Raw genomic sequence first — 144,179 nt, 5'->3', positions numbered from 1 at the left:
CCTTGGCAGCTATAGAGTCAGATGACCACACGATCAGTAGGTCATCAATGAACCTGACATATTTTACTATATGCTCACACGGGGCTGTACTACCTCCATAGACGTGGCCCCTCTCCCACCAACCCATATATAGGTTGGCATAGGAGGGGCGAATTTGGCCCCCATAGCGGTGCCACGTCTCTGGAGGTAGTAACTCCCCTGAAACATAAAAAAATGATGTTCCGAGGGGGCGGAGCCAACAGCCGAGGAGATCAGACGTAGCTCTGCTGAGCTCCTAGGCCTTGACTAACTAAAATAACTAAATACAGCCATGGACTGAGCTATATACAGGAGAAACTCACTACCAGCCGAGCTATTAAGGAGAGGCACCTTGCCCGAGCTGATTAGTGCTACTGATCATCTTTTATGCACCCATACCATAAGAGACTGCTAGACTACGTGAGGTCAGATACTTGGGCCTACCTCCATTATTGCGGGACTACAGATCTGAGCCTGACACTGCTCTTAAAATGGAGGATACACAAGAGCTACTCTACACTATTTTACTAAGGTTCGATCGGCAGATGGAAAGCTGCTTTACTGATCTCACAGACACACTGAGAGCAGCAATCTGAGGAATACCAAGGAGTGTGCGCGGGGACGCGCTGATAGATTTCCCCTTCACAGACCTTGAGCCAACGCAATCCCAGTTGCTACCAGGATATATTGGGAATAAAGACCCTGATTGCAATCCACAGGGCCAATCCAGCGCGTCAGCAGACAATAGTACAGCACCCGCAGTGAACGTTGACATAGCGCCGGAAAGTATATCTCAGAGGGAGGTACTGGAGCAGCCATTAAACCCCATAACTTGCCTTACAGCAGCAGAGATGACTCGTCTCCCGTCAGCTTTTACTAATGTAGAGAGACCTGGTCGCTGGAGTAGAGGATTACAGCCCACTCGTATTTTTGAACAAGTCTGCGTCCAGAAGTCTGATTTGAATGTGTTACTGGGGACTTCCAGCACAGCTTTGGCGCAGGTTTATGCCCATGATACCGGAGAAGGCGAGTGGGGGCCTATGCCTGTGGGGAACCCTGTCGCTCGCAGATGGGACTTGACTGATTTGACTGCCCGACGCCATGACCCCCAGCAGCGAAATCACCTAAACACATTGCGCCCTAAAACGCACTTCAGGCGCTCAAACCTACATTCTTGGAAATTGCGCAGCCTTTCTTACACCTTTCCTAGAGCAGGGGGTGCGTTTTCTAGACTACTAGAACTCGCAAAAAGGTCTGTACTAGATAAGCTCATTTTGAGATCTGCCCCAGTACAACATAAAGCTGGAATCGGCTAGGGCTCCAACACGAAATAATACCTGCATTTTGGGTGTCGATACTGAAACTGTTAATGAGACACCTCACTTCTAAATGTTCCTCAATAGAGACCCTGTTGCTAGGAAATTTTAATCCGGAATAGTAAGGACTCTGTTATAAATTGACATTCTCTATCTACGATCCATTATGAGGATGGCTGAATGAAGGGAATTAGACACAGCGACTGTTAGATCTCCACTATAATAGATCTATATTCTCAACAGACTACATCTATAATAATATAACTGAGGCTCGGTGTGTAATTGTGCAGCTTTTCCTAATAATCGTATTTTGTCATAAACTTGATTATGATGTCTCCCAGGTATACATGGGGATTTTATATGTTTTCATATTGTATCAGTCCTATCACATAGAGATCTGGCGTTGCTATATGTTTGCTTTTTTTCTTTTCTTTTTGCTGCCCCACATATTCTGCAGCAGCTTTCTCATGTACTCTGTTCAAGTTTTTTGCAGCCTACAATTGAGGGACATACATATAAGCCAACTAGCTCATGCTTAATGAGACATATAAATTTATAGTATTACTGAGGTATATATGATTTGTGTTGTTAGGTAACAGTATGCATGACAATACTCTTCCATAGTTCTACTGTATGCAATGTGTTCTAGCTCCAGCTTTGGGTATTAGATATATAGATATGCCCTATATCTCTTATTGAATCCCTTACCCACTGTTAAGTTTCCTTCTACACTGTGACTAAGTTACTGGCTTACTCACATATTCAAATTTTCCCAGGGAGACTGCTATTATTTTTGTATGTTTATCTGAATTTTAAGCTTAAATTATCTACAGAGAGTCCATGGAAGTAGAAGGGTAAAATGTGTCTCTCTTAACAATACCTTCCCATTTGTGTAAATTATACTAGTATATAGGGCTGCCATAGTTTGTTATAAATTTAGAATTGTTTGAACATTCACGGTACAGCTTAACATATGGAAAGGAAGAGTCATATTCAGCAGCAGGAAACATAGATTTGACGACTATGAGTTTGCCCAACTCTCTTTGACTTATTTATCCCCTAAGTGCCTATATATCCTGTGCCACCATACAGTCTACTATGCTCCCTATGGAATTATGTAAAAGCCTCTAACAACATACCTTCCCCTTACACCTACTTAACTTGGGATATATTAGGGTACTACTCAGCTTGTTCATGTTTTTGAAAAAAGAAAAAAAGTAGGCATATGTTCCTATATGTAACGTAGTAATGTCCTAAGCTGGACATGATTAGCCCTAAAAAAACTTCAAGCATAGTGTAATCTCTTTAGGCTATTAAGTTTATGCCCCTCTGTTATCTTTTTTGTGCTATATATCTCTGTAATATATTCCAGTTTGCTATTAAGTTTCCAACTGAGGTAAGGATACACATACCTATTTTTCTTGTTACCTGTTGTGCACGGGTCTGTATACTTACATATGTATATATAGGCAGTAGTTTCATGTTAAAATTTGATAACTATATTAGCAATCTAAACTACTATGTTATACGCTTGTGATATTACTTAAGGTTTATATATATGTATCACCATTATAGGATTAGTACAGTATATTCAGTTAATCTAATATTAGAAGTTAACTTAGCTACTTAACTCCTAGTTTTACATCTAGATGTTTAGTACTGTTTGCTTATCACACAGTGTGCTCTCTTTGCTTAGTCGTTAAATGACATACCCTTCTACTAAGATAGACCCCACATGAAAGTGGAGTCATACTATCTATTATGTACAATATACTCAGGTAAGCTACCTACAGAAGCTAGATTAGCTAACTAACCTATAGTCTTACATCTTTATATTTAGAACCGCTTGTTTTATCACACAGTATGTTCTAGAAACAACAGCTCAACTGGCACTATAAAGTACCCAGAGTGGTTCCTTATACTATTAACCCATGTGTATGTGATGGTTAGTATTGTACTCAGGTTATAGCCGCATGCAGGTTGGGCTACATGCATAGTATGCTTTGAGTTAAATTTAATCACTGCTATATGTTACATGTCAGTTTCGTTCTATATCCCATGCCACATGTTATACAACGATAAATAAGTGACCATGTTCATTAACATTTCTATGGTCTCTCGCCCCCCCACAGTAGTTGACCATAGCTATTTATATTGCTATTGTTTCTATTCTCATCAAATAATTTAAGTATGCTATAATGTTATATAGACATATTACCTGTATAAGCGGTGCTTACCCGCTGGCAATTCCCTAACTCTCCCCTTGCTTTTTATGAAGCTCTTGACATTATGATCCTGACTTTAACAATATGAAGCGTTCAAGTACAAATTAGTTCAGAATAAAATGGGTCTATATGGTAGCTACAGTGCTCTCTCAGAGTGCCTTTTTAACATTATGGCCTGGAATAATAGCTACCCATATTATCATATAAAAAAAACAAAATGAGGTTTTCAGATGTATTTTGGCATTCATTATATATATTTTATTCATTATTTTTCGCCTGTTATATTGTTATTGCGACAATCATTGCTATGTTTTGAAACATGTATATGCCATAGTTTTTTTGTTGTCATTATGAAAAACCCTCAATAAAAAATTAAAAATAAAAAAAAAAAAAAAAAAAAAAAATGATGTTCCAATAAAAACCTCACAATTCTTACAATCAGATCTTTAGATTGAGCTGGGAGGTCAGTGAGCATATCCAAGAAAAAACCTACGGCTTGCAAACCCTGGGTGTGAGGGATAGAGGAGTACAGAGACAAGGCATCAATAGTGAGCCAACTGTACTCCTTCATCCAAGTCACTGTCTCCAGGGTCTGCAGTGCATGGGAAGTGTCTCGTATATAGCTGGGTAACAAGGAAACCATGGGCTGTAAAAAATCATCTATCCATTTGGATAGTGGTTCCATTAAGGAACCTATACCAGCCACTATAGGCCTACCCTTAACCTCATGTATACTTTTGTGAACCTTTGGGAGGTGGTGGAAGATGGGTGTCACTGGATCTGTGACCATACAGTGGTTGGCTGTTTCCTGATCCATGAGACCCTCCTCCACCACCTCATCCAAAAGATGCGATAACTCTTTAGAGTATATCGCAGTTGGATTCCTAGGTAAAACAGTATAAGTTTCCAAATCTCCAAGCTGTCTCAAAGCTTCATTCACATAGTCAAGCTTATTCATGACTACTACACTCCTGCCTTTGTCGGACTGTCTAATCACAATCTCTTCATTCTTTTGTAAATTGAGCAATGCTTCTCTTTCCTTGATAGTCAGGTTAGAGGGTCTGGAGTGTGAGGAGTCACTAAGTTTAGTAAGATCTTCAATCACCCTCTCATGAAACACTTCCAGAATTTTACCTCTAGCCTGAGTAGGATAGAATTGTGATTTGCTTTTAAGTCTAGATGCAGTCTTTTGAACCAGTGAGGAATCCGTTCCACAACTTTCCCTCCTTAGATCTTCAAATGTAACCAAGGCACATGTATCTTCAAATGATGTGTGTTTGTTAACATTAGTATTATGTGTAGAATAAATCATTGCTGCTGGTATTTGGTGTGCTTTGTCTCTATAGAACTTTCTCAGAGTTAAATCTCTTGTCAATTTATTCAAATCTAGTATGGTCTGAAAGAGATTGAAATTTATAGAAGGGACAAAGCCCAAACCCAAATTAAGAAGTCTGGTTTCAATTTCTGTAAGCTGGTAGCTAGAAATATTAATCACAGTGTTCATTGGTATTTTTTTATCTTGGAATTTTTCCCTCTGAGTGCATATCTCGGTTTCTCTGCTGTTTCCTTGATATTTTTTGTTGTTACTGCTGTGACTCCACCCCCTCCCCCCTGGAATTGTCTGGGGACCTCTTGAAAAACCTGGGAGTTGGATTTTTGTGTTTGAAAATGACTTTGTGTAGGGGCATTGGTTTTTGTTCTAGCTCCCTGTTCAGTGTGTGTCTTCAGAATGCCTTTTTGTGTATTAGTTCCTAAATTTAAAATAACTGTAGAATTAGCTGATTCATCTACTTCTGAGAAGGCCTCATCCCCTGATACACACTCAAAACTGGATGCAAATCGGTCCTCATCTGTGAGGTCATTCTCTGAATCAGAAAATGTCACCTTTTTAAGGTTACTTGCAGTTTCCTGATTTACATCCTGTTTTGTGTGATTATTATTTTGTTTGTATCTGCGCCTTCTGTTTTTATTCTTATTTGTCTTATTGCTATATTGCAACTCCTCATTGTCTAACTGATTATACCATGACTTATTTCGCTGTTTACGCCTCCATACATAAACAATTCCTAGAGAATAATCCTTTTGATCCCTAAGGAATTTAGTATGTTTGGTTTGTATAACCAGTTTTTTTGATTCCTCTATAGTTTGTCTATAAATGTTGTCAAATTTTGTGTATATTTCACAGCTAGTAAATCTAGACATTTCTAGTTCAATATTTGCAATTTTAGTTTTTGTTTCACACAATAATACATCCTTATACTCTATTAAAAGAGAAATTAGTTTCAAAGAACACTCTGTGAGTGCTTGATTCCATCTATCAATATACTGCTGGTCTTTAATATCATAGGTAGGAAACTTGTTGAGCCTAAGGCCCCTAGGAATCATTTTCAAACCTATGTACTTAGTTAGTATCCATTTGTCCCATTTTAATCTTTGTTCTTTAAGTTTTAGATACTCAAAGTCCTGAAATAAGTCTCCCAGTTTGATATTGGGTGTGTCACAATTGAAAACATCCTCTAGATCTAGACAATCCAAATTGTCTTCATCAATGTCCTTGTATGTGTGGGTATTATCCATGTTGAGTAAGTCCTGGTTGTTTGATGAAATATATAATATGCACAAATGTCCACTAGTATATAGACAATATAACAAACAATTAGGTGCATATGGAATACAATTGAGTCTTTATGGTGTATGTGTAAAAGTCATACATTTAACAATATTGTTCTCCTAGACCAAAATACATTAGGAATTTAAACACCACTATTTAGGGATAAGTAGAAAAAATGAACAGGAAATTTAGTGGTGTTAATACACTTAATACGTGATAATGACTATTGCTGGATCTAACTAATTAGGACCGGAGCTTGTAAGCACTTTCTCAGTAAATTCCTAAGTAGCTCTATTGCAGATCAAAGTTGTCTTAGCTAAAGCTTAGAAAGTGTAAAACATATAATCCTTCTGACTTGTAAATACAAAGTCCGTGTAGCACTTAGCACAGCACAACAGCAACAGTTCTCGTATCTGCTTCAAGCTCAGCAGGTATGCACTCACCACTTCGGTCATCTAGTGTGGATCCACTGAAAGCTGATATCCGATGTCCCTCTTCCTCTGTCTCACAGAAACAGTGTCCTTGCAGAGGCGGTGATCTGTTTCCTCATGCAGGCTGTTTGTGGCGTACCACGTGACGAGGGATCAGCCAATCCTAGGACGACCAGGGTCCTTCCTCGATGACGATTCAGATGGATGTTACAGATGGGCGTTTCAATCACGCCAGGCAGAAAAACAATAAGTGTGTGTATAACTCCTCAATAAGGGAACACACAAATAAACTGCCAGATCCAATAATCCTTATGTGGAGCACAGTATCAGCATACTATAAACAGCATGTGAAATCCCAAAGCTGATATAGGGGGTACATACCGCGTAGAGAGCTTTGAGGTGTAGAAAATTAGGAGCAATAGTCCATAAAAGGCAGGTAGTGAGCTTAATATAAAGGAGTGGAATCCCCACATTCCACTATAGATACAAAAAAATAATTCCAAAGTGAAGCAGCAGTTAAAAAAGTTTAGCAAATCCTTTATTCATTTAAAACAATGCAAAGGACATACGCAACATGGAGGTGATTCAAGCAAAAGAACTCTGACCGGTTTCGGTCATATTGACCGTAATCATAGAATAACACCTGTTAGGGGGTGCTCCCTTTTATGCTGAACACTCCATATTCATTGGTTAAAAACATTAAGTGTACTGCTAATCACCTTAACCCTGTTCATACCAAATTCCCTTTAAACATGGATAGGGAATGATACAAGACAATATATACATTAATAGGTAAATACAAAGTTTACAAACAATGAAGATAAAGAACCAAATATGGAAAGTACAATCTGAGGAGTTAATACAAATAGGCAGAATACAAGTTAAAATATCTAAGACAATAGGACTGTAGAATTAGATAAGTTATTTAACTTTATAACAGAAACAGTTATACAAACAGTCTCACCATAGTCCTTTATGGTTTGATCACTATATATGATAAAACCAAACAGTGAAGAAACTTTTGAGATAGTCTATCTACTTTCATAGTTAATAGAGGAAGAGAAAATATCTAACTGCCTCTTAGTATGTAGACAATAGACAAACAAAATGATACACACACTTATTGTTTTTCTGCCTGGCGTGATTGATATGCCCATCTGTAACATCCATCTGAATCGTCATCGAGGAAGGACCCTGGTCGTCCTAGGATTGTCTGATCCCTCGTCACGTGGTACGCCACAAACAGCCTGCATGAGGAAACGGATCACCGCCTCTGCAAGGACGCTGTTTCTGTGAGACAGAGGAAGAGGGACATCGGATATCAGCTTTCAGAGAACTGTTGCTGTTGTGCTGTGCTAAGTGCTACACGGACTTTGTATTTACAAGTCAGAAGGATTATATGTTTTACACTTTCTAAGCTTTAGCTAAGGCAACTTTGATCTGCAATAGAGCTACTTAGGACTTTACTGAGAAAGTGCTTACAAGCTCCGGTCCTAATTAGTTAGATCCAGCAATAGTCATTATCACGTATTAAGTGTATTAACACCACTAAATTTCCTGTTCATTTTTTCTACTTATCCCTAAATAGTGGTGTTTAAATTCCTAATGTATTTTGGTCTAGGAGAACAATATTGTTAAATGTATGACTTTTACACATACACCATAAAGGCTCAATTGTATTCCATATGCACCTAATTGTTTGTTATATTGTCTATATACTAGTGGACATTTGTGCATATTATATATTTCATCAAACAACCAGGACTTACTCAACATGGATAATACCCACACATACAAGGACATTGATTAAGACAATTTGGATTGTCTAGATCTAGAGGATGTTTTCAATTGTGACACACCCAATATCAAACTGGGAGACTTATTTCAGGACTTTGAGTATCTAAAACTTAAAGAACAAAGATTAAAATGGGACAAATGGATACTAACTAAGTACTTAGGTTTGAAAATGATTCCTAGGGGCCTTAGGCTCAACAAGTTTCCTACCTATGATATTAAAGACCAGCAGTATATTGATAGATGGAATCAAGCACTCACAGAGTGTTCTTTGAAACTAATTTCTCTTTTAATAGAGTATAAGGATGTATTATTGTGTGAAACAAAAACCAAAATTGCAAATATTAAACTAGAAATGTCTAGATTTACTAGCTGTGAAATATACACAAAATTTGACAACATTTATAGACAAACTATAGAGGAATCAAAAAAACTGGTTATACAAACCAAACATACTAAATTCCTTAGGGATCAAAAGGATTATTCTCTAGGAATTGTTTATGTATGGAGGCGTAAACAGCGAAATAAGTCATGGTATAATCAGTTAGACAATGAGGAGTTGCAATATAGCAATAAGACAAATAAGAATAAAAACAGAAGGCGCAGATACAAACGAAATAATAATCACACAAAACAGGATGTAAATCAGGAAACTGCAAGTAACCTTAAAAAGGTGACATTTTCTGATTCAGAGAATGACCTCACAGATGAGGACCGATTTGCATCCAGTTTTGAGTGTGTATCAGGGGATGAGGCCTTCTCAGAAGTAGATGAATCAGCTAATTCTACAGTTATTTTAAATTTAGGAACTAATACACAAAAAGGCATTCTGAAGACACACACTGAACAGGGAGCTAGAACAAAAACCAATGCCCCTACACAAAGTCATTTTCAAACACAAAAATCCAACTCCAAGGTTTTTCAAGAGGTCCCCAGACAATTCCAGGTGGGAGGGGGTGGAGTCACTGCAGTAACAACAAAAAATATCAAGGAAACAGCAGAGAAACCGAGATATGCACTCAGAGAGAAAAATTCCAAGATAAAAAAATACCAATGAACACTGTGATTAATATTTCTAGCTACCAGCTTACAGAAATTGAAACCAGACTTCTTAATTTGGGTTTGGGCTTTGTCCCTTCTAGAAATTTCAATCTCTTTCAGACCATACTAGATTTGAATAAATTGACAAGAGATTTTACTCTGAGAAAGTTCTATAGAGACAAAGCACACCAAATACCAGAAGCAATGATTTCTTCTACACATAATACTAATGTTAACAAACACACATCATTTGAAGATACATGTGCCTTGTTTACACTTGAAGATCTAAGGAGGGAAAGTTGTGGAACGGATTCCTCACAGGTTCAAAAGACTGCATCTAGACTTAAAAGCAAATCACAATTCTATCCTACTCAGGCTAGAGGTAAAATTCTGGAAGTGTTTCATGAGAGGGGGATTGAAGATCTTACTAAACTTAGTGACTCCTCACACTCCAGACCCTCTAACCTGAATATCAAGGAAAGAGAAGCATTGCTCAATTTACAAAAGAATGAAGAGATTGTGATTAGACAGTCCGACAAAGGCAGGAGTGTAGTAGTCATGAATAAGCTTGACTATGTGAATGAAGCTTTGAGACAGCTTGGAGATTTGGAAACTTATACTGTTTTACCTAGGAATCCAACTGCGATATACTCTAAAGAGTTATCGCATCTTTTGGATGAGGTGGTGGAGGAGGGTCTCATGGATCAGGAAACAGCCAACCACTGTATGGTCACAGATCCAGTGACACCCATCTTCCACCACCTCCCAAAGGTTCACAAAAGTATACATGAGGTTAAGGGGAGGCCTATAGTGGCTGGTATAGGTTCCTTAATGGAACCACTATCCAAATGGATAGATGATTTTTTACAGCCCATGGTTTCCTTGTTACCCAGCTATATACGAGACACTTCCCATGCACTGCAGACCCTGGAGACAGTGACTTGGATGGAGGAGTACAGTCGGCTCACTATTGATGCCGTGTCTCTGTACTCCTCTATCCCTCACACCCAGGGTTTGCAAGCCGTAGGTTTTTTCTTGGATATGCTCACTGACCTCCCAGCTCAATCTAAAGATCTGATTGTAAGAATTGTGAGGTTTTTATTGGAACATCATTTTTTTATGTTTCAGGGGAGTTACTACCTCCAGAGACGTGGCACCGCTATGGGGGCCAAATTCGCCCCCTCCTATGCCAACCTATATATGGGTTGGTGGGAGAGGGGCCATGTCTATGGAGGTAGTACAGCCCCGTGTGAGCATATAGTAAAATATGTCAGGTTCATTGATGACCTACTGATCGTGTGGTCATCTGACTCTATAGCTGCCAAGGAGTTTGTTACTACCCTTAATGATAACAGGGTGGGATTACAATTCACCCATGACTGGCAAAAAAAGAGTATCAATTTTCTTGACATATCCCTCACAGGTGATGCTAAGGAAGGAATCATCATCTCTGCTCTCTACTGGAAGCCCATCTCTGGCAATAGTCTCTTACATGCTCGCAGCTGTCATCCAAAACACGTGTTCAAAGGAATTGCGAAAAGTCAATTCCTGCGGGCAAAGAGAAATTGCACGTATGAGAATGCGTTTCGAGTGGAGAGCAGAGATTTAAAAATGATAATGCAAAAAAGGGGCTACCCAACCAGAGTCATAGACAAAGCATTTTTTGAGGTTAAGGACATCAGTAGGGCCAATGCATTAGAAAAATCAACATATAACTCCACAAATTCACAACATAGACTTAAGTTTATCACTTCATATTCATCTCAATACGATGATGTTTGCAAAATCATTGAAAAGAATTTGCCAATACTAAGGGAGGACAAGGAGCTAAGAGACACAGTTGAACAGGGATGTATGTTTGTCCCAAAAAGAAATGTGACCTTAGGTAACATCTTGGCCCCAAGTATGCTAAGGAGTGATAAACAATCAGGATCATCCTGGTTGAAACATAATGGCACATTTAAGTGTGGTAAGAGAGTCTGCACCTCTTGTGACCATATAAATATTTCTCAAACATTTAAGTCCCATGTAACAGGAGAAGAATTCAATACTAAAGGCTGTGTCAATTGCAAAAGTACATTTGTGATTTATATAATTGAGTGCTCTATTTGTAGAAAACAATATACAGGTAGGACTACTAGAAAAGTAGGTAAACGAATAAGAGAACATCTTTCTTATATTTCCAACAAACGTCCTTGTTCAGCGCTTTCTGCCCATTTTATAGATTTTCACCATCAGGATGTCACTTCTTTTAAATGGCAAGCCATAGAACAGATAACCACACCACCCAGGGGTGGTGATAAGCTATCTATATTATGCAAACAAGAGACCTATTGGATTTTCAAAACTCAATGTTTACTACCACTTGGTTACAACTCAGAATATGACATCATAAACTACTGGCAGAAATAAATAGACAAGCAGCAGAGATTTATATGAAATTCTTCATTTTTTAGATAAGTGAATATAAGAGATATTTCTCTAATTGGTCTATGTGTTTAAAATCTATTAATTATTGGTCTATAAGGGTTAAACACATAGATAAATCAGTAATTTCCATGTAGTTTAGTGGCAAACACTTCATCTTAATGTACGTTTCGATAGTGTTTTTAGTTATCTATCAATATGGTGACTGTTAATCTGTTTGATTACTTTAGATTTGCCAAAAAATAATTATATATTTGCTCTTCCTTACTGCTTTGTCTATGTACATTTTCATTTTCATTTTCATTTTGTTTGTCAATTGTCTACATACTAAGAGGCAGTTAGATATTTTCTCTTCCTCTATTAACTATGAAAGTAGATAGACTATCTCAAAATTTTCTTCACTTTTTGGTTTTATCATATATAGTGATCAAACCATAAAGGACTATGGTGAGACTGTTTGTATAACTGTTTCTGTTATAAAGTTAAATAACTTATCTAATTCTACAGTCCTATTGTCTTAGATATTTTAACTTGTATTCTGCCTATTTGTATTAACTCCTCAGATTGTACTTTCCATATTTGGTTCTTTATCTTCATTGTTTGTAAACTTTGTATTTACCATTTAATGTATATATTGTCTCGTATTATTCCCTATCCATGTTTAAAGGGAATTTGGTATGAACAGGGTTAAGGTGATTAGCAGTACACTTAATGTTTTTAACCAATGAATATGGCGTGTTCAGCATAAAAGGGAGCACCCCCTAACAGGTGTTATTCTATGATTACGGTCAATATGACTGAAACCGATCAGAGTTCTTTTGCTTGAATCACCTCCATGTTGCTGTATGTCCTTTGCATTGTTTTAAATGAATAAAGGATTTGCTAAACTTTTTTAACTGCTGCTTCACTTTGGAATTATTTTTTTAGTATTCTTAATAATTAAAAATTAAAATTGTTGGTAATAGTTGTTGAGAATTCTCAGTTTGCTGGTGCCATTGAATAGCACTTTCCTGCTGCCTTGCAGCCTGCTGTGAGCCAGGCCCACCTAGCCAATTGTTGCCAGCAATCATATTTCTTTTAACAGTATTGCAAAAATTGTCAATCATCACTGTTTTTACTGTCAGTAATCAGTCTCCTAGTGTCCTTGAATTGCATCTACCTCCTGCCTGCCAGCCTTTTGTGCCAGGCCGTCTTGCCAACTATTTACATCAATCATATTTTTTTGTCACAGTATAGTTACTAATTAAAATTAAAAAATTCTTGATTGTTGATGATCTTAATCCTCAGTTTGCTCGTGCCCTAGAATTGCACTTTTCTACAGCCTTCCAAGCCTGTGTGCCAGGCCTACTTGAAAAATATTTACACCAATCATATTTGTTGTGACAGTATTCTTAATAATTAAAAATTAAAATTTTTGGTAATAGTTGTTGTGAATCCTCAGTTTGCTGGTGCCATTGAACAGCACTTTCCTCCTGCCTTGCAGCCTGCTTTAAGCCAGGCCCACCTAGCCAATTGTTGCCAGCAATCATATTTCTTGTACCAGTATTGCAAAAATTGTCAATCATCACTGTTTTTACTGTCAGTAATCAGTCTCCTAGTGTCCTTAAATTGCATCTACCTCCTGCCTGCCAGCCTTTTGTGCCAGGCCGTCTTGCCAACTATTTACACCAATCATAATTTTTTGTCACAGTATAGTTACTAATTAAAATTAAAAAATTCTTGATTGATGATGATTTTAATCCTCAGTTTGCTCGTGCCCTAGAATTGCACTTTTCTACAGCCTTTCAAGCCTGTGTGCCAGGCCTACTTGAAAAATATTTACACCAATCATATTTGTTGTGACAGTATTCTTAATAATTAAAAATTAAAATTTTTGGTAATAGTTGTTGTGAATCCTCAGTTTGCTGGTGCCATTGAATAGCACTTTCCTCCTGCCTTGCAGCCTGCTGTGAGCCCGGCCCACCTAGCCAATTGTTGCCAGCAATCATATTTCTTGTAACAGTATTGCAAAAATTGTCAATCATCACTGTTTTGACTGTCAGTAATCAGTCTCCTAGTGTCCTTGAATTGCATTTTCCTCCTGCCTGCCAGCCTTTTGTGCCAGGCCATCTTGCCAACTATTTACACCAATCATAATTGTTGTCACAGTACAGTTACTAATTAAAATTAAAACATTCTTGATTGTTGATCTTAATCCTCAGTTTGCTTGTGCCCTATAATTATACTTTTCTACTGCCTTCCAAGCCTGTGTGCCAGGCCTACTTGAAAAATATTTACACCAATCATATTTGTTGTGACAGTATTCTTAATAATTAAAAATTAAAATTTTTGGTAATAGTTGTTGTGAATCCTCAGTTTGCTGGTGCCATTGAATAGCACTTTCCTCCTGCCCTGCAGCCTGCTTTAAGCCAGGCCCACCTAGCCAATTGTTGCCAGCAATCATATTTCTTGTAACAGTATTGCAAAAATTGTCAATCATCACTGTTTTTACTGTCAGTAATCAGTCTCCTAGTGTCCTTAAATTTCATCTACCTCCTGCCTGCCAGCCTTTTGTGCCAGGCCGTCTTGCCAACTATTTACACCAATCATAATTTTTTGTCACAGTATAGTTACTAATTAAAATTAAAAAATTCTTGATTGATGATGATTTTAATCCTCAGTTTGCTCGTGCCCTAGAATTGCACTTTTCTACAGCCTTTCAAGCCTGTGTGCCAGGCCTACTTGAAAAATATTTACACCAATCATATTTGTTGTGACAGTATTCTTAATAATTAAAAATTAAAATTTTTGGTAATAGTTGTTGTGAATCCTCAGTTTGCTGGTGCCATTGAATAGCACTTTCCTCCTGCCTTGCAGCCTGCTGTGTGCCAGGCCCACCTAGCCAATTGTTGCCAGCAATCATATTTCTTGTAACAGTATTGCAAACATTGTCAATCATCACTGTTTTGACTGTCAGTAATCAGTCTCCTAGTGTCCTTGAATTGCATTTACCTCCTGCCTGCCAGCCTTTTGTGCCAGGCCATCTTGCCAACTATTTACACCAATCATAATTGTTGTCACAGTACAGTTACTAATTAAAATTAAAAAAATTCTTGATTGTTGATCTTAATCCTCAGTTTGCTTGTGCCCTATAATTATACTTTTCTACTGCCTTCCAAGCCTGTGTGCCAGGCCTACTTGAAAAATATTTACACCAATCATATTTGTTGTGACAGTATTCTTAATAATTAAAAATTAAAATTTTTGGTAATAGTTGTTGTGAATCCTCAGTTTGCTGGTGCCATTGAATAGCACTTTCCTCCTGCCTTGCAGCCTGCTTTAAGCGAGGCCCACCTAGCCAATTGTTGCCAGCAATCATATTTCTTGTAACAGTATTGCAAAAATTGTCAATCATCACTGTTTTTACTGTCAGTAATCAGTCTCCTAGTGTCCTTAAATTGCATCTACCTCCTGCCTGCCAGCCTTTTGTGCCAGGCCGTCTTGCCAACTATTTACACCAATCATAATTTTTTGTCACAGTATAGTTACTAATTAAAATTAAAAAATTCTTGATTGATGATGATTTTAATCCTCAGTTTGTTCGTGCCCTAGAATTGCACTTTTCTACAACCTTTCAAGCCTGTGTGCCAGGCCTACTTGAAAAATATTTACACCAATCATATTTGTTGTGAAAGTATTCTTAATAATTAAAAATTAAAATTTTTGGTAATAGTTGTTGTGAATCCTCAGTTTGCTGGTGCCATTGAATAGCACTTTCCTCCTGCCTTGCAGCCTGCTGTGAGCCAGGCCCACCTAGCCAATTGTTGCCAGCAATCATATTTCTTGTAACAGTATTGCAAAAATTGTCAATCATCACTGTTTTGACTGTCAGTAATCAGTCTCCTAGTGTCCTTGAATTGCATTTACCTCCTGCCTGCCAGCCTTTTGTGCCAGGTCATCTTGCCAACTATTTACACCAATCATAATTGTTGTCACCGTACAGTTACTAATTAAAATTAAAAAAATCTTGATTGTTGATCTTAATCCTCAGTTTGCTTGTGCCCTATAATTATACTTTTCTACTGCCTTCCAAGCCTGTGTGCCAGGCCTACTTGAAAAATATTTACACCAATCATATTTGTTGTGACAGTATTCTTAATAATTAAAAATTAAAATTTTTGGTAATAGTTGTTGTGAATCCTCAGTTTGCTGGTGCCATTGAATAGCACTTTCCTCCTGCCTTGCAGCCTGCTTTAAGCCAGGCCCACCTGGCCAATTGTTGCCAGCAATCATATTTCTTGTAACAGTATTGCAAAAATTGTCAATCATCACTGTTTTTACTGTCAGTAATCAGTCTCCTAGTGTCCTTAAATTGCATCTACCTCCTGCCTGCCAGCCTTTTGTGCCAGGCCGTCTTGCCAACTATTTACACCAATCATAATTTTTTGTCACAGTATAGTTACTAATTAAAATTAAAAAATTCTTGATTGATGATGATTTTAATCCTCAGTTTGCTCGTGCCCTAGAATTGCACTTTTCTACAGCCTTTCAAGCCTGTGTGCCAGGCCTACTTGAAAAATATTTACACCAATCATATTTGTTGTGACAGTATTCTTAATAATTAAAAATTAAAATTTTTGGTAATAGTTGTTGTGAATCCTCAGTTTGCTGGTGCCATTGAATAGCACTTTCCTCCTGCCTTGCAGCCTGCTTTAAGCCAGGCCCACCTAGCCAATTGTTGCCAGCAATCATATTTCTTGTAACAGTATTGCAAAAATTGTCAATCATCACTGTTTTTACTGTCAGTAATCAGTCTCCTAGTGTCCTTAAATTGCATCTACCTCCTGCCTGCCAGCCTTTTGTGCCAGGCCGTCTTGCCAACTATTTACACCAATCATAATTTTTTGTCACAGTATAGTTACTAATTAAAATTAAAAAATTCTTGATTGATGATGATTTTAATCCTCAGTTTGCTCGTGCCCTAGAATTGCACTTTTCTACAGCCTTTCAAGCCTGTGTGCCAGGCCTACTTGAAAAATATTTACACCAATCATATTTGTTGTGACAGTATTCTTAATAATTAAAAATTAAAAATTTTGGTAATAGTTGTTGTGAATCCTCAGTTTGCTGGTGCCATTGAATAGCACTTTCCTCCTGCCTTGCAGCCTGCTGTGAGCCAGGCCCACCTAGCCAATTGTTGCCAGCAATCATATTTCTTGTACCAGTATTGCAAAAATTTTCAATCATCACTGTTTTTACTGTCAGTAATCAGTCTCCTAGTGTCCTTGAATTGCATCTACCTCCTGCCTGCCAGCCTTTTGTGCCAGGCCGTCTTGCCAACTATTTACACCAATCATAATTTTTGGTCACAGTATAGTTACTAATTAAAATTAAAAAATTCTTGATTGATGATGATTTTAATCCTCCGTTTGCTCGTGCCCTAGAATTGCACTTTTCTACAGCCTTTCAAGCCTGTGTGCCAGGCCTACTTGAAAAATATTTACACCAATCATATTTGTTGTGACAGTATTCTTAATAATTAAAAATTAAAATTTTTGGTAATAGTTGTTGTGAATCCTCAGTTTGCTGGTGCCATTGAATAGCACTTTCCTTCTGCCTTGAAGCCTGCTGTGAGCCAGGCCCACCTAGCTAATTGTTGCCAGCAATCATATTTCTTGTAACAGTATTGCAAAAATTGTCAATCATCACTGTTTTTACTGTCAGTAATCAGTCTCCTAGTGTCCTTGAATTGCATCTACCTCCTGTCTGCCAGCCTTTTGTGCCAGGCCGTCTTGCCAACTATTTACACCAATCATAATTTTTGGTCACAGTATAGTTACTAATTAAAATTAAAAAATACTTGATTGTTGATGAACTTAATCCTCAGTTTGCTCGTGCCCTAGAATTGCACTTTTCTACTGCCTTCCAAGCCTGTGTGCCAGGCCTACTTGAAAAATATTTACACCAATCATATTTGTTGTCACGGTATTCTTAGTAATTAAAAATTAAAATGTTTGTTAATAGTTTGTGTGAATCCTCAGTTTGCTGGTGCCAGTGAATTGCACTTTCCTCCTGCCTTGCAGCCTGCTGTGTGCCAGGCCCACCTAGCCAATTATTGTCAGCAATCATATTTCTTTTAACAGTATTGCAAAAATTGTCAATCATCACTGTTTTGACTGTCAGTAATCAGTCTCCTAGTGTCCTTGAATTGCATTTACCTCCTGCCTGCCAGCCTTTTGTGCCAGGCCATCTTGCCAACTATTTACACCAATCATAATTGTTGTCACAGTACAGTTACTAATTAAAATTAAAACATTCTTGATTGTTGATCTTAATCCTCAGTTTGCTTGTGCACTATAATTATACTTTTCTACTGCCTTCCAAGCCTGTGTGCCAGGCCTACTTGAAAAATATTTACACCAATCATATTTGTTGTGACAGTATTCTTAATATTTAAAAATTAAAATTTTTGGTAATAGTTGTTGTGAATCCTCAGTTTGCTGGTGCCATTGAATAGCACTTTCCTCCTGCCTTGCAGCCTGCTTTAAGCCAGGCCCACCTAGCCAATTGTTGCCAGCAATCATATTTCTTGTAACAGTATTGCAAAAATTGTCAATCATCACTGTTTTTACTGTCAGTAATCAGTCTCCTAGTGTCCTTAAATTGCATCTACCTCCTGCCTGCCAGCCTTTTGTGCCAGGCCGTCTTGCCAACTATTTACACCAATCATAATTTTTTGTCACAGTATAGTTACTAATTAAAATTAAAAAATTCTTGATTGATGATGATTTTAATCCTCAGTTTGTTCGTGCCCTAGAATTGCACTTTTCTACAGCCTTTCAAGCCTGTGTGCCAGGCCTACTTGAAAAATATTTACACCAATCATATTTGTTGTGAAAGTATTCTTAATAATTAAAAATTAAAATTTTTGGTAATAGTTGTTGTGAATCCTCAGTTTGCTGGTGCCATTGAATAGCACTTTCCTCCTGCCTTGCAGCCTGCTGTGAGCCAGGCCCACCTAGCCAATTGTTGCCAGCAATCATATTTCTTGTAACAGTATTGCAAAAATTGTCAATCATCACTGTTTTGACTGTCAGTAATCAGTCTCCTAGTGTCCTTGAATTGCATTTACCTCCTGCCTGCCAGCCTTTTGTGCCAGGTCATCTTGCCAACTATTTACACCAATCATAATTGTTGTCACCGTACAGTTACTAATTAAAATTAAAAAAATCTTGATTGTTGATCTTAATCCTCAGTTTGCTTGTGCCCTATAATTATACTTTTCTACTGCCTTCCAAGCCTGTGTGCCAGGCCTACTTGAAAAATATTTACACCAATCATATTTGTTGTGACAGTATTCTTAATAATTAAAAATTAAAATTTTTGGTAATAGTTGTTGTGAATCCTCAGTTTGCTGGTGCCATTGAATAGCACTTTCCTCCTGCCTTGCAGCCTGCTTTAAGCCAGGCCCACCTGGCCAATTGTTGCCAGCAATCATATTTCTTGTAACAGTATTGCAAAAATTGTCAATCATCACTGTTTTTACTGTCAGTAATCAGTCTCCTAGTGTCCTTAAATTGCATCTACCTCCTGCCTGCCAGCCTTTTGTGCCAGGCCGTCTTGCCAACTATTTACACCAATCATAATTTTTTGTCACAGTATAGTTACTAATTAAAATTAAAAAATTCTTGATTGATGATGATTTTAATCCTCAGTTTGCTCGTGCCCTAGAATTGCACTTTTCTACAGCCTTTCAAGCCTGTGTGCCAGGCCTACTTGAAAAATATTTACACCAATCATATTTGTTGTGACAGTATTCTTAATAATTAAAAATTAAAATTTTTGGTAATAGTTGTTGTGAATCCTCAGTTTGCTGGTGCCATTGAATAGCACTTTCCTCCTGCCTTGCAGCCTGCTTTAAGCCAGGCCCACCTAGCCAATTGTTGCCAGCAATCATATTTCTTGTAACAGTATTGCAAAAATTGTCAATCATCACTGTTTTTACTGTCAGTAATCAGTCTCCTAGTGTCCTTAAATTGCATCTACCTCCTGCCTGCCAGCCTTTTGTGCCAGGCCGTCTTGCCAACTATTTACACCAATCATAATTTTTTGTCACAGTATAGTTACTAATTAAAATTAAAAAATTCTTGATTGATGATGATTTTAATCCTCAGTTTGCTCGTGCCCTAGAATTGCACTTTTCTACAGCCTTTCAAGCCTGTGTGCCAGGCCTACTTGAAAAATATTTACACCAATCATATTTGTTGTGACAGTATTCTTAATAATTAAAAATTAAAAATTTTGGTAATAGTTGTTGTGAATCCTCAGTTTGCTGGTGCCATTGAATAGCACTTTCCTCCTGCCTTGCAGCCTGCTGTGAGCCAGGCCCACCTAGCCAATTGTTGCCAGCAATCATATTTCTTGTACCAGTATTGCAAAAATTTTCAATCATCACTGTTTTTACTGTCAGTAATCAGTCTCCTAGTGTCCTTGAATTGCATCTACCTCCTGCCTGCCAGCCTTTTGTGCCAGGCCGTCTTGCCAACTATTTACACCAATCATAATTTTTGGTCACAGTATAGTTACTAATTAAAATTAAAAAATTCTTGATTGATGATGATTTTAATCCTCCGTTTGCTCGTGCCCTAGAATTGCACTTTTCTACAGCCTTTCAAGCCTGTGTGCCAGGCCTACTTGAAAAATATTTACACCAATCATATTTGTTGTGACAGTATTCTTAATAATTAAAAATTAAAATTTTTGGTAATAGTTGTTGTGAATCCTCAGTTTGCTGGTGCCATTGAATAGCACTTTCCTTCTGCCTTGAAGCCTGCTGTGAGCCAGGCCCACCTAGCTAATTGTTGCCAGCAATCATATTTCTTGTAACAGTATTGCAAAAATTGTCAATCATCACTGTTTTTACTGTCAGTAATCAGTCTCCTAGTGTCCTTGAATTGCATCTACCTCCTGTCTGCCAGCCTTTTGTGCCAGGCCGTCTTGCCAACTATTTACACCAATCATAATTTTTGGTCACAGTATAGTTACTAATTAAAATTAAAAAATACTTGATTGTTGATGAACTTAATCCTCAGTTTGCTCGTGCCCTAGAATTGCACTTTTCTACTGCCTTCCAAGCCTGTGTGCCAGGCCTACTTGAAAAATATTTACACCAATCATATTTGTTGTCACAGTATTCTTAGTAATTAAAAATTAAAATGTTTGTTAATAGTTTGTGTGAATCCTCAGTTTGCTGGTGCCAGTGAATTGCACTTTCCTCCTGCCTTGCAGCCTGCTGTGTGCCAGGCCCACCTAGCCAATTATTGTCAGCAATCATATTTCTTTTAACAGTATTGCAAAAATTGTCAATCATCACTGTTTTGACTGTCAGTAATCAGTCTCCTAGTGTCCTTGAATTGCATTTACCTCCTGCCAGCCAGCCTTTTGTGCCAGGCCATCTTGCCAACTATTTACACCAATCATAATTGTTGTCACAGTACAGTTACTAATTAAAATTAAAACATTCTTGATTGTTGATCTTAATCCTCAGTTTGCTTGTGCCCTATAATTATACTTTTCTACTGCCTTCCAAGACTGTGTGCCAGGCCTACTTGAAAAATATTTACACCAATCATATTTGTTGTGACAGTATTCTTAATAATTAAAAATTAAAATTTTTGGTAATAGTTGTTGTGAATCCTCAGTTTGCTGTTGCCATTGAATTGCACTTTCCTCCTGCCTTGCAGTCTGCTGTGAGCTAGGCCCACCTAGCCAATTATTGCCAGCAATCATATTTCTTTTAACAGTATTGCAAAAATTGTCAATCATCACTATTTTGACTGTCAGTAATCAGTCTCCTAGTGTCCTTGAATTGCATCTACCTCCCGCTTGCCAGCCTTTTGTGCCAGGCCGTCTTGCCAACTATTTACACCAATCATAATTGTTGTCACAGTATAGTTACTAATTAAAATTAAAAATTTTTTGATTGTTGATCTTAATCCTCAGTTTGCTCGTGCCTTGAATTGAATTGAATTGCACTTTTCTACTGCCTGCCAGCCTGTGTGCCAGGCCCAACTTTCCAATTAGTGCCAGCAATCATATTTATTTTAACAGTATTGCAAAATTTGTCAATCATCACTGTTTTGACTGTCAATATGCAGTCTACTAGTGCCCTTGAATTGCATTTTCCTCCTGCCTGTGTGCCAGTCCCAACTAGTCAATTAGTGCCACCACATCTGCAGTCTACTAGTGGCCTTGAATTGCATTTTCCTCCTGCCTGCCTGCCTGCCTGTGTGCCAGTCCCAACTAGCCAATTAGTGCCACCACTCGTATTTATTGTAATAGGATTGGAATTTTTGTTAATCATAACTGTTTTGACTGTGATTCTTCAGTCTCCTAGTGCCATTGAATTGCAGTTTCCTTTCTCCCAGCGTGTGTGCCAGACAGGCCCATTTGCCAACTAGTGCCAAACAATCATATTTGTTGCCACAGTACTTGTAATATTTTAAAAAATTAACAATTTGTGATTTTTAAAACATCTGTCTTTTTTGTTGTTGTCAGTCTCACAGCGTATACTTTGCCCACTTTCACAGTGCCACCACTCAATTGGTGTAATAGTATTGTTATTGTCCATTTAAAAAAAAATGACAGGCAGAGGCAGGCCACCCCGCAGGTTCCGTGGTCATGGTGCTGTGATTCCTTTAGACCCTACAAATATGCACATTGTTCAGACGCCGGGTGCCAGGGGGGACGCAAAAATTTCTGAGGAGGACCTAGTTGAATGGCTAACACAGGACACCCAATCTTCTTCAGCTTCCGCTGCTAGTCCTCCTAACCTTGACGCACCATATAAGTCCAGCTGTGCTTTGGGCAGGTCTCAAGTCACCAGTGCCACTCCCCCGCCTGTCGCCACCACCAACACTAGCACCACAGCCGCTTCACTTGATATGTCACAGGAGTTATTGACACATCATTTGGAGGAAATGAGTGATGCGCAACCATCATTGACAGAGGATGTAGATAATAGTGATCAGTCTCAGTCAGGCAGCATTACCGACATGGAGGTACGGTGTGATGATGATGATGATGTTGTACCCGCTGCTGCTTCCTTTCTTGATGTTTCAGATACAAATTAAGTGGTGGATGATGATGGGTTGTTGGTGGATGTCACGTGGGTGCCTGCTAGAAGAGAAGAAGAAGAGGAGGAAAGTTCAGATGGGGAGCCAGAGAGGAGTAGGAGACGATTTGGAAGCACAGGGAGGTCGTCTCAAGGAGCTAGTGGCACAGTCAGACAGCATGCATCGTCACCAGGGGTCAGCCAGACAGCACGCTGACGCCCATCAACGCATGCTGTTGCCACCACCAGAATGCCGTCATCGCAGAGCTCAGCAGTGTGGCATTTTTTTTGTGTGTCTGCCTCTGACAACAGCGATGACATTTGCAACCTGTGCCAAAAGAAACTGAGTCGTGGGAAGTCCAACAACCACCTAGGTACAACTGCTTTGCGAAGGCACATGGTCTCCCATCACAAAGGCTGATGGGAAGAACACATGAGTAGAAGCAGCACACAAAGTGAAAGCCGCCCTCCTCCTCCTGCTCCAGCATCTTCAGCCACGTCAACCAGTGCTGTCCTCCTTGCCCCCTCTAAACCATACTCCACTCAGTCTCTCTTACATAGCAGTTCCTGGTCATCTGCCCACAGTCAGGTGTCTGTCAAGGACATGTTTGAGCGTAAGAAGCCAATTTCTCAAAGTCACCCCCTTGCCCGGCATCTGACAGCTGGCTTGTCTGAACTCTTAGCCCACCAGCTTTTACCATACAAGCTGGTGGAGTCTGATGCTTTCAAAAAATTTGTATCTATTGGGACACCACAGTGGAAGGTACCTGGCAGAAATTTCTTTTCACAAAAGGCAATCCCAAACCTGTACTCTGTTGTGAGAAAGGAAGTTATGGCATGTCTGGCACACAGCGTTGGGGCAAGGGTCCATATGACCATGGATAGCTGGTCTGCAAAGCATGGTCAGGGCAAGTATATCACCTACACTGCGCATTGGGAAACCTGCTGACTTCTGACAAGCATGGAATGCGTGGCTCTGCTAAAGAGTTGGTGACACCGCCACGACTTGCAGGCAGGCCTGCTGCTACCTCCTCTACTCCTCCTACTCCATCCTCTTCCATAACCTCTTCCTCGGCTGAGTCCTCTTCAACTTCTGCGTTTTGCTCCACATCTATGGCACCCCCCAGCTCCCCAGGTACTATGCTACATCCTGGGTACGGCAGTGTCACGCCGTCTTGGGGTTGACTTGCCTGAAAGCGGAGAGTCACACCGCACCAGCACTCCTGACCGCCCTGAACGCACAGGTGGATCAGTGGCTGACTCTGCACCAACTGGAGATTGGCAAGGTTGTTTCTGACAATGGAAGTAATTTGGTGGCGGCATTGAAATTGGGCAAGTTGACACATGTGCCGTGCATGGCACATGTGTGTAATCTAATTGTACAACGATTTGTCCATAAGTACCCAGGCTTACAGGACGTCCTGAAGCAGGCCAGGAAGGTGTGTGGCCATTTCAGGCGTTCCTATATGGCCATGGCTCACTTGTCCGATATCCAGCATCGAAACAACCTGCCAGTTAGGCGTTTGATTTGTGACAGCCCGACGCGGTGGAATTCAACACTCCTAATGTTTGACCGCCTGCTCCAACAAGAAAAAGCTGTTAATGAGTATTTGTATGACCGGGGTGCTAGGCCAGCCTCTGGGGAGCTGGGGATATTTTTTTCCAAATTACTGGACACTCATGCGCAATGCCTGTAGGCTCATGCGTCCTTTTGAGGAGGTGACAAACTTTGTCAGTTGCACCGAAGGCACCATCAGCGACATCATACCGTTTGTTTTCTTCCTGGAGCGTGCCCTGCGAAGAGTGCTGGATCAGGCAGTAGATGAGCGTGAAGAGGAAGCGGGAGAGTTGTGGTGTCCATCACCCCCACAAACAGCCGAATCAGCATCGCTTGCTGGACCTGCGGCAACGCAGGAAGAGGATTGTGCAGAAGAGGAGTCAGAGGAGGAATGTGGCTTTGAGGAGGAGGAGGAGGAAGACTGAGCACAACAGTCATCCCAGGGTGCTCGTTGTTGTCACCTCTCTGGTACCCGTGGTGTTGTACGTGGCTGGGGGGAAGAAGATACCATCAGTGAGATCAGTGAGGAGGAGGAACGGGACATGATTAGCTCAGCATCCAACCTTGTTCAAATGGGTTCTTACATGCTGTCGTGCCTGTTGAGGGACCCTCGTATAAAAAAGCTGAAGGAAAATGACCTGTACTGGGTGTCCATGCTCCTCGACCCCCGGTATAAGCATAAAGTGCCTGAAATGTTACCAAATTCCCGCAAGTCGGAAAGGATGGAGCATTTTCATAATAAATTAAAAACTATGCTTTACACAGCGTATAAGGGTGATGTCACAGCACCACGGGAATGTAACAGGGGAAGAGATGAAATTAATCCTCCTCCTCCTCCTCCTCCCACGACCACGGCGGCAAGGACCGGACGCTTTCCTGACGACTTGTTGATGGAGGACATGCGTACCTTTTTAACTCCCATGCACCATCAGAGCCTTTCGGGATCCAACCTTAGAGAAAGACTCAACCGATAGGTAGCAGACTACCTAGCTTTAACTGCGGATCTCGACACTCTCAGGAGCGATGGACCCCTTGACTACTGGGTGTGCAGGCTGGACTTGTGGTCTGAGCTATCCCAATTTGCAATGGAACTTCTGGCCTGCCCCGCTTCAAGTGTCCTGTCCGAAAGGACTTTCAGTGCAGCAGGAGGTTTTGTCACTGAGAAGAGAAGTCGCCTAGGTCAAAAAAGCCTTGACTATCTCACTTTTATAAAAATGAATGAGGGCTGGATCCCGAAGGGACTGACATTGGGCGATACATTTGAATAAAAAAGGCCTGATGATGAGATGAGCTGGCTTGGGCTACAACTGGTACACAGGCTGGCCTTTTTTTTTGGTTATAAAGCCGGAGGACTTGCTTGACTTATCCACCAACAACTAGTGTTCAAGCCACAAGCTTTAAGGGCACTTTTTAAATTTTTTACAAACATCAATTTTTCTGGCCGCTGCTACAGCAGTTGCTACAACAATACCCAATTTTTTCAGTCATTTGTACATTTCTAATTTTTCTGGCCTCTGTGCAGCTCTGTGGGTACAAAACTCAAATAAAAAAAATAAGGCACATAACAATAGTGATTAAACTGTTACGAATTGTACAACTTAGCATTAGCAAACCACTCATATCTGGTGGACCATTAAATTGAACGTAAAATGCCACAAATTTGAAGGAGGAGGACTGACCAAGCATCTTTATCCGTCTCTTGGTTGCTCTAAATTATCTCCGTGTTCCATCTATGCCATACCTGTACTCTATTGTGCAAAAGGGTGGCATATGTGGTGTTTCATGCTGTTGTGCCTGTTGTGGGTCGTGGCCCATGGTATAAAAAGGCTGAAGGAGAACGACCTGTAATGGGTGGCCCATCAAATTTTTAGAAAAATGTTCCTGGTTCCTCTCAATTATCTCTGGGTTTCTAAAATGAATGCCATACCTGTACTCGCTTGTGCAAAAGGATGGCATATGTGGTGGTGTTTCCTGCAGTAGTTTCTGTTGAGGGTGCTGGACCCTCTTATAAAAAAGCTGAAGAAGAACAACCTGGAGTGGGAGTCCAAGCATGGTTTTTGGGGCTATTTCACTTTTCGTTTTGTGGGTTTCTAAAATCAATGCCGTACCAGCACTCTATTGTTCAAAAGGATGCCATATGTTCTCTTTCCTGCTGGTATTTTGTTTGAGGGTCCTGGACCCTCTTATAAAAAGGACTAAGGAGAAAGAGGTGTACTGGGTGTCCACTCAATTTTTTTTTCTATTTCACATTCGCCCAAAATTATCTCTGGGTTTGTAAAATCAATGCTGTACCTGTACTCTATTGTTAAAAAGGATGCCATACGTCCTGTTTCCTGCTGGTCTTTTTTTTGAGGGTCCTGGACCCTCTTATAAAAAGGCCGAAGGAGAAAGAAGTGTACTGGGTGTCCATCGAATCATTTGTTTGATTCAAATTCCCGGTTGCAACAAATTATCTCCGGGTTTCTAAAATCAATGCCTTTCCTGTACTCTAATTTTCAAAAGGATGCCATATGTCCTCTTTCCTGCTGCTGGTTTCGTGGAGGGTAATGTAGCCTCTGCTAAAAAAAGGCCTAAGGATAAATAAGTGTACTGGGTGTCTAATCAATCCTTTTTTAGATTTCACGGTTGCAACAAATTATCCCAGGGTTTCTAAAATCAATGCCTTTCCTGTAATCTATTAGTCACAAGGATGCCATATGTCCTCTTTCATGCTGTTGTTTCTGTTGAGGCTCCGGGAGCCCCTTATAAAAAGTCCTAAGGATAAAGAAGTGTACTGGGTGTATAATCTATGTTTTTTTAGATTTCACGGTTGCAACTAATGATCTCTGTGTTTCTAAAATCAATGCCTTTCATGTAATCTAATTTTCAAAAGGATGCCATATGTCCTCTTTCATGCTGCTGGTTTTGTGGAGGGTCCTGGAGCCTCTGCTAAAAAGGCCTAAGGATAAAGAAGTGTAATGGGTGTATAATCTATGTTTTCTTAGATTTCACGGTTGCAACTAATGATCTCTGTGTTTCTAAAATCAATGCCTTTCCTGTAATCTAATTTTCAAAAGGATGACATATGTCCTCTTTCCTGCTGCTGGTTTTGTGGAGGGTCCTGGAGCCTCTGCTAAAAAAAGACCTAAGGATAAATAAGTGTACTGGGTTTCTAATCAATCTTTTTTGGTTGCAACAAATTATCCCAGGGTTTCTAAAATCAATGCCTTTCCTGTAATCTATTAGTCACAAGGATGCCATATGTCCTCTTTCATGCTGTTGTTTCTGTTGAAGCTCCGGGAGCCTATTATAAAAAGGCCTAAGGATAAAGAAGTGTACTGGGTGTATAATCTATGGCCTAGATTTGGAGTTTGGCGGTAGCCGTGAAAACCAGCGTTAGAGGCTCCTAACGCTGGTTTTAGGCTACTGCCGGTATTTGGAGTCACTCAAAAAAGGGTCTAACGCTCACTTTTCAGCCGCAACTTTTCCATACTGCAGATCCCCTTACGTCAATTGCGTATCCTATCTTTTCAATGGGATCTTTCTAACTCCGGTATTTAGAGTCGTGGCTGAAGTGAGCTTTAGAAATCTAATGACAAAACTCCAGCCGCAGCAAAAAGCCAGGAGTTAAGAGCTTTCTGGGCTAACGCCGGTTCATAAAGCTCTTAACTACTGTACTCTAAAGTACACTAACACCCATAAACTACCTATGTACCCCTAAACCGAGGTTCCCCCACATCGCCGCCACTTGATTAAATTTTTTTAACCCCTAATCTGCCGACCGCCACCTACGTTATACTTATGTACCCCTAATCTGCTGCTCCTAACACCGCCGACCCCTGTATTATATTTATTAACCCCTAACCTGCCCCCCACAACGTCGCAGCCAGCTACCTGCAATAATTAACTCCTAATCTGCGGACCGCAAAGAGCCTCCACCTACATTATAGCTATGTACCCCTAATCTGCTGCCCCTAACACCGCCGACCCCTATATTATATTTATTAACCCCTAATCTGCCCCCCTCAATGTCGCCTCCGCCTGCCTACACTTATTAACCCCTAATCTGCCGAGCGGACCTGAGCGCTACTATTATAAAGTTATTAACCCCTAATCCGCCTCACTAACCCTATAATAAATAGTATTAACCCCTAATCTGCCCTCCCTAACATCGCCGACACCTAACTTCAATAATTAACCCCTAATCTGCCGACTGGAGCTCACCGCTATTCTAATAAATGGATTAACCCCTAAAGCTAAGTCTAACCCTAACACTAACACCCCCCTAAATTAAATATAATTTTAATCTAACGAAATTAATTAACTCTTATTAAATAAATTATTCCTATTTAAAGATAAATACTTACCTGTAAAATAAACCCTAATATAGCTACAATATAAATTATAATTATATTATAGCTATTTTAGGATTAATATTTATTTTACAGGTAACTTTGTAATTATTTTAACCAGGTACAATAGCTATTAAATAGTTAAGAACTATTTAATAGCTAAAATAGTTAAAATAATTACAAATATACCTGTAAAATAAATCCTAACCTAAGTTACAATTAAACCTAACACTACACTATCAATAAATAAATTAAATACAATTCCTACAAATAAATACAATGAAATAAACTAACTAAAGTACAAAAAATAAAAAAGAACTAAGTTACAAAAAATAAAAAAATATTTACAAACATTAGAAATATATTACAACAATTTTAAACTAATTACACCTACTCTAAGCCCCCTAATAAAATAACAAAGCCCCCCAAAATAAAAAAAAATGCCCTACCCTATTCTAAATTACTAAAGTTCAAAGCTCTTTTACCTTACCAGCCCTGAACAGGGCCCTTTGCGGGGCATGCCCCAAGAAGTTCAGCTCTTTTGCCTGTAAAAAAAAACATACAATACCCTCCCCAACATTACAACCCACCACCCACATACCCCTAATATAACCCAAACCCCCCTTAAATAAACCTAACACTAAGCCCCTGAAGATCTTCCTACCTTATCTTCACCTAACCAGGTATCACCGATCCGTCCTGGCTCCAAAATCTTCATCCAAGCACAAGCGGGGGCTAGACATCCATCATCCGACGGCTGAAGAAGTCCAGAAGAGGGTCCAAAGTCTTCATCCTATCCGGGAAGAAGAGTAGATCCAGACCGGCAACCATAAAAAATGATCGGAACAGCCAATAGAATGCGAGCTCAATCTGATTGGCTGATTGGATCAGCCAATCGGATTGAACTTGATTCTGATTGGCTGATTCCATCAGCCAATCAGAATATTCCTACCTTAATTCCGATTGGCTGATAGAATCCTATCAGCCAATCGGAATTCGAGGGACGCCATCTTGGATGACGTCATTTAAAGGAACCGTCATTCGTCGTTCAGTCGTCGGCCAGGATGGATGTTCCTCGTCGGAGGTCTTCAGGATGCTGCCGCTCCGCTCCGGATGGATGACAATAGAAGATCCCGCTTGGATGAAGACTTCAATCGGATGGAAGACCTCTTCTTCCCCGCTTGGATGAAGACTTCTACCGGATGGAGGACCTCTTCTTGCTCTTCTTGCTCCGCTTGGATCAAGAATTTGGCTCGGCTGGGTGAAGACGACTCAAGGTAGGGAGATCTTCAGGGGCTTAGTGTTAGGTTTATTTAAGGGGGGTTTGGGTTAGATTAGGGGTATGTGGGTGGTGGGTTGTAAAGTTGGGGGGGGGGGTATTGTATGTTTTTTTTTACAGGCAAAAGAGCTGAACTTCTTGGGGCATGCCCCACAAAGGGCCCTGTTCAGGGCTGGTAAGGTAAAAGAGCTTTGAACTTTAGTAATTTGGAATAGGGTAGGGCATTTTTTTATTTTGGGGGGCTTTGTTATTTTATTAGGGGGCTTAGAGTAGGTGTAATTAGTTTAAAATTGTTGTAATATATTTCTAATGTTTGTAAATATTTTTTTATTTTTTGTAACTTAGTTCTTTTTTATTTTTTGTACTTTAGCTTTAAATAGGAATAATTTATTTAAGAAGAGTTAATTAATTTCGTTAGATTTAAATTAAATTTAATTTAGAGGGTGTTAGTGTTAGGGTTAGACTTAGCTTTAGGGGTTAATACATTTATTAGAATAGCGGTGAGCTCCGGTCGGCAGATTAGGGGTTAATAATTGAAGTTAGGTGTCGGCGATGTTAGGGAGGGCAGATTAGGGGTTAATACTATTTATTATAGGGTTAGTGAGGCGGATTAGGGGTTAATAACTTTATAATAATAGCGGTGCGGTCCGCTCGGCAGATTAGGGGTTAATAAGTGTAGGCAGGTGGATGCGACGTTGTGGGGGGCAGATTAGGGGTTAATAAATATAATATAGGGGTCGGCGATGTTAGGGCAGCAGATTAGGGGTACATTGGGATAATGTAGGTAGCGGCGGTTTATGGAGCGGCAGATTAGGGGTTAATAATAATATGCAGGGGTCAGCGATAGCGGGAGCGGCAGATTAGGGGTTAATAAGTGTAAGGTTAGTGGTGTTTAGACTCGGGGTACATGTTAGAGTGTTAGGTGCAGACGTAGGAAGTGTTTCCCCATAGTAAACAATGGGGCTGCGTTAGGAGCTGAACGCGGCTTTTTTGCAGGTGTTAGGTTTTTTTTCATCTCAAACAGCCCCATTGTTTCCTATGGGGGAATCGTGCACGAGCACGTTTTTGAGGCTGGCCGCATCCGTAAGCAACTCTGGTATTGAGAGTTGCATTTGCGTTAAATATGCTCTACGCTCCTTTTTTGGAGCCTAACGCTGACATTATATGGACTCTCAATACCAGAGTTATTTTAAAGGTGCGGCCAGAAAAAAGCCAGCGTTAGCTACGCGAGTCCTTACCGACAAAACTCTAAATCTAGCCGTATGTTTTTTGAGATTTCACGGTTGCAACTAATGATCTCTGTGTTTCTAAAATCAATGCCTTTCCTGTAATCTAATTTTCAAAAGGATGCCATATGTCCTCTTTCATGCTGCTGGTTTTGTGGAGGGTCCTGGAGCCTCTGCTAAAAAGGCCTAAGGATAAAGAAGTGTACTGGGTGTATAATCTAAGTTTTTATAGATTTCACGGTTGCAACTAATGATCTCTGTGTTTCTAAAATCAATGCCTTTCCAGAAATCTATTTTTCTAAAGGATGCCATATGTCCTCTTTCCTGCTGCTGGTTTTGTTGAGGGTCCTGGAGCCTCTGCTAATAAGGCCTAAGGATAAATAAGTGTACTGGGTGTCTAATCCAGTTTTTTTTAGATTTCCCGGTTGCAACAAATTATCTCTGGGTTTCTCAAATCAATGCCTTTAATGAAATCTATTGTTCAAAAGGATGCCATATGTCCTCTTTCCTTTTTTTTTTTTTTTCTCTGTATTTTTGTTTATTTTAGAAAATGTAATGCACTTATAGGTTCACTAAGATTATGACTTTGCACACTGCCATTTTCCATGCAGCATTTTGACATGTTGTGTGATATGACTAGAAGAATGGTATGTTTTGAATCTGCTGAGCATAATAAAAAAATAATAATAATAATTTAACTTGAGTTAAAAACTGAAGCATGACTTCAGGAGTCAGGTGTGGTCGTAGGTAGTGGTTGTTAGCAGATTCTTTTTAATGCAAATTGCAATTGCCACAGAGTGCATAAAATGTGTGTCACTAGTCCAAATCTTACCTTTTTTTTTCATTCAGGGGTGTCCGGCGCCATATTGGAAAGGCAAAAAACAGGTCTCCGTACCCGTTGATATAAGGGGTGACTAGTGCTTTTACCAGGCTCCTCTTGGATAGCCCCAGAAAGTGTGACTATGAATCCCAAAAAGAAAATTAAATTAAGGTTGAAAACTAACTCCAAAGTAACTTGTAAGACCTGGAGCTCCTCAAACACACGTCCTACCGCAACAGCTATAGGCTCCGCCCCCCAAATCTTACCTTTTTAATGCCAATTGATATTGCCACAGCTGGAACAACAGTAAATAACATGTGCGTCACCACAGTCTCCGAAGCTGTTGTCGGATGTATACAAAAACACTGATAAAGTATTCCTTTAGGAGCGCAAAGAGATGGCTACCGGAACACTCCAGGAACTTCCCAAGAGTTGCTGTCTTGTGTTTCTGGTTATGTTGGAGACATCTGGGTAGTGTACAGGGAGGCCCAAAATCCTCTTCATCTCTGTGCACCACAGGACAGGACGTCCTTGTCATCCATAAGCACATGAAATTGCTTGCATTTTCCTTGCTTCAAGAAGTTCAGCTTTTGTGGTGATAGTACAGAATTAAATAAACTTTGGTTTCCTACCATACTCAAGACAATCTTGTAGTTCAAGCTTCGGACTTGCTGTGGGAAACAGTGGCCTGTCCATACCAGGAAGATGATTTAGACAGAAGTAATGGGCTCTGATTGCAGGTGACACATGTTTATCGTCAATCATCAAAGGGGTTGCGTGCATAATATTTGTCCAGAGCCACAACATTTGCAAACAGCCAGAAGAAAGGTCAGTTCTCACCAGCCTTAAATTGAGCTTTAATTACCAAATGGTGATATTCAAAAAATAGACAAATAGTGCCTTAAAAAACACATTTGCAATATGGATTCACCAGAGCAAGGTCATTGCAAGTACTTCCCACGATATCAAAATTAAAATGCCACAACTCCGCAATCTTCCCCTTCACATTATTATTGTCACACTACATTGTACTCCTATGCCCACCTCACTGCTCTTGATTTTGTTGAGGGTCCTGGAGCCTCTGCTAAAAAGGCCTATGGATAAATAAGTGTACTGGGTGTCAAATCAATGTTTTTTTTCTATTTCCCGGGTCATATAAATGATCTCTGGGATTCTAAAATCAATGCCTTTCCTGTAATCTATTATTCAAAAGGATGACATATGTCCTCTTTCATGCTGTTGTTTCGGTTGAGGCTCCGGGACCCTCTTATTAAAAAGGCCTGAGGATAAATAAGTGTACTGGGTGTCTAATCAATGTTTTTTTCTATTTCCCGGTTGCAAATAATGATCTGTGGGTTTCTAAAATCAATGCCTTTCCTGTAATCTATTATTCAAAAGGATGACATCTGTCCTCTTTCATGCTGTTGTTTCGGTTGAGGCTCCGGGACCCTCTTATTAAAAAGGCCTGAGGAAAAATAAGTGTACTGGGTGTCTAATCAATGTTTTTTTCTATTTCACGGTTGCAAATAATGATCTGTGGGTTTCTAAAATCAATGCCTTTCCTGTAATCTATTATTCAAAAGGATGACATATGTCCTCTTTCATGCTTTTGTTTCGGTTGAGGCTCCGGGACCCTCTTATTGAAAAGGCCTGAGGAAAAATAAGTGTACTGGGTGTCTAATCAATGTTTTTTTCTATTTCCCGGATCATAGAAATGATCTCTGGGATTCTAAAATCAATGCCTTTCCTGTAATCTATTATTCAAAAGGATGACATATCTCCTCTTTCATGCTGTTGTTTCGGTTGAGGCTCCGGGACCCTCTTATTAAAAAGGCCTGAGGATAAATAAGTGTACTGGGTGTCTAATCAATGTTTTTTTCTATTTCCCGGGTCATATAAATGATCTCTGGGATTCTAAAATCAATGCCTTTCCTGTAATCTATTATTCAAAAGGATGATATATCTCCTCTTTCATGCTGTTGTTTCGGTTGAGGCTCCGGGACCCTCTTATTAAAAAGGCCTGAGGAAAAATAAGTGTACTGGGTGTCTAATCAATGTTTTTTTCTATTTCCCGGGTCATATAAATGATCTCTGGGATTCTAAAATCAATGCCTTTCCTGTAATCTATTATTCAAAAGGATGCCATTTGTCCTCTTGCATGCTGTTGTTTCGTTTGAGGCTCCGGGACCCTCTTATTAAAAAGGCCTGAGGATAAATAAGTTTACTGGGTGTCTAATCAATGTTTTTTTCTACTTCCTGGGTCATATAAATGATCTCTGGGATTCTAAAATCAATGACTTTCCTGTAATCTATTATTCAAAAGGATGAAATATGTCCTCTTTCATGCTGTTGTTTCGGTTGAGGCTCCGGGACCCTCTTATTAAAAAGGCCTGAGAATAAATAAGTGTACTGGGTGTCTAATCAATGTTTTTTTCTATTTCCCGGGTCATATAAATGAGCTCTGGGATTCTAAAATCAATGCCTTTCCTGTAATCTATTATTCAAAAGGATGACATATCTCCTCTTTCATGCTGTTGTTTCGGTTGAGGCTCCGGGACCCTCTTATTAAAAAGGCCTGAGGATAAATAAGTGTACTGGGTGTCTAATCAATGTTTTTCTCTATTTCCCGGGTCATATAAATGATCTCTGGGATTCTAAAATCAATGCCTTTCCTGTAATCTATTATTCAAAAGGATGACATATGTCCTCTTTCATGCTGTTGTTTCGGTTGAGGCTCCGGGACCCTCTTATTAAAAAGGCCTGAGAATAAATAAGTGTACTGTGTGTCTAATCAATGATTTTTTCTATTTCCCGGGTCATATAAATGATCTCTGTGATTCTAAAATCAATACCTTTCCTGTAATCTATTATTCAAAAGGATGACATATGTCCTCTTTCATGCTGTTGTTTCGGTTGAGGCTCCGGGACCCTCTTATTAAAAAGGCCTCAGAATAAATAAGTGTACTGGGTGTCTAATCAATGATTTTTTCTATTTCCCGGGTCATATAAATGATCTCTGTGATTCTAAAATCAATACCTTTCCTGTAATCTATTATTCAAAAGGATGACATATGTCCTCTTTCATGCTGTTGTTTCGGTTGAGGCTCCGGGACCCTCTTATTAAAAAGGCCTGAGGATAAATAAGTGTACTGGGTGTCTAATCAATGATTTTTTCTATTTCCCGGGTCATATAAATGATCTTTGGGATTCTAAAATCAATGCCTTTCCTGTAATCTATTATTCAAAAGGATGACATATCTCCTCTTGCATGCTGTTGTTTTGGTTGAGGCTCCGGGACCCTCTTATTAAAAAGGCCTGAGGATAAATAAGTGTACTGGGTGTCTAATCAATGTTTATTTCTATTTCCCGGGTCATATAAATGATCTCTGGGATTCTAAAATCAATGCCTTTCCTGTAATCTATTATTCAAAAGGATGACATATCTCCTCTTTCATGCTGTTGTTTCGGTTGAGGCTCCGGGACCCTCTTATTAAAAAGGCCTAAGAATAAATAAGTGTACTGGGTGTCTAATCAATGTTTTTCTCTATTTCCCGGGTCATATAAATGATCTCTGGGATTCTAAAATCAATGCCTTTCCTGTAATCTATTATTCAAAAGGATGACATATGTCCTCTTTCATGCTGTTGTTTCGGTTGAGGCTCCGGGACCCTCTTATTAAAAAGGCCTGAGAATAAATAAGTGTACTGTGTGTCTAATCAATGATTTTTTCTATTTCCCGGGTCATATAAATGATCTCTGTGATTCTAAAATCAATATCTTTCCTGTAATCTATTATTCAAAAGGATGACATATGTCCTCTTTCATGCTGTTGTTTCGGTTGAGGCTCCGGGACCCTCTTATTAAAAAGGCCTGAGAATAAATAAGTGTACTGGGTGTCTAATCAATGATTTTTTCTATTTCCCGGGTCATATAAATGATCTCTGTGATTCTAAAATCAATACCTTTCCTGTAATCTATTATTCAAAAGGATGACATATGTCCTCTTTCATGCTGTTGTTTCGGTTGAGGCTCCGGGACCCTCTTATTAAAAAGGCCTGAGGATAAATAAGTGTACTGGGTGTCTAATCAATGATTTTTTCTATTTCCCGTGTCATATAAATGATCTTTGGGATTCTAAAATCAATGCCTTTCCTGTAATCTATTATTCAAAAGGATGACATATCTCCTCTTGCATGCTGTTGTTTTGGTTGAGGCTCCGGGACCCTCTTATTAAAAAGGCCTGAGGATAAATAAGTGTACTGGGTGTCTAATCAATGTTTATTTCTATTTCCCGGGTCATATAAATGATCTCTGGGATTCTAAAATCAATGCCTTTCCTGTAATCTATTATTCAAAAGGATGACATATCTCCTCTTTCATGCTGTTGTTTCGGTTGAGGCTCCGGGACCCTCTTATTAAAAAGGCCTAAGAATAAATAAGTGTACTGGGTGTCTAATCAATGTTTTTTTCTATTTCCCGGGTCATATAAATGAGCTCTAGGATTCTAAAATCAATGCCTTTCCTGTAATCTATTATTAGAAAGGATGACATATGTCCTCTTTCATAATGTTTTTTCTGTTGAGGCTCCGGGAGCCTCTTATAAAAAGGCCTAAGGATAAAGAAGTGTACTGGGTGTCCAATCAATGTTTTTTTCTATTTCCCGGGTCATATAAATGATCAATGGGATTCTAAAATCAATGCCTTAACTGTAATCAATTGTTCACAAGGATGACATATGTCCTCTTTCATGCTGTTGTTTCAGTTGGGGCTCCGGGAGCCTCTTATAAAAAGGCCTAAGGATAAAGAAGTGTGCTGGGTGTCCAATCAATGTTTTTTTTTTATTTCACAGTTGCAAAAAATTATCTATGGCTTTGTAAAATCTATGCCTTACCTGTCATCTATTGTTCAAAAGGATGCCATATGTCCTCTTTCCTGCTGTTGTTTTTGTTGGGGGTCCGGAACACTATTCTAAAAAGGCCGAAGGAGAACGACCTGTACTGTACTTGGTGTCCAATCATGTTTTTGTTTTCAATTTCACGGTTCATAATAAATATCGCTGTGTAACTAAAATCAATGCCATACCTGTACTCTGTTGTTCAAAAGGATGGCATATGTGGTGTTTCATTCTGTTGTGGTTGTTGAGGGTCGTGGCCGTGGGACAGCATATAAAACGGCTGAAGGAGAACAACCTGTACAGCCTTGCTTCTCTTTTTAGGCAGGCCAGCTCTTTGCATACATGCCCACAGACTCTGTAACGCATGCCTCTTCTAGGGAGAGGTGCAGCCATAATGCAGGGTCAGAACCTCTGCCTGCAACTGTTATACTCAATTTTGCGAAAGGAAGTAAGCTTACAATGGTTCCCTGCACGCACGTATTGTTGTTATATTTTGGTGAGGGTAATCATGATGGCCATGTAGACCACCACCACTGAGAGTCCTGGAAGTAACAGGGATGAGATGAAAGAGCTAAGAATAGTAGAACTTGAAACAACAGAGTTAGCCATGGGTGTTAGTGCAAAACCGCTTGGCTTTTTTTTGGCTTTGGGTGCGGCTATTCATGCAGGCCATATAGAGCTGCCACCATTCGGTGTCGTATCAGCTATTAAACTAATAAGAACAGTACTACCAAAATACAGACAATGAAGGCCTTAGGAAGACTGAGCCAAGGTTGGATTGTAGTATTTGGTTAGGCTAATCATGATGGCCATGTAGACCACCACCGAGAGTCCTGGAAGTAACAGGGATGATGAGATGAAAGTGCTAAGAATAGTACTACTTGAAACAACAGAGTTAGCCATGGGTGTTAATCCAAGACCGCTTGGATTTATTTTTGTATTGGGTGCGGCTAATCATGCAGGCCATATAGAGCTGCCACCATTCGGTGTTGTATCAGCTATAAAAATAATAAGAACTGTACTATCAAAATACAGCCAATGAAGGGCCTATGAAGACTGAGCAAAGGTTGGATTGTAGTATTTTGTTCGACTAATCATGATGGCCATGTAGACCACCCGTAACAGGGATGAAAGTGCTAAGAATAGTACTAATTGAAACAACCGAGTTAGCCATGGGTGTTAGTCTAAGACCACTCGGCTTTTTTTTGGGTTTGGGTGCAGCTAATCATGAAGGCCAGATAGACCTGCCACCATTTGGTGTTGTAACAGGTATTAAACTGCAAAGAACAGTACCACTTAACACAACCTACTTACCATGGGTCCCAGAGCATATGTTTGGTTATTATATTTTGTAAGGGTAATCATGCAGGCCATATAGACCTCCACTGATAGGGTGAGTATGAGTAACAGCTATTAAAATGCGAAGGACATTACTAATTAACACAACATAGTTACCATGGGTCGCAGACCAAGAGCAGATGTCTTATTATTATATTTTGTATGGGTAATCATCCAGGCCGTATAGACCTCACCAAATAGGGGGAGTTACAGAGATTAAAGTGCTAAGAATGGTAGTACTTAAAACACAACCTAGTTAAAATAGGTACCAGACCGCATGTCTTATTATTAAATTTTTTTAGGGTAATCAGGCAGGCCATATAGAACACCCCTGATGGGGGGGGGGGCAGGGATTAAAGTGCTAAGAAAAGTACTAATTAACACAAGCTAGTTGGGTCCAAGAACGCATGTTTAATTATTAGACTTTATTAGGGTAATTATATATCTAACAAATCTATCTATTTCTCTTCTATCGATTCTATCTATCAATCTATGTATATCTATCTATCTATCCTATCTATTAATCTATCTTCTTTCCGGGATGTTTTGAGACAGCCACTTTGGGAATGTTAGTTGATTTAGGCCCATTATGGCTTAAAAGCAGACTCTGCATAAACTATGTAATTTTCCATGGGAGTTTTGCCAGGGATCCCCCTCCAGCATGCGACAGTCCAGGTGTTAGTACCCTTGAAACAACTTTTCCATCACTATTGTGGCCAGAAAGAGTCCTTGTAGGTTTTAAAGTTCGCCTGCCTATTGAATTCAATGGCGGTTTGCGCGGTTCGCGCGTTCGTGAACAATACCGGAAGTTCGAGTCCGCCGTTCGCGAACCGAAAATTTTAGGTTCGCGACATCACTATTAGTAATACTCAGCTTGTGAGTTAATTATAAGCTCAATGGCATGTAATGCCATTTAATTGCTTGCGCTTTTTAGATATCGATAATCTTAATTTTCCGTTTACTCGTGTTACAATTGGAGCAGCCGTGTATAGTTCCAGTATTAGTGGCTTGCACCTTAAAGTTAGATTGTCAAACCTAGTGTAGCAATTTATGATGATTGTTATCTCTTGCATGTAATTAGGTTTATGCATTAGTGAAGCTTAAAACATAAACTACAAACTTCATACTTGTTAGCTTTTATGAGATTGATTTTATATTCCCTCAGTTAGTTTAAAGTGTATATCCGGTTTATAACCATCTCCACTGTATCTGCCTCTCAGGTTACTTGAGTTGTATTATTATTGCAACATTTTGCACCAAATTGGTTTATGCTAAAAGGTTAACTTAGACTTAAAAAGGACCCCATCCGTCCTTCACTCCCCCCTGACATGTTTCACTGGTAAGCTTTTTTAAAGGCTGTGCGCCGCCGTTTTTGGGGGGTTATATTACCAGCTTAGTCCCACCTTTGTCTTCGCATAGGAACCTTCTCATGTCAGTCATATTGACATCATCATCTACGCTACCATTATTCTGTGTTATAATTCTCCTTCTGGTTGATTCATTAGCTTCTTTTTCTTAGAATTTTGTTTTTGGTTGCTATTGTTGTGAGATATTTTATGTATTTTTTATTATCATATTTTATATCCTATATTGTACAAGTTTCACGTCATATATCATATTAAATCTTATTGATGAATAATTTTATATTTTTGTTTTGTTTAAAAAAAGTGTTGTGTGAATTTGAGAAAACTGATATATAATCAAAATAAATAAAAAGGAGTAAATTAAAATGGTTTAGGTTTTTTTTTTTTGTGTATACCTGTATCAAATTCAAATGTCTATTCTCTGTCTAATTTATCTTTAAGTGTTATAAGAGAATTTTGAAACTTTCTACTAATTTCCTGTTTTTGTTGTATTAGTCTCTGTCTGTTTTTTTGTGATAAGAGTTTTAGTTAATAAATGTATTCCCCTTATGTTATTCTAACTTAATTCTGTGGTCCTTATTAGTTTTATAATAATTGTTATCCAGGGATTTATTATTGGATAGGCCAACAAGGTCGGTGCTTAGGGCGACAAATTTTGGGGGGCAGCACTTGTCCCCTGCACTTGAATATCTGGCTGGTTAAAAAAAAAAATTGAACAGGCAGCTTACCACCTAGCGGTCACATGACTGGCTTTTCGCTGTGGTCATGTGACATTTGCGACCAGCCAGCTTCCACTATCTGGGAGCCGCTGTCTATGGGAGTTTAAACACTTTTTTGTGTGGTCAACTGGCATGGCAATGATAGGGTTAAATCAACTAATATGTGTTATTGTCAATAAAAGGGGTTATATATATGCGCTGTGTGTCTGTGGCAATGGCAATATGGGTGTTTAATCCTTGATCTGTGTGTTACATGATGATGTCTGCTTTGTTCATGTTACTGGCAATATTGGTATTAAAATCCCTCTTCAGTGTCTGTTACACCCAATATTACATCACTTCACTACATAAAAGTGGGTTAAGTCATTGCTCTGTGTTGGCTAAATTTACTCAGGGATGGTTCAACGCTATAATACTTGGAGCAGCAAACATTGGTGAGCAAAAACCTGACTTTAAGGCTAAATATCAAGGAAGTGGGTGTTACTGCTGGGGTACTTTAAAATTAGCAAGCAAGCTCAACACATATAATATGTACCTAGGAATTCAAAAGAGCAAATCATTCTCATAGTGGTGCAGACCCAGAAAAAACTATTACCTAGATTACGAGTTTTGCATAACAGGGGTGCGGTGCTAACGAGCAGTTTATGCTCACCGCTCACCTACAGACAGCGCTGGTATTACGGGTTTTTACAAACCCGGCGTTAGCCACAAAAAAGTGAGCGAAGACATCTCACCTCAATACCAGTGCTGCTTACGTTAGCGGTGTATGTGCTTGTGCACAATTTCCCCATAGGAATCAATGGGAGAGAGCCGGCTGAAAAAAAAAAAAAAAGCAGCGTTCAGCTTCTAACGCAGCCCCATTGATTCCTATGGGGACACACATTTATGTCTACACCTAACACCCTAACATGAACCCCGAGTCTAAACACCCCTAATATTACACGTATTAACCCCTAATCTGCCGCCCCTGACATCGCCGACACCTACATTATATTATTAACCCCTAATCTGCCGCTCCGGACACTGCCGCCACCTACCTTATATGTATGAACCTCTAATCTGCTGCCCCCAACATCGCTGAACCCTACATTATATTTATTAAACCCTAATCTGCCGCCCCCAATGTCGCTGCAACCTAACTACATTTATTAACCCCTAATCTGCCGCCCACAACGTCGCCACCACTATAATAAACATATTAACCCCTAAACCTAAGTCTAACCCTTACCCCCCTAATTGAAATATAATTTAAATAAATCTAAATAAAATTACTATAATTAACTAAATTATTCCTATTTAAAACTAAATACCTACCTATAAAATAAACCATAAGCTAGCTACAATATAACTAATACTTACATTGTAGCTATTTTAGGGTTTATTTTATTTTACAGGCAACTTTGTATTTATTTTAACTAGGTACAATAGTTATTAAATAGTTATTAACTATTTAATAACTTCCTAGTTAAAATAAAGACAAAAGTACATTTGTACATTGCATCAGCCAATAGGATTTTTTCTACCTTAATTCCGATTGGCTGATAGAATTCTATCAGCTAATCGGAATTGAAGGGAAGCCATCTTGGATGACGTTGTTTAAAGGAACCTTCATTCAGTTTTCGGACGAAGAAAGAAGATGGACCCGCTCCGCGCCGGATGGATGAAGAAGATAGAAGATGCCGTCTGGATGAAGACTTCTGCCCGTCTGGAGGACCTCTTCTGCCCGGCTTGGATGAAGACTTCTGCCCGTCTGGATGACCACTTCGCCTGGCTTCGTTGAGGACTTCAGCCTGTTTGGGTGAAGATGTCTCAAGGTAGGGTGATCTTCAAGGGGTTAGTGTTATGTTTTTTTTTAAAGGGGGATTGGGTGGGTTTTAGAGTAAGGTTGGTTTTGTGGGTGGTGGGTTTTAATGTTGGGGGGGTATTTGTACTTTTTTTTTCAGGTAATTTTTTTAATTGTAATTATTTGTATTTAGTTTAGTTAATTTATTTCATTATAGAGTAGCGTTAGGTGTAATTGTAACTTAGGTTAGGTTTTATTTTACAGGTACTTTTGACTTTATTTTAGCTAGGTAGTTATTAAATAGTTAATAACTATTTAATAACTATTGTACCTATTTAAAATAAATACAAAGTTGCCTGTAAAATTAAAATAAACCCTAAGCTAGATACAATGTAACTATTAGTTATATTGTAGCTAGCTTAGGGTTTATTTTATAGGTAAGTATTTAGTTTTAAATAGGAATAATTTAGTTAATTGTAGTAATTTTATTTAGATTTATTGTAATTATATTTAAGTTAGGGGGGTTTAGGGTTAGACTTAGGTTTAGGGTTAATACATTTAATATAGTGGTGACGACGTTGGGGGCTGCAGATTAGGGGTTAATAAATGTAGGTAGGTGGCGGCGATGTTAGGGATGGCAGATTAGGCGTTAATGAAATATTTAACTAGTGTTTGCGATGCAGGAGTGTGGCGGTTTAGGGGTTAATATATTAATTATAGTGGCGGCGATGTCCGGTTCGGCATATTAGGGGTTAAAATAATTTTTTTGTGTTTGCGATGTGGGGGGGCCTCGGTTTAGGGGTTAATAGGTAGTTTATGGGTGTTAGTGAACTTTTTAGCACTTTAGTTAAGAGTTTTATGCTACGGCGTTGTAGTGTAAAACTCTTAACTACTGACTTTAAAATGCCTTACCAGGCTTGACAGGAGAGGGTCTACCGCTCACTTTTGGATAGACTCGTAATACCGGCGCTATGCAAGTCCCATTGAAAATATAGGATACACAATTGACTAAAGTGGATTTGCAGTATTTCCTAGTCTGGCCAAAAAAGAGAGCGGTGAGCCTGTCATTTTAAGACTCGTAATACCAGCGGGCATTAAAAAGCAGTGTTGGGACCTTTCAACGTTGCTTTTAAGCCTAACGCAAGACTCATAATCTAGCCGTATATTTCTTTAAATTGCAAAAGATAGGCACCTAATATATACGAGTCTAGGTACAAAAGAAAGTGAATTCAGCACTCTTTTATAATTTTATATAATTTATTATATGTATGTAGTAGAAATGAAAATTAAGAATATCCTGTCATCACAGTAACACCCATATCTTAAAGTGCATAGTGCAAATCCTACAATGCAGGTGTTTTATTGTATTCCCAAGTTACATAAGAATCTTAAAAATCCCCCTGGGAGACCAATAATCGCTGGCATTGGTAGCTTAACAGAGAAAATAGGCACTTATGTGGATCACTTCTTGAGACCACTTCTTGAGACCATTTCTCAATACTTTGCCCTCCTATGTCCTTCTTAGGAAGCTTGATGTTTATAAGCATATCTAGTGAAACATTACCAGTGTCTCTTGATGTGGAAAGCCTATACTCCTCCATACCACATAATGTGGGTCTGGAGGCTTGTAGACACTTCCTTGAAAGTCGCGACATGGCCTATGATAAACATACCAAATTTGTGCTTGAGTTGATGGAGTTTATTCTTGTCAATAACATATTTTTATTTGGCAATCAGGTGTATAAACAGGTTTGAGGGACAGCCATGGGAGCAACTTGTGCTCCGACATATGCATGTCTCCATCTTGGAGCATGGGAAAACCAAGACGTTTTTGAGCAATTTATTCACTATACTGACAACTATGTACAGATTTGGTTACGGTATGTGGACGATATACTGTTGTTGTGGAATGGTCCGGTTGATATGTTGCTGGAATTCTTTGATAAACTAAACCACAATGACAGGAATATCCTCCTTACCTGCCAATATGACATAAAAGAAATTACTTTTTTGGACATTAAAATTAAAAAAGAGAGAGGAATGATAACAATAGAAAATTATAGGAAACCAACAGCCACCAACAGTCTCCTTCAGGCTTGTAGTCATCATCCTGAGGCCTTAAAAAGAGATATTCCTGTCAGTCTGTTCCTTTGAATTAGAAGGAGCTGCTCAACACAATCATCTTTTGAGAAACATGCCAATAAAATGAAAAATAGCTTTGGTAGAAGAGGCTATTCAAAAAGATGCATTGAAATTGCATATAAAAGGGCAAGTAGCGGCAATAGAGATGCTCTCCTTTACAGTAGGGCTAAAACTGACAAAAATGAGAAAGGCCCTAGGTTGGTTACAAAATATAATTGCCATTGGAATACCCTAAAAAAGATATTGAAAGATAATTGGAAACTGTTGATAGCTGATGAAAACTTGACAGAGGACTTTGGAGAACACCATATTATAACAGCCCAAAGAGCCCCCACTCTTAGAGACAAACTTATTCATAACTTAGTAACTATGTAGCCTCTCCAAAGAATTGGCTATCCAATGTTAGAGTTACAGGTAACTTTCCATGTGGAAAATGTGTAACTTGTGAGTAGTGTACATGGAAAGAACAAAAAATATTTTCTACAGATGGAGTTAAGTTTTATAACATTAGATACTTCAATTGTAACAATAAAAGTGTAATTTAACTACTTCACTGTTCATGTCCAAAATTTTATGTAGGAAAAACGAAGAGAAAGTTCAAGGACAGAATTAGAGAACACAGGAATGATATAAAAAATAAAGACCTTGAAGTTTGTGTTTAATATAACCAATGGTTTGAATAATATATAATATAATATTGCTGTTAAAACGATTCAAATATGAATTTATTGTATGCTCTATGTGTAAATAATATAAAGTGTATATATTGTACCTTAAAAACAATCCATGTCCATGGATTGGTTTTCCCATGTTTTTATCCCTGATGAGAGATAGCTATGCCTACATATTTCTAAGAGTTATGTCAAATATAAGTTAAGAAGTATTACCTTGATCCTAATGTTTCCTTTTTCTTTATGTAATTATGTGTATACATTTTTTATTGCTAGGATCGATGAAAGCCATAAAAATACACATATCTGTTTAGTGTTAAGTTGAAAATTGTCACTCCGGTTGTAATTAATTTATGTAATAGGATGACCAATGATATTTCACCATTCGTTTCTTGGCTGGACCTCCATAAAACAACAAATGAGGCATTATTCAGTGATTCCATTACGCCCTGATGAAGCCCCGTTGCACAGCCAATGGGATGAAACGTGCGTAGGCGAGGCCTCACGATCTGATGTAGACGTTTTTGAGTTGATAGCGCTCAAGCAGAGGGATTTCCTTCCATGGTGAACAGACCATTACAGATGGAACCGCTAGATGTGGAGCCTGTCTGATTGTTAGGCAAGTGGTCCGGATTGCTTTGAACTGTCTCCTGTTTATACTTTCACTTTTGCATGGACTGTACTAAATCTTTTTTACAGGGGCATTGTCAAGTCTATATGCCTGCTTCTACACTTGCTATTTGCCTAAGCACAGCTGCTTTGCTTGATGCCTAATTACTTGTTAGACCCTTCACTGTCTATTTACATGGATGTCTTTTCTGTAGTTTACTAATAAGTGTTACTAACGCCGGAACAAATAAGCTTGGAAATTGATTATAATACCATCTGATTGACTTTGCAACAGTATTTATGTCATCTCTGTTATTACGGTAATTTATTGCATGCATAGATCCCAAAGTGTACCTGGCCAGACATGTCCTATTATATTTAGGGTTTGATTCAGCAGGGTGTTGCATGCTTTAAAATTCTTCTGGACATCAGACGTGTATCTTTTACAATGTTGTATATTATTGTTTAGGCACTTATGTATTATTTGCACTATGCACTTTAAGATATGGGTGTTGCAGTGATAACAGGAAATTCTTCATTTTCATTTCTACTACATCCATATAATAAACTATATAAAATTATAAAAGAGTGCTGAATTTGAACTTCAGATTGAACTTCAATCTGATTGGCTGATAGCATCAGCCAATCAGATTTTTCCTACCTTAATTCCGATTGGCTGATAGAATCCTATCAGCCAATCGGAATTCGAGGGATGCCATCTTGGATGACGTCATTTAAAGGACCAGCCATTCGTCGGGTAGTCGTTGTGCAGGAAGGATGTTCCGCGCCAGAGGTCTTGAAGATGGAGCCGCTCCTCGTCGGTTGGATGAAGATAGAAGATGCCGCTTGGATGAAGATGTCTGCCGGTCCGGATGTCCTCTTCTGCCCCATCGGATGAAGACTTCGGCCCGGCTGGGTGAAGACGACTCAAGGTAGGGAGATCTTCAGGGGGGTAGTGTTAGGTTTATTTAAGGGGTTTGGGTGGGTTAGAGTAGGGGTATGTGGGTGGTGGGTTTTAATGTTGGGGGGGTTGTATTTTTTTTTACAGGCAAAAGAGCTGATTACTTTGGAGCAATGCCCCACAAAAAGCCATTTTAAGGGCTGGTAAAAGAGCTGGTTACTTGGTAATGTAGAATAGGGTAGGGACCTTTATTATTTTAGATTAGGTGTAATTAGTTTAAAATTATTGTAATATTTTTTTTATTTTCTGTAATTTAGTGTTTGTTTTTTTTGTAATTTAGTTTAGTTTATTTAATTGTATTTATTTGTAGGTATTGGTGGCTAATTTATTTAATTAATTTAATGATAGTGTAGTGTTAGGTTTAATTGTAACTTAGGTTAGGATTTATTTTACAGGTAAGTTTGTATTTCTTTTAGCTAGGTAGTTATTAAATAGTTAATAACTATTTAATAACTATTGTACCTAGTTAAAATAAATACAAAGTTGCCTGTAAAATAAATATAAATCCTAAGATAACTACAATGTAATTATTAATTACATTGTAGCTATCTTAGGGTTTATTTTACAGGTAAGCATTTAGTTTTAACTTGGAATAATTTATTTAATGATAGTGTAGTGTTAGGTGTAATTGTAACTTAGGTTAGTTTTTATTTTACAGGTAATTTTGTATTTATTTTAGCTAGGTAGCTGTTAAATAGTTATTAACTATTTAATAGCTATTGTACCTAGTTAAAATATATACAAACTTGCCTGTAAAATAAAAATAAATCCTAAAATACTTACAATATAATTATTAGTTACATTGTAGCTATATTAGGGTTTATTTTATAGGTAAGTATTTAGTTTTAAATAGGATTAATTTAGTTAATAAAAGTAATATTATTTAGATTCATTTAATTAATATTTAAGTAAGGGTGTTAGGGTTAGTATTAGACTTAGGTTTAGGGGTTAATAATTTTATTATAGTGGCGGTGGTGTAGGGGGGGCAGGATAGGGGTTAATAAATTTATTATAGGTGGCGGCGGTATAGAGGGGGCAGGATAGGGGTTAATAAATTTATTATAGGTGGTGGCGGTGTAGGGGGGGGCAGGATAGGGGTTAATAGGTATTATGTAGGTGGCGGCAGGGTCCGGGAGTGGCAGTTTAGGGGTTAACATATTTATTATAGTTGCGGCGGGGTCTAGGAGCAGCGGTTTAGGGGTAAACATATTTATTATAGTTGCGGCGGGGTCCGGGAGCGACGGTTTAGGGGTTAATATATTTATTATAGTTGTGCGGGGTCTAGGAGCGGCGGTTTAGGGGGTAATAACTTTATTTAGTTGCGGGGGGCTCCGGGAGCGCCGGTATAGGGGGTAGAACAGTATAGTATAGTGTGAGTGCTTAGTGACAGGGGTATCAATAAAGCTGTAAAAAAGCCGAAGAGCAGTGAGATTGATTATTGATAACTATCAAAGTCCGCTGCTCATCGCCCCGTACTTGGTGCGCGGCTTTTTGACAGATTTATTGATAACTTTGGCGAGCGTATTCAGGTCCACGGCGGCGATGTGAGGCGAGCTTAGGCGAGCGTATTGGGGCCGGCGAAGGCAGGTAAGTACGGAGCTTCATAACTAGAGGCCTTGTTCTCAGTTTGCGTGTCGTAATACCCACATAGATTTTGTCACATGAGCAGGACAGTTCATAAATTACCCCCTCTGTAGTGCAACTAATGTATTTCTTGATTTTATGAATTTTATGAAACCTATCTACTACTTTAGTAGTATGAGTCATGTATTTGCATGCTGAGCAGGTCCCACATTGAAAGGACCTGGGTGTTAATGATGAGGCTGTTTTTTTCCAAGCTAAAATGTCAGCCAAGCTAAAATGTCAGCCAATCAGATTGACCTCGCATTCTATTGGCTGTTCCGATCAGCCAATAGAATGCGAGGTCAATCCGATTGGCTGATTGGATCAGCCAATCAGATTTTTCCTACCTTAATTCCTATTGGCTGATAGAATCCTATCAGCCAATCGGAATTCGAGGGACACCATCTTGGATGTCGTCATTTAAAGGAACCTTCATTCGGACTTAGGACATCGTACGAAGGGGATGGCTCCGCATCGGATGGATTCAAAATGGTTCCACTCCGCTCCGGTTGATTGAAGATTGAAGATGCCGCTTGGATGAAGACATCTGCCGCGTGTTAGGTTTTTTTAAGGGGGGATCGGGTGGGTTTTAGAGTAGGGGTATGTGGGTGGTGGGTTGTAATGTTGGGGGGGGATTGTATTTTTATTTACAGGTAAAAGAGCTGATTACTTTAGGGCAATGCCCCGCAAAAAGCCCTTTTAAGGGCTGGTAAAAGAGCTGATTACTTTTTAATTTAGGATAGGGTAGGGCATTTTATTATTTTGAGGGGCTTTTTTATTTTATTAGGGGGCTTAGATTAGGTGTAATTATTTTAAACTTCTTGTAATTCTTTTTTTTTTTTTGTAATTTAGTGTTTGTTTTTTGTACTATAGTTTAGTTTATTTAATTGTATTTTAGTTTACATAATTGTAGGTAGTTTATTTAATTAATTTATTGCTAGTGTAGTGTTAGGTGTATTTGTAACTTAGGTTAGGATTTATTTTACAGGTAATTTTGTAATTACTTTAACTAGGTAGCTATTAAATAGTTATTAACTATTTAATAGCTATTGTACCTAGTTAAAATAAATACAAAGTTGCCTGTAAAATAAATATAAATCCTAAAATAGCTACAATGTAACTATTAGTTAAATTGTAGCTATATTAGGGTTTATTTTATAGGTAAGTATTTAGTGTTAAATAGAATTAATTTATTTAATGATAGTAAATTTAGTTTGTTTAATTTAAATTATATTTAAGTTAGGGGGTGTTAGGGTTAGGGTTAGACTTAGGTTTAGGGGTTAATAATTTTATTATAGTAGCGGAGACATTGGAGGCAGGAGATTAGGGGTTAATAATTGTAGTTAGGTGGTGGCGATGTTAGGGAGGGCAGATTAGGGGTTAATAAAATGTATTATAGTGTTTGTGAGGCGGGAGAGCGGCGGTTTAGGGGTTAATATATTTATTATAGTGGCGGCGAGGTCCGGTCGGCAGATTAGGGGTTATTAAGTGTAGGTAGGTGGCGGCGACATTGAGGGGGGCAGATTAGGGGGTAATAAATATAATATAGGTTTCGGCGATGTTAGGGGCAGCAGATTAGAGGTTCATAGGTATAATGTAGGTTGCAGCGGTGTCCGGAGCAGGAGATTAGGGGTTAAAAAAATTTATTATAGTGTTTGCGATGTGGGGGCCTCGGTTTAGGGGTTCATAGGTAGTTTATGGGTGTTAGTGTACTTTATAGATATTGTTATAAGGAATTCGGATAAGGGTGGCAGCATAGTTGTGATGGATAAGGTTTTTTACCTTCAAGAAGCTAACAGGCAACTGTCAGACCCTACTGTCTATCGCAAGCTTCCTGGTAATCCCACTTCCATGTTCAAAAAGGAACTAACTAGATTGATCGAGGATGGTGTCATTTTGGGAGTTTTCTCTACTAAAGATCTGGAGTCACTAATACCTAATCATCCTATTACTCCTATATTCCATCATGTACCAAAGATACATAAGAATGCCACCTGTCCACCTGGTAGGCCGATTGTGGCAGGGATTGGGTCTCTTTTAGAGCCACTTGGAGAATGGATGGATAGTATCCTTCAGCCTATTGCTATGACACAATTAAGCTATTTAAAGGATACTTCCCATCTCCTTGCAACACTGGATACTATCAGGTGGAAGGAGGATTTTTGTTGGATAACTGCAGACATTATGTCTCTTTATACAAGCATACCTCAGCACCTTGGAATAAAGGCAGTTGACTTTTTCTTGGAACGGCAGGGCAAATTGGATGATACAGTTAGATTATATATAGGTGATGTTTTAAGATTTCTACTAACACACAACTTTTTTTCTTTTGACGGAGAGTTCTATCTGCAGATAAGGGGGACGGCCATGGGGGCAAAATTTGCCCCGGCATTTGCCAATATCTTTGTTGCCTGGTGGGAGCTAATGTACGTTTACTCCCCCACCAACCCCTGGTCTGAACAGATAGAGCTCTTCGTCAGATATATAGATGACCTACTCCTAGTGGTGCGCAGTGATAGGGATCCTGATCTTTTAAATAGTATGCTACTTTATTTCAGCACCAATGAACTGGGTTTGAAATTTACTGGCGAAATGAATACTAAAGAGATACATTTTCTTGATCTTACACTATACACCGATGGAGATATGATCATGACAAAAACATACAGGAAGAGCACTGCTGGAAATACAATCCTGCATGCTGCCTCTCAACATCCATCTCATCTAATTAAAGCTATCCCCAAGGGTCAATTTATCAGACTGCGTAGGAATACGAAGTCTGATAATATTTATGATGAACAGTCTTTGGAATTAAAGAACAGACTCATCAACAGAGGTTACAACCCCGATGACCTGGAAATATGTAGACAGCATGTCAAAACTATTAACTATAGGCTAAATAAGAAACATGGCTCTGAAAAGCATGTGTCAGGGGATTCTGTGGTATTCTCTACTGAGTATTCACCTCAATACATGAATATAGTTGGTATACTTAAAAAACATCTCCATTTATTAATGGGTGATCCAATTCTAAAACCCCTGATTGGCAATTGCCGTTTTGTCTCAAGAAAACCTAAAACTCTATCTAGATTTCTATCTCCTAGTATGGTTACAACCAAAAACCACCGTAATCCCACTTGCTGGCTTTCAAAGAAGGGTAATTTTAAATGTGGTGGTAGACAATGCACGACTTGCATGAATATAATAGTAGGTAATAGTTTTAGCTCTTCTTATGACAATAAAACTTACCAAATAGATTTTTATGCTAACTGTAGAACCTCTTACGTGGTCTACCTACTTACCTGCAACCTATGTAAAAGCCAATATGTAGGAAAAACGTCACGTGAGATAAGAACAAGACATGGTGAACACATTAGGGATGTCAAAAATTATTTTGTAGACTCTGCAGTAGCTAACCATTTTAATTATCATCACTTTAGTCATATTGCAGATATGTCAATACAAGTAATTGATAGAGCCACTCTTCCCCTTAGGGGTGGCAACAAAAATCATATCCTAGATAGAAAAGAACTTTACTGGATCCTAAAATTACACACTAGGATACCCAATGGCATGAATAAGGAATGTGACATCAATTTCTTTATTGACATTTAGGTTCTATCAATATACTCCATTTACACATATACATTGATACACGGATTCTTTTAATTTAATTTGTGTATCACATATATATTCAATATAATTTTTTTTATATGAATAGGAAGACCATTTGAAATATTTATTTATTTAATTAGTATTTTCCTGTTTATTTAGTATATGTGTTTAAATATAGGAGTTTTAGCTTTTTTGACTAGGTTGAAAAAATCCTGGATATTATCTTACTCATTTAGTCTTGCAATTTTTTCACCTCTTCTTTCTTAGTGCCTTACTTGTACTCCTTTCTTGCGCTTTTCTGTTTTTTTGTGAGCCTGATTGGAGTATTTATCTATTTCTTTATATTAGTAATAGATTTAAAATAATTTTGTAAAGTGGTATACTATGTTTTTTCTCCTATAACTCTATTGCCTCAGCTTTAAATACACTATAGAATATATCAGTATGTTTTAAAACTTATTGTTGGTGGGGGCAGGGTTAATTCCTTTGTGTGTATATAAGGGGTGTCTTGCTGTTACCAACTCAGCCTATGATTAAGTGCCACTAGGGGGCGCGAAACGCGTCAGGCAGTCAGTCCCTCTGTGTCTACCCTTCTGTCTGTATGTTGCTGGATTTATTTTAAGCCTGTTCCTGTTTATGTGTGGCTTAAATTAATAAACCGCTTTTTGAATTTCACCCCTGAGTAGTGCCTGCCATTTTTTCTCCTTACTTTATAGCACAGTAGTTAAGAGCTTTATGTTCCCGCGTTAGCCATAAAACTCCTATCTACTGACTTTTTTTTGCGGTTGGAGTCTTGTCGGTAGAGGGTCTACCGCTCACTTCTTCCAGGACTCGTAATACCAGCGGTAGGCAAATCCCATTGAAAAGATAGTATACGCAATTGACGGAAGGTGATCTGCGGTAGCCTCGAGTCACGGAAAGAAAGTGAGCGGTAGACTCTTTCCTGCCTGACTCGTAATACCAGCGTTAGATAAAAAGCAGCATTAGGACCCCTTAACGCTGCTTTTTAATGATAACGCAGAACTCGTAATCTAGGTGAATATTTCTACTTTCAACTTGAAATCCCATGCCAAAACACTATGCTCAAGGTTCGGGATAGCAAAATCTCGGCAGCACAATTTACAGCTTTGCCTAAACACAATTTTATGCTACAACTGTAATCTAGCCATTTATGTAGAATTACATTTTAGTTCAATGTCCCTTTGTCTAATACAACCATTATATTTGGATTAAACAGTCACTCATAGTTTATTTTAAACAGATCTACATTCTTTCAAATATGTTATTCTATAAATATAATTAGTTATTTAACTGTGACTTATTATTTAGAACTGAATAGATTTTGTTACTATACATTTCTGCAACTTTAATTTTGCCATATTTCTGGATGATGCATTACAACCTCATTCTTAACTAATTATTATTACTATATTTTACATTAACATTAATTGCTTTGTAAGTGTGGACATAATGTAATTCCACAGAATTAATTTAATTAGACTGTTTGCAGTAACAGTAGGCGGCTGAAGTTAGTCTGAACAAGAAAGTTTCCAGGATTCATTTCAAAACACATTCTTTGAGGAGTGGAAATAGCTAATTATTCAACCTAGTCTCTAATATAATATTTTTTTACTCTCTGACAAATTTTCCTACTTGATTTTTGATCTTGTTAATGTGAACAATTACAAAACAAAATTAAGGCATAATAGCAATCATTTTCTGCAGCAGAAAAAAAACACATTATTTGGATCTATAATTTTAGTTTATGGATATATTTAACAAATCTAAAAAATGTACTTCATGTACCACTGTTTAGTCATTGAGGCTTATAATCAATAATAGTAGTTAAGCAATGATAATAAAATGTACTCAGCTATACAAAGGTTTTATAGATTCAGCTTTTAGGAGAGCAGAAATTGAAGAAAGATGTCAATACATCTAAGAAGGAAGATAAACAAAGAAGATAGATATTAGGAAGCTAACAAGATATGCTCTAGTTCAGAAAAGATCATTTTGTAGATGAATAGATATACATTTTAAGGGCCAGATAACAAGTTACACACTATTTAGTGATTTCGCTCACACGCAAACACTGCTTGAAGTAAATGAGTATCGTGAGTGTGTTAGCGCATATATTACACGTCGAAAACTAAATTGTTTGCACTTGCTAACTTCAGGACTTCGAAAAATAGTGACTGTGTTAACTTCTCCCCATAGACTTTAACAGAGTGCACTGAAGAAAACAACTAACAATTAGCGCTTGTGTACTAACCCAATACCGTATTAGACCTACAATGATAAACCCGAAGGTAGTTATAAATATTATACATTCCAGTGTACTACACATAAAATAAAATGTTCTTTTTATGTTTAAATAAATGTTTATTATTTATACAAATCAATCGAGTATCAATTTACCTGTGGGAAGCAAGATAAATAGGACAGGATCAATGCAGTAGTCATCGATTAATTGTGCCTGATGAAGCCCCAAGTGACGTAGGGTGAAACATGTGTAGAGATTGTTGTATCGGCTGTTGCTGGTTTCCACGCTGTTTTTGTATTACAGCGTTCTAACTCTCTCTAAACCCAGGAGCCATTTTGATGTATCCCTATGTGAGCAAAGGACATTTCTATAACATACCGGTGAGCAGTAAGCGATTAATGTCAGTACACATGGTGGAATTGGTCATCTCATCACAACAGTTAACACGAAGGAGACGCTGAATGTAAAGCGTAGTGTGGTCTTAGCCTGTATGACACGGAGGAGGTCGCTGTCTCTCTCTCTTTTTCTCTCTCTTTCTCTTTCTCTCTTTTTTTCTTTTTTTCTCTTTCTTTCTCTCTTTTTTTCTCTCTTTCTCTCTCTCTCTTTTTTTCTATATTTTTCTTTCTTTCTTTCTTTCTCTCTCTCTCTCTCTCTCTCTCTCTCTCTCTCTCTCTTTCTCTCTTTCTTTCTCTCTCTCTCTCTCTCTCTCTCATACATCTGTATTTATGTGTTTTGTTTCTATGTATATATGTCTGTAAATACATATATAAACATATAAATACATATATTCATATGTTCACGCACCTCATATCTTTGAGCCCTTGGGGCATATGTATGAAGGTCTGGCGGACCTGATCCGACACTGCGGATCAGGTCCGCCAGACCTCGCTGAATACGGCGAGTAATACGCTCGCCGTATTCAGCATTGCACCAGCAGCTCACAAGAGCTGCTGGTGCAATGCTGCACCATGCAGACTCGAAGCCAATAGGCCTTCAGCAGGGGGGTGTCAATCATCCAGATCGTACTCGATCGGGTTGATTTCCGGCGATGTCTGTCCGCCTGCTCAGAGCAGGCGGACAGGTTATGGAGCTTGATACATATGCCCCTATATATCTTTTTTGTGCAATATTTTTTTTGATGGTGTTATTATGAATGTTACAGTTCTTTGTAATGTATTTTTGATGTGTTTTGTAATATTTTTTGTTTTGAAAAACAGTGCTTTGAGGTTGAAACTAACCTGACGCGTGTTAACTTCAATTGCGCTCAAGTGATCATATTTACTTTGGCCTAGTAACACAACCGTAAAACCTGATGCACGCAAAAACCCGCATCTCCATTTAGCCGAGAGGCCCTGCAAACACAGCACGTCAGTATTACAGAATCACAAGATCCAAGGCTAAATCACAAGATCTAAATACACTTGTATCAATGTATATATATAGACGGGGGAAAGCAACCGTGCTCCTGCCGTGGTCTAGGATAACCACAGTACGTCAACCGCTAGTCAAACTAGGTAATAACAACAGCCCCACACTGAGCACTCCTAAGGCTAATGGTGTCTACACTATACAGCCCATACTCATACGTGCTGCATCTGAACTCGGGCACAACTACCGGTATGCGACCATATGGATCCAAGCCCCCTAAGTAACATGACCTGTGAAACATAGAAATATGGAGATAATAACATAGTTACAACATATACCATTTGTCGGCTATTAGGCCGTACCCACAGACAAAAAAATAAACCTATAATGCATGCGCCACCAGCTCCTCGTTTACTAGCGTCAATCCCGTAAGAGTTAAATAAAGATCAGCTGTCTACACTTCTCCCACTGTCCCAACACCTGATTACAGAATCATCTCGGTGGCCTGGTGCTCCCGTACAGATGCCAAGCGAAAGTAAAACATCCTAGTGGTAAAGTGTCTCTCTACTAATAAAATGACATCGGTATGCGATCATAAGGATCAAAGCTCATTAAGTAACTTTAACCGTAAGACACTGAAATATGCAAATTACAACAAAAATACAGCATTTACCGTTAGTCAGCTATTGAGCTGTACTCACAGACGAAAAAATAGATATTCACTGCATGAGCAACCAGCTCCTCCTTAAATAGCATCAATCACATAACGGATAGATAGAGATCAGCTCTCTGCACTCTACCAGCTGTCAAACACCTGATCACAGCCACAACTCGCCGCCCTGATGCACCCGTTCAGATACCAAGCATAAATAATACATCCTAGTGATAAAATGACACTGTTAACTGCAAAACGGAAACCATAGCAAGTACATATACAGATGTCATGCCAGGCAGAGGAAAAATCTTACAGGTACTTATCACACAAACGCTAACCACCGAACTGGACGTCATAGCATGAAAACCATATAAAACATAGGGAGCCCAATTGTTTGGCCATTCACCTGTACTAGGTAAAAAGGGATAAAACAGTAAAACCAGTATGTCAGCTTAACAGACCTGACTGAAATAGTACAAAACATTATACCCCTATATTTAAAGGCGTGCTTAGCCATCATTACGGTGTACATTATTAGCTGAGACGAGATTTGCAAGTTTGAGTCATTGGTGCTGTAAGTTTACATGTTGTTCATGTGTCCAGAAATGTGGTCTGATCTGGCATAGTGTTATTAGTTTTGTTGGAAGCCTTGGATTTTGTGATTCTGTAATACTGACGTGCTGTGTTTGCAGGGCCTCTCAGCTAGAGAGAGTTAGTTTATCTACTGACGGTTTTAAACTGTACAAAGCGTATATATGGTGCTGGGTGTTTCTGTTGTATGTCATAACTGATTACATTTTGTGTTAGTTTTTTTTTTTCTCATTTTTTTTCTAGATAACTTCGACCATGATCTCCTGTAATGAAAATTCTGAAGTTGTCAGAATAAATAAATATATATATAGAGAGAGAGAGTTTGAAATGAAAATCCTGAGAGTGCCCTTCTTTGCAAATACTTAATTATACAAGAATTTTTGAGGATTGCACCAAGGTTGGAGTGCTGGGCTACCGGCAAATTGATATATATATATATATATGTACACATACAAACATAATATATATATATATATATAGTAAAGCAGTTATGGATCCCACGGACGGACTCCGTGTTGCAGCAAGGACCCAAATGAAGCAGGCACACAGGTTTTTTCAAAAACACTCTGGTTTATTGGCAAAGTTGATTACCAAACGTTTCGGCTCACACACGAGCCTTTGTCAATGGTGTACAAAACCAAATGTGAAAAACTAGAACACAAACTAACCTTAAATACCCACCCAGCCCAAGTGATAGACCAATCAGAGAGAGTAACCGCGGCACACCCACTCACACAGACCTAAACAGCTTATTGCCGGGCTCAATGTGGGCGTCACGTGACGTCATCACGTTACCGCCGTCCTGTGTGTAACCACAGAAACATGCGTAACCATGGAGACAAAGCATACACAAATATACTGTGCGGGTGCGCTGGCGGGTAAGCCTCTGATGGGAAACATATCAATTAATCAAACAGTGATCTGAATACCCCTATATACAAATACAATAAAGGAATAGGTATCTATCTATATGCAACATTGAGACAAACCTAATATGTAGCTTATAAAGTAAATAGCGCTACCGAAACCCAAAGTATCAAAAACTAATAACACAGCCCTCTATACTCATGGTATCAAGGCATGTGGGGAGGTAGCAGGTGAGGGCATGAAAAACAATCTCAAGCCCCCTGGATATTTAGGCAGGTATACAGTGCATCATGTCAGAGGAGTAGGTAGAAATTAAGTCCTGGATGACTCCCAATCCTTCACATCTCATTTGTGTTTATACCAACAGCCAAAGTCTATGTTGACATTCAGGCCTCGAGGGGCAACTGTGTCCAGTGTGAAGATCCAACGGGATTCCATTCTTAATAGTGCCAGTCCTCTGTAACCACCACGTCTGTTGTGGGGCACATGGTCAATCAGCATTACTCGCAAAGAGGAAACAGAGTGTCCTGCAGTTGCAAAATGTCGCGCAACCGGTTGTTCTGATCGACCTTTTTCTATTGCTTGACGAATTGCTGTTTTATGGTTAGCCAAACGTTCTTTGAACGCTGTCACTGTTTTGCCTATGTAGAATTTGGAACATGGGCAAATAATGGCATACACCACATATTCTGATGTGCAGGATAATCGATGTCTTATTTTGTATCTTTTGTTGTTGTGGAGATGTTGAAATGATGTCCCAGCAATGAGATTGTTGCAAGTGACACAATTGCCACATTTGTAACATCCTGGTTTCCCTCTTGTGAGCCATGTCTGTTTTTCATAGCAGTGTGTGGGATCACTGAGTACTAGTAGATCCCTGAGGTTACTTGCTCGCTTGTATACCACCCGGGGTACCGGAGCATCCACAAACGGTAGACTAGTGTCCTTGGAGAGCATCATCCAATTCTTCCTTATCACATTCTGAAGCATCCCTGATCCCGGAGTGTAAGTAGTTACAAAGTTCATCCGTTTAGGTTGTTCCGTTACTGTCCGTTTCTGGATAGTGTCATTCTGGGTGAGCTGTATTGCTTCACTCTTTTGTTGATCTATTAGCATAGGTGGATATCCTCTGCTCAGAAATTTTTGTGACATTTCTTCAAGCTGTCTCTCTTTTCGGGAGTCATCCGTGTTGTTCCGGACGACCCGCAGGAGTTGTGAGGAGCTAACACCATCTCTCTGGAATCTAGGGTGGAAACTCTGGTAATGGAGTATAGAATTCTTATCAGTGGGTTTAATGAACAAGGTGGTGTGCAATTTATCACGATTAGGTGTTATTACTCTGAAAATTTCCAGGTCAAGAAAATGAATCTGAATCTGAATCTTAATTTCTACCTACTCCTCTGGCATGATGCACTGTATACCTGCCTAAATATCCAGGGGGCTTGAGATTGTTTTTCATGCCCTCACCTGCTACCTCCCCACATGCCTTGATACCATGAGTATAGAGGGCTGTGTTATTAGTTTTTGATACTTTGGGTTTCGGCAGCGCTATTTACTTTATAAGCTACATATTAGGTTTGTCTCAATGTTGCATATAGATAGATACCTATTCCTTTATTGTATTTGTATATAGGGGTATTCAGATCACTGTTTGATTAATTGATATGTTTCCCATCAGAGGCTTACCCGCCAGCGCACCCGCACAGTATATTTGTGTATGCTTTGTCTCCATGGTTACGCATGTTTCCGTGGTTACACACAGGACGGCGGTAACGTGATGACGTCACGTGACGCCCACATTGAGCCCGGCAATAAGCTGTTTAGGTCTGTGTGAGTGGGTGTGCCGCGGTTACTCTCTCTGATTGGTCTATCACTTGGGCTGGGTGGGTATTTAAGGTTAGTTTGTGTTCTAGTTTTTCACATTTGGTTTTGTACACCATTGACAAAGGCTCGTGTGTGAGCCGAAACGTTTGGTAATCAACTTTGCCAATAAACCGGAGTGTTTTTGAAAAAACCTGTGTGCCTGCTTCATTTGGGTCCTTGCTGCAACACGGAGTCCGTCCGTGGGATCCATAACTGCTTTACTGTTTGTCTCTCCCTAGTGTGAGCACCAGGTAGCTGACATACTCGTGAGTGCCGTTCACCTCTGCAATTTTGTATATATATATATATATATATATATAAACACAGGAATGGATCACACTCACAGACCGGGACTGGGTACACATCCTAAGCCACAGGCTTTTGTAACCTCCCCTATGTAAATACAAAACACAGGAATGGACCGCACTCACAGACTGGACTGGGTACACATCCTAAGTCACAGCAAACTCCACAGCCCTGAACACTGACAGACAGCTGCAAAGTTCCCAGCAACTCAGGCAGTTAATCCCAGAGCAGCCTGGGTGGCATGCCCGCAGGGAAGCATTACAAGCATTATCAACACAACACACAGAAAACATGAACACTGGCATGCAGCTATATATATATATGTATGTGTATATACATATATATATATATATATATATATATATATATATATATATATAAATAAATTTATATATGAATACATTTATATACACATACAAACATAACATATACAGTATATATATATATATATATATATACACACACACATAAAATATATGTATTTATATATACACATACACAAATATATGATATATACACACACAAACACATATACCTTTGACCCCTTCCTAGTACCACCCCTTGTCATATAGCATATCGCTTTATTTTATTTCTGCCTCAGAACCTTATTTTCATTATTAAAGGGACAGTCTAGTCCAAAATAAACTTTCATGATTCAGATTGGGCATGTAATTTTAAACAATTTTCCAATTCACTTTTATCACCAATTTTGCTTTGTTCTCTTGGTATTCTTAGTTGAAAGCTTAACCTAGTTTATATGCTAATTTCTTAGACCTTGAAGGACACCTCTTTTCAGAATGCATTTTAACAGTTTTTCACCACAAGAGGGTGTTAGTTCATGTGTTTCATATAGATAACACTGTGCTCATGCACGTAAAGTTATCTGGGAGCCAGCACTGATTGGCTAAACTGCAAGTCTGTCAAAAGAACTGAAATAAAGGGGCAGTTTGCAAAGGCTTAGAAACAAGATAATCACAGAGGTAAAAAGTATATAAATATAACTGTGTTGGTTATGCAAAACTGGGGAATGGGTTATAAAGGGATTATCTATCTTTTAAAGCAATAAAAACTCTGGTGTAGACTGTCCCTTTAAATCTTTGTTTCCTAAATATTGTGTAAATATAATTTGAATAATCTATTCATACAGCATTTTAATTTGTTTTGCTACAAAAACTAGCAAGCGATGATCATTGTCTTCATGTTTAAAAAGGCAGTGCATTTTAAAGTTGTATTTTGAATTGAGCTCAAGAGCAACACTTATTGTACCTCTTGTATATGAGTGCAGTGAGCTCGCTAATACCACTTTTAGCACTATTCATTAAAAGTTCAGGGTTCACCAAAAAAAAATTCACTGTGTGTTGATGCTTTGGTTAAACATTTTAACCATATATTTTTAATACCAGATTGTGCATCATTCTTTGCATGAGGCTGAGCACAAGATAATGCACCCTGTGCTACTGCTTCACTTGTAACCTAGGCTTTTAAATCTATCTCATCTATTCCTTGTATTGTTATTGCATACTATAGAACATGGAAGTTAATTAGGTGTTTTACACTTGGGTTGTTAGTTTAAATTGATATAGAACTGTGTTCAAGAAGCCTCTTCTTATCATAGTCTAAATCCCTCCTTAATAATAGAAATATGCTGATAAATAACTTCTCCAAATGGGGCTCATATCTTAACAAATGCTTGTTTCTTTGTTCCCTATTGCAGTAAATGTACCTCATGGTATATGTCCTATGCAACTACTGATCCTAATGTAAAAAAAAAAAAAAAGTATATTATATTTTTAGAAATGGTTGGTTAAATAACAAAAGACAGGACTAAAGAATAGTTAGATAGAAGGACTTTATGGTTAATCTGTGGTCTTGAAGTGAGTTGATGGGTGGTGGCCTTTGTAGGTGCTACACATTGTTTACAAAGGGTTGATTTATTGATAAGAGTTGCACCCAAGAGAAAATGGTTAATGCAATTTAACCTCAATTGTGCTATATGCTAGCACAGACAGTTTAAGCACAGAATTTCCTGGAACTATGATGTTCCAATGCAGATATATTATTTTATGATTATCAGATAAAAATACAGATGGTTTTTGAAATATTGTTAACATATAACATGACCTGTAATAGCACTGTCATAGTAAACAGACAACTTAAAGTTCTGACCTAAACTTAATTAATAATGATTTATATTTGCAATAAAGCAACATAATATGTACTATATGAGATTTGCAATTGGATTGTCATGAACTACTATAATTATGAATAAAGAAAGATAATAATGTACTGAAGGACGTTATTGTATAGGCTATTGGAAGATCTGTTTATATTTGTGTATGCCTACTTGTTTTTTATATACTTTTTCTCTTCTACAGCGTCACTAGTGCTTTCTATGTGTAGACCTGCTTGTCTCTTCTCACACTATCACACAAACCTCTAACACTCATACTGCTATCTCTCATTAAACTATTCTCTGAACACATATCCCTCTTATTCCATACTCCCCCCACACACCTATCCCTTAACAGTTACTCTATCACTTCAATCCTCTCTCACCCTTTTACACCCTTAGTCACCCCACTTTACTTACATGCTATGCTCCTCTCTCTCCCTTTGTCACTCCCACTCTTACTCAACATCTTGTTCACCCTCTCACCACTCATACTTCACGCGTACAATACGTGTTCTCTATTAAAAACAATTGTTTATATTTAAAAATAAAATATGTGTGATATGATGTATGTGATCTTTATGCGGGTAAATACAGTACACTGAAAAAAAATATATTAAAAAATTCAGTCATACATTTCCTTCCAAATTTAACCTGGCGGTCAATGAAAAAATAGGGGGAAAATACCATGAAGGTCAAAGTCAAAACATACCAAAATTAGGGCTAGAGTACAAGTGGAGTAGTATTTTGTATTTCCGCTAGCATTACGATTTTTGTGCTAGTCCGGTTGCGCACGTATTACAAGTTGAAAGCAATTTTTTGCTCTAGTGGTAACCCAACAAGCGCAAAAATCTGAACTTAAAATATCGCATTCTCAATCATGTATTCCTCCATAAAAGTGAAGAGAGAAAAAAAAGTGGAAAAAAACCCCCACTCTTACGCAAACACAACATATTCTAATTAGCACTAACCCAACAAGAAAATATGAATATTTCATATTCCAATGTTCTTTACGCAACAGAATATGTTCTTTTCATTCATAAATACATATTTCTACATATATCTAATGTTTTTTTAAACAAATATATATTTATACCTAAATACATAGATGATTATATATATGTAGCTATCTTCACAGATATATATAGGAATATCTATTTAAAAATACAAAGAACATTGGAATGTGAAATATTTACAGTTAATAAACAGTTAAAAACTAATGTTGTAGAAATATGTTTTCATCTACTTAACGACAAAAGGCTCTAATGCACTAATACATATATATATATATATATATATATATATATATATATAAGTCTGTATATGTGTATATTTATATATATATATATATATGTGTGTGTGTGTGTGTATTTATATGTGTATATATGCCTGTAAATAGATATTTACATATATAAATACAAAAATACATATGTACACATATATAGAGGTATATATTTAGATACATATACATCATATACGTATCTCCATGTTAAGCCCTTTGGTGACTTTTTTTTTCTAAGACCCAAGTCTTTGAGCCCTTATAAGTTTTTTGTGCAATATTATTATTATTATTATTATTAATATTAATCAGTGTTATTATAAGTGTAATTGTACTTTGTAATGTATTTTTGAAGTGTTTTGTGCAACTTTTTTTTTTCACCAAACAGTTACCCACAGCTCTGAAATCATGGTAATGATTCTAGCGTAAATCATGATTCGCAAACACGATCGTGTTTACTTTCAACTTGTAATACGAGAGGTAAGCCCTATGAGCTCAAACCGTTGCGATAAACCCATTATCGCTATGGCACAAACAATTGCGCTCCACATGTAATATAGCCCCTAATGTTTGTGTGTGTGCATATATCAATGTATACAATTTTGACAGTGTTGCAAATAGGGTTTAATAAAAGATCAAGGAGTTTAAAACGTATAAAAAAGGTGTGTTTGTTGTTATTTTGTTTTTATTTATTTTGTCTCCTGTCCTTATTACCTAAGTCGTTCCTGCAACCTCCAACTCCATAGTTGAAAGTGACAATGCAAAGTTACCCTTATGTTGAGTAAAACAATGTAACCATTTTTGCTGATATTTTCATTTAGAAATAGCTTATATAGTATTACTTTTATGTATGTTAGTTAAAGGGACACTGAAACCAATTTTTTTTCTTTCGTGATTCAGATAGAGAATGCAATTTTAAGCAACTTTCTAATTTACTTCTATTATAAATTTTTCCTCATTCTCTTGCTATCTTTATTTGAAAAAGAAGACATGTAAGCTTTTTTTTGGTTCAGTACTCTGGATAACACTTTTTTATTGGTGGATGAATTTATCCACCAATCAGCAAGGACAACCCAAGTTGTTCACCAAAAATGGGCAGGCATCTAAACTTACTTTCTTGCATTTCAAATAAAGATACCAAGAGAATGAAGAAAATTTGATAATAGGAGCAAATTAGAAAGGTACTTAAAATGTCATGCTCTATCTGAATCCCGAAAGAAAAAATTTGGGTTCAGTGTCCCTTTAAATATCCTTTCTGGACTTATTTATATCACCTGTTTTCGGCTTCAGATGTAGGAAATTGAGGTCTTGAGCTACCATAGAATATTTTAGAATAACATTCAAAAATGTGGCTTCTAGGGCAATGGAATACTGGAAAAGGAAACAGCACCAAAATTACAATCTACTTCTAAGTCCTCTATGGAGACCAGTACAACTGTACAACTGTATTTCTTTTATCTGGCAAGGGAATAGTTGAATGTATTTTAATATATTAATATATTATATACTTCACCTCTACTTATATTGTGCATTTTAGCTGCTCTATATAATTTTATTTTTTGTACACATTTTAAGCAGACATTGCATGTGTATAAAACTTGGCCTCTAGATATAATTTTGGAACACAATAATAACTAGTTCCAGTGAGCCTGCAGTTTTATGATAGCTATTTCTATGGTTACACAGGATACAGGATAAGTTCTAAGCCAGAAGGCAACTTTAAGCCATAGAATCTTTAAGGCTGTATTTCTCCATCACATAGCCTTAACTCAGTGTTTAGCCACTTGACTTTCTATCTATCTATCTATCTATCTATCTATCTATCATCTAACATCTATCTATCTACTGTATCTATCTATTTCTATATATATTAAGGATGCAAAAAAATGCCTGACAAGAAAATGTCATATGTGCTTAGCAACCAATCATGATGATTAGCTCTGGATTGTTGCTTCACAGCTAACTGTAACTACAGTATGTGTGTAAACCCTACAAACAACGCATTAGAGAATTTTTTGTTTTTGCACTTTTATGTCACTTTATAAGGAGTCTATAGCAAACTTTTACAATGTATATTTAAAATTAAAACTACAAGGTTAAATGTTCTTGATATGTTGTAAATTGTTTACATCATATATACCATAAGTAAAATCAAATATTAAAGTTTACAGTGAAAATATAAGATACTTTTTTACATTTACAAAACAGATTTCTGAGTAGAAGTATTTTATGAATTTTACAATCTAATTCATAATACCCCAAAATATAGTAAAATTAATGACTGTATGTATGAATGAATGAGTTATTCAATTAATTAATTATATCATAAAAATAATTCTGTATTGCTCTACATACACAGTTCTAAAATAAAGATGCAATAATCTAAGAATTACCTACTTTTGGAGATTAATGCAACCAAATTCCATATTCCCTTCTTTCCAGGGAGGTATTACATGTTATTATAAATAGTGTGGATCTAAGGTAGGATCTCAAGAAAATCCCATCTCTCCCCACAATCCGACCAATGAGGAAGTGTCACTTTCTTTGCTCACGTCCACACTGCAAACAAATGAAAAAAGACCTCCAGTCATTTTATTACTATAATATGAGAAACCTGCACATCACAAGCAATAACTCTGAAGTTATATGTGCAACCAGTGAAATTAATTGGATAGTAAACCCCAAAATTTTATTTTATGATTCAGATAGAACTTACAATTTTAAACAACTTTCCAATTTACTTCTATTATCAAATTTGCTTCATTCTTTTGTTATCCAGTGCTGAAGGGACAGCATTGCACTACTGGCAGCTAGCTGAACACATCTAGTTAGCCAATCACAAGATAAAAATGTGTGCAGGCACCAATTAGCAGCAGCTCCCACTAGTGTATGATATGTGCATATTCATTTTTAACAAGGGATACTAATGGCTAGATTTAGAGTTTTGTCGGTAAGGACCCGCGTAGCTAACGCTGGCTTTTTTCTGGCCGCTCCTTTAAAATAACTCTGGTATTGAGAGTCCATATAATGTCAGCGTTAGGCTCCAAAAGAGGAGCGTAGAGCATATTTAACGCAGCTTCAACTCTCCATACCAGAGTTGCTTAGGGACGCGGCCAGCCTCAAAAACGTGCTCGTGCACGATTCCCCCATAGGAAACAATGGGGCTGTTTAAGCTGAAAAAAAACCTAACACCTGCAAAAAAGCCGCGTTCAGCTCCTAACGCAGCCCCATTGTTTGCTATGGGGAAACACTTCCTACGTCTGCACCTAACACCCTAACATGTACCCCGAGTCTAAACATCCCTAGCCTTACACTTATTAACCCCTAATCTGCCGCCCCCGCTATCGCTGACCCCTGCATATTATTTTTAACCCCTAATCTGCCGCTCCGTAAACCGCCGCTACTTACATTATCCTTATGTACCCCTAATCTGCTGCCCCTAACACCGCCGACCTCTATATTATATTTATTAACCCCTAATCTGCCCCCCACAACGTCACCTCCACCTGCCTACACTTATTAACCCCTAATCTGCTGAGCGGACCGCACCGCTATCATAATAAAGTTTTTAACCCCTAATCCGCCTCACTAACCCTATAATAAATAGTATTAACCCCTAATCTGCCCTCCCTAACATCGCCGACACCTAACTTCAATTATTAACCCCTAATCTGCTGACCGGAGCTCACCGCTATTCTAATAAATGTATTAACCCCTAAAGCTAAGTCTAACCCTAACACTAACACCCCCCTAACTTAAATATAATTTAAATCTAACGAAATTAATTAACTCTTATTAAATAAATTATTCCTATTTAAAGCTAAATACTTACCTGTAAAATAAATCCTAATATAGTTACAATATAAATTATAATTATATTATAGCTATTTTTGGATTAATATTTATTTTACAGGTAACTTTATATTTATTTTAACCAGGTACAATAGCTATTAAATAGTTAAGAACTATTTAATAGCTAAAATAGTTAAAATAATTACAAAATTACCTGTAAAATAAATCCTAACCTAAGTTACAATTAAACCTAACACTATACTATCATTAAATTAATTAAATAAAATACCTACAATTGCCTACAATTAAACCTAACACTACACTATCAATACATTAATTAAATACAATACCTACAAATAACTACAATGAAATAAACTAACTAAAGTACAAAAAATAAAAAAGAACTAAGTTACAAAAAATAAAAAAATATTTACAAACATAAGAAAAATATTACAACAATTTTAAACTAATTACACCTACTCTAAGCCCCCTAATAAAATAACAAAGACCCCCAAAATAAAAAATGCCCTACCCTATTCTAAATTACTAAAGTTCAAAGCTCTTTTACCTTACCAGCCCTGAACAGGGCCCTTTGCGGGGCATGCCCCAAGAAGTTCAGCTCTTTTGCCTGTAAAAAAAAACATACAATACCCCCCCCCAACATTACAACCCACCACCCACATACCCCTAATCTAACCCAAACCCCCCTTAAATAAACCTAACACTAAGCCCCTGAAGATCATCCTACCTTGTCTTCACCTCACCGGGTATCACCGATCGGTCCTGGCTCCAAAATCTTCATCCAACCCAAGCAGGGGCTGGCGATCCATCATCCGGTGGCTGAAGAGGTCCAGAAGAGGCTCCAAAGTCTTCATCCTATCCGGGAAGAAGAGTAGACCCGGAACGGCAACCATCATCCAAGCGGCATCTTCTATCTTCAACCGATGAGGACCGGCTCCATCCTGAAGACCTCCACCGCGGACCCATCTTCATCCGGCGACGTCCAACTGAAGAATGACGGTTCCTTTAAGGGACGTCATCCAAGATGGCGTCCCTCGAATTCTGATTGGCTGATAGGATTCTATCAGCCAATCGGAATTAAGGTAGGAATATTCTGATTGGCTGATGGAATTTTATTTAATAAATTTAATGATAGTATAGTGTTAGGTTTAATTGTAACTTAGGTTAGGATTTATTTTACAGGTAATTTTTTAATTATTTTAACTATTTTAGCTATTAAATAGTTCTTAACTATTTAATAGCTATTGTACCTGGTTAAAATAAATACAAAGTTACCTGTAAAATAAATATTAATCCTAAAATAGCTATAATATAATTATAATTTATATTGTAGCTATATTAGGATTTATTTTACAGGTAAGTATTTAGCTTTAAATAGGAATCATTTATTTAATAAGAGTTAAATAATTTCGTTAGATTTAAATTATATTTAATTTAGGGGGGTGTTAGTGTTAGGGTTAGACTTAGCTTTAGGGGTTAATACATTTATTAAAATAGCGGTGAGCTCCGGTCGGCAGATTAGGGATTAATAATTGAAGTTAGGTGTTGGCGATGTTAGGGAGGGCAGATTAGGTGTATAACTTTATTATAGTAGCGGTGCGGTCCGCTCAGCAGATTAGGGGTTAATAAGTGTAGGCAGGTGGAGGCGACGTTGAGGGGGGCAGATTAGGGGTTAATAAATATAATATAGGGGCCGGCCGTGTTAGGGGCAGCAGATTAGGGGTACATAAGGATAACTTAAGTAGCGGCGCTTTGCGGTCGGCAGATTAGGGGTTAATTATTGTAGGTAGCTGGCTGCGACTTTATTGGGGGCAGGTTAGGGGTTAATAAATATAATATAGGGGTCGGCGGTGTTAGGGGCAGCAGATTAGGGGTACATAAGGATAACGTAGGTGGCGGTCGGCAGATTAGGGGTTAAAAAAATGTAATCGAGTGGCGGCGATGTGGGGGGGCCTCAGTTTAGGGGTACATAGGTAGTTTATGGGTGTTAGTGTACTTTAGAGTACAGTAGTTAAGAGCTTTATGAACCGGCGTTAGCCCAGAAAGCTCTTAACTACTGACTTTTTTCTGCGGCTGGAGTTTTGTCGTTAGAATTCTAACACTCACTTCAGACACGACTCTAAATACCGGAGTTAGAAAAATCCCATTGAAAAGATAGGATACGCAATTGACGTAAGGGGATCTGCGGTGTGGAAAAGTCGCGGCTGAAAAGTGAGCGTTAGACCCTTTTTTGAGTGACTCCAAATACCGGAGGTAGCCTAAAACCAGCGTTAGGAGCCTCTAACGCTGGTTTTCACGGCTACCGCCAAACTCCAAATCTAGGCCTAAGAGAACAAAGCACATTTGAAAATAGAAGTAAATTTAAAAGTGTCTTAAAATGACAGGCTCTATCTGAATTATGCAAGTTTAATTTTGACTTTCCTATCCCTTTAAGCAAAAGATGTCAATTTACTAAAGATGTTAAATTATTTATGTATATGCAAGAATATTATATGTTTGGACATTAAATTCTGTGTATATGAATCCAGTCTTAGCAATGCAATAAACCACAACCTACAGGGTAAAATCAACAATAGAACTGTAGTTTTAATATTTTTTACTTTGTACAGCTTAAAAACAACCTTAACTTATGAATTGCTAGATTAAAGGGACACTGAACCCATTTTTTTTTCTTTTGTGATTCAGATAGAGCATGAAATTTTAAGCAACTTTCTAATTTACTCCTAGAGGCCTATTTATCAAGCCGTCAACCGCAAATACGTTGGAATTCCGCAGCATAATTGTGGAGAGCCTGATTCCCCTTATTTATCAAAGCCTACAGACTGGCAAAAGTTGAAATCTGTTGCAAGTTATCAAATATCTACCAGGTATGCTCGTCAGTATTTCGGCCCAGCGTACCTGCTTTTTAATCCGCTGCCCTAGAGGTGGCGGATGCCATAGGAATCAATGGGAGTCTGAAAGCAGCAAAAGTTTATGTTCGCTGCTGCCCGATATCCCATTGTATCCAAAGGGAGAATAAAAGTTACCTTTACACCTAACACCCTAACATGTACCCCAAGTCTAAACACCCCTAATCTGCCGCCCCCTACACTGCCGCCACCTACATTATACTTATTAACCCCTAATCTGCCGCCCCGACACTGCCGCCACCTACATTATACTTATTAACCCGTAATCTGCTGCCTGACACCACCTCCACATACATTATACTTATTAACCCCTAATCTGCCACCCTGCCATGCTGCCACCTACAATATACTTATTAACCCCTAATCTGCCGCCCCGACACCGCCACCACCTACATTATACTTATTAACCCCTAATCTGCCGCCCAACACTGCTGCCACCTACATTATACTTATTAACCCCCAATCTGCCGCCCGACACCGCCGCCACCTACATAATGTTATTACCCCCTATTTTGCCGCTCCATGACACCGCCACCACCTACATTATACTTATTAACCCCTAATCTGCCGCCCTGACACTGCCGCCACCTACATTATACTTATTAACCCCTAATCTGCTGCCCTGACACCGCTACCACCTACATAATGTTATTAACCCCTATTCCACCGCTCCCCGACACCGCCGCCACCTACATTATACTTATTAACCCCTAATATGCTGCCCCGAAAACCTCTGCCACCTACATTATACTTATTAACCCCTAATCTGCCGCCCTGACACTCCTGCCACCTACATTATACTTATTAACCCCTAATCTGCCGCCCTGACACCGCTACCACCTACATAATGTTATTAACCCCTATTCCATCGCTCCCCGACACCGCCGCCACCTACATTATACTTATTAACCCCTAATATGCTGCCTCGAAAACCTCTGCCACCTACATTATACTTATTAACCCCTAATCTGCCGCCCGACACCGCCGCCACCTACATAAAAGTATTAACCCCTATCCCGCCGTTCCCGGAGCCCACCGCAACTAAATAAAGTTATTAACCCCTAAACCTCTGGCCTCCTACATCAATACCACTTACTTAACCTATTAACCCTTATCCCGCCAGCCCCCCACATCGCCATAAACTAAATTAACCTATTAACCCCTAAACCTATCAACCCCTTAACTTTACATTAAATATAAACTCATCCCTATCTTATAATAAATTAAAACTTACCTTTAGATTTAAATTAAACTTTATTAAACTACTAATTAATCTACCCTAACTGTTATACTAAAATTACATTAAACTATATTAAACTACTAATTAATCTACCCTTACTGTTATACTAAAATTGCATGAAATTACCAATTAAATTAACCATATTATATATTTAAAAACTTAACCCTACTCAAATAATTTAAATCTACTATTACAAATTACAAAGTTACAAAAAACTAACAACTAAGTTACAAAAAATAACACAACACTAAGTTACAAAAAAAAAATAAACACTAAGTTACACAAAATAAAAATAAATTATCAAATATTTAAACTAATTACACCTAATCTAAGAGCTCTTTGAAAATAAAAAAGCCCCCCCCAAAAAAAAAAAAAAACAACCCTAGCCTACAATAAACTACAAATAGCCCTTAAAAGGGTCTTTTGCTGGGCATTGCCGCAAAGAAATCAGCTCTTTTACCTGGAAAAAAAATACAAACAACCACCCAACAGTAAAACCCACCAAATAAAAACCTAATCTAAAAAACCTAAGATCCCCATTGCCCTGAAAAGGGCATTTGTATGGGCATTGTCCTTAAAAGGGCATTTAGCTCTTTTTCAAAAGCCCAAACCCTAATCTAAAATTAAAACCCACCCAATAAACCCTTAAAAAAGCCTAACACAAACCCCCGAAGATCCACTTACAATTTCTGAAGAGCCGACATCCATCCTCAACGAAGCAGCAGAAGTCCTCATCGAAGCCAGCAGAAGTCTTCATCCAAGCGGGAATGACGTCTTCATCCAGCAGGGCAGAAGTCTTCATCCAGAAGGCATCTTCTATCTTCATCCAGACTGCATCTTCTATCTTCATCCATCCGGCGCGGAGCGTCTCCCTCTTCAAGACATCCGGCACGGAGCATCCTCTTCCATCCATGTCTTCTTCTACAATGAAGGTTCTTTTAAATGACGTCATTCAAGATGGTATCCCTTAGATTCCGATTGGCTGATAGATTTCTATCAGCCAATCGGAATTAAGGTTGAAAAAATCCTATTGGCTGTTGCAATCAGCCAATAGGATTGAGCTTTCATCCTATTGGCTGATTAAATCAGACAAAAGAATTGAGCTCACATTCTATTGGCTATTCCAATCAGCCAATAGAATGCGATCTCAATCCTATTGGCTGATTGGATCAGCCAATAGGATGAAAGCTCAATCCTATTGGCTGATTGCAACATCCAATAGGATTTTTTTCAACCTTAATTCCGATTGGCTGATAGAAATCTATCAGCCAATCGGAATCTAAGGGACGCCATCTTGTAGAAGAAGACATCGATGGAAGAGGATGCTCCACGTCGGATGTCTTGAAGATGGAGATGCTCCGCGCCGGATGGATGAAGATAGAAGATGCCGTCTGGATGAAGACTTCTGCCTGGTTAGATGAAGACGTCGGGCCGCTTGGATGAAGACTTCTGCCTACTTCGATGAGGACTTCTGCCGCTTCGTTGAGGATGGATGTTGGCTTTTCAGAAACTGTAAGTGGATCTTCAGGGGTTTATGTTAGGCCTTTTTAAGGGTTTATTGGGTGGGTTTTAATTTTAGATTAGGGTTTGGTTTTTGAAAAAGAGCTAAATGTCTTTTAATGGGCAATGCCCATACAAATGCCCTTTTCAGGGCAATGAGGATCTTAGGTTTTTTAGATTATTTTTTTATTTGGGGGGTTGGTTGTGTTGGGTGGTGGGTTTTACTGTTGGGGGGTATTTGTATTTTTTATTTACAGGTAAAAGAGCTGATTTCTTTGGGGCAATGCCTCACAAAAGGTCCTTTTAAAGGCTATTTGTAGTTTATGTATTTTAGGCTAGAGTTTTTTTTTTATTTTGGGGGGGCTTTTTTATTTTCATAGGGCTCTTAGATTAGGTGTTTAAATATTTAAGCATTTATTTTTTATTTTGTGTAACTTAGTGTTTAATTTTTTTTGTAACTTAGTGTTTGTTATTTTTTGTAACTTAGTTGTTCGTTTTTTGTAACTTTGTAATTTGTAATAGTAGATTTAAATAATTTGAGTAAGGTTAGGTTTTTAAATATATAATATAGTTAATTTAATTGGTAGTTTAATGTAATTTTAGTATAACAGGATAGATTAATTTTTAGTTTAATATAGTTTAATGTAATTTTAGTATAACAGTTAGGATAGGTTAATTAGTTTAATATAGTTTAATGTAATTTTAGTATAACAGTTAGGGTAGGTTAATTATTAGTTTAATATACTTTAATTTAAATCTAAAGGTAAGTTTAAATTTATTATAAGATAGGGATGAGATAATATTTAATATAAAGATAGCGGGTTGTTAGGTTTAGGGGTTAATAGCTTAATTTAGCTTATGGTGATGTGGAGGGCTGTGGTACTGATGTGGGAGGCCAGGGGTTTAGGGGTGAATAACATAATGTAGGTGGCGGCGGTGTAGGAGCGGAAGATTAGGGGTTAATAACATAATGTAGGTGGCGGCGGTATAGGGGGTTGAAGATTAGGGGTTAATAACATAATGTAGGTGGTGGTGGGCTCCGGGAGCGGCGGGATGGGGTTAATAACTTTATTTAGTTGCAGCGCGGTCTGGGAGCGGTGGGATGGGGGTTAATAAATTTAGTTAGTTGCGGCGGGGTCCGGGAGCGGCGGGATAGGGGTTAATACATTTATTAGAGTTGAGGTGGGCTCCAGGAGCGGCGGGATAGGGGTTAATGCCTTTATTAAAGTTGCAGCGGGGTCGGGGAGCGGTGGGATAGGGGTTAAACAGTTTAGTATAGTGGCGGTGTTTAATGACAGTATATAAATAAAGCTGGGTAAAAGTCGAATAGCAGCAAGATCGATGACTGTTACTTAACAACAGTCCGCTGCTCATCGCCCCGTACTTAGGGCGCAGCTTTTTGACAGCTTTCTTTATAAATATGGAGAGCGTATTCAGGTCCGCGGTCGCTATGTTAGGGGATGTCAGGCGAGCGTATTGGTGCCGTTGAATGCAAGTAAGTCGACAGCTTGATAAGTAGGCCTCCTATTATCAAATTTTCTTATTCTCTTGGTATCTTTATTTGAAATGCAAGAATGTAAGCTTAGATGCTGGCCCATTTTTGGTGAACAACCTGGGTTGTTCTTGCTGATTGGTGGATACATTCATCCACCAATAAAAATACTGCTGTCCAGACTCTGAACCAAAAAAAAGCTTAGATGCCTAGATAGCAATAGTATGAATAAAAATTGATAATAGGAGTAAATTATAAAGTTGCTTAAAATTGCATGCTCTTTCAGAATCATGAAAGAAAAAATTTGGGTTCAGTGTCCCTTTAAGAGTGGCTCAGTTATTACAGCTCTCGCTCACAGGCTAACTCCGCTTGACTTTGTCTCTTTGCGCACATCGGGTAGCACGTGTATTACAAGTTGAAAGTATTTTTTTGCTTGCACACTAACCCAACACACAAAACAAGCCAAAGTTAGAATTGTGTGACCTTGTTAATGTACTCCCCCATAGGCTTTAATGGAGTATAAAAAGTTGAAAAACCTAACAACCATACTTGCTCGTTAACCCTAATTGCTGTAAGCCCCCAACTCTAATAACCCCTAAACCGCCACCTCCCCACACTATTAACCCCTAAACCGTCACAACCTCCATCACAAAATAGCCCTCTACACTATTAAGCCCTAAACCGCCATAGCCCCACTTTGCAAAGTGCCTGGTACACTATTAACCCCTAAACCTCCACAACCCCATCACAAAATACCCATCTACACTATTAACCCATAAATTGCCACACACCTACATTGCAAAGTACCCACTACACTATTAACCACTAAACCACAACAACCCCATCACAAAATACCCCTCTAAACTATTTTTTTTTTTTTTTTTTTTTAATTTTTATTGAGGTATTCAAAAAAAGACAACAAAAAATATACAATTCAGTTTAAATAATACAGGTACGAAGTCATACTGAAAGTTATACATGACCTTTGGGCTGAATGTCGCCCTGTTTATAAATATGCAAACATAGTTGTCCGTTCAATAAGATATCTAGAAGAGAGAAGGGAGTATAATCCAGACATGGGAGAACCAATTATAACAATTTCTCTCATATTGCGCTAAGTTTTTCAATAAAATTTAAACAAGCTTATGTATTAGTCTTTAGATTGGAAGAAACATCTCTAGGCCAGAGTAAGAGATGGATAGAAAGAGAAAGAGCAAGAAAAAGTAGAAAGGGGAGGAGAGGGAAAGAGAAGAGGAAGAAAAAAAAAAAAAAAGGGGGGGGGGGAGGGGAGGAAGGTTGAGGGAGCATTTCACTAGTGCCTCGTGGAAGGCACACTGCTCAGGAGTTCTAATTAAATCTGTTTGTTCCACAGGGCCAACATCGTTTCGTGAACCTCTAGGTGGTGTGTTTTTAAGTAGTGATATCTTTCCAAGGAGAGGAGGTCAACAACAGCCGACCTCCAAACCTCCAAGTTTGGGATAGTCTTGGTTTTCCAGAATTTTGGAATAAGCTTCTTAGCTGCGGTGAGCATAATCAGTAAAAGAGGGTGTTTACCCACACCAGGCGTCTTTGGAAGGGATAGAAACAGTAAGGTGTTTGGGTCATGAGGGACCTGTGTACCCAATATTACGGACATCTCTGACATAACTTCCCGCCAGAAGTCTCCGAGTTTAGGGCAAGTCCACCAAATATGGAGGAGCGAACCCTCCTCTCCACAGCCCCTCCAGCAGGTGTTATTAAGTGAGGGGTATATCTTGTGCAATCGGGACGGGGTTAGATACCATCTACACAGGAGTTTTATATGGATTTCTTGTATCACTGCCGAGACTGAGGATTTTTTGGTCAGTCGGAATGCTTGACGCCAGGATTCATCCGCTAAGGTGCAATTTAACTCCTTCTTCCACGAGTACGTGTAGGAAGGTAGGTTTAGTGAATCAGGGCTACTAAGGATTTTATAGATTTTAGATATCAAGTGGGTGGGACTCGTTTGCGAAACGCAAAGTTCCTCAAAGGGTGTTAATTTTCTGCCAAACTCTCCCTTGTGTTTGTGGTGTGATATAAAATGAATCAATTGATGGTAGTGAAGCCATGAGGAGAAAATTGCCCCATGTGTCTCTGCCAAGTCGGTGTGTGTTTTAAGTTTCCCCTCTATCGTAACAAAGGTCATCGTACCCGTTCGTAGGCTATATGGTTGTATTTTGGTAAAACCCAGATTGCAAAATGGGAGGTCAGTGTGTTCTATAATGGGTGTGAGTGGGGCGTTCCTGGAAGAAATGTGTGTGGTCGTGGCTATTGTTCTGTCCCAGTCTGATAGTGCATTTGCTGTGATGAGATAGTCATTAATTAGCTTGGGTCTAAGTTGAGGTGGTGTCCACCCCAGTGTAGCGATATTGTTTAACTTAAGTACTTGTCTATCAATGTTGATCCATGCTTTATCTCCAGGGTTGTGAGCCCACTCTACCATGTGCTGTAACGAAATTGCTTGTTTATATCTTTCCAGACAGGGCACCCCCAAGCCTCCCTCATCCCTCGGAAGATACATAGTTTTCCTAGGGATTCTGGGTCTAGCCCCATCCCATACGTACTGTTCAAGTATTTTTTGTAGTTGTAGGATGTAGCCCTCTGGAAGTGAGATGGGGAGAGCCTGAAGAAGATATAATATTCGGGGCAGGATGTTCATTTTGAGCACCCCAATTCTCCCTAGCCATGACAACTTTTTGCTTTTCCAAGACGACAGGTCACGGACAATGTCATTTTTTAGGACGTTGTAATTGAGTTTGACTAAGTCAGACGTGTTGTTGGAGAGAAAGATCCCCAAGTATCTTAATTTGTGTCGCGCTATAGGAATATTATAAGTGCTACTAAGATGACTGATGGAGTTGGGATAAGAATTTATGTTGAGGAGTTCAGATTTGGAAAGGTTTAATTGAAAATTGGAGGCCCTACTATAATTGCTCAATTCCCTAAGTAATGCAGGGACAGATGTGTCGGCCTCTGTCAAAGTGAACAACGCATCATCCGCGTAAAGGGCTTGTTTGTGTTCCTGTCCTCCCAGCGCCATACCCCTGATCTCAGTGTTATTTCTGATCCTCTGCGCCAGTGTCTCCATGGAGATGGCAAAGAGGAGAGGGGAGAGGGGGCAGCCCTGTCTAGTACCGTTTTGTATGTCAAACGAGTCCGATAGGACACCGTTAGCTCTGACTCTAGCATTGGGATGAGAGTACAGTGCCATTATCATTTTTAAAAAAGGCTCAGGAAAGCCCATTTCTTGCATAGACCTTTGCAGAAAAGACCACCGAACCCGGTCGAAGGCCTTCTCCGCATCGGTCGCCAGAAGGACCAAGGGTGTATTTGTCTTCTTCGCATGATTAATAAGATGCAGAATTTTTATGGTGTTATCCCGGGCTTCTCTTCCCGGGACAAAGCCAACTTGGTCAGTGGCAATCAACTTAGGCAGATATTTATTTAATCGATTGGCGAGTATCTTAGCTAATAATTTAAAATCTGAGTTTATAAGTGATATGGGTCTAAAGTTTTCGGGGCGGGTAGCTGCCTTGCCAGGCTTAGGAATGACCGTAATATGGGCTTCTAGAAGAGATGTAGAAAGATATGGGTCTTTATGTAAATTATTAAATAATTGTAGCATGTGGGGAAACAGTAGGGTACCAAATGTCTTATAATATCTGGGAGTGAACCCGTCTGGTCCTGGGCTTTTGCTCGATGGGGTGTCTTTTAAGGCCTGCTGGAGTTCCTCTAATGTGATAGTGGATGCTAGATGTTCCCTCTCACTGTCCGACAAAGTGGGGAGGTTGAGATTAGAGAAAAAGTTATCCATGTGTTCCCTAAGGGGGCTCTCGACCAAATTAGGCTGAGGTGACGAGGTAGTGTTATCTATATTGTATAGTGCCTTGTAGTAGTCCCTAAATGTAGAAGCTATGAGTTTGCTACTATGTACTATTTTACCCTCTGTGGTGTGTAGAAATTGGATATATGAGGCTAATTGTCTCCTCCGAAGGGTTCTCGCTAACACTTTACCCGGCTTATTACCTCCTTCATAGAAGTATTGTTTCATGCGTAAAGCCATTCGTTGATGTTGTTTTATAAGATATTGTTTAAGTTCTATTCTTGTGGAAATCAGCTCTTGTCTACAGGTGTTGTTAGTGGGTTCTTGTTTATGTGTTTCCTCTAGGGATCTAATCTTTTCTAATAAGTTTGTGTGATAAGTTTTGGCTTGCTTAGATAGTCTAATACTTTGTTTGATGAATAACCCGCGGATTACTGATTTGTGTGCTTCCCATTCACATGCAGGGGATGAGGCCGTGCCTGCATTGAGCGAGAAGTATTCAGAAAGAGTCCTCTCTGCCTCGCTTAGAATAATCGGGTCATCTAGAAGGGAATCGTCAAGTCTCCAAGTTTTACTAATTACTGGGAGGTCGGGCCAAAGGATGGAACAGGTAACTGGGGCATGATCAGACCATGTGATATTACCTATTTCACAGTGCGTGGTGAGGGAAAGGCCAATAGAGTCAGTCATAATGTAGTCAATTCGTGAATAGCAGTTGTGGGGTGCAGAGAAAAAGGTATAATCCCTATCAGTAGGGTGCAGAATTCTCCAGATGTCGTGTAAGGCATGTGTGGTTAGGGCAGATCTGACTTTTCTTAGAGCTAAGCTAGGTATACTAGTGTTTCCCTTTGAGGTGTCCACAAGTGGATTTACGCTAAGGTTGAAATCCCCGGCTAGGAAAACCACCCCCTTAGCATGGTCTAGTAGGAGGTTCAAAACTTGTTTTAAGAATTTATCCTGAGCAGTGTTAGGTGCATATACATTTAGGATAGTGAGGGGTTGTCCATGTATGGTGCCCACCAGGAGGAGAAATCGCCCTTTTGGGTCTTTGGTTAGATGGGTGATTTGTATGGGGAGAGTTTTATGAATAAGAATTCCCACTCCATTTTTTTTTTCAGGACCTGAGGCAAAGATGGTTGTGGGGAAGTGTTTAGGGGCCCAATTCGGTTCTCTGCCTCTTTGAAAATGTGTTTCCTGTAATAAAATGATTTGGCTTTTTAATTTATTCAGTTCTCGGAGAGCAATCGAGCGTTTACCCGGGCTGTTAAGGCCCTTAGCATTTATTGAGGTTAGTCGAAGAGAATGCTCACCAAATCTACTATGCTGCATAGTGGAAGGGGGAGGAGGAGAGAAAAGAAAAAAAAAATTAGAGTAAAAAGGAAGAGAGGAAAAGTAAAAAGAGTCAGAAGAATAATACAAGAGGTATTAGACAGAAGCCTTCGAACAGTTGTTAATTATTAAGAGCCTTAGGGTACAAGAAAAGAGAACAAACTAAGGGGGTTAAAGAGAACAGAAAGATAGAGCTCCAAGAGAGGAGCTAGCACCCTTTGCCTGCGAAAGGGTTACAAAAGTGGGGTATTGTCTTCATAGCCGAATTTGTGGACAGCTTAAAGAAATAAGCGATTATGGTCGATGGCATGGATGGAGGGGGGGGGGGGTAGCAGAGCGGGGAAGGGAGGTCAGGGGGTAATAAGGGGGAGAGGAATCATGGGATACCTTTCCGCTACTCCCTAGGCAACATTGACATTATGAATATGTATCTTTATATTATCTAAATTCAGAGTGGGGAGTCCCCTTAAGGGGTACCAGTACTAAAGGGCACAAGTATTTGTTATGGTAAGAGAGGGGGTGGGGCTCTAGGTGTTAGAAAGTGAGGGTAATTGCCTGATGAAAGGGCAACTCACCCCTTCTTAGTATCCCCCCATCAGAGAGAGGAGGAAAGCCTCCGCTATGCATCAGTTATTAGGGGAGTGTTAAAAATAAACATGTTTTAGCAGATGTATACACAACAACAAACATAACAATGTAAATAACATCTCTAACAGTGTTAAACAGCATGTGTTTGTACAACTATTTTGCTGTACATAAACCTCTTTTGCTCCTTCTTTATATTAGGAACCTGAAAATAGAAGAGAAAGGTACACAAAACATATTTCAAAACTTTTCACTCAACAGTGCTGTACAAACAAAAATAAACTTAAAACAGGTTAGAACATTCTGCCGTTGAGGGCTTAAAGAAAAGAGCATCAAAACCAAAAGGATACAGCATAGGGTGGAGGGGTAAATATATACATTTCACCCCTCTTCATTCCTTTATGTTCAAAAGTCAGATGATGTATTAAGTCAAGGCCTGGGTGGCATCATCTCGGGTCAGTTAGTGATAGAGAAGCATTGATGAGGCAAGTTCAGGGGTTATCCTGTAGTCATGAAAAATATAGGGAGCTGGAGGGCAAACTCTCCTTCATGGTCGATGCTAAGACAGTCTCTGTAGAACTTGTGAGGAGAGTCAACCTGGTGTTGAGGAGTCTCTTAAAGAAGATGAAGATGCCGAGGTGTTTTTGTCGTGATTCAGAGGGAGACTTCTATCAGGGGTATTTGGTATTGAGAGTTCAGTATAAAATAGATTAAGGTCAGACCCAGGTCTATAAATAGCTGTTTTGTTGTTGTTTGAGGCTATCAGCGAGACCGGGAACCCCCATCTGTATTGTATTTTGTGTAACTTCAGGGTAGTAGTAACATTGGACAGTTCCCTTCTTTTCTGAAGAGTGGTGGGAGAGAGGTCTGTGTAAAGCTGTATCTCCTCCCCTGCATGCATAATTGGGTGCTTTGCTCTTGCACAGCGCAGGAGGTCTTCTTTATCTTTGTATTTAAGAAATTTAACAATTATATCCCGTGGTGGGGCTTTAGGAGGGGGTCTAGGTCTCAAGGCTCTATGAGCCCTCTCTATTTGGATATCTTCACCAGAGGGGTTCTCTTTGATTACTCTAAATAGGGCCTGAAGATAACCTTCAATTGCTGGGGGAAATATGGACTCCGCTACTCCCCTTATTCTGAGATTATTTCGGCGGGTCCTATTTTCTAGGTCTTCGAGCTTTTCAGAAAGCAGATAGACCCTGTTGTGTAAGTCCTGTATTCCAGCAGTGTTGGATTGAACTTCAGTGGTTAAAGCAGTATGATTTGTTTCTAATGTCACAACTCTCTTCTCCATAGCCCCTAGATCTTTTCGCAGATCACCAAAAAGGGTCCTCATTTCATGAAGTACAACTTTAATATCATCCTTAGAAGACAAATGAGTTATGTCTTTTTTTGTTATAAAGGAGCTTAAGTCTGGTGCTTCCATTTCTCCTGTTTCTGCTCCAGGGGCTACTGAATCTGTAGATACTTCTCTGTTTGGGGTAAATGAACCCTTAGGTATAAGATACTGATTAAGAGTCTTAGAGGAAGGTGTTTTATCTCCTTTAGTTTGCCTCTTGCAAGGCATCCCCTGATCTCTGATGGTGTTACACTTGTATTGATGTGTGTACTTTACTGTGTAAAACAAAGAAGAATGATGCAGGTTTCAATGCTAAAGAGTATGGTGGGGTAAAGGTGGGAGTTCATTCATCACCTGTATCGCAGCAGACAGACTGTCTCACACACAGGCCCTGTGGTTAAATGCTAAACAGTCACAAAGCTTCATCAAGTGCTAGAAACTGATATAAAAATTGTTGTGCTCAAAGGGTGTAAGGGAGATGAATAGAGCAAAATAAGGCGAGTACAAACTTCACACTGCCCCTTATTACTTATTTTACTCGAAGTTGGGAGGGTGAGAGGGAGACTTTTTTCGTAGTGCAGCTGCTGTGCTGTAGTGCCTTCTAGCTGTCTATAACATGTGACGCAGCTTATAATTATTAATATCCCCCTGGTAGTATTTTAATGAGTGTCTAGCTCAAGGTGTGGGACTCTGATTTTATGAAGGCAACCAGTGTTATATGTTATACTCAGGAGTGGTTGCAGATGTGTCCCCCTTCCCTCCGGTCTGCGGTATAAGAGGAGCTCTCCGGGCGCCCACGTGTAAATATGGCCGCCTCACTCACCGCACTCAGATTCCCTTCGGCCAGCACCGCTCTCCTCTTAGCCTCTCGGGTGAAGTCGCTATATAGATTGATCAGCCTGTCCGCAAACGGCCAAGTTTTGTCGCACCTCTCTCCTGCAGACACTGCGGTGATGACAGCTCCCTCCGGTGCGCTGCAGGCCCCAAGCGGAGTACCTCTCCTCCGGAGTATGTAGTGAGATCAGGGTTTATATAAACTGTGCCAAGTATTAGGATTGGTTATTAAGCAGTGTTAGGCATCAAAGGGTAAAGGAATTAGGGATCCATGCCATCAATCTTAGCTTTTATTCGGTCTAGAAGACAGGAGCCCTTCTAGCAAGCTGCCATCTCCTAGCATGGCTAGACTCCGCCCCCACCCCTCTAAACTATTAACCCTTAAACCGCCACAATCCCCAGATTAATATGGTCTGTCACCAGGATGAAGATGGACCGACATCACCACATAGGAGCCAGATTCATGAAAGTGCTTATCCAAATCGCCTGACCTGTCGGAGGCTGGGGTACCGATAAAGATAGAGAATATAAATCTTCTTATATTAACTACTTTATTCATAAAATTATACAATGCATAAAAATAGTACAAAAAAGCATGGCTCCATATAATTCAATAAACAATGTAATACAATAAAACACTAGTTACGGTGATTTAAAATCACTGGTTACAGTGACTTAAAACAATAATCTCTTAAAATCTTGTTACAAATACTCAGTTGGCATTGACAATTTAAACAATCTTCAACTGTTATAAAAAATGAAAATACTAAAAAATAGCATTGATTTGTATCCAATGTAAATAGTGTCCAATATAGAAATCGTCTCTGTGCCCAAATGTATCCAAAAGCAATGTGAGTGTTCAAATTGTTGAAAAAATATATGCGCAGATTCCTTAAATAAATGCATAAAATTCTTAATGTTGTAAGCTCATTTGTTATTCAGCTTTCTAATAGGTGTAATGAAGATATAGGCCTCTAGTTATCAACGTGTCTACTTATCTGCCTTTGCCGGCCCAATACGCCCGCCTAAGCTCGCCTACCATCACCGCCGTGGACCTGAATAAGCTCGCCAGAGGTATAAAAAACTGTCAAAAAGCCGCACACCAAGTACGGGGCGATGAGCAGCGGACTGTGATAGTTGTCAATCATCCGATCTCGCTGCTCTTCGGCTTTTTCACAGCTTTATTGATACCCCTGTCACTAAGCACCCACACAAAACTACACTGTTCTACCCCCTATACCGGTGCCCCTGAAGCCCCCCGCAACTAAATAAAGTTATTAAGCCCTAAACCGCCGCTCCTAGACCCCGCCGCAACTATAATAAATGTATTAACCCCTAAAAGGCCACTCACGGGGCCCACCGCCACTCTAATAAACTGATTAACCCCTAAACCGCCGCTCTCGGACCCCGCCGCCACCTACATAATACCTATTAACCCCTATCCTGTCCCCCTTATACCTCCGCCACCTATAATAAATTTATTAACCCCTATCCTGCCGATCCCGTACCCCGCCGCAACTAAATAAATTGTTTAACCCCTAAACCGCCACTCCCGGACCCCGCTCGCTGCAACATATATTAAACTTATTAACCCCTAATCTGCCCCCCTACACCGTCGCCACCTATAATAAATTTATTAACCCCTATCCTGCCCCCTATACCGCCGCAACCTATAATAAAATTATTAACCCCTAAACCTAAGTCTAACCCTAACACCCCCCTAACTAAAATATTAATTAAAGGGACATGCCACCCACATTTTTTGTTTTATGATTTAGAAAGAGAATGCAATTTTAAACATCTTTCTAATTTACTTATATTATCTAATTTGTTTTATTCTCTTGATATTCTTTGATGAAAAGCATATCTAGATATGCTCACTAGCTGCTGAATGGTTGCTGCACATAGAAGCATCGTGTGATTGGCTCACCATGTGCATTGCTTTTTCTTCAACTAAGGATATTTAAAAAATGAAGCAAAATAAATAATGGAAGTAAATTGTAATGTTGTTTAAATTTCTATTCTCTATCTGAATCATGAAAGAAAGATTTTGGGTTTAGTGGCCCTTTAAATAAATCTAAATAAATATTACTCTTATTAACTAAATTAATCCTATTTAAAACTAAATACTCACCTATAAAATAAACCCTAATATAGCTACAATATAACTAATAATTATATTGTAGCTATTTTAGGATTTATTTTTATTTTACAGGCAAATTTCAATTTATTTTAGCTAGGCACAATGGCTATTAAATAGTTATTAACTAATTAATTTCTACCTAGTTAAATTAAAGACAAATTTACCTGTAAAATAAAAACTAACCTATGTTACAATTACACCTAACACTACACTATAATTAAATACATTATTCCTATTTAAAACTAAATTCTTACCTGTAAAATAAACCCTAAGATAGCTACAATGTAATTAATAATTACATTGTAGCTATTTTAGGATTTATATTTATTTTACAGGTAACTTTGTATTTATTTTAACTAGGTAGAATAGTTATTAAATAGTTATTAACTATTTAATAACTACCTAGCTAAAAGAAATACAAAATTACCTGTAAAATAAATCCTAACCTAAGTTACAATTAAACCTAACACTACACTATCATTAAATAAATTAAATTAATTATCTACAAATACCTACAATTAAATACAATTAAATAAACTAACTAAAGTACAAAAAATAAAAAAAACTAAGTTACAAAAAATAAAAAAATATTACAAGATTTTTAAGCTAATTACACCTAATCTAAGACCTCTAATAAAATAACAAAGCGCCCCAAAATAAAAAAAATGCCCTACCCTATTCTAAATTACGAAAATTAACAGCTCTATTACCTTACCAGCCCTTAAAAGGGCCTTTTTACGGGGCATGCCCCAAAGAAATCAGCTCTTTTGCCTGTAAAAAAAATACAATACCACCCCCCAACATTACAACCCACCACCCACATACCCCTACTCTAACCCAAACCCCCCTTAAATTAACCTAACACTACCCCCCTGAAGATCATCCTACCTTTAGCCGTCTTCCGCCAGCCGACCACCGATGGAACAGAAAAGGACATCCGCAGCGGTCGAAGTCTTCATCCAAGGGGCGCTGAAGAGGTCTTCCATCTGATAGAAGTCTTCATCCAGGCAGCGTCTTCAATCTTCATCCATCCGTAGCAGAGCCATCTTCAAAGCAGCCGACGCGGAGCCATCTTCATCCACCGACGCCTACTCGCCGAATGAATATTACCTTAAGTGACATCATCCAAGATGGCGTCCCTTGAATTCCGATTGACTGATAGGATTCTATCAGCCAATCGGAATTAAGGTAGGAAATATCTGATTGGCTGATCCAATCAGCCAAAAAGATTGAGCTTGCATTCTATTGGCTGATCGGAACAGCCAAAAGAATGCACGCTCAATCTGATTGGCTGATTGGATCAGCCAATCGGATTGAACTTGAATCTGATTGGCTGATTGAATCAGCCAATCAGATTTTCCCTACCTTAATTCCGATTGGCAGATAGAATCCTATCATCCAATCGGAATTCGAGGGACGCCATCTTGGATGACGTCACTTAAAGGAATATTCATTCGGCGAGTAGGCGTCGGTGAATGAAGATGGCTCCGTATCGGCTGCTTTGAAGATGGCTCCGCTCTGCTCAGGATGGATGAAGATTGAAGACGCCGCCTGGATGAAGACTTCTATCAGATGGAAGACCTCTTCAGCGCCCCTTGGATGAAGACTTCGACATCTGCGGATGTCCTCTTCTGTTCCATCGGTGGTCGGCTGGCTGAAGACAGCTAAAGGTAGGATGATCTTCAGGGGGGTAGTGTTAGGTTTATTTAAGGGTTTGGGTTAGAGTAGGAGTATGTGGGTGGTGGGTTGTAATGTTGGGGGGTGGTATTGTGGTGTTTTTTTACAGGCAAAAGAGCTGATTTCTTTGGGGCATGCCCCGCAAAAGGCCCTTTTAAGGGCTGGTAAGGTAATAGAGCTGTTAACTTTCATAATTTAGAATTGGGTAGGGAATTTTTTTTTTTGGGGGGGGGGGCTTTGTTATTTTATTAGTGGGCTTAGATTAGGTGTAATTATCTTAAAAATCTTGTAATATTTTTTTATTTTTTGTAACTTAGTTTTTTTTATTTTTTGTACTTTAGTTAGTTTATTTAATTGTATTTAATTGTAGGTATTTGTAGATAATTAATTTAATTTATTAAATGATAGTGTAGTGTTAGGGTTAATTGTAACTTAGGTTAGGATTTATTTTGTAATTTTGTATTTCTTTTAAATAGGTAGTTATTAAATAGTTAATAACTATTTAATAACTATTCTACCTAGATAAAATAAATACAAAGTTACCTGTAAAATAAATATAAATCCTAAAATAGCTACAATGTAATTATTAATTACATTGTAGCTATCTTAGGGTTTATTTTACAGGTAAGTATTTATTTTTAAATAGGAATAATTTAGTTAATGATAGTGTAGTGTTAGGTGTAATTGTAACTTAGGTTAGTTTTTATTTTACAGGTAAATTTGTCTTTATTTTAACTAGTTAGCTATTAAATAGTTAATAACTATTTAATAGCTATTCGGCTAGATTTAGAGTTCTGCGGCCAAAGGGGTGCGTTAGCTACGCGTGCTTTTTTCCTCCCACACCTTTTAAATACCGCTAGTATTTAGAGTTCACAGAAGGGCTGCATTAGGCTCCAAAAAGGGAGCGTATAGCATATTTACCGCCACTGCAACTCTCGATACCAGCGGTGCTTACGGACGCGGCCAGCTTCAAAAACGTGCTCGTGCACGATTCCCCCATAGGAAACAATGGGGCTGTTTGAGCTGAAAAAAAACCTAACACCTGCAAAAAAGCAGCGTTCAGCTCATAACGCAGCTACATTGTTTCCTATGTGGAAACACTTCCTATGTCTGCACCTAACACCCTAACATGTACCCCGAGTCTAAACACCCCTAACCTTACACTTATTAACCCCTGCATATTATTATTAACCCCTAATCTGCCGCTCCGTACACCGCCGCCAGCTACGTTATCCCTATGTACCCCTAATCTGCTGCCCCTAACATCGCCGACTACTATGTTATATTTATTAACCCCTAATCTGCCGCCCCCGCTATCGCTGACACCTGCATATTATTATTAACCCCTAATCTGCCGCTCCGTACACCGCCGCAACATACATTATAGTTATGTACCCCTAATCTGCTGCCCCTAACACCGCCGACCCCTATATTATATTTATTAACCCCTAATCTGCCCCCCACAACGTCGCCGCCAGCTACCTACAATAATTAACCCCTAATCTGCCGACCGGAGCTCACCGCTACTATAATAAATGTATTAACCCCTAAAGCAAAGTCTAACCCTAACACTAACACCCCCCTAAATTAAATATAATTTAAATCTAACTAAATAAATTAACTCTTATTAAATAAATTATTCCTATTTAAAGCTAAATACTTATCTGTAAAATAATTCCTAATATAGCTACAATATAAATTATAATTATATTGTAGCTATTTTAGGATTAATATTTATTTTACAGGCAACTTTGTATTTATTTTAACCAGGTACAATAGCTATTAAATAGTAAATAACTATTTAATAGTTACCTAGTTAAAATAATTACAAAATTACCTGTAAAATAAATCCTAACCTAAGTTACAATTAAACCTAACACTACACTATCAATAAATTAATTAAATACAATACCTACAATTATCTACAATTAAACCTAACACTACACTATCAATAAATTAATTAAATACAATACCTACAAATAACTACAATGAAATAAACTAAAGTACAAAAAATAAAATAATATTTACAAACATTAGAAAAATATTACAACCATTTTAAACTAATTACAACTACTCTAAGCCCCCTAATAAAATAACAAAGCCCCCCAAAATAAAAAAATGCCCTACCCTATTCTAAATTAAAAAAGTTCAAAGCTCTTTTACCTTACCAGCCCTGAAAAGGGCCATTTGCGGGGCATGCCCCAAATAATTCAGCTCTTTTGCCTGTAAAAAAAACATACAATAGCCCCCCAAACATTACAACCCACCGCCCACATACCCATAATCTAACCCAAACCCCCCTTAAATAAACCTAACATTAAGCCCTTGAAGATCTTCCTACCTTATCTTCACCATGTCAGGTTCACCGATCCGTCCACCGAAGTCTTGATCCAAGCCTCCGAAATCTTGATCCAAGCCCAAGCAGAGGCTGAAGAGTGACGTCCATCCTCCGGCTGAAGTCTTGTTCCAAGCTGGCAGAAGAGGACATCCGGACCGGCAAACATCTTCATCCAAGCCGCATCTTCTATGTTCTTCAATCCGATGACGACCGGCTGATCTTCAAGACCTCCAGCGCGGATCCATCCATCTTCACCGACGACTTCCCGACGAATGACGGTTCCTTTAAGGGACGTCATCCAAGATGGGGTCCCTAGAATTCCGATTGGCTGATAGGTAGGAAAATTCTGATTGGCTGATGGAATCAGCCAATCAGAATCAAGTTCAATCCGATTGGCTGATCCGATCAGCCAATCAGATTGAGCTCACATTCTATTGGCTGATCGGAACAGCCAATAGAATGCAAGCTCAATCTGATTGGCTGATCGGATCAGCCAATCGGATTGAACTTGATTCTGATTGGCTGATTCCATCAGCCAATCAGAATTTTCCTACCTTAATTCTGATTGGCTGATAGAATCCTATCAGCCAATCGGAATTCGAGGGACGCCATCTTGGACGACGTCCCTTAAAGGAACCGTCATTCGTCGGGAAGTCGTCGGTGAAGATGGATGTTCCGCGTCGGCGGGATGAACATGGATCCAGAAGAAAGAAGATTGAAGATGCCGTTGATAGAAGACTTCAGCCGGATCATGGACCTCTTCAGTTCCCGCTTGGATGAAGACTTCAGCCGGATCATGGACATCTTCAGCCCCCCGCTTGGGCTTGGATCAAGACATCGGAGCCAGGACGGATCGGTGTGATACCCGGCGAGGTGAAGACAAGGTAGGGAGATCTTCAGGGGCTTAGTGTTAGGTTTATTTAAGGGGGGTTTGGGTTAGATTAGGGGTATGTGGGTGGTGGGTTGTAATGTTGGGGGGGTTATTGTATGTTTTTTTTACAGGCAAAAGAGCTGAATTATTTGAGGCATGCCCCACAAAGGGCCCTTTTCAGGGCTGGTAAGGTAAAAGAGCTTTGAACTTTTTTATTTTAGAATAGGGTAGGGCATTTTTTTTATTTTGGGGGGCTTTGTTATTTTATTAGGGGGCTTAGAGTAGGTGTAATTAGTTTAAAATTGTTGTAATATTTTTCTAATGTTTGTAAATATTTTTTTATTTTTTGTAACTTAGTTCTTTTTTATTTTTTGTACTTTAGTTAGTTTATTTAATTGTATTTATTTGTAGGTATTGTATTTAATTAATTTATTGATAGTGTAGTGTTAGGTTTAATTGTAGATAATTGTAGGTATTGTATTTAATTAATTTATTGATAGTGTAGTGTTAGGTTTAATTGTAACTTAGGTTAGGATTTATTTTACAGGTAATTTTGTAATTATTTTAACTAGGTAACTATTAAATAGTTATTAACTATTTAATAGCTATTGTACCTGGTTAATATAATTACAAAGTTGCCTGTAAAATAAATATTAATCCTAAAATAGCTACAATATAATTATAATTTATATTGTAGCTATATTAGGGTTTATTTTACAGGTAAGTATTTAGCTTTAAATAGGAATAATTTATTTAATAAGAGTTAATTTATTTTGTTAGATTTAAATTATATTTAATTTAGGGGGGTGTTAGGGTTAGGGTTAGACTTAGCTTTAGGGGTTTATACATTTATTAGAGTAGCGGTGATATCCGGTCAGCAGATTAGGGGTTAATAATTGTAGGTAGGTGGAGGCGACGTTGGGGGCCGCAGATTAGGGGTTAATAAATATAATATAGGGGTCGGCGGTGTTAGGGGCAGCAGATTAGGGGTACATAGGGATAATGTAGGTTGCGTCGGTGTACGGAGCAGAAGATTAGGGGTTAATAATAATATGCAGGTGTCAGCGATAGCGGGGGCGGCAGATTAGGGGTTAAGAAATATAACATAGTGGTCGGCGATGTTAGGGGCAGCAGATTAGGGGTACATAGGGATAACATAGCTGGCGGCGGTGTACGGAGCGGCAGATTAGGGGTTAAAAAAATTTAATAGAGTGGCGGCGATGTGGGGGGACCTCGGTTTAGGGGTACATAGGTAGTTTATGGGTGTTAGTGTACTTTAGAGCACAGTAGTTAAGAGCTTTATAAACCGGCGTTAGCCCAGAAAGCTCTTAACTCCTGGTTTTTCTCTGCGGCTGGAGTTTTGTCGTTAGAGTTCTAACGCTCACTTCAGCCACGACTCTAAATACCGGCGTTAGAAAGATCCCATTGAAAAGATAGGATACGCAAATGGCGTAGGGGGATCTGCGGTATGGAAAAGTCTTGGCTGCAAAGTGAGCTTTAGACCCTTTCCTGACTGACTCCAAATACCAGCGGGCGGTAAAAACCAGCGTTAGGACCCTCTAACGCTGGTTTTGACGGCTACCACCCAACTCTAAATCTAGGCCATTGTGCCTAGGTAAAATAAATTGAAATTTGCCAGTAAAATAAAAATAAATCCTAAAATAGCTTCAATATAATTATTAGTTATATTGTAGCTATATTAGGGTTTATTTTATAGGTAAGTATTTAGTTTTAAATAGGATTAATTTAGTTAATAATAGTAATTTTATTTAGATTTATTAAATTAATATTTAAGTTAGGGGGTGTTAGGGTTAGGGTTAGACTTAGGTTTAGGGGTTAATTAGTTTAATATAGATGGCGGCGTTATAGGGGGGGCAGGATAGCGGTTAATAAATTTATTATAGGTGGCGGCGGTATAGGGGGGCAGGATAGGGGTTAATATGTATTATGTAGGTGGCGGCGGGGTCCTGGGACCGGCGGTTTAGGGGTTAATCAGTTTATTAGAGTGGCGGTGGGCTCCGGGAGCGGCAGTTTAGGGGTAATATATTTATTTTGTTGCGGTGGTGTAGGGGGGGCAGATTAGGGGTGTTTAGACTCGGGGTACATGTTAGGGTGTTAGGTGCAGACGTTTCCCATAGGAATCAATGGGATATCGGGCAGCAGCGAACATGAAATTTCGCTGTGGTCAGACTCCCATTGATTCCTATGGGATCCACCGCCTCCAGGGTGGCGGATTGAAAACCAGGTACGCTGGGCCGGAAAAGTGCTGAGCGTACCTGCTAGTCATTTGATAACTAGCAAAAGTAGTCAGATTGTGCCGATCTTGCGTTCGGAACATCTGGAGTGACGTAAGAATCGATCTGTGTCGGACTGAGCCCGGCGGATCGAAGCTTACGTCACAAAATTCTCCTTTTGTCGGTGTGTAGGGCTTGATAAATAAGGCGAATCAGCCTCGCCACAAATACGCTGTGGAATTCCAGCGTATTTGCAGTTGACGGCTTGATAACTAGGGGCCATAGAGTATTCTGATGGATCCTTCTGTGAAAGAGATGAACGATAGTGTAGATAGTTTTAAATGTAGTAAAAAATTAAATAAGGCTTACCAGTTTTCAATCGGTCAATGCATTTTGGCCTGTAATAGGCCTTTATCAAGACTGGATAACTGTTTGTACATGGTGGCCTTATATATTGACATCCATGCCGGCTCCAAAGCGTAAGTTCTATTTCATATTATTTCCGGTATAATGCTATTACAATCAATCTAAATATAAATTTTACCATATTTTGTTCTTTATAAATAGTTCTTTATAAATAATGGTCTATTTATTGTATATTTCCTGTTGTCTGTTTATATTGTTATTTTATTATCTTTGATGTACCCAGCCTCCTGTCAACAGTGATGTCACATCCTCTTTCATTATTCTATTTAGTAATATTATAGCTTTCCATTTCGCATATATCCAAATTATGTTATGACTTTTCTTTATTATTGGCTTTTATTCAATCAGTTAAAATATCACACTTCTATCACTATTTTGTTTTCTTTTTACATAAAAGCCGATTTTCTGCTTATACTATTGGATGTGACATCACGCCTGTTTACAGGCATCAGCTTCTTTTTGTTTTCCCACTGGATATATTTTAGCGGTGTAGAGGTGTGTATTCAAAATCCATTTTTTATTGGATACAGTCTGATTATTTGTTTTGGCATTCAGTGTCCATGAACATTTACGTTGACACTTGTTTTTTTAAAAAGGTGTAGGGGATTTGGACGTCTTCCATTCTATTTTATATAGGAGGTGTTATGTATTTATAAATTCATGGGCCCCTACTTATCAAGCCTTCAACTTTCTTGCATTCGACGGCACCAATACGCTCGCCTAAGTTCGCCTAACATCGCTGCTGCGGACCTGAATACGTTCTCCAAAATTATCAAAAAAGCTGTCAAAAAGCTGTGCACCAAGTACGGGGCGATGAGCAGCGGACTGTTGTTAACTATCCAATCCAATCATCCAATAGGATTGAACTTGCATTCTATTGGCTGATTGGAACAGCCAATAGAATGTGAGCTCAATCCTATTGGCTGATTCCATCAGCCAATAGGATGTTTCCTACCTTAATTCCAATTGGCTGATAGAATTCTATCAGCCAATCGGAATTCAAGGAACGCCATCTTGGATGGCGTCACTTAAAGGGCCCGTCATTGTTCAAGAAGACTCCGGATGCAGAGGATGCTCCGCGTCGGATGTCTTGAAGATGGAGCCGCTACGCACCGGATGGATGAAGATAGAAGATGCCGCCTGGATGAAGACTTCTGCCCATCTGGAGGACCTCTTCTGGCCGGGTTCGATGAAGACTTCTGCCCGTCTGGAGGACCACTTCGCCCAGCTTCATGGAGGACTTCGGCCCGGCTGGGTGAAGACGTCTCAAGGTAGGGTGATCTTCAAGGGGTTAGTGTTAGTTTTTTTTAAGTGGGATTGGGTGGTTTTTAGAGTAGGGTTGGGTGTGTGGGTAGTGGATTTTAATGTTGGGGGGTATTGTACTTTTTTTTTACAGGTAAAAGAACTGATTACTTTGGGGCAATGCCCGCAAAAGGCCCTTTTAAGGGCTATTCCTAATTTAGTGTAGGGTAGGGCTTTTTATTATTTTGGGGGGCTTTTTTATTTTATTAGGGGGATTAGATTAGGTGTAATTAGTTTTAAAAAATTGTAATTATTTTATTATTTTCTGTAATTTAGTGTTTGCTTTTTTTTGTACTTTAGATAATTGTTTATAATTGTATTTAATTTACTTAATTTATTTAATTATAGTGTATTGTTAGGTGTTAGTGTAACTTAGGTTAGGTTTTATTTTACAGGTATATTTGTATTTATTTTAACTAGGAAGTTATTAAATAGTTAATAACTATTTAATAACTATTCTACCTAGTTAAAATAAAAACAAAATTGCATGTAAAATAAAAATAAACCCTAAGATAGCTACAATGTAACTATTAGTTATATCGTAGCTATCTTACGGCTAGATTTAGAGTTCTGCAGCCAAAGGGGTGCGTTAGCTACGCATGCTTTTTTTTCCCCGCACCTTTTAAATACCGCTGGTATTTAGAGTTCACAGAAGGGCTGTGTTAGGCTCCAAAAAAGGAGCATATAGCATATTTACCGCAACTGCAACTCTCAATACCAGCGGTGCTTACCGATGCGGCCAGCTTCAAAAACGTGCTTGTGCACAATTCCCCCATAGGAAACAATGGGACAGTTTGAGCTGAAAAAAAACCTAACACCTGCAAAAAAGCAGCGTTCAGCTCCTAACGCAGCCCCATTGTTTCCTATGGGGAAACACTTCCTAAGTCTGCACCTAACACCCTAACATGTACCCCGAGTCTAAACACCCCTAACCTTATACTTATTAACCCCTAATCTGCTGTCCCCGCTATCGCTGACCCCTGCATTTTATTATTAACCCCTAATCTGCCGTTCCGTACACCGCCGCAACCTACGTTATCCCTATGTACCCCTAATCTGCTGCCCCTAACACCGCCGACCCCTATATTATATTTATTAACCCCTAATCTTCCCCCCACAACGTCGCCGCCAGCTACCTACAATAATTAACCCCTAATCTGCCGACCGGATCTCGCCGCTACTCTAATAAATGGATTAACCCCTAAAGCTAAGTCTAACCCTAACACTAACACCCCCCTAAGTTAAATATAATTTAAATCTAACAAAATAAATTAACTCTTATTAAATAAATGATTCCTATTTAAAGCTAAATACTTACCTGTAAAATAAACCCTAATATAGCTACAATATAAATTATAATTATATTGTAGCTATTTTAGGATTAATATTTATTTTACAGGTAACTTTGTATTTATTTTAACCAGGTACAATAGCTATTAAATAGTTATTAACTATTTAATAGCTAAAATAGTTAAAATAATTACAAAATTACCTGTAAAATAAATCCTAACCTAAGTTACAATTAAACCTAACACTACACTATCAATAAATTAATTAAATGCAATACCTACAAATAACTACAATTAAATAAACTAACTAAAGTATAAAAAATAAAAAAGAACTAAGTTACAAAAAATAAAAAAATATTTACAAACATTAGAAAAATATTACAACCATTTTAAACTAATTACACCTACTCTAAGCCCCCTAATAAAATAACAAAGACCCCCAAAATAAAAAATGCCCTACCCTATTCTAAGTTAAAAAAGTTCAAAGCTCTTTTACCTTACCAGCCCTGAAAAGGGCCATTTGCGGGGCATGCCCCAAATAATTCAGCTCTTTTGCCTGTAAAAAAACCCATACAATACCCCCCCCCCCAAACATTACAACCCACCACCCACATACCCCTAATCTAACCCAAACCCCCCTTAAATAAACCTAACACTAAGCCCCTGAAGATCGTCCTACCTTATCTTCACCATGCCATGTTCACTGATCCGTCCTCCGAAGTCTTGATCCAAGCCTCCGAAGTCTTCATCCAAGCCCAAGCGGGGGCTGGCGATCCATAATCCGGCTGAAGTATTCTATCAAGCAGCTGAAGAGGTCCAAAAGAGGCTCCAAAGTCTTCATCCTATCTGGGAAGAAGAGGAGATCCGGACCGGCAACCATCTTGATCCAAGCGGCATCTTCTATCTTCATCCGATGACGAACGGCTCCATCTTGAAGACCTCCAGCGCGGATCCATCTTCTTCTTCCGACGTCCAACTGAAGAATGAAGGTTCCTTTAAGGGACGTCATCCAAGATGGCGTCCCTCGAATTCCGATTGGCTGATAGGATTCTATCAGCCAATCGGAATTAAGGTAGCAAAATTCTGATTGGCTGATGGAATCAGCCAATCAGATTCAAGTTCAATCCGATTGGCTGATTGGATCAGCCAATCAGATTGAGCTTGCATTCTATTGGCTGTTCCGATCAGCCGTTCGTCATCGGATGAAGATAGAAGATGCCGCTTGGATCAAGATGGTTGCTGGTCCGGCTCTCCTCTTCTTCCCGGATAGGATGAAGACTTTGGAGCCTCTTCTGGACCTCTTCAGCCGCCACTTGATAGAAGACTTCAGCCGGATTATGGATCGCCAGCCCCCGCTTGGGCTTGGATGAAGACTTCGGAGGCTTGGATCAAGACTTCGGAGGACAGATCGGTGAACCTGGCATTGTGAAGATAAGGTAGGAAGATCTTCAGGGGCTTAGTGTTAGGTTTATTTAAGGGGGGTTTGGGTTAGATTAGGGGTATGTGGGTGGTGGGTTGTAATGTTGGGGGGGTATTGTATGTTTTTTTTTACAGGCAAAAGAGCTGAATTATTTGGGGCATGCCCCGCAAATGGCCCTTTTCAGGGCTGGTAAGGTAAAAGAGCTTTGAACTTTTTTAATTTAGAATAGGGTAGGGCATTTTTTTATTTTGGGGGTGTTTGTTATTTTATTAGGGGGCTTAGAGTAGGTGTAATTAGTTTAAAATTGTTGTAATATTTTTCTAATGTTTGTAAATATTTTTTTATTTTTTGTAACTTAGTTCTTTTTTATTATTTGTACTTTAGTTAGTTTATTTAATTGTAGTTATTTGTAGGTATTGTATTTAATTAATTAATTTATTGATAGTTTAGTGTTAGGTTTAATTGTAACTTAGGTTAGGATTTATTTTACAGGTAATTTTGTAATTATTTTAACTATTTTAGCTATTAAATAGTTCTTAACTATTTAATAGCTTTTGTACCTGGTTAAAATAATTACAAAGTTGCCTGTAAAATAAATATTAATCCTAAAATAGCTACAATATAATTATAATTTATATTGTAGCTATATTAGGGTTTATTTTACAGGTAAGTATTTAGCTTTAAATAGGAATAATTTATTTAATAAGAGTTAATTTATTTTGTTAGATTTAAATTATATTTAACTTAGGGGGGTGTTAGTGTTAGGGTTAGACTTAGCTTTAGGGATTAATACATTTATTATAGTAGCGGTGTGGTCCGGTCGGCAGATTAGGGGTTAATAATTGTAGGTAGGTGTCAGCGATAGCGGGAGCGGCAGATTAGGGGTTAATAAATATTATGTAGGGGTCGGCGGTATTAGGGGCAGCAGATTAGGGGTACATAGGTATAACGTAGGTGGCGGCGGTGTACGGAGCGGCAGGTTAGGGGTTAAAAATTTTAATAGAGTGGCGGCGATGTGGGGGGGCCTTGGTTTAGGGGTACATAGGTAGTTTATGGGTGTTAGTGTACTTTATAGCACAGTAGTTAAGAGCTTTATAAACCGGCGTTAGCCCAGAAAGCTCTTAACTACTGCCTTTTTTCTGCGGCTGGAGTTTTGTCGTTAGATTTCTAACGCTCACTTCAGCCACAACTCTAAATACCGGCGTTATAAAGATCCCATTGAAAAGATAGGATACCCAAATGGCGTAGGGGGGTCTGCGGTATGGAAAAAACGCGGCTGCAAAGTGAGCGTTAGACCCTTTCCTGACTGACTCTAAATACCAGCGGTAGCCCAAAACCAGCGTTAGGAGCCTCTAACGCTGGTTTTGACAGCTACCGCCAAACTCTAAATCTAGCCGTTAGGGTTTATTTTATAGGTAAGTATTTAGTTTTAAATAGGAATAATTTATTTAATGATAGTAATTTTATTTAGATATATTTAAATTATATTTACGTTAGTGGGTGTTAGGGTTAGGGTTAGATTTAGGTTTTGGGGGTTAATAAATGTAATATAGTGTCGGCGAGGTTGGGGGGTGGCAGATTAGGGGTTAATAAGTGTAGGTAGGTGGCGGCGGTGTAGGGGGGGCAGATTAGGGGTTAATAAATATAATGTAGATGGCGGCGTTGTAGGGGGCGGCAGATTAGGGGTTAAACACTTTATTAGAGTTGTGGTGGGCTCCAGGTGTGGCGGTTTAGGGGTTAATACATTTATTAGAGTTGCATCGGTATAGGGGGGGCAGATTAGGGGTTTATAAGTATAATGCAGGTGACGGCGGGCTCCGGGAGCAGCGGTTTAGGGGTTAAATACTTTATTTTGTTGCAGCGGTATAGGGGTTGGGCAGATTAGGGGTGTTTAGACTCAGGGTACATGTTCGGCTGTTAGGTGTAGACATTTAACATAGGAATCAATGGGATATCGGGCAGCAGCGAACATAAGCTTTCGCTGCTTTCCGACTCCCATTGATTCCTATGGCATCCGCCGCCTCCAGGTCGGCAAATTTAAAACCAGGTACGCTGGGCCGGAAAAGTGCTGAGCGTACCTGGTAGGAATTTGATAACTTCCAAAAGTAGTCAGATTGTGCCGAACTTGGTTCGGAACATCTGTAGTGACCTAAGCATCGATCTGTCCGGCGGATTGTATGTTACGTCACTAAATTCTACTTTTGCCAGTCTGTAGGGTTTGATAACTAAGGCGAATCAGGGAATTCCAGCGTATTTGCTGTTGACAGTTTGATAAATAGAGGCCATGGACTCTATCTTATGGTCTTTAGATGGGCTATATAATCGGACTGTTATTCGTCCATATTGCTAATGTTGTATTTGAATTCACGATAATTGTCATAACTTGTATTTTCAAGCGAACTATATGTAGATGACTTGGAGGGGTGCATGAAACCTATTCCAACCCCATTACTGTGTATACGTATATATCTGGTTGTTAACATATCTTCTTGTGAACCTTATTGGTGTAAATACGTATCTTGTTGTATATATGTTTAACATTACATGCTTGATAACTTTGTATATTCAGTCATATCTTATATTCTCCACAGGTGGTCATATGTTTACCACAAGGGGATTCATCTTTGGTGAGTAAAATCTTTTGTTTTGATTTTTATTAATAGGGTTTATCTTCTTTTTTTTAGCAGCAAAAGAGATTGTAGAATGGGGCAGTATTTATTTAAGTGAAAAAGAGCTCTCGCTCACGTTAGGGCAATGTCCTACAAAAGGATCTTTAAGGGCTGTTGCTATAGTTTAGTTTAGTGTTAGTATAATTTTTTTATCTTGGGGTATTTTTTTTCTGTAATGGTAGTTTTTTTTATTTTCTGTAATAGTTTTTTTCATGTAATGTTAGTTTTTTTTATTTTCAGGTAAGGCTAGTTTTTTGTGGGTAACTTAGGGGATGTAATGTTAGGATGGGTTAGCTGGTCAGGGGTTTAGATGTTAGTTGGTATTTTGCAATGTGGGTTGTGGTAGTTTAGGGGTTAATAGTGTAGAGGGGTATTTTGTGATGGGGGATGTGGTGGCTTAGAGTTAAATAGAATAGTTTAGTGCAACTGTTTCCTCTGGCCAATGTAATTTACTTTCAACTTGTAATATGAGTGGACATTCCTGCTCAATGTCACCCATAGAAAATATGGGGTGAATAAATTACAGCGAGTTTGTGTAAATTCCTTTGCAGTCATTTTAACAGCGTGCCACTTGTAATATGGATTTGAGCGCAAAAAAACACTGCAATCTCGCGATTGCATTTATGCTCCTTGCGATAGTGCTCCACTCACGTTTATGCTCCTTGCACTAGCGAAAGAGCTCCACTCAGAATCTAGCCCTTAAAGTGTGCATATTGTGTTACAGAATATGTATTCTCTTCTTCTTTTGCTTAGTACAACCACTTTAAGAGACTGGTGTCATATTAGAAATATCTAGGGCCCAAAAAGTTTTTTCATAATTCAGATAGAGCATACAATTTTAAACAAATTTAAATTTACTTTGTTTTCTCGTTATTCTTAGTTGAAAAACAGGAAGGATAGTTGAGGAGTGTGCACATATATCTGCAGTATTATATGGCAGCAGTTTTGCAACAATGTTATCCCCTTAACGGCACGAGTCGTACAGGGTACGTTGCACACAACCTGGTCTTTAAAGACCAGCGACGTACCCTGTACGACTTTGGGGATTAAAGTGGCTGGAAGCGATCCTGATCGCTTCCAGCCGCTTTACAGTTATTGCAGTGATGCCTCGATATCGAGGCATCCTGCAATAACATTTTTCCCCCATCCGATGCAGAGAGAGCCACTCTGTGGCCCTCTCTGCATCGGCATCGATGGCCACAATCGTTGGTAGGTGGGAGCCGAAGTGGGAGGCGGCGCGTGCATGGGGAGCGGCGGGCGGGCCTGTGCACGGGGAGGGAGCGGGTGGGAACCGCTATACTACAGAAACAAAGTTGGTTGATAAGTTGGAGACGGGGGGGGGGGGGCAGCAGACAATGTTAATTGCAAAGGATCTGGGAGGGGGTGGTGGTTTGTCTATGGGGGGGAAGCTACACTACAGAAAAAAAATAAAAAAATATTAAAAAAATTGAATTTTTTTCTAAACTGGGTTCAGTCAGACAGCTGCCAGTACCCAAGATGGCTCCCAGTAAGGTAGAGGGGGATGGTTAGAGAGCTGTTTGGGGGGGATCAGGGAGGGATCCTACACAGCAGCATATGTAAATATGCTATACAATTTATTTTTATTTTTTTAAATATACCTTTTATTTTAGTACTGGCAGACTTTCTGCCAGTACTTAAGATGGCGGGGACAATTGTGGGATGGGGGAGGGAAGAGAGCTGTTTGGGAGGGATCCTGGGGTGTGATGTGTCAGGTGGGAGGCTGATCTATATGCTAAAGCTAAAAATTAACCTTGCAAGCTCCTTACAAGCTACCTAATTAACCCCTGCAGGGCATAATACATGTGTGGTGCGCAGCGGCATTTAGCAGTCTTATAATTACCAAAAAGCAACGCCAAAGCCATATATGTCTGCTATTTCTAAACAAAGGGGATCCCAGAGAAGCATTTACAATCATTTATGCCATACTTGCAAAAGTTGTTTGTAAATAATTTCATTGAGAAACCAAAAATTGTGAAATATATCACGTTTTTTTTGTTATTTGATCGCATTTAGCGGTGAAATGGTAGCATGAAATATACCAAGATGGGCCTAGATCAATACTTGGGGTTGTCTACTACACTACACTAAAGCTAAAATTAACCCTAGACGCTCCCTAAATCTTCCCTAATTAGCCCCTTCACTGCTGGGCATAATACACGTGTGATGGCAGTGGCATTTAGCAGCCTTCTAATTACCAAAAAGCAAACCAAAGCCATATAAGTCTGCTATTTCTGAACAAAGGGGATCCCAGAGAAGAATTTACAACCATTTATGCCATAATTGCACAAATTGTTTGTAAATAATTTCTGTGAGAAACCTAAAGTTTGTGAAAAAAATTGTGAAAAAGTGAACATTTTATTTTATTTGATCGCATTTGGCGGTGAAATGGTGGCATGAAATATACCAAAATGGGCCTAGATCAATACTTTGGGATGTCTTCTAAAAAAAAATAATATACATGTCAAGGGATATTCAGGTATTCCTGACAGATATCAGGGTTCCAATGTAACTAGCGCTCATTTTGAAAAAAAAGTGGTTTTGAAATTGCAAAGTGTTACTTGTATTTATTGCCCTATAACTTGCAAAAAAAGCAAAGAACATGTTAACATTGGGTATTTCTAAACTCAGGACAAAATTTAGAAATTATTTAGCATGTTTGTTTTTTGGTGGTTGTAGATGTGTAACAGATTTTGGGGGTCAAATTTAGAAAAAGTGTGTTTTTTTCAATTTTTTCCTCATATTTTATAATATTTTTAACAGTAAATTATAAGATATGATGAAAATAATGATATCTTTAGAAAGTCCATTTAGTGGCGAGAAAAACGGTATATAATATATGGGGGTACAGTAAATGAGTAAGAGGAAAATTACAGCTAAACATAAACACCACAGTAATGTAAAAATAGCCTTGGTCCTTAAGGGAAAGAAATTGAAAAATGGCCTTGGTCCTTAAGGGGTTAAAGATTAGCAAGAGCACTATTTCCTGTCATGTATTGCTTCAGACATGTGCACGCTAGCTATCTAGATGTCTCTTCAACAAAGAATAACAAGAGAATAAAGCAAGTTTGATAATAGATGTAAAGTGGAAAATTTTTAAAATTTTTATTCTCTTTCTGAATCATGAAAGAAAAATGTTGGGTTTCATGTCTGTATTATGTTGCATGCTTAAACAGTGGTATTGACAATCTAAGATCTATGTCACCAAATAAAATTTCTTTAATTGATTGTCTGTTATCATGTTTGGTTGCAGAAACATCAAAACCAATGTAACATCACAGTTGATAAATAATATAGAACCTGGCACCATTAAAAAAAATAAAAATAGAAAGAATCTTAAGCATAAAATAACTGTAAGGTGCCAGCAATTCTTCACTGCCATGAATAACTAGACTTTCCAGAAATAGTTGACAGGGATTATGACTTGGCAGAACAAACCTTTTATCAGACTAACAGAATAATAAAACACATTGCTGTTCAGTTATTACCATTTAGCAAACATCATCCTGAGAATTTTATAACCTTTGACATTCTGAGTTAAATGCCGTATAGAGATGGGTTCTACGGAACTTTTATATATGGTATATAACATTTAACTAAGAATTTTCAGGTAAAAAGATTTATATTTATAGAGGAAAATTCAAATGTGTTAATTTAAAGAATGTTTTACTGTTGTTTTAGTTTACAAAAAAAACAAGACTTTAATTTAAAGGGATATTAAATAATTTGAGATGGCAATATAAAATGATAATTTGTATATATAACAAACTCTACAATATACTTTAATTATTTGTTTTATTCCCTTTTCCTGTAATTCCATTTCTAACAGGAACTGAAAAGCTCACAATTTCAGAATGGAAGTGCAGAACACTGTTATAGTCCACACAGCTATTGGTTGCACACTCTAGTGACCTATTTATAACTGTCCCTAATTGGCCACCGCAGAAAAAGTAACCTAAGTTACAACATGGCAGCTCCCATTGTTTTATAGACACTAAGGGTGCGATCCGATATAGATCGCAGTTTGCGGCGCAAGCGAGGGAACCCACGTCGCCCGCAGTTTCAGCTCGCAACTCGAGCCATCCAATATGCGGCGCAGTCACTTGCTAAAGTGGCGCAAGTCTCACAAACCAGCGATGTCCAGAAATCTGCGTAAGTATAGATTTTTGGAGTCGCCAGTGACTTGCGCCACGTTAGAAACTGCCGGCGCCTATAAAACCTGACTAAAGTCTAAATCACCCGCACTGTCTAACACGCCTCCTAAACATAGCCCGACACGTCTAACACGCCTCCCTAACATAGCCCGACACGTCTAACCCTCTATCCGCTATCCCCCCTCACTATCCTAACAATAAAAAAGCTATTAACCCCTAAACCGCCGCTCCCGTACCCCGCCGCAACCTAATAAAGTTATTAACCCCTAAACCGTCGCTCCCGTACCCCGCCGCAACCTAATAAAGTTATTAACCCCTAAACCGTCGCTCCCGTACCCCGCCGCCAGCTATATTATATCTATAACCCCCTAAAGTGAGCCCCTAACACCGCCGCCATCTATATTAAAATTATTAACCCCTAATGTAAGCCCCTAACACCGCCGCCATCTCTATTAAAATGATTAACCCCTAATTTAATCTACCTACCCCGCCACCAGCTATATTATCTATATTAACCCTAAGTATATTATAGTTAATATAGGTATTACATTATATATATTAACTATATTAACCCTAATTATATTAGGGTTAATATAGTTAATATAGTTACTATAGTATTTATATTAACTATATTAACTCTATCTAACCCTAACACCCCTAACTAAATTTATATTAAATTAATCTAATTCATTTATAAACTAAAATATTCCTATTTAAATCTAAATACTTACCTATAAAATAAACCCTAAGATAGCTACAATATAATTAATAATTACATTGTAGCTATGTTAGGGTTAATATTTATTTTACAGGTAAATTGTTAATTATTTTAACTAGGTATAATAGCTATTAAATAGTTATTAACTATTTAATATCTACCTAGTTAAAATAATTACCCAATTACCTGTAAAATAAATCCTAACCAAAGTTACAAATACACCTACACTATCAATAAATTAAATAAACTACAAACATCTATCTAAAAATACAATTAAATTAACTAAACTAAATTACAAAAAAAAACAAACACTAAATTACAAAAAATAAAAAAAAGATTACAAGATTTTTAAGCTAATTACACATATTCTAAGCCCCCTAATAAAATAATAAACCCCCAAAATAAAAAAAATTCCCTGCCCTATTCTAAATTAAAAAAAGTTCAAAGCTCTTTACCTTACCAGCCCTTAAAAGGGCCTTTTGTGGGGCATGCCCCAAAGAATTCAGCTCTTTTGCATACAAATACAATACCCCCCCCCATTACAACCCACCACCCACATACCCCTATTCTAAAACAACCCAAACCCCCCTTAAAAAAGCCTAACACTACCCCCCTGAAGATCTCCCTACCTTGTCTTCACCACACCGGGCCGAACTCCTGATCCGATCCGGGCGATGTCTTGCTCCAAGCGGCAAAAAAGAATTCGTCCTCCGGCGATGTCTTCCTCCAAGCGGCAAAGAAGAATTCTTCCTCCGGCGATGTCTTCCTCCAAGCGGCAAAGAAGAATTCTTCCTCCGGCGACGTCTTCCTCCAAGCGGCAGCAAAGTCTTCATTCTTCCTGCGGCATCTTCAATCTTCTTTTTTCGCTCCGCCGCCGCGGAGCATCCATCCCGGCCGACGACTGAACGACGAATGAGGTACCTTTAAATGACTTCATCCAAGATGGCATCCGCCGAATTCCGATTGGCTGATAGGATTCTATCAGCCAATCGGAATTAAGTTAGAAAAATCTGATTGGCTGATTGAATCAGCCAATCAGATTCAAGTTCAATCCGATTGGCTGATCCAATCAGCCAATCAGATTGAGCTCGCATTCTATTGGCTGTTCCGATCAGCCAATAGAATGCAAGCTCAATCTGATTGGCTGATTGGATCAGCCAATCGGATTGAACTTGAATCTGATTGGCTGATTCAATCAGCCAATCAGATTTTTCTAACTTAATTCCGATTGGCTGATAGAATCCTATCAGCCAATCGGAATTCAGCGGACGCCATCTTGGATGATGTAATTTAAAGGTACCTCATTCGTCGTTCAGTCGTCGGCCGGGATGGATGCTCCGCGGCAGCGGAGCGAAGAAAGAAGATTGAAGATGCCGCCGGAAGAATGAAGACTTTGCTGCCGCTTGGAGGAAGACGTCGCCGGAGGAAGAATTCTTCTTTGCCGCTTGGAGGAAGACATCGCCGGAGGAAGAATTCTTCTTTGCCGCTTGGAGGAAGACATCGCCGGAGGAAGAATTCTTCTTTGCCGCTTGGAGCAAGACATCGCCCGGATCGGATCAGGAGTTCGGCCCGGTGTGGTGAAGACAAGGTAGGGAGATCTTCAGGGGGGTAGTGTTAGGCTTTTTTAAGGGGGGTTTGGGTGGTTTTAGAATAGGGGTATGTGGGTGGTGGGTTTGTAATGGGGGGGTATTGTATTTGTATGCAAAAGAGCTGAATTCTTTGGGGCATGCCCCACAAAAGGCCCTTTTAAGGGCTGGTAAGGTAAAGAGCTTTGAACTTTTTTTAATTTAGAATAGGGTAGGGAATTTTTTTTATTTTGGGGGGCTTTATTATTTTATTAGGGGGCTTAGAATAGGTGTAATTAGCTTAAACATCTTGTAATCTTTTTTTTATTTTTTGTAATTTAGTGTTTGTTTTTTTTGTAATTTAGTTTAGTTAATTTAATTGTATTTTTAGATAGATGTTTGTAGTTTATTTAATTTATTGATAGTGTAGGTGTATTTGTAACTTAGGTTAGGATTTATTTTACAGGTGATTGGGTAAATATTTTAACTAGGTAGATATTAAATAGTTAATAACTATTTAATAGCTATTATACCTAGTTAAAATAATTAACAATTTACCTGTAAAATAAATATTAACCCTAACATAGCTACAATGTAATTATTAATTATATTGTAGCTATTTTAGGGTTTATTTTATAGGTAAGTATTTAGATTTAAATAGGAATATTTTAGTTTATAAATGAATTAGATTAATTTAATATAAATTTAGTTAGGGGTGTTAGGGTTAGATAGAGTTAATATAGTTAATATAAATACTATAGTAACTATATTAACTATATTAACCCTAATATAATTAGGGTTAATATAGTTAATATATATAATGTAATACCTATATTAACTATAATATACTTAGGGTTAATATAGATAATATAGCTGGCGGCGGGGTAGGTAGATTAAATAAGGGGTTAATCATTTTAATAGAGATGGCGGCGGTGTAAGGGGCTTACATTAGGGGTTAATAATATTAATATAGCTGGCGGCGGTATAGGGGGATTAGAATAGGGGTTAATAATTTTTATATAGGTGGCGGCGGTGTAAGGGGTCAGATTATTGGATAGATAAGGTAGATGACAGCGGTGTAAGGGGTTCTAATTAGGGGATAGATAAGGTAGATGGCGGCGGTTTTAGGGGCTCACAGTAGGGGGTTAGTTTATGTAGATGGCGGCGGGGTCCGGGAGCGGCGGTTTAGGGGTTAATAACTTTATTAGGGATTTCAGGGGGGGGATCGCGGTTGACAGGTAGATAGACATTGCGCATGCGTTAGGTGTTAGGTTTATTTTAGCAGCCAGTTTAGGGAATTACGGGGCTCCAATAGTCAGCGTAAGGCTTCTTACGGCTGCTTTTTGTGGCGAGGTGAAAATGGAGTAAGTTTTCTCCATTTTCGCCACGTAAGTCCTTACGCTGCATATTGGATACCAAACTGCGCTGGTTTGGTATACCTGCTTATAGCCCAAAAAACTACGGGCGACGGCAGAAATATACGCGCGTAACTTCTAGGTTACGCCGTATATGTGATACCAAACCAGCGTAAATATTGGCGTCGCCGGCTTTTGCGGGCGACGATTTTTATCGGATCGACCCCTAAAAGTTTACACTTATTTTGTCAATATTTAAAAGCTCATAAAACTAAAAAATAAATATATATGTTAATCGCAGACTAATATTTTCTTTGAATGCATCATTCTATCTAGCATCTGTTTACTGTTTAATGTCCCTTTAATGTTGGTTAGGTCATGATATTAAACTGCATTTTCCACTTCACAAGAAGATATGATTTTAGCTAAATTGTCCCTTTTAGGGATTCTCTGGCTTATGTGTCTTTAATCTTAGAGTAATTTATTTATTTATTTTGTTAAGTTCCAAACCAGGTGTCAATCATCTTTTGAACATTTGTTTGTGGTTTGATAATATCTTCATCCAGGCAGCGCGGAGTGGTGCAGCGAAGACATCCAGCACGGAGTGTCCTCATATGGTCCCCGCCGTAAAACTGAAGCTTCAATGCAAGGTAGCCATTTCAAAATAACGTACCTTGCATTCCTATTGGCTTATTTGATTCTTCAAATGCAAATCAGCCAATAGGATGAGAGCTTCTAAAATCCTATTGGCTGTTCAAAGAGGATGCTCCATGCTGGATGTCTTCACCACTCCGCTCCGCGCTATCGAGATGAAGTTAGAAGATGCCCCCACATTAGATGAAGATGTCACTGCCTGGATGAAGACTTCTCGCCGCCTAGATGTCCGGACTTCAGCAACCGTGAGTAGATATTCTGGGGTTAAAAAATGAGCAAACTAAAAAGTTTGAAGTAGATGCGCCTCTGATTGATAGGAGTTCCAATCCCAAAAGAATATATAGAGGCCCATTTATCAAGACTGCTGCTCCATAACCTATCTGCCTGCTCTGAGCAGGTGGACAGAGATTGCCACAATTCCACCCGATCGTGGTGCAATGCTGAATATAGAGAGCGTATTGTTCTCCACATTCAACAAGGTCTCACGGACCTGATCGACACTGTTGGATCAGGTCTGACAAACCTTTAATAAATAGGCCTCAATATATGTACAGTCTGGAAGTATTAGCAATGCGATCCGTCCAGGAGGGAATCGTCTGGCTGCCTGGTTTTCTGAAAAATGTGGCGCCCACACCACAGATAAAATCTAGAAGGTAAAAAGGAAAAGGCGCCCCAAATGGTGTAGTACTTTGAAATAAACTTAATTTCCAAACAGTAATCAAAAATTACTCACAAGTCTCCTAGCACTAACAAAGTGCTATATGCGCAGTCTGGACCGTATGAAAGCTCACTCCTCGATATCTGTTGCAGATAGTTACCAAATATCACCAATAGCTTGACCTCTTAAGGTTAGGAATATGATTAAAAAAGTGTATACAAATTGATCTCACAGTGGTCAAAGTAAGAGGTGTCGAACGAGATGCATCCCAAGAACCTTAAACCTATATATCAAGATTGATGGAACAAGAGATAATCACAAAACCTCAAATACCAATAAACCACAAGTAGAAGATATACATGCCCATAGATTCCTGCAATTATCGGTCTTCCCAGTGGATCTATTAGGGACTTGTGAATCTTAGGGAGGTGGTAATAATGTGCTGTATTAGGTTTATGTGGTAATAAAAAATCTCGTTCCTTCTTTGTGATAATTCCTTCCTAAAGAGCCCCATCAATTAGGTGAATTATTTTTTTTATATAACCCATAGTAGGATTGAAGGTTAATTTCTTATAGTAATTCTTAACCCTCAGATAAATGCAGGAATAGGAAACCTCACATGTTATTTATTGCAATATATCAACCAATGTTTGAAGAAAAAGGTGATTATTTTACAATCTTATATAAGCGACACCATAGATCTCATAGAGAAATTAATCTTAGTGGATAAAGGCAAGAGGGAACTGCTATGGATAACATGTGATGTGTCTTCTTTGTATTCTAACATTGAACACATCTTAGGTAACACTGCTGTTAGATATTATTTAGACCAGGACCCTTACCTTCCTGATTGATTCCATTGCTTTTGTTTTACAGCACAATTATTTTGTTTACCAGGAGGAATATTTTTTACAAATTAAAGGGACGACCATGGGCACCAGTTTTGCCCCAAGATTTGCAAACCTTTTTATGGGTTTCTTTGAGGAAAAATATATTTTTCCCTCTGAATTTGGGGCGTTTTATTGATGACTTGATTTTTATTTGGGAAGGAGACATTATGAGAGCCAACAGATTTATTGAACATCTCAATAGTAATAGTGTAGGTATTGAGTTCACCTCTAGGATCAATTGCGAGAGTATCAAGTTTTTAGATCTTACATTATATTGGGATACTGAAGGTAAAGTAGCTACTAAGACGTTTTTTAAAGATGTTGATACTAATAGCTATTTATACTACAAAAGCAACCATCACCTACCATGGAAATGAAATATTCAATATAATCAATTCTGTAGAATAAGGAGAAACTTCTCGGATATTAAGGAATTTTAGAAGCAGCCTCTGATTCTTAGAGATTGGTTTATTGAAAGGGGTTATCCAGAAGATTTGATATCTCAAACCTATAAGAAGGCAAAAATTAAAGATAGGGGTAATTTTTTTAAAACTAAATGTCAGCTAAACAAAAAAACTATTAATGAATTAAACATGAGTATAACTAAGGGAAATAAAAGAATAGAGAAGAGTAATGATTTACGTTTTATCACTGGGTATAATAGTAATCATCATGTAATTTAAGGCATCTTAAAATAATACTGGTTCATTCTACAAGGTGATTCCACTCTAAAGGTAATGGTCCATTGTGTACTTTTAGAAGAGCACCTACACTTAAAAATAAACTAACTCCAAGTAAAATTTTAACAAAAAAAGGGGAATGTTAGGCAGAAAAAAAAGTTTCAAAATAATCCAAACAAGGAAATTATAGAGGCCAATACCAATTTTAAATTTTAAATATGTGATTCAATTTTTGTAATATATCTACTGCAATGCATTTGTGGCCTTCAGTATGTTGGAAGGTCGTGTAGACCCATCAAAAAAAGATGGGACGAACACAGTAGGAATATTAAATATAAAATTATCAAACTCAGTATACCCAGACATATAGCTAGTGAACATTCTGAATGTACGGATGTGATTAGAATGATCCCATAGAACAAATTCCAGATATTTGGGGAGTTAATAGATTCACAAATTGAGGCAACAAGAGACCTTTTGGATATGGAAATTGAGACACTCCATTTGGTCTGAATAAAAATATTGATATGGCAGCTTTTGAGCACTAAATCATTTACACGGTAGAGTTGAGCACTCACTATAAAAACAATTGGCACATTTTATTTTAGATTAGTATGTTTAATGAGATCTATGTATTTAGATTAATTATTATATAACTTATAAGGGTTTTTTTCCTATATTATGGAACAACCTCTTTTTTATGTAGAATCCACTATATAATTATTATATATTTTTGATATTCACATGATGCACTTTGTATGTAGAGTCACGTAACAGTTGGATATTTTATTTTGTCTGTTCTTATGAGGTATTTGAGGTCTTGCCGGTAGAATGCAGACAATGATACACAGATATATCTATACCTTACATTTTATTTTATATATATTTTTTGGGTTTATTGTTTATATAACTTGTTCCCATTTTTTTAAATGTAAGATTTGATTTTTATTATCAGTCTCGTTTATTGGAGTATAATTTATTTAGAATTATATCTACCTGCCTCTTTATTGTGAGAATCGTATACACGCATGCATATTCCGCAATAGGAAGCTGGTAATTTCCTTGCTATCACTAGTATTGATATGTTCATCAATTGTAAATGTATATATGTTTTTTCTTGTTGATTTGGCTAGTATAAACATTGTTGCTCCTTAATCGGGTGCGTTATGCTTGAGCCAATTTTTTTATGCCTCTGACCTGTTCGAGTAAAGACCATTATAAGGTCTCTATGGGCCTATTATCTGACAAGTGCATATGCATTTAAGATTTGAGGGCGCCAATGATCTTTAAAAGCTCGTCATGTTACATTGTACATTTATTCACCTGAGGAAACAGTGTATCACTGAGAAACGCGTTGTGATTTTATCCTACGTATGTTGTTGCAATACAGTGCGTTTACAATAATATCTCCTACTTGTGGTTTATTGGTATTTGAGGTTTTGAGTTGCAATTATACCTTGTTACATTAATCTTCCATCAATCTGTTCCATCAATCTGTGCCCTCTCCTGGAACCACTCTTATCTCTCTAATAGGTCCTTTTCTGTCTCATTTGCTGGCGACTCATCCTCTCCATTGCCTCTGTCTGTTGGAGTACCTCAAAGCTCTGTTCTAGGCCCTCTACTCTTAGTAGCTATGGCTTCAAATATCACCTCTATGCTGATGATACTCAGATCTACCTATCCACCCCTGCACTCTCTCCTTCTGTCCTTTCTCACATCAGTGACTGCTTATCTGGCATTTCTTCCTGGATGGCCTCTCACCACCTAAAAATCAACATGTCCAAGACTGAGCTTCTTCTAATCCCCCCAACTAATTCTACTCCAGTTTCTAACTTTACTATCACTGTCGGTGACACCACTATCTCCCCATCACCCCAAGTCCGCTGCCTAGGAGTTACACTCGACTCCAATATGTCCTTCATACCTCACATCCAATCGCTCTCTTCATCCTGTCGCAACCACCTAAGCAATATCTCCAAAATTCGTCCTTTTCTAAGTGCTGAAACTACTAAACAGCTAATCCATTCCCTAGTAATTTCCCGGCTTGACTACTGTAACAATCTACTAACTGGCCTTCCTCTCTCCTGCCTCTCCCCCCTTCAATCCATCCTAAATGCCTCTGCTAGGCTAATCCACCTCTCCCAACGCTCTGTATCCACTGCACCCCGCTTTGAGTCTCTTCACTGGCTCCCCATTCACAGCAGAATTAAATTCAAAATTCTCACTCTGACCTACAAAGCCCTTACCAATGCAGCCCCCCATACCTGTCCTCAATCATCAACAAATATACTCCAGCCCATCCCCTAAGATCCAACAATGATCTACTCCTTGCCTTCTACCATCACCTCCTCTCATGTTAGACTACAGGACTTCTCTCGTGCGGCACCAACCCTCTGGAACGCACTTCCTTGAGCTGTGAGACTTTCCCCCAACCTTTCCTCCATTAAACGTTCCCTAAAGACATTCTTGTTCAGGGAAGCCTATCACCAAATCAGTAACAAATGAATTCCACTTGCCTAATAGTTGCCCTCATCTAACTTCACACTAACATCATTCCCACCTTTGCAGTCCCCACCTCCTGTTTCTCACCCTCCTACCCATTTAGATTGTAAGTTCCCACGGGAACAGGGCTCCCAATTCCCCCTCTATTTGTTTGTTAAATTTACTCTGGTGTCTCATATTGTACTGTCCTTTTATATTTGTTACCTATGAACAGTGCTGCGGAATCTGTTGGGGCTTTATAAATAAAGAATAATAATAATAATATAGGTTTAAGGTTCTTGGGATGCATCTCGTTCGACACCTCTTACTTTGACCACTGTGAGATCAATTTGTATGCACTTTTTAATCATACTCCTAATCTTAAGAGGTCAAGCTATTGGTGATATTTGGTAACTATCTGCAACAGATATCGAGGAGTGAGCTTCCTGGACTGCTTTCATAAAGTCCAGACTGTGCATATAGCACTTTGTTAGTGCTAGGTGACTTGTGTATAATTTTTGATTACTATTTGGAAATTAAGTTTATTTTGAAGTACTACACCATTTGAGGTGCCTTTTCCTTTTTACCTTATAGATATTCTGGGGTTAGTGTTGGGTATTTTTTTATTTTTTGTGGTGGTTTTTTTTCAGATTAGGGGTTGGGCTTTTGAAAAAGAACTTTGGGGGGTAGTTATCAAGCCGTCAACCTCAAATATGCTGGAATTCCGCAGCGTATTTGTGGCGAGGCTGATTCGCCTAAGTTATCAAGCCCTAGATACCGGCAAAAGTAGAATTTTGTGACGTAAGCTTCGATCCGCCGGACTCAGTCCGACGGATCGATCAGCCAATCAGATTGAGCTCGCATTCTATTGGCTGATCGGAACAGCCAATAGAATGCAAGCTCAATCTGATTGGCTGATTGGATCAGCCAATCGGATTGAACTTGAATCTGATTGGCTGATTCCATCAGGCAATCAGAATTTTCCTACCTTAATTCCGATTGGCTGATAGAATCCTATCAGCCAATCGGAATTCGACGGACGCCATCTTGGATGACGTCATTTAAAGGAACCGTCATTCGGCGAGTAGGCGTCGGTAGAAGAGGATGTTCCGCGTCGGCTGGAAGATGATGGCTCCGGAAGAAAGAAGATTGAAGATGCTGCTTCATAGAAGACTTCATCCCGATGATGGACTTCTTCAGCGCCCGCTTGGATCAAGACTTCAGCCCGATGATGGATTTCTTCAGCCGCCGCTTGGATCCAGACTTCAGCCCGAGGATGGACGTCACTCTTCAGCCCCCCGCTTGGGCTTGGATCAAGACTTCGGACCCTCTTCTGGACCGATCGGTGAACCCGGTGAGGTGAAGACAAGGTAGGAAGATCTTCAGGGGCTTAGTGTTAGGTTTATTTAAGGGGGGTTTGGGTTAGATTAGGGGTATGTGGGTGGTGGGTTGTAATGTTGGGGGGGGGTATTGTATGTTTTTTTTTTACAGGCAAAAGAGCTGAATTCTTTGGGGCATGCCCCACAAAGGGCCCTTTTAAGGGCTGGTAAGGTAAAAGAGCTTTGAACTTTTGTAATTTAGAATAGGGTAGGGCATTTTTTTATTTTGGGGGTCTTTGTTATTTTATTAGGGGGCTTAGAGTAGGTGTAATTAGTTTAAAATTGTTGTAATATTTTTCTAATGTTTTTAAATATTTTTTTATTTTTTGTAACTTAGTTCTTTTTTATTTTTTGTACTTTAGTTAGTTTATTTAATTGTATTTATTTGTAGGAATTGTATTTAATTTATTTATTGATAGTGTAGTGTTAGGTTTAATTGTAGATAATTGTAGGTATTGTATTTAATTAATTTATTGATAGTGTAGTGTTAGGTTTAATTGTAACTTAGGTTAGGATTTATTTTACAGGTAATTTTGTAATTATTTTAACTAGGTAACTATTAAATAGTTATTAACTATTTAATAGCTATTGTACCTGGTTAAAATAATGACAAAGTTGCCTGTAAAATAAATATTAATCCGAAAATAGCTACAATATAATTATAATTTATATTGTAGCTATATTAGGGTTTATTTTACAGGTAAGTATTTAGCTTTAAATAGGAATAATTTATTTAATAAGAGTTAATTTATTTCGTTAGATTTAAATTATATTTAATTTAGGGGGGTGTTAGGGTTAAAGTTAGACTTAGCTTTAGGGGTTAATACATTTATTAGAGTAGCGGTGAGCTCCTGTCGGAAGATTAGGGGTTAATACTTGAAGTTAGGTGTCGGCAATGTTAGGGAGGGCAGATTAGGGGTTAATACTATTTATTATAGGGTTATTGAGGCGGGAGTGAGGCGGATTAGGGGTTAATACATTTATTATAGTAGCGCTCAGGTCCGGTCGGCAGATTAGGGGTTAATAAGTGTAGTTAGGTGGAGGCGACGTTAGGGCAGCAGATTAGGGGTACATAGGGATAATGTAGGTGGCGGGGGTGTACGGAGCGGCAGATTAGGGGTTAAAAATAATATGCAGGGGTCAGCGATAGCGGGGGCGGCAGATTAGGGGTTAATAAGTGTAAGGTTAGGGGTGTTTAGACTCGGGGTACATGTTAGAGTGTTAGTTGCAGACGTAGGAAGTGTTTCCCCATAGGAAACAATGGGGCTGCGTTAGGAGCTGAACGCGGCTTTTTTGCAGGTGTTAGGTTTTTTTCAGCTCAAACAGCCCCATTGTTTTCTATGGGGGAATCGTGCACGAGCACGTTTTTTAAGCTGGCCGTGTCCATAAGCACCGCTGGTATCGAGAGTTGAAGTTGCGGTAAATATGCTATACACTCCTTTTTTGGAGCCTAACGCAGCCATTCTGTGAACTCTAAATACCAGCGGTATTTAAAAGGTGCGGCCAGAAAAAAGCATGCGTAGCTAACGCACCCCTTTGGCCGCAAAACTCTAAATCTAGATGTAAGATAGCTACAATGTAATTTATAATTACATTGTAGCTATTTTAGGATTTATATTTATTTTACAGGTAACTTTGCATTTATTTTAGCTATTTAGAATAGTTATTAAATAGTTATTAACTATTTAATAACTACCTAGCTAAAATAAATACAAAATTACCTGTAAAATAAATCCTAACCTAAGTAACAATTAAACCTAACACTACACTATCATTAAATTAATTAAATAAATTAACTAAAAATAACTACAATTAAATACAATTACATAAACTAACTAAAGTACAAAAAATAAAAAAAGCTAAGTTACAAAAAATAAAAAAAATAAGTTACAAACATTTAAAAAATATTACAACAATTTTAAGCTACTTACACCTAATCTAAGCCCCTTAATAAAATAACAAAGCCCCCCAATATAAAAAAATGCCCTACCCTATTCTAAATTAAAAAAGTTCAAAGTTCTTTTACTTTACCAGCCCTTAAAAGGGCCTTTTGCGGGGCATGCCCCAAAGAAAACTGCTCTTTTGCCTGTAAAAGAAAAATACAACCCCCCCAACATTAAAACCCACCACCCACATATCCCTAATCTAACCCAAACCCCCCTTAAATAAACCTAACACTACCCCCCTGAAGATCATCCTACCTTGAGTTGTCTTCAGCCAGCCGACCATCGATGGAACCAAAGAGGAAATCCGGAGCGGCAGAAGTGATCCTCCAAGGGGCGCTGAAGAAGTCTTCCATCCGATGAAGTCATCATCCAGGCGGCACTGAAGAAGTCTTCCATCCGGGCGATGTCATCTTCCAAGCGTCGCTGAAGAAGTCTTCCATCCGGGCGATGTCATCTTCCAAGCGGGGTCTTCAATCTTCTTCTTCAGGATCCATCTTCATTCCGACGACGCGGAACATCCTTCTTCCCCGACGGACTAACGACAAATGAAGGCTCCTTTAAGGGATGTCATCCAAGATTGTGTCCCTTCAATTCCGATTGGCTGATAGGATTCTATCAGCCAATCGGAATTAAGGTAGGAAAAATCTGATTGGCTGATTGAATCAGCCAATCTGATTGAATCAGCCAATCTGATTGAAGTTCAATCCGATTGGCTGATCCAATCAGCCAATCAGATTGAGCTTGCATTGTATTGGCTGTTCCGATCAGCCAATAGAATGCGAGCTCAATCTGATTGGCTGATTCAATCAGCCAATCAGATTTTTCCTACCTTAATTCCTAGTTAATAATAGAAATATTATTTAGATTTATTTAATTAATATTTAAGCTAGGGGGGTGTTAGGGTTAGTGTTAGACTTAGGTTTAGGGGTTAATAATTTTATTACAGTGGCGGAAGTGTAGGGGGGGCAGGATAGGGGTTAATAAGTTTAATATAGGTTGCGGCGGGGTCCGGGAGTGGCAGTTTAGGGGTTAAACTATTTATTTAGTTGCGGCGAGGTCCGGGATCGGCAGGATAGGGGTTAATAACTTTATTATAGAGGGCGGCGGTATAGGGGGGCAGGATAGGAGTTACTAGGTATAATGTAGGTGGCGGCGGTGTCTGGAAGCGGCGGTTTAGGGGTTAATACATTTATTATAGTTGCGGCGGGGTCTAGGAGCGGCGGTTTAGGGGTTAATAACTTTATTGAGTTGCGGGGGGCTCCGGGGGCGCCGGTATAGGGGGTAGAACAGTGTAGTTAGTGTGGGTGCTTAGTGACAGGCTAGCAATAAAGCTGTAAAAAAGCCGAAGAGCAGCGAGATCGGATGAGTGATAACTCTCACAGTCTGCTGCTCATTGCCCCGTACTTGGTGCGTGGCTTTTTGACAGCTTTTTTGATAACTTAGGTGAAATTTTGCAGGTACGCAGCGACAATGTGAGGCGAGCTTAGGCGGGCGTATTGGGCCAGTGAAGGCAGGTAAAGTAGACGCGTTGATAACTACCCCTCATTATGTCCTTTTAAGGACAATGAAATAGAGCTGAATGCCCTTTTAAGGGCAATGCCCATAAAAATGCCCCTTTAGTGGCAATGGGTAGCTTAGGTTTTTTTTAGAGTTAGGTTTTTTTAATTTGGGGGTTGGTTGAGTGGTGGGTTTTACGGTTGGGGGGACTTTGTATTTTTTTTACAGGTAAAAGAGCTGTTTAACTTAGGGCAATGCCCTACAAAAGGCCCTTTTAAGGACTATTGGTAGTTTATTGTAGGCTAGGGGTGTTTTTATTTTGCGGGTGTTATTTTATTTTTATAGGGTTATTAGATTAGGTGTAATTCTTTTTATTTTTGATAATTTCGTTTATTACTTTTTGTAAGCTTAGTGTTTTGTTTTATTTTTTCATAATTTAGTGTTTATTATTTTTTGTAATTTTTGATTTTTCTCATAGTGTTAGGTTTTTTTTAAATTTGTAATTTAGATTTTTTTAATTGGTAGTATTTTTTATTTTATTAGAATAGTAAGGTTACGTTAATTTATAGTTTAATATATAGTTTTTTATTTCAGAGGTTTTTATTTATTTAAATATAGTTATATTGTAATTTTAATTTAAAGTTAGGGGGTTAATAGTTTAATTTAGTGTTTTGCATTATGGGGGGCTGGCAGTTTAGGGGTTAATAGGTTTATTTAGTGTCAGAGATGTGGGAGGCAAGAGGTTTAGGGGTTAATAGGTTTATTATAGTGTTGGCGATGTCGGGGAGTGGCAGAATAAGGGTTAATAACTTTATTATAAGGTGGTGATGTCGGGGAGCAGCGGAATAACTTTTATTAGTGTCAGCGTTGTCGGGAGTGGCAGATTAGGGGTTAATAATTTATTTAGGTGTCGGCGATGTCGGGGGCAACAGATTAGGCGTGTTTAGACTTGGGGTTTATGTTAGGGTGTTGGTGTGGTTTAAACATAACATTTTTTCCCCCATAGACATCAATGGGGTTGCGTTAGAGATTTTTCATTCCGCAATCGCAAGTGTTAGTTTTTTTTCTAACACTCTCTCCCCATTGATGTTTATGAGGGAAAATGTGCATGAGCACATAAAAGCAGCCCTTGGATTTTGTGCGGTATAAAGCTTAACACCACCATATCGCACTTTTCAGTAACTCGTAATGGCAGCGCTATGGAGGGTGAAATAACGCAACTTTTTGGCGTTAGTTTAGCACCCTGTTTAGCGCAAAACTCGTAATCTAGGTGTATGTAATTCTACTGCATTGAGTGGTCCTTTAAATATGTGAGAGATACTATATGCAAAAAAAGATTGGATAGTGATAAGAGCAACTTATGTAAAATCTTATTAAACCATTGTGATTTCAAGTTTTAAACCTGGTTGTACATTAACAAACAAACACAGGCTCAAATACTATTAAACACAACAATGAATCAATGTTATATTTTATTCCTATTTTAGTGGCTTGAAAACCTGGTATATGGTGTGATCGGTAGGGAATCTGCAACTTTAAAAGGCTGTGGATTCCGTCATGAACTGGCTTTTTAATTATATGATGGAATTTACAGGACAGGAAAACTGCAAGAAAACAAGATGAAACAGAATTAATAAAAGAAACTGTCATGTATGTCCATGGGGAAGTTAGCATTCTGGCTGAAGAAGACACCGATGATACGTCAACACTTCGAGCTACTGGTTAGAATAAAATATATTAAGTATAAATAATCCATGATTGTGACAATCATAATCATTTTAGACAAATGTACAATATAATTCTCAAATCCATATAATTTGTTAAGAATTTGGTATAGTTTATTTCCAAAGACTAACATTACAGTTTGGCCCTTGATGTGCTATGTTTTGTTACAGGGTTCCTAATTGGTCTAAGGAGGTGAAAGCATCCCTAATCTCAAAGGGGCATTTGTTGGTACATGGGCTAAAGAAAAGCTTGAAACAAGGTGCGAATAATGATTGTGTATTATTTTAAGCTTGCAAATGATGTTATGTGTGTAAAAATCTATAACGGATGCTCCTAAAAAAACTGATCACATTTATTTAAATGTAATCAAATAAAGTATACACAAAGATAAAAAAAAATAGATTTATATAGACAAGCTGTGTAGCAGAAGCTACCAACCAATATTCTTCATGTATGTTCCTCTTAATGCACTAATGGTAAAGTAAAACATAATTTATTCTTACTTGATACAATATTTTCCTCTCTTTCTTGGTGGTGAGAGTCCCTGAAAATGCTTATTTGTGGTATTGTATCCCCTGTCCACCAGGAGGAGACAAAGACGCCCTTCACCAGAGCTTTAAGTATCCCTCCTACTTCCCTTTCCCTCCCAGTAGTAAATATAGCCAAGAATAGAAGGAAGAAGTAAGAAAGATAGCAGGGTAAAGAGCTGCAAACTAGAACTGCCAGCAACTAGGAAAAAATGGCAGGTTTATGGACTCTCACCACCAAGAAAGAAAGGAATTTATAAGGTAAGAATTAATATTGTTTTCTTTTTAAGTGATGATAGTCCAAGAAAATCCTTACTTTTTGGAAATAAAACCCAAGCTGTGGAGTCCACAAAGGAAAACGGGTGAGAAAATAAGGAAGACAGGCATATATTTATCAGGAACAATGCCTGAAAAAAATGTACTTCCTAAATAAGCCTCCAGTGAGGCAAACACATCAACCAATCAATCAAGTATGAAAAGGATGACCATGTTGCAGCCTTGCATTTTGTTCTACTGAAGCTTAATTTTTAAAAACACCAGATACAGAAAAAATAATTATTTGAATGAGATGTAATTCACGAAGGGGTGATTGTCACGCCTCCAAGTACGCCTTGTGAATCAAGTAATTTAATCATTAAGCTGAAGAAAAATAAATAGCATTCTGAACCATATGTTTAACTGAGAACAGGACTGATGGAATTCCTTAGTAGCCTGCAAATAGATCTTCAGTGCCCTAACTACAGCTAGACCCTGCATTACCCTCTCCTTTGAAAATCTTGGATTCGGACATAAGGAGGGCACCCCAATCTCCTGATTAATGTTCTCTTTAGAAACCCCTTAGGTAGAAAACCATACAGGTTTGTCAAACAGCCCTTTCCTGTAGAAAAAACAAATATTGGTGGACACACAAATATTATCAACCTTTGAAACCAGACTCAAACTCAATGGAGGAGAAATAGGTTTCCTTGCAGGTCTGATTCAACTAAGGCCTCAATGAATGTCTGAATATCAGAAAAATGAGTAAGTTTCCTGTGCAATAAAACTGAAAGAACTGGCCAATAAGCCCTTGACAAAGTCATCCTGAAGGAATTGTCAAATTTGTGGTATTCTAACAGAATGAAGTTCTGAACATCTGGACTCGATCTGCATCCCACATCTTCCGAAGCCAAACAGAAACTAATAATATCACAGACATTTTTTCCTTTTTAATCCCAGAAGTTACCCTCAGCAGATGTACAATTGGAGAAAACAGAGAAACTAGCTGAAAGGACAAGGGAACTTCCAGTGAATTCCGTTGGAGGATCTTTTGACCGTGACCTGTACCTGGGGAGTTTTTAGTGCAGATAAAATGCCATTAAGTATATTTCTGGAAGACCCAGCGATATATCAACTGGTCAAATATATCTGATTGAGGTACCAAACCCCGAAAGAAAAGCTGACGACTTAGATAGACTGCTTCCAAGTTGTTGAACCCATGAATGAGAATCGCTGATATGGAACACTGATGAGCTTCTGCCCAAATTAGAATGCATAAAGCTTTCTTTCTTCAATAGTCTGCCCAAAATTATGGTGCATACTGAGTAATGCACCTAAACTGGTTAATGCACCTAATACACATGAGAGAGTGCAACCTTAAATGCTTTGAGTGTGTAAATAATTTGTTGCACATAGTCTCTGTGGTAAATATGTACAGTACTGCCCGAATTACAGTGAATACTGAGCAATGCACCTAACACACATGAGTCAGGACACAGTTAAATGCTACATGTGTATAAATAATCAGCTGTGTATAGTATCTGTGGCAAAAATATATTGTAGTGTCCAAAAATTACAGTGTTTACTGAGCAATGCACCTAACACATTTAAGAAATGACACCCATACGTGCTAAGTGTGATTAAATAAGCAAATGTGCAAGTATCTGTGCAAATTTGTACATTATTGCCCAAAAATAGTTAAAGCTCTGGTGTAGGGTATCTTTGCCTCCTACTGGTGGACAGGAGATGAATTTCCACAAGTAAGGAACTTTGTGGACTCTCACCACCTAAGCATTTTTTTTTCTAATCTCCATTTGCAAATATTTTTAAACAAATAATTATAATATGCAAAATTATTATGTAACAAATTAATAATATTTTGTAATATTCATTTAAAAAAACTCATTTTTTTAAAACTTTTAAGTTAAGATTTAATTTTTTTATATAAATTTGTGATCTAAGCAATTATGAAATAATTTTCCTGACTGTTAAAAAAAATTTATATGAAACATTTAAACCCTTAGGAAAATAAAATGTTCAGTCAAAGAGGTCTATTTATCAAGCTGTCAACTACGCTGCATTCTCCGGCACCAATATGCTTGCCTAACATCGCCTAACATTGCGGCCGCGGACCTAAATACGATCTCCATATTTATAAAAAAAGCCGGCAAAAAGCCACTCATGAAGTACGGGGTGATGAGCAGCGGCCTGTTGTTAACTAACAGTCATCGATCTCCCTGCTATTCGGCTTTGTCCCAATATTATTTATACCCTGTCACTAAACACCGCCATTATAATACAATGTTTAACCCCTATCCCGCCACTCCCGGACCCCACCGCAACTAAATAAATGTATTAACCCCCTATAAAGCTATTAACCCCTATCCCGTTGCAACTAAATAAATGTATTAATCCCTAAACCCCTGGCCTCCCACATCACTACCACTTACTAAACCTATTAACCCCTAAACCACCAGCCACCACATCGCCATAAACTAAATTAAGTTGTTAACCCCTAATCCTAACAACATGCTAACTTTACATTAAAATTACAACATCCCTATCTAATAATAAATTTAAACTTACCTGTAGAGTTAAATTAAACTATATTAAACTATTAATTAACATACCCTAACTATTATACTAAAATTACATTAAACTATATTAAACTATTAATTAACCTACCCTAACTATTATATTCAAATTAAATTAAACTATATTAAACTATTAATTAACCTTCCCTATTATACTAAAATTACATTAAACTATATTAAACTATTAATTAACCTACCCTAACTATTATACTAAAATTACATTAAACTACCAATTAAATTAAATTAACTATATTACATATTTAAAAACCTAACCCTACTCAAATTATTTAAATCTACAATTAAAAATTACTAAATTACAAAAAAATTAATGCTAAGTTACAAAAAATAAAAAACACTAAGTTACAAAAAAACCAAAACACCACAGGATCATAAATAAAAACAAATTACACCTAATCTAATAGCCCTATCAAAATAAAAAAGACCCCCCCAAAATAAAAAATACCCTAGCCTACAATAAACTACCAATGGCCCTAAAAAGGGCCTTTTGCGGGTCATTGCCCCAAATAAATCAGCTCTTTTACCTGTAAAAAAAAATACAAACAACCCCCAACAGTATAACCCACCACCCACACAACCAACCCCCCCCAAATAAAAACCCTATCTAAAAAACCTAAGCTCCCCATTGCCCTGAATTTTGTATGGGCATTGCCCTTAAAAGGGCATTTAGCTCTTTTACTGCCCAGACCCTACTCTAAAAATAAAACCCACCCAATAAACCCTTAAATAAACCTAACACTCACCCCTGACGATCCACTTACAGTTATCAAAGACCGGAAATCCATCCTCATCCAAGCGGCAGAAGTCCTAATCAAAGTCGGCAGAAGTATTCATCCAAGCGGGCGAAGTCCTCATCGAAGCCGACAGAAGTCTTCATCCAGACGGCATCTTCTATCGTCATCCATCCGGCGTGGAGCAGATTCATCTTCAAGACATCCGGAACGGAGCATCCTCTTCTTCCGATGGTCAACGTAGAATGAAGTTTCCCTTTAAGGTACGTCATCCAAGATGGCGCCCCTTACATACAGATTGGCTGATAGAATGCTATCAGCCAATAGGAATTAAAGGGGAAAAAATCCTATTGGCTGTTGCAATCAGCCAATAGGATTGAGCTTGCATTCTATTGGCTATTCCAATCAGCCAATAGATTGCAAGCTCAATATTATTTGCTGATTGGATCAGCCAATAGGGTGAAAGCTCAATAGGATTTTTTCCACTTTAATTCCTATTGTCTGATAGAATTCTATCAGCCAATCGGAATGTAAGGGACACCATCTTGGATGACGTACCTTAAAGGGAAACTTCATTCTACATTAACCATCGGAAGAAGAGGATGCTCTTGAAGATAAATCTGCTCCGCGCCAGATGGATGAAGATAGAAGATGCCGTCTGGATGAAGACGGCTTCGATGAGGACTTCTGCCACTTGGATGAGGATGGAGGTCTTCGAAAACTGTAAGTGGATCGTCGGGGGTTAGTGTTAGGTTTATTTAAGGGTTTATTGGGTGGGTTTTATTTTTAGAGTAGGGTCTGGCAGTAAAATAGCTAAATGCCCTTTTAAGGGCAATGCCCATACAAATGTCCTTTTCAGGGCAATGGGGAGCTTAGTTTTTCTAGATAGGCTTTTTATTTAAGGGGTTGGGTGCGTGGGTGGTGGGTTTTACTGTTGGGGGGGTGTTTGTATTTATTTTTACAGGTAAAAGAGCTGATTTATTTGGGACAATGCCCCGCAAAAGGGCCATTGGTAGTTTATTGTAGGCTAGGGGTTTTTTTATTTTGGGGGAGTCTTTTTTATTTTGATAGGGCTATTAGATTAGGTGTAATTTGTTTTTATTTTTGATACTGTGTTTTTTTTGTAGCTTAATGTTTTTTATGTTTTGTAACTTAGTGTTTTTTATTTTTTGTAACAGCATTTTTTTGTAATTTAGTAATTTTTAATTGTAGATTTAAATAATTTGAGTAGGGTTAGGTTTTAAATATGTAATATAGTTAATTTATTTTGTAGTTTAATGTAATTTTAGTATAATAGTTAGGGAAGGTTAATTAATAGTTTTTTATAGTTTAATTTAATTTTAGTATAATATTTAGGGTAGGTTAATTAATAGTTTAATATAGTTTAATGTAATTTTAGTATAAAAGTTAGGGTAGGTTAATTAATAGTTTAATATAGTTTAATTCTACAGGTAAGTTTAAATTTATTATGAGATAAGGGTGTTGTAATTTTAATGTAAAGTTAGCGGATTGTTAGGTTTAGGGGTTAATAGCTTAATTTAGTTTATGGCGATGTGGGGGGCTGGCGGTTTAGGGGTTAATAGCTTTAGTTAGTGGTAGTGATGTGGGAGGCCAGGGTTTAGGGGTTAATACTTTAATTTAATTGCAATGGGGTCTGGGAATGGAGGGATAGGGGTTAATAACTTTATTTAGTGGCGGCGGGGTCCAGGAGCGGAAGAATAGGGGTTAATAATATTATGTAGGTGGCAGCGATGTCGGGGCGGCAGATTAGGGGTTTTTAGACTCGGGGCTTATGCTAGGGTGTTAGGTGTAAACTTTACTGGTTTTCTAGTATAGAAATCAATGGGATATCTGGCAGCATCAAATATAAGGTTTCGCTGCTTTCAGACTCCCATTGATTCCTATGGCATCCGCGGCCTCCAGGGTCGCAGATTGAAAACCAGGTACGCTGGGCCGGAATAGCTGCGAGTGTACTGGTTAACTATTTGATAAATTGGAAAAGTTGTCAAATAGTGCCGAATGTGTATTTGGAACATCTGTAATGACATAAGCATCGATCTGTGTCAGATTGAGACCGGCGGATCATATGTTACGTCACAGATTTCAACTTTTGGCGGTCTTTGATAAATAGGTCGAATCAAGCTCGCCACAATTACGCTGTGGAATTCCAGCGTATTTGCGGTTGACAGCTTGATAAATAGTCCTCAAAGACTAAAGAGTAAATCTTAGACTAGTAGGCTATGGGTGGTTTAATCATATTTTAGATTTCTTGGTTTCAAATTTGAGGCTTTGTAATACATTTCAAAACATGTTTTTCTCCATAAATATTCGGAATGGCTGCACATTTTATTACCTTTGCAGATAACTCAAAATAAACTAGGAGTACATCTTATGATCTGGACTGAACTAACTGAATAAATTGGTAGAATATCTCATAACCTGGACAACACTCTCAGAACAAAATGGTGGTACTAATAACGATAGCTTCTACACAGCACACTCAGTACAAACTTCAAAAGGGAACTGTTAATACCAAGAAACACAGATCATCATCAACTAGCATACTGCAAATTACAACTATATTGCAATGCCCATGTTACATCATATATCAGTATTATCAACAAGGAAGGAAATTGGGATATAGAATGAAATAAAACATGGTCATATGTAGTAGTAAAATACTGTACTATGCCCAAATGATCAATTTATACAGGACATGTAAAACAATTAAACAGCATAGATTGTTAAAAATGTATGTTTTTGAATCCACAAAAACAATATTTTAGACTTTTTAAGCATAAGAAGGAATGTTTGATTTTAACACAAGAGATAATACTTTTCTCATCTTTTTAAATCCCAAGACCAAAGCACTTTATTTTATGCCTAGGGTCATACAAAGTTGGATCAATCCTTTTGAAAACCAATAGTTTCTGATAATGCCGGTTAAAAAGAAAAAGCTAGCAAACATATTGACTTTTGTAATTGCATTGAAATATTACCAACAAGCATCAGAGATAGTTTCCTAGATTGATATGAAAAGATTATAAACATTTTAGTTTAACATTGTTAAAAACTTTTCGCTAACTTACATTTTTTACATTAAAAATATATTTGTTCTACAAGTCCAAGACTTCGAATGCCATGGGAACTACATGTGCTAGTACCAAGAACTAAAACTAAATGATTTATTCATCATAACAGGAACAGGAGTTTTTTTAAAAAAAAACTAAAAACTTAAATACAGTTTGAAATGTCCTCTTTTAGATGGAACAAAGAAAATAGTTGAATATGGTTTCTTTAAGTAATAACATTTTCCATTAACAGGAAAGAAAGTAAAAATTTTCACAACATCTGTATCAAAATAAACGAGTGTTAATGAGGCCTTTAGTAACTATGGCCTAGATTTGGAGTTTGGCGTTAGCCGTGAAAACCAGCGTTAGAGGCTCCTAACGCTGGTTTTAGGCTACCTCCGGTATTTGGAGTCACTCAAAATAGGGTCTAACGCTCACTTTTCAGCCGCGACTTTTCCATACCGCAGATCCCCTTACGTAAATTGCGTATCCTATCTTTTCAATGGGATCTTTCTAACTCCGGTATTTAGAGTCGTGTCTGAAGTGAGCGTTAGACATTTAACGACAAAACTCCAGCCGCAGGAAAAAAGTCAGTAGTTAAGAGCTTTCTGGGCTAACGCCGGTTTATAAAGCTCTTAACTACTGTACTCTAAAGTACACTAACACCCATAAACTACCTATGTACCCCTAACCCGAGGTCCCCCCACATCGCCGCCACTCGATTAAATTTTTTTAACCCCTAATCTACCGACCGCCACCTACGTTATACTTATGTACCCCTAATCTGCTGCCCCTAACACCGCCGACCCCTGTATTATATTTATTAACCCCTAACCTGCCCCCCACAACGTCGCCTCCACCTACCTACACTTATTAACCCCTAATCTACCGACCGCAAAGCGCCACCACCTACGTTATCCTTATGTACCCCTAATCTGCTGCCCCTAACACCGCCGACCCCTATATTATATTTATTAACCCCTAATCTGCCCCCACAACGTCGCAGCCAGCTACCTACAATAATTAACCCCTAATCTGCCGACCGCAAAGTGCCGCCACCTACGTTATCCTTATGTACCCCTAATCTGCTGCCACTAACACCGCCGACCCCTATATTATATTTATTAACCCCTAATCTGCCCCCCTCAACGTCGCCTCCACCTGCCTACACTTATTAACCCCTAATCTGCCGAGCGGAGCTCACCGATATTCTAATAAATGTATTAACCCCTAAAGCTAAGTCTAACCCTAACACTAACACCCCCCTAACTTAAATATAATTTTAATCTAACGAAATTAATTAACTCTTATTAAATAAATTATTCCTATTTAAAGATAAATACTTACCTGTAAAATAAATCCTAATATAGCTACAATATAAATTATAATTACATTGTAGCTATTTTAGGATTAATATTTATTTGACAGGCAACTTTGTAATTATTTTAACCAGGTACAATAGCTATTAAATAGTTAAGAACTATTTAATAGCTACCTAGTTAAAATAATTACAAAATTACCTGTAAAATAAATCCTAACCTAAGTTACAATTAAACCTAACACTATACTATCAATAAATTAATTAAATAAAATACCAACAATTACCTACAATTAAACCTAACACTACACTATCAATAAATAAATTAAATACAATTCCTACAAATAACTACAATGAAATAAACTAACTAAAGTACAAAAAATAAAAAGAACTAAGTTAAAAAAAAATAAAAAAATATTTACAAACATAAGAAAAATATTACAACAATTTTAAACTAATTACACCTACTCTAAGCCCCCTAATAAAATAACAAAGACCCCCAAAATAAAAAATGCCCTACCCTATTCTAAATTACTAAAGTTCAAAGCTCTTTTACCTTACCAGCCCTGAACAGGGCCCTTTGCGGGGCATGCCCCAAGAAGTTCAGCTCTTTTGCCTGTAAAAAAAAAAACATACAATACCCCCCCCCAACATTACAACCCACCACCCACATACCCCTTATCTAACCCAAACCCCCCTTAAATAAACCTAACACTAAGCCCCTGAAGATCTTCCTACCTTATCTCCACCATACCAGGTTCACCGATCCGTCCTGATGAGCTCCTCCGATGTCCTGATCCAAGCCCAAGCGGGGGGCTGAATAGGTCCATGATCCGGCTGAAGTCTTCATCCAAGCGGGAGCTGAAGAGGTCCATGATCCGGATGAAGTCTTCATCCAAGCGGGAGCTGAAGAGGTCCATGATCCGGATGAAGTCTTCTATCAACGGCATCTTCAATCTTCTTTCTTCGGGAGCCATCATCTTCCATCCGACGCGGAACATCCTCTTCTCCCGACGCCTACTAGCCGAATGACGGTTCCTTTAAGGGACGTCATCCAAGATGGCATCCCTCGAATTCCGATTGGCTGATAGGATTCTATCAGCCAATCGGAATTAAGGTAGGAATATTCTGATTGGCTGATGGAATCAGCCAATCAGAATCAAGTTCAATCCGATTGGCTGATCCAATCAGCCAATCGGATTGAACTTGATTCTGATTGGCTGATTCCATCAGCCAATCAGAATATTCCTACCTTAATTCCGATTGGCTGATAGAATCCTATCAGCCAATCGGAATTCGAGGGACGCCATCTTGGATGACGTCCCTTAAAGGAACCGTCATTCGGCTAGTAGGCGTCGGGAGAAGAGGATGTTCCGCGTCGGATGGAAGATGATGGCTCCCGAAGAAAGAAGATTGAAGATGCCGTTGATAGAAGACTTCATCCGGATCATGGACCTCTTCAGCTCCCGCTTGGATGAAGACTTCATCCGGATCATGGACCTCTTCAGCTCCCGCTTGGATGAAGACTTCAGCCGGATCATGGACCTCTTCAGCCCCCCGCTTGGGCTTGGATCAGGACATCGGAGGAGCTCTTCAGGACGGATCGGTGAACCTGGTATGGTGAAGATAAGGTAGGAAGATCTTCAGGGGCTTAGTGTTAGGTTTATTTAAGGGGGGTTTGGGTTAGATTAGGGGTATGTGGGTGGTGGGTTGTAATGTTGGGGGGGGTATTGTATGTTTTTTTTTTTACAGGCAAAAGAGCTGAACTTCTTGGGGCATGCCCCGCAAAGGGCCCTGTTCAGGGCTGGTAAGGTAAAAGAGCTTTGAACTTTAGTAATTTATAATAGGGTAGGGCATTTTTTTATTTTGGGGGTCTTTGTTATTTTTTTAGGGGGCTTAGAGTAGGTGTAATTAGTTTAAAATTGTAATATTTTTCTTATGTTTGTAAATATTTTTTTATTATTTGTAACTTAGTTCTTTTTTATTTTTTGTACTTTAGTTAGTTTATTTCATTGTAGTTATTTGTAGGAATTGTATTTAATTTATTTATTGATAGTGTAGTGTTAGGTTTAATTGTAGGTAATTGTAGGTATTTTATTTAATTAATTTAATGATAGTATAGTGTTAGGTTTAATTGTAACTTAAGATAGGATTTATTTTACAGGTAATTTTGTAATTATTTTAACTAGGTAGCTATTAAATAGTTCTTAACTATTTAATAGCTATTGTACCTGGTTAAAATAATTACAAAGTTGCCTGTCAAATAAATATTAATCCTAAAATAGCTATAATATAATTATAATTTATATTGTAGCTATATTAGGATTTATTTTACAGGTAAGTATTTATCTTTAAATAGGAATAATTTATTTAATAAGAGATAATTAATTTCGTTAGATGTAAATTATATTTAACTTAGGGGGATGTTAGTGTTAGGGTTAGACTTAGCTTTAGGGGTTAATACATTTATTAGAATAGCGGTGAGCTCCAGTCGGCAGATTAGGGGTTAATAATTGAAGTTAGGTGTCAGCGATGTTAGGGAGGGCAGATTAGGGGTTAATACTATTTATTATAGGGTTAGTGAGGCGGATTAGGGGTTAATAACTTTATTATAGTAGCGCTCAGGTCCGGTCGGCAGATTAGGGGTTAATAAGTGTAGGCAGGTGGAGGCGACGTTGTGGGGGGCAGATTAGGGGTTAATAAATATAATATAGGGGTCGGCGATGTTAGGGCAGCAGATTAGGGGTACATAGGGATAATGTAAGTAGCGGCGGTTTACGGAGCAGCAGATTAGGGGTTAATAATAATATGCAGGGGTCAGCGATAGCGGGGGCAGCAGATTAGGGGTTAATAAGTGTAAGGTTAGGGGTGTTTAGACTCGGGGTACATGTTAGGGTGTTAGGTGCAGACGTAGGAAGTGTTTCCCCATAGCAAACAATGGGGCTGCGTTAGGAGCTGAACGCAGCTTTTTTGCAGGTGTTAGGTTTTTTTTCAGCTCAAACAGCCCCATTGTTTTCTATGGGAGAATTGTGCACAAGCACGTTTTTGAGGCTGGACGCTTGCGTAAGCAACTCTGGTATCGAGAGTTGAAGCTGCGTTAAAAATGCTCTACGCTCCTTTTTTGCAGCCTAACGCAGCCTTTATGTGGTCTCTCAATACCAGAGTTATTTTTATGGTGCGGCCAGAAAAAAGCCGGCGTTAGCTACACGGGTCGTTACCGACAAAACTCCAAATCTAGGTCTATGAAACCACATTTCAAATGCTATATCAAACACATTCATTGTAAAATGATAAAATTAACGTGATACCAGTAGGGGATTTTTTTTATAGAGAATCAGGAAATTAAAGGGACAGTCTAGGCCAAAATGATTCAGATAGAGCATGTAATTTTAAACAATTTTCCAATTTACTTTTATCACCAATTTTGCTTTGTTCTCTTGGTATTCTTAGTTGAAAGCTTAACCTAGGAGGTTCATATGCTAATTTCATAGACCTTGAAGGCCACCTCTTTTCAGAATGCATTTTAACAGTTTTTTCACCACTAGAGGGTGTTAGTTCACGTATTTCATATAGATAACACTGTGCTCGTGCACGTGAAATTATCTGGGAGCAGGCACTGATTGGCTAAACTGCAAGTCTGTCAAAGTAACTGAAATAAAGGGGCAGTTTGCAGAGGCTTAGATACAAGAAAATCACAGAGGTTAAAAGTATATTATTATAACTGTGTTGGTCATGCAAAACTGGGGAATGGGTAATAAAGGGATTATCTATCTTTAAAAACAATAAAATTTCTGGTGTAGATTGTCCCTTTTTTAAAACACCAATTACATTTTACATATTTTTTTTTTTTATTTTTTTTTTATGTTTCAAAAGAGCTTTATTGATTAATTTACAGGTTTACAATGTTCACAAAAATGCTTCTTTTACATCATCATGAGGTACCATATGGTAGTATAAACCAGAAAATTCATATAGTTGGCTCTCTTTTACTTTTTCATTTTAAAACATTTTAAAACATTTCAAAACATTTTAAATAAACAGTTACATAGAAAGAAAAAAAAGAAAAGAAAACTTCTTACATAGTTTTTGGTAATGCTTATGTTAACTTCTCAGTCTCGCATTTATCTATGGTTGTAAAGAAGGCTATTCACTGCAAAAAAAAAAAGGGGGGGGAAAGGGGGGGTAGGGGGTGAGGGATTGGGATGAAGCTGTCTACCAGCTTTTCGCCTCATTTCCCTTTAAATAGAGTCTTTCCATATTGCCTGGATCATTTTGTGTGTGTCAAGCTTGTTAATTTTGAGATAGTGATATCTCTCCAGGGTAATGAGGTCAAGGACCTCCCTTCTCCACTCTTCTACTGTTGGGACTATCTGGGTTTTCCAATTTTTGGGAATAAGTTTTTTTGCTCCTGTGATCATTATCAACAGGAGAGCTAGTTTAGCCGATTCCTCTACTATGGGTAGGGAGCAGAACAGTATGCTTTCCATAGTGTTTGGAATGTAAGTATTCAGGACAGTTGACATGGTGGATGTGATTTGTTTCCAGTAATTGTCTAGCTTGGTGCATGACCACCATATATGTTTCAGTGATCCTTCCTCACCACAATCCCTCCAGCATAGGTTGCTCACGGATGGGAAGAATTTGTGAAGCCTAACCGTGGTAAGATACCAACGGCTTAAGATTTTAAAGTGTAGCTCCTGTATCATGGCAGAAACCGACGAGCGCTTTGTGAGCTCAAAGGCCCTCCGCCACAAATCTTCCTCCAATTCCCGGGACAACTCTTTATTCCACGCTATAGTGTAATTAGGGAGTGGAATCTCAGCTCCATATGCAGATATGGAGCTTTTCCCCGAAGGGATGTCATTGATAGCTAAATGAAGCTCTTCTATCGTTATCTGAGCAGCCAGAGAATCAGCGGTCTTTTTATCTATTGTGGGGAGTTGCAAATTTTGAAAATAATGGTTCATTAAAGGACTGACACAAGGTGTCTTGGTATGTTTGGAAGGGTACAAAGGCCTTCAAAATTTGTGGGCTCTCTGCCCAATTCGTCCCTTTTCCTGTGATGGGAGATGTAGTGGAGCAGTCTATTAAAATTGAGCCACGAGGAGAATATCTCCCTGTGGGCCTCAGCCATTTGACTCTGTGTTTTAAAGGAACCGTGTTCCCTAAGAAACAACATAGACCCTTTGCTAAGACTATAGGGGTGCTTGATACGAAAGCCCAATCTCCAATATGGGAGGTCAGGGTTTTCAATAATTGGCGTAAGAGGAGAATCCCTTGAGGAGATATGAGTGCTTGTTACTATTGTTTTGTCCCATATCGCGAGCATCTCTGCAGTGATAAGATATTTTGAGATTTGCTTAGGCCTATTGGTTGGGGAGATCCATGCCACAGTCCCTACATTGTTTAATGAGAATATTTGCCTATCTAAGTGTATCCAAGCTTTGTCAGGTTTGTTATGGGACCACTCTACTACCCTTTGTAGAAAGATTGCTCTTCTATATTCAACTAAATTCGGCAAGCCCAAACCACCTCTACTCCTAGGTAAGTACATTGTTTTTTTTGGGACCCTGGGTCTAATATTCGCCCAAATGTATCGTTCTATTGTGGCTTGCAGTTGCTTGATATATCCTTCTAATATTGGAATAGGCAGAGCTTGAAAGATGTAAAGGATTCTAGGAAGGATATTCATTTTAAAGACTCCTATTCTCCCTAACCAGGAGATAGGTTTGTTCCTCCAGCAGGAGAGGTCCCTAATTATGTCTTCCCTCAAGGGTATAAAATTATGTTTAAAGAGGTCCTGAACACATGGTGTGAGGTGTATTCCTAGGTACTTCAACCGAGTACGGGCTATTGGGATCGAGTGTTTTTCATGTAGGGTGATTATGTGTTGTGGGGGGTATTAATATTCATAAGTTCTGATTTGTTTAAATTGAGAAGGAAATTGGAGACCACACCATTGGATTCCAGTTCTTTCAGCAGCTCAGGGATAGAAGTTTCAGCTTTAGTCAAGGTGAAAAGCACATCATCAGCATATAATGCTTGTTTACTCTCCAAGTCTCCTACTTTGATACCCGATATTTTATCATTAAGTCTAATTTTTTGTGCAAGAACCTCAATTGATATGGAAAATAATAGGGGAGAAAGAGGACACCCCTGCCTTGATCCATTGCTGATGCAGAAGGTGTCAGATAGTAGCCCATTTACCCGGACCCGAGCATTCGGGGCCGAATATAATGCCATTGACATATTCAAGAAAGCCGGGGGAATACCCATTTCACTCATAGCCCTCCGCAGGAAGGGCCAGCCTACCCTGTCGAAGGCCTTTTCCGCGTCTGTAGCGAACAAGACCAAGAGTACCCGACACCTTCGCGTAATTAATCAATTGAATAACTTTAGTAATGTTATCCCTTGCCTCACGTCCTGGAATAAATCCCACTTAGTCCCTAGCAATCAAATTTGGGAGAATTTTATTCAATCTATTAGCCAAAATCTTGGCTAGAATCTTCATGTCTGTATTAATTAGGGATATGGGTCTAAAATTGCCTGGGGTAGTAGCAGGTTTGCCTGGCTTAGTGAGAACTGTGATATGCGCTTCTAGTAGCGTTCTAGTCAATGTGGGATCATCCCTCAATTTATTAAACATCTGTAGCATATGTGGGGTCAAAGCTCCTTCGCATTTTTTATAATAAGTGGATGTGAGTCCATCCGGACCAGGGCTTTTCCCCGAAGGGATGTCATTGATAGCTAAATGAAGCTCTTCTATCGTTATCTGAGCAGCCAGAGAATCAGCGGTCTTTTTATCTATTGTGGGGAGTTGCAAATTTTGAAAATAATGGTTCATGTTTTCCTCGGACGAGGTGCTATCCCTTCCTAGGTTATATAGTTTGTTATAACAGTTACGAAAGGTTTCTGCGATCTTAGAACTATCTTTACTGTGTTTCCATCTGTGGTCTCAAGTGAGTGTACATATGTGCTTAATTGTTTCCTTTTTAGATTTCTGGCCAGAATCTTCCCTGGTTTATTCCCCCCTTCAAAATAATACTGTTTTAGAAATAATGCCTTACGCTGAAGAGCTTCAGTTAAATGTTTTTTAAGCTGTTGTCTGGTATCGGATAGCTCTAATAGGATTTGATCGTTATTTGGATTTTGCTTGTGGGCTTTTTCCAGAGCTGTAATCTTTTGTAGTAATGAGGAGTATTTTTCCCTAGCCATCCGATTTAGTTTAGACTTATGCTTTATTAGTGAACCCCTTATCACAGATTTGTGTGCCTCCCATTCTAGTTGTCTAGAAGAGGAAGAGTTTAAATTTAGGGAAAAGTATTCCGTAATCTCTTTTTGAATCAACGCTAGAAATATGGGGTCATTTAGTAAAGATTCCTCCAGTCTCCAGATCTTTTGAGATATTGGAATATCTGGCCAGAATATGTTGCATGTTACTGGGGCGTGGTCTGACCAAGTGATGGGGCCGATGGTGCAGTCTCCAATAATAGATAGGCCTTGGGAGTCGGTGTATATATGGTCAATTCTCGTGTAACAAGTGTGTGGATTAGAGTAAAATGTGTAATCCTTCCTGGTTTGGGGCATATATGTTAATTAGCTTTATGTGGTGACCATATAAAGAGCCCTTTATCAAAATGTACCTGCCTGCGGGGTCCTTTTCGATATGTATAACTTGCATTGGTAGGGATCTATGAAGGAGAATCCCCACTCCTGCTTTTTTGTTTGGGCCAGAGGCGAAGAACCCGTGCGGATACAGTTTGTTATACCACTTTGGTTCTTTGCCCTTCTGGAAGTGGGTTTCTTGTACCATAAGTACATGGCTGTTAATTTTATTCAGATCTCGAAATGTTATAGAGCGTTTCCCCAGGCTGTTTAACCCCTTGGCATTAATTGTGGTTAGCTGTAGAGTGTGATTTTGAAATTTACTAGTTTTGGGAGGCATTTTGAGATCCCAGAAGAGGGGAGAGGGAAGGGAGAAGAGAGAGGAAAAAAAAAAAAAAGACTAAAATTTGATATTTAGATAGATCTATATAGTAGAGTCCAAACTGTCTTTCCACTAAAGATACTGTAAGAGAAGAAAAAAAAAAAAAAAAAAGTTGTGCGATAGGCTGAGAGAATCCTAGTATTTTGGTAACCAGGTTTGCAATCAAAACAAGTTCAAGAACAAAAATGGGGTTGGTATCCCCATGCGCGGCAAATAATAACCATAACAACATCTTGCAGAGAAAGTTAAATTCTTATAACTGTGTTGGGTCTGTGGAGCAACTGGGAGGGAAGGGCAAGGCGAAAGGGGTCAGAAGATTTCAAGGGGAAAGGGATGGCACCAGTAGCCAGAACATAGATGCATAAGGAGACAAGGTAAGGCAGTGGAAGCCGATGTTTTTGTCCCCATGTAGTGTTACAGATATATTTTGTGGAGCAAGATCTTATCAAATCCCTTTTCCCAGACATAAGGCATATCCCAACAGATAATATGTCAGGGCTAACATAACATTTACACTATTTGCAAGTTGCCTGGGGTAATAGAAGAAGACAAAGAGATATTGAGTAGAGATATGATATATGGACAAAGGGGAGTCCGGGGAAGACAGAAGAAGGGAGAGAGGCGAGGGGGGACAGTATACACAGCTCATAGGGGAAAACAATTTTATATATAAAGGTCACATAACCAACAGAGTACACAAACCCTAACTGTAAATGTTATTACCCCCTCAGAGTGAACATTGCACACATCATCCCCGCCTCCCCCTACAAAAGTATTTACAAGATGGAGACTAAAACATTTCCCTTAGCAGTACTTTAAGCTACATATTCAGTCCTACCTCTGCTGCAGTTTTGCCCTGGAGAGGATAGGCAGCCCGATACGGGTGAGTAAGCAGAGGGAGAAGAGGGTGTAAGAAAGGGATAAAAGCAACCCAGAAATGTGTATTATTAAGAGGAGGGGGTGGGGAGGGGAAAGCAAAGGAAAGGTGGAGGAGTCCAGGAGGGTAAGAGGGAAAAAGGAGAAAGAAAATGAAAAAGGAGAGGTGGACACAGGGGCCTGCAGTTCCCCTATAGTACCAACTGGTAAACATTGTTAAACAACATATATCAACTTATAACAAGGGGAGCAACAAAAATTTGTATAACAGACTATGTGGGAAAATGAGTAGTTTAAGTCTCTGTAGGTCCAGCTCATATAATATCACTTTTACTCCTTTAGAGGAGAAGATTACCAGAAAACAACGTCAATATGGCAGAAATGCTGGGCTGGTACTTTGGTAAGTGATGCTATCACTAATACAATCAATCCCTTGTGGAGATAGGGCTTGGTGCTAGGGTAACTCTGCACTGCCTTTAGACCCCTCTGAAGGTGGTCTTAGATTGAAACTGACCATAGTTCCATTAACCTCTTAAGGACATATGACGGAATTTTTCCGTCATAAAACAATTGAGCAAACTGAAAGCTGTGTCCTTAAAGGGTTAAAGACAAAACAGGTAGCAAATTAGTTTACTCATCTGTGGTATGTCCATCCATTAGAGCTGAGGTTCCTGATGCATCCCCTCCGGGAGGGGTGTGTGGTCCTCTGGGTCCCCCATTAGAGATGTCCAGGTCTTTGAAAAACAAATGTGGGTCTGTACCCGGTCTGTAGATAAACGCCTTGTTATTGTGGTTCACAATGATGGATACAGGAAAACCCCACCGGTAAGGCATTTTGTGTTTGCGGAGGTGTGAGGTTATGTGGGAGAGTTCCCGTCGTTTTTGCAATGTGACCGGGGAAAGGTCAGAAAAAATTTGTATGTCCTCCCCGGCATGTGAGATCTGGTGTTTAGCCCTTGCACCTCTAAGAATGTCCTCTTTATCTTTGTAGCTTAAAAATTTAAGGATAATGTCTCTGGGTGGCGCTTTTGGAGGAGGTTTAGGTCTAAGCGCCCTGTGGGCTCTCTCTATCGGGATTTCCTTTGCTGAGGGGGTATATTTTATTACCCTGAAAAGGGCCTGCAAATAGTCTTCTATTGCGGGGGGGTGGACAGATTCAGAAATCCCCCTGAACCTGAGGTTGTTGCGTCTGCAACAATTGTCCAAATCCTCCATTTTGTCAGTTAAATAAAAAATTTGTTCTGATTGACTTCTCAAATCTTCAGCATTGTGTTTAACTTTGTCAGATACAGTGCCCTGCTGTTCTACTATCTTGAGCACCCTGTTATCTAGGGCAGATGTATCTTTCCTATGGTCACCAAATAAGGTTCTCATCTCCCTGAGTACATTTTGTATATCCTCCTTGGATGAAAGATGTTGTAGATCAGTTTTTGTAACATAAGGGGTTTGAGGTGCCTCATCCTGCATGACCTAAGACATTGTGCTTTTTTGCTTATTAGCTGTGCTATCACTAGTAGCTTCTGCTCTAGAATCAATTGGTTTTAGATATTGACTTAAGGGGTTTGTGGGTCCAGACTGTCCTGCTTTAGATTGTCTCTTGCAAGGCATTACACACTGCAGTTTCAAATAAAATATATAGATGTGTTTGTGTATAGGGGAGTGGGAGCTGCTTCCTCTAATGAGGCCTTCAGATCAAAGTGGAAATTTTTTTAGAAGAGAGGGGGTTATGTCTTCCCTAAGTCTCCAGAACAGTCACTCCTTTAGTATATTGTGGGGGATTCTTAGTTAATATCTTTTGTGTGTTGTACGGATTTCTGTATAAGTGGAGTACCCCAGGCAAGAAATCCTTAACCCACGTGGGAGCCGGGCCCTGTATGCGGGTTTTATTTAAGTCTTTTTTTTTCTCCGGTCACCCTGATATATTCTTTCTCCCTTAACTGTATAGCCTAGAGTAAGGGTTATAATGCTATGTTCTTGGGTTCCCTCTCTGATTGGGGCAATGTTCCTGACCCTCTGGCCCCTCAGGCGTTATGTACTGAACTGTTAATTACCTCCTTGATCAGGTCGCAGTGTGTTAAGAGCGTGTCTCACCTCTGATCAGGAGCCGTCCGCTGCCGATTCCTCCCCTCTAAGCCGGTCCTGTCAGGTGTCCGATTGGTAGCGCACTCAGGCAAAGTTGCTTTGGGGCCCATGGCAGTTTTTCCGTTGTGCGATCTTCGCGCTCATAGATCCCTGCGCCCTCTCCTCTGTAATCTCCCGGGCCTGCAGAATCACCCTGCTGTGATGCGAACCCCCCCAGGATTCCGTCAAAAAGACAGAGGGTATGCTCCATGTCTTCCCCTCCTTGGCCCCAACATGAAAAGTTGAAAGTGCAAGATTTATCTTAGCCTAAATGTTGTTTTTGCCGGCATGGGAGATGAGAGCCCTTTTAGTGTGCGGCCATCTCCCTGAGTGGCCAGGCTCCGCCCCCCCATTTTATTAATTTTTAAATTATCTTTATTTTGATATGTTATTCTTATCAGTACATTATTATATGGCTTTTATTTATTTTTAATTTATTTTATTTATAATTATATTTTTTTGGAAGAAAATAGGTTATTCCTCCTTGATTTCAGAATAGCATTACTAGAGATTAGAAATGTATGCAAACAAAATATTTCAGACAAATCATTCATTATGACAGAAAATGTATTTTGTTTCATCCAAAATTTGTTTCTGGGTCAGTAAGTTCACCTGAAATTTGACAACAATTTTTCGCCTAAATTTAGAGTTCTGCGTTAGGGTTAAAAAGTAGAGTTAAGGGGTCCTAATGCTGCTTTTTAACTCCCACTGGTATTTAGAGTCAGGCAGGAAAGGGTCTACCGCTGACTTTCTTTCCGGGACTCGAGGCTACCGCAGATCCCCTTACGTCAATTGCATATCCTATCTTTTCTATGGGATTTGCCTAATGCTGGTATTACGAGTCTTGGAAGAAGTGAGTGGTAGACCCTCTACCGACAAGACTCCAACCGCAAAAAAAAGTCAGTAGTTAGGAGTTTTATGGCTAACGCGGGAACATAAAGCTCTTAACTACTGTGCTATAAAGTACACTAACACCCATAAACTACCTATGAACCCCTAAACCAAGGCCCCCCCACATCGCAAACACTATAATAAATGTTTTAACCCCTAATCTTCCGACCAGACATTGCCACCACCTACATTATAGCTATGAACCCCTATTCTACTGGCCCCAACATCGCCGACACCTATATTATATTTATTACCCCCTAATCTGCCCTCCCCCCCAACGCCGCCACCACCTACCTACACTTATTAACCAATAATTTGCTGACCGGACCTTGCTGCCACTATAATAAATGTATTAACCCCTAAACCGCCGCACTCCCGCCTTGCAAACACTATAATAAATTGTATTAACCCCTAATCTGCTCTCCCTAACATCACCGCCACCTACCTACAATTATTAACCCCTAATCTCCCGCCCCCAACATCGCCGCTACTATAATAAAGTTATCAACCCCTAAACCTAAGTCTAACCCTAACACCCACCTAACTGAAATATTATTTAAATTAAACAAAATAAATGTACTATCATTAAATAAATTATTCCTATTTAAAACTAAATACTTACCTATAAAATAAACCCTAATATAGCTACAATATAACTAATAGTTACATTGTAGCTATTCTAGGATTTATATTTATTTTACAGGCAACTTTGTATATATTTTAACTAGGTACAATAGCTATTAAATAGTTATTAACTATTTAGTAGCTACCTAGTTAAAATAATTACCAAATTACCTGTAAAATAAATCCTAACCTAAGTTACAAATACAACTAACACTACACTATCAATAAATTAATTAAATAAATTACCTACAATTATCCAAACTCAAATACAATTAAATAAACTAAACTATAATACAAAAAAACGAAACACTAAATTACAGAAAATAAAAAAAATTACAAGAAGTTTAAACTAATTACACCTAATCTAAGCCCCCTATAAAATAAAAAACCCCCCCAAAATAATAAAATGCCCTACCCTATCCTAAATTACAAAGTAATCACCTCTTTTACCAGCCCTTAAAAGGGCTTTTTGCGGAGCATTGCCTCAAAGTAATCAGCTCTTTTACCTGTAAATAAAAATACAATACCCCCCCAAAATTACAACCCACCACCCACATACCCCTACTCTAAAACCCACCCAAACCCCCCTTAAAAAAACCTAACACTAACCCCCTGAAGATCTCCCTACCTTGAATCATCTTCACTCAGCCGAGCCAAATTCTTCATCCAAGCGGGGCAGAAGAGGTCTTCCATCTGATTGAAGTCTTCATCCAAGCGGAATCTTCTATCTTCATCCATCCGGAGCGGTGCGGCAGCATCCTGAAGACCTCCGGCGTGGAGCGTCCTTCCAGCACGACAGACTAACGATGAATGATGGTTCCTTTAAATGACGCCATCCAAGATGGCGTCCCTCGTTCATCCGATTGGCTGATAGGATTCTATCAGCCAATTAAAATTAAGGTAGGAAAAATCTGATTGACTGATTCAATCAGCCAATCAGATTCAAGTTCAATCCGATTGGCTGATCCAATCAGCCAATCGGATTGACCTCGCATTCTATTGGCTGATCGAAACTGCCAATAGAATGCAAGGTCAATCCAATTGGCTGATTGGATCAGCCAATCGGATTGAACTTCAATCTGATTGGCTGATTGAATTAGCCAATCAGATTTTTCCTATCTTAATTCCGATTGGCTAATAGAATCCTATCAGCCAATCAGAATTCGAGGGACGCCATCTTGGATGACGTCATTTAAAGGAACTGTCATTCGTCATTAGTCCGTCGTGCTGGAAGGATGCTCCGTGCCGGAGGTCTTCAGGATACTGCCGCTCCGGATGGATGAAGATAGAAGATTCCGTATGGATGAAGACTTCAATCGGATGGAAGACCTCTTCTGCCCCACTTGGATGAAGACTTCAATCGGATGGAGGACCTCTTCTGCCCCACTTGGATGAAGAATTCGGCTCGGCTGAGTGAAGACAACTCAAGGTAGGGAGATCTTCAGGGGGTTATTGTTAGGTTTTTTTAAGGGGTGTTTGGGTGGGTTTTAGAGTAGGGGTATGTGGGTGGTGGGTTGTAATGTTGGGGGGGTATTGTATTTTTATTTACAGGTAAAAGAGCTGATTACTTTGGAGCAATGCCCCGCAAAAAGCCCTTTAAAGGGCTGGTAAAAGAGCTCATTACTTTGTAATTTAGGATAGGGTAGGGCATTTTATTATTTTGGGGGGCTTTTTTATTTTATTAGGGGGCTTAGATTAGGTGTAATTAGTTTAAAATTCTTGTAATTTTTTTTATTTTCTGTAATTTAGTGGGGGGTTTTTGTATTATAGTTTAGTTTATTTAATTGTATTTGAGTTTAGATAATTGTAGGTAATTAATTAAATTAATTTATTGATAGTGTAGTGTTAGGTGTATTTGTAACTTAGGTTAGGATTTATTTTACAGGAAATTTTGTAATTATTTTAACTAGGTAGCTATTAAATAGTTAAGCACCTAGTTAAAATATATACAAAGTTGCCCGTAAAATAAATAAAAATCCTAAAATAGCTACAATGTAACTATTAGTTATATTGTAGCTATATTAGGGTTTATTGTATAGATACGTATTTAGTTTTAAATAGGAATAATTTATTTAATGATAGTAAATTTATTTTGTTTAATTTAAATTATATTTCAGTTAGGGCGGTGTTAGGGTTAGACTTAGGTTTAGGGGTTAATAACTTTATTATAGTAGCAGCGACGTTGGGGACGGGAGATTAGGGGTTAATAATTGTAGGTAGGTGGCAGCAATGTTAGGGAGGGCAGATTAGGGGTTAATACAATTTATTATAGTGTTTGCGAGGCGGGAGTGCGGCGGTTTAGGGGTTAATACATTTATTATTGTGGGGGAGAGGTCCGATCGGCAGATTAGGGGTTAATAAATGTAGGTAGGTGGTGGCGACGTTGGGGAGGGCATATTAGGGGTTAATAAATATAATATAGGTGTCGGCGATGTTGGGGGCAGCAGATTAGGGGTTCATAGCTATAATGTAGGTGGTGGTGGTGTCCAGAGCGGCAGATTAGGGGTTAATAATATAATGCAGGTGGCGAGGATGTTGGGGGCGGCAGATTAGAGGTTAATAAGTGTAATGTTAGGGGTGTTTAGACTCGGGGTACATGTTAGGGTGTTAGGTGCAGACGTAGGAAGTGTTTCCCCATAGCAAACAATGGGGCTGCGTTAGGAGCTGAACGCTGCTTTTGTGCAGGTTTTTCAGCCAGCTCAGCCCCATTGTTTCCTATGGGGATATCGTGCACAAGCATGTTTTTCCAGCTTACCGCTACCGTAAGCAACGTTGGAATTTTCTGAGGCTAACGCAGCCATTCAGACAACTCGTAATACCAGCGTTGTCTTAAGGGTGCGCTGGAAAAAAAGGAGCGTTAGCACCGCGGGTCTTTACCAACAAAACTCTAAATCTAGGCGTTTATTTGCTAATGGAAATTCCTGAACCTCTTATTTCCTATTGGGTTGTCTTCAGTAAAGTCTTAAAGGGAACCACAACACCTGCTTTCTCTGATTATGCAAAATAAACTAACTATAATTCTGTTTGCAGTCTTCATCTTACTGCATTCTGTTGCAGAAAACAGCTTTAGAATTTTAATGATCATCATCAGCCTACTATCTGCTTTGTATGCTGCCATATTGTGAAGTACTTTCTACTACAGTGGGTCATGTGACTAATACGGCACCTTCTTCTATTACTAACGCTGAGGAAGCAGAGGAATCACTGCAGTGTCTTTTAAGAATGGCTTCAGTCACTGCTATAATTATAAATACCAAGAGCAGGGAAGGAAGTGGGAGTGGGAGAGGAATGCACAGGGGAAGAAAGGCTCTGGAGACAAAAAGCAAACTCATGCTGCAGATATGATTGTAACAAGATACTTCTGCATTTATGCAACTTTTTTATCTGTTTTTACTGCTCTTGAAAAAGACGCTTTTATATTTTTATATATTTTTATATATTTTTATATTTTTATCTTTCATATTTGGAATCATTCTTTCCTGTGACGAGCCGGACTTACTATATTGGATAAGTAAGTTACTACTTGATTTATAATAAAAGTTACTATTTTACTGCTGATGGGGTTTTTAATCCATTTCCAGCCCAGCTGATATCCTCTTTGGGATTTGTCTTCCTATCCTTTGGAGAAAGACACACCTTAGAAGCTGAACTCACATCACTGAAGGAGTGAGTATACTGCACATTATTTTGTTGGATCTAAACTTGCACATCAAGTCCATTTCTATCTATCATTAGAAAAATTAACTACACACCAAGACCAGCGCCATCCATTTCGATTTGACTTCTGCATTTATGTACGTTACTTACAGTATCAGGAGCCCTGAGTCTCCCTCCCCCCTCCTCCCTCCTCCTCTCCGCTTCCTTCCCTGTTCTTGCTATTTATAAATATAGCAGTGCCTGAAGCCGTTCGTCTCAGACACTGCAGTGCTCACTCTGCTTCCTCAGTGTTAGCAATAGAAGGTGCTGTGTGAGTCACATGACCTACTGATGTAGAACGCGCGTTACAATATGGCAGCATACATAGCAAGTGCTAGGCTGCGGATTAACCTTTAAATTATGAAGCTGTTTTTCTGCAACATAATGAAAAGATGAAAAGACTGCATAAATAATTGTTAGTTACTTTATCTTGCACAATTAGAACACGTTAGTTTTGAACATTTGAAGCAGATGTTGTAGTTCATTTCGTAGCTAGCGCTAGAAGCCAGCAGCAGCTAAATGTATTTTTATGTGGTCAGGATTGGCCAAGAATTAAAGTGAATCTTACATTTTTGTTGAATGTTACAGATGTAAGTTTGATCTTCTGAAAAACTTTCCTATCTGAGGGCCAGATTACGAATGGTGCGCTAACAGTTACATGGCAGCGATAGTGGGTTTATGGTAACTGTTTGCATGAGTTGGAAATAGCACATGTATTACAAGTTGAAAGTATACGCATTCGCTCAAGCGCAATTGAATTCAACATGCGTCAGGATATCGCAACCTTAGACTAGAGCTCTGGTTAATTGTTAGGCTCGAATAAAAAGTTTGACAAAACAAGATTACATTAAAAAGTACAGTTACACTCATAATAACAGGTGCACTATTAGTAGAAAACGTCCAGGATGTATAAACACAAAATTCAGGTGTATATGTGCAGTATACTCAGGTGTATAAGTGCACTATATTTACAAGTATGCATTTCTGGTGTCAGCGTTGCAACGAGTTGAGCTGTTTTTATGAGCTGTTTAAAATTAAACACTGTTCCTAAGACCTAAGCACTTTTGTTTTTTTTTTGTTTTTTTCGACATTGCTGACACCAGAAACTTGTGAGTTTACTGCACTTATACACCTGAATTTTGTGTAAATAGATGATGGAAGTTTTCTACTCCTAGTACACCTGTGAAATTCTACTATCTCAAGGGTCATGAGGATCCTATTTGCAAAGAAAGAACCCCTAAACCTG

This window comes from Bombina bombina, chromosome 4 (genome assembly GCF_027579735.1).
Source record: "Bombina bombina isolate aBomBom1 chromosome 4, aBomBom1.pri, whole genome shotgun sequence".
Taxonomy (NCBI): domain Eukaryota; kingdom Metazoa; phylum Chordata; class Amphibia; order Anura; family Bombinatoridae; genus Bombina; species Bombina bombina.
This window is presented reverse-complemented; position numbering follows the sequence as displayed.